Genomic DNA, 144,179 nt, shown 5'->3' with positions numbered 1-144,179 from the left:
AGTCAGAAATATAAATTTACCTCTTATTCTATGATTACAGCATCATTTTTATATTCTCCATAATCTATTTTTTCTAATAATAAATTCTTTTTTTTCCCTGCTTCATGCAAAAGTCTAAAAAGTATTTCTGGCTAGCAATAAATTTTGCTAATATCTTTTCTCTAATCAAAGATGTTGATTTGGCTATCTGGACAAATTTCATTATCTGCAGAATCCATTTTTCTATTGTGCATAATCTTGAATCTTTTCAAGATTAGGCACAATAATCTTTGTGTGCATAATAATTGCAACTATAATGTATAAAAGGCTGTTACTTAATTTTCAAGACCAATTCCAGGTGATGGGGTTCATTTTGAAAATTCTAGAAGACTTGGTCTTGATGTTATACGTATAACTTTGTCCAGATATTTTGTTTGTTTGAGACTGTCTCTGCCGACTATCCTATTAATAGAAATTAGATGAACTAGTGCCCCAGGGATGGCACTTTTAATCTTGGCACCCAATTTATATAATTGTCATCAGAAATGTTCAGCTAAAATGTATTTTAGAAGCCAAAAATAAGTTATTCTGGAACACCATTTTGTTGACTTAATTATTATGAATATATTCCCATTTTCATTTTAAGATTTTTAAAAGTTGTTAACTTCACAGATTATTTCTGATGAAGAATGGCATACACATTAGCTCTCAGCTTGTGACTGTTCGTTTAATAATAATTCAAAGTTACAACCTTCTCAGAAAAAGTAACATACAACCAGCCTTTGAAGTTATGATTAGCATATCACCCCCATGTACCAGGGGGCACTGGTCATGTGATTGTTCATTAAGTCTGCATTACTATTACTATTAATCTTCTCATCGTTTCTATTACCCATGTCCTCCCATTTATGACTCTATGACTGTAATTTATTGCTTACAATTTATATTGATCCTTACAATTTATATTGATTGTATGATTTGATTGCTTATTTATACCCTATGACTAACATTAAGTATTGTATTTTATGATTCTTGATGAATATATCTTGTCTTTTTAGGTACACTGAGAGCAAATGCACCAAAGATAAATTCCTTGTGTGTCCAATCACACTGGGCCAATAAGGACTTGTATTATTACTACACTGATGATAGAAATTCTGCTCCCAATTTTGGTTGTTAAGTTGAAGACTTCCTGTATAAAACAACAAGCAAACAAAAGAGTGTATTCTTGAATTATTACACTTGTGTAATTCCGAATATTTGGCAAACTGGACCATAATCCAGAAGAATATGTGCCACAAAAGATTATTTTGTGTTGTTTATTCAATGTGTGTTTCACTTGATCACAACAGTGATGACAACATTTAACAAAACAAAGTGTGACTACTTTCATTCAGAGTTTTTGGATACTAACAAAAAATCTGTGCATACATAATAGCACAATAATTACATGAAGACAGCATGAAATAATTATGTGAAGTTCCAAAATGTTCTCAGTACTATTGGTTTCATTTCCAAGTGTTTTATATGGCTGACATGTAATGAGAATCAAAACAATATGCCAGTAGATATGGGAAAGCCTTGTATTAAAAACTGCTTTCCTCTCCTAGGTTTTATCCTATTAGATAAGTAATAAAAGGTTTCCCTTTTGTTTTAATGAAAGCCAAATGCAGAAATAGTAATTACACTGTTTGCAGTAAGGTAAAATTTCAGATCTGCACATGGCAGCAATGCCCTTCAGGTTTTGATTAATGGTGGTCAAACCACACAAGAGGCATTTCAAGCAACCACCCACTGCAGAAATCCAAAAACTGTCTTCCACTGTTCTGTTTACATTCCTCTCTGCTAAATTGCACACATGTTATAAGGAAATAGTCACTTGTGGCTCTTGATGTGCCTTATATAACATGGAATTAAGAAGAAACAGAATTGGTTTTAGTTTTTCGGAAATATAGGTTTTTATGATGAGTTTTTATTTCCAGATTATACTTTTGAAAAATGCCTCCTTACTTCTGATCCTTTCTTCTCTATTTCATTGTCCTGAACAGAGTTGATCCTAGAACAGGGGTGTCAAACTCAAGGCCCAGGGCCCGGATCTGTTCTGTGGGGTGCTTAGATGCGGCCCGCAGGGTCACCCTGGAAATAGTGAAGGGCTGGCCCGCAGGCGACCCTCCTGAGCTCTGTTTTAACTGGCAGTGGGTTGCAGGAGGCCATTGCAGCTGAAAATGCATCTCAGGAGCCCATTTTCACTGGCAGAGTGCTCTGGCCACCACAGGTGCCCCTGACACGTGTGACATCGAGCTGGCCATGCTCACTCTGGCCCCCTGAGTTCAAGCACAACCCTGATGCAGCCCTCAATGACACCACTGTCCTAGAATATTGAACTCCAGGATTTCTGCAAAATCTTGTTTTCAGAATGTTTTTACTTCCACTACAGCTGCACTGGAAGTAAATGGCAGAGTTGATCAAAATAAAGACTAGATAGTGAGGAGCTGATTTAGGAGCAGTGGAAATGTTGTCTGGACGTGTTAGTCTATCTTCCCAAGGTCACATACATGCAGCACATATATAAATCAAGGAATTACAAATCCCTGCAATCGAATTTCTAACAAACCCTGAAAGCAGGGAGGAGGGAGTAAGGAGGAAACAAGGGTATAATAGAAATTTTCCTGAGTTTGGTGACGGGGAAAACCATGAGAAAGAGACTCAGAGTAACCTTGCCTTCATTTTACTGGGTATAAACTGACCTGAAGAATTGCTTTGACAGACTTTAAGAATCCTCTTACCATATTCTTCTAGCAATAAAGCTTTTTACAAAAATCCCTGGTTAGTCTTCTGTCTAGATTTTGTGGGAAGAAGGTGACTTCCATATCACCCTAACATGTTCTATGTCATTCTTGCCATCCACATCACTTACTATCTGTAGCCGTGCCTAAGCTCAGTAAACCTCAAATAAAAAATAAAGAACAGCTTAAGCTTTAAGTTTGACACCTTGGATGAAAGTGATAGGAAACTGGCAAATATCAGTAAGTCAATCAAAATCATAAGAACTCCCTTCAGGATATGGAAATTCTTTACACACACAAAATACTCAGACCCATCACCTAAAGATAACATCTAGACACACAAAGAGGTTGATATTGGCCAAAGGTGGCAAGCCTATTTAGGTAAACATTCCTTTCAGGATACCGGAGATTATACCTATTAATAATAAAAAAAGATTGCTTCCTTTCTGTGACTATCTCTTCTAACTCCAATGTTAATTAAGCAAGAAGGAAGTTTATAAATGTAATTTCATGATCCTGGGACAGTGTCATAAATATCCAACAGTTGCCAAGCTCCCAGTTTATGATCATGTGACCATGGGAATGCTGCAACAGTCAGCAGTATGAAAACTGATCATATGCAGGGATAAAATGCTCCTGGTTCAGACTGGATCGCGCGATCTGGTAGCGATGGGAGCAGGTAGTTCGGAGAACCGGTAGCAAAAATCCCTGCCCCCCCCCCCCCGTCCACGCCTCACTGTTCCTCTTCTTTGTCCCTGAAGCGCTCGGTGGTGATATAGCTACCTTAAAGACTGCCGTGGCACTTCAAAGGGCCACACTACAGCTGATCAGCACTGTAGGCAGCTAGTAGACCGGTGTCTCTATTTTAAAGAAGGTAGACCTGTGCCTGCCAAAAAAAGGCACTTGGTAGACCGGGGCCTCTCAGTAAAAGGCAATTGGTACACCGAGGCCTCTATTTCTAAAGAAGGTAGACTGGTGTCTCAGTAAAAGCCAATTGGTAGACCGGGGCCTCTATTTTTAAAGAAGGTAGACTTCCAAGTTTTGTATACTTTATTATTTTTATTATTTATTATTATTGACCATGTCCATTCAGTCATCCGACCACCAAGCCACACCCACCAATTAAGCCATGCTCACAGAACCGGTAGGGAAAATTTTTAGATTTCACCCCTGATCATATGTCCATATTTTCATTTTAATTTCAAACAGTCACTAAATGAACTTTCTGTATACATTTTCCTAAGAACTGGAAAAATAACTTCTCCTCAATAAAAGGTCTTGCTTTTGTTTTCTGTTGAAAACAGTAAAATTACTCTAAAATTGTTTTCTGCTTCCATTTCATTGCTAGCGGACTTAGAACACCTAGCTATTGCTCTGGGAAGGCCCACTACTGACTACACATGTTCACAAGAAAAATATTTTAAAAATAAAGGGAATCCATCTCTCTCTCTCTCTCACACACACACACACATTTATATATTTTGTATGAATTGCTTTTTCACTCAAGGTGGGCCAGGGAAACCAAAAGGTTGGACACAATGCAAAAATGAAATTGACATACTTCCTTACAAGTACAGACAAGTTAACTTAATTACAGAGGAACTGATTTATAGGTACAACATTTATTTTCATTTTAACTACTTAGATAAAGAATAAAAATGGGACAATTGAGTTTCATAGTTGATTTTTAAACCACTTGCAGTAGTTTTCCCACTGTAGGCTGACCCTCTAAAATCTCTTGGTTGATAAGTGATTGAGAAAACCTTTTTGTTTGATTTTGAATTAATAAGATGTGGTTACTGAAGCCACATCTTGTAAATGTGGTTCACTAAATTCATATTCTGAATCTGGACTTCAATTCTCAATATTCCCAACCAGTATGGCACTGGCAATAATTCTTCAAGTTGACATCCACATATCTGGAGGAATCTTTTCATAAGGACCTTCCTTATATATATGGATCTTTTCATATTTGGAAAGGTCCATCTAAGTATTTGAATAATTGAATCACAAAGTTCAAAGTGATCATTTCACACACTGAACCCTCTGCTTAGTGCAGAAGTCTTATAGAGGAAACCAGAATTAATGTTGATGAAGGAAATGTCATGGCCCCGTTGAAGCCTGAGTCCGTGGAGGACGGGGTGGAGTGGGGCCAATAGAAGTCGAGGGGCAGCCTCGTTGGCTCCGGAGGAATGCGGGGAGGAGCAGGACGAGGCAGCATCGAGTCCTTCAGGCCTGGGACAGCTTGCCAGCAGGGAAAAACGGAGGCAGCATGACCGAGAGAGGGAAGAAGAAAGGGCAGAATAGAATAGAATAGAATAGAATAGAATAGAATAGAATAGAATAGAATAGAATAGAATAGAATAGAATTTTATTGGCCAGGTGTGATTGGGCACACAAGGAATTTGTCTTAGTGCATATTCTCTCAGTGTACATAAAAGAAGATACCTTCATCAAGGTACAACATTTACAACACAAATGATGGTCATAGGGTAAAAAATTAACACTTACTGATACAACACTTAATGATAATCATAGGGTACAAATAAGCAACCAGGAACAATCAATATCAATATAAATCATAAGGATTACCAGCAACAAAGTTACAGTCACAGTCATAAGTGGAAAGAGATTGGTGATGGGAACGATGAGAAGATTAATAGTAGTGCAGATTTAGTAAATAGTTTGACAGTGTTGAGGACATTATTTGTTTAGCAGTGTGATGGCCTTCAGGAAAAAACTGTTCTTGTGTCTAGTTGTTCTGTGTGCAGTGCTCTATAGCATCGTTTTGAGGATAGGAGTTGAAACAGTTTATGTCCAGGATGTGAGGGATCTGTAAATACTTTCACGGCCCTCTTCTTGATTCATGCAGTATACAGGTCCTCAATGGAAGGCAGGTTGGTAGCAATTATTTTTTCTGCAGTTCTAATTATCCTCTTAAGTCTGTGTTTTTCTTGTTGGGTTGCAGAACCAAACCAGACAGTTATAGAGGTGCAAATGACAGACTCAATAATTCCTCTGTAGAACTGAATCAGCAGTTCCTTGGGCAGTTTGAGCTTACTGAGTTGGCGCAGAAAGAACATTCTTTGTTGTACTTTTTTGATGATGTTTTTGATTTTAGCTGTCCATTTTAGATCTTGCGATATGATAGAACCTAGAAATTTGAAGGTTTCTACTGTTGATACTGTGTTGTCTAGTATTGTGAGAGGTGGAAGTATGGAAGGGTTTCTCCTAAAGTCTACCACCATTTCCACGGTTTTGAGTGTGTTCAGTTCCAGATTGTTTCGGTCGCACCACAAGGCTAGTTGTTTGACCTCTTGTCTATATGAGGAGCAACGGAGCTGAGGCAACGAGCAAGGACTGCCTCTCCTGATCCCTGAGCATGGAGAGTGGAGATGAGATGGGAGCAGACAAGCTGACCTGATGACTCAGGAGGGGAGCACCCCACCCCTCTTCACAAGGCACACCTGGAGACTGAGGCTTGAGGAGATGCTATAGGGAGAGGCGCTTGTTGGAATCAAGCACTGAATTCATAGAGTTTTGTGTGCTGTTGCCAATGTCTGGAGTTCACTGGATATCTTGCCTTATTGTTGCCTTGTTCCTTTGCTTCATTGAACTTCTTGCCTTGAAGCCGTATGCTAACAGCATTTTGCTGGACTACTCATAGCTAAAGGCTGCTGGAGCTGTGTGTGAGAGATTTGCTCCAGGGCTTGCCATAAATGTGGGAGCATTTGGGGGAAAATTAGAGCAATAAAGGGGAATTCGAACTATCAGCTGGCTATGTTGCGTTCGTGCCTTGTCCTGGGTCATCACAGCAAGTATTTTAGTGGATAAATGAGACAATAAATAACATCTCAGCTTGGGAAAAGTGGGAGTGTGAGAAAAAGACTCAAAAGACTCATCTCACCCCCGCCTGTCTTTACAAACACGGAGGAGATTCTAACACAGGAGGAGGCAATTCCCACGGAGCCATGTATTACTAAAAAAACCAAACGACGGAAACGAGGTAAACGATCTGGGATCTTAATCAAGCTAAGAACTCGCACTAAAACTCCTCTGCCTTCAATTTTCCTAACAAATATACGCTCACTTGCAAATAAGATGGATGAAATACTCCTCTTAAACAAATACTATTTTGATTTTCGCAATTCAGCAGTCCTATGCTTCTCTGAAACCTGGTTAAATGAATCAATTGAAAATAGCAGCCTGAACATTCCAGGATTTCAAATTGAACGATCAGACAGGATTCCAGAAACATCTGGTAAAAAGAAAGGAGGAGGCTTATGCCTATATATTAATTCAACCTGGTGTCAAGATTTTAACATAATTTACAAATTCTGTGACAACAATTTAGAGACTCTAATTATCAACTGCAAACCTTACTATTCGCCTCGTGAATTTTCCTCATTTCTTCTAATTGCTGTTTATGTCCCACCACAAGCCTGTGTAAACGAGGCATTACGAACTCTAGCTGACCAAATCATGGAGGCTGAAGCCAAACACCCTGATTCACTGGCCATTGTTTTGGGAGATCTAAACAAGGCAAACTTAAGGAAAGAACTACCAAAATACTTTCAGCATGTCAATTGTCCCACCAGAGGCAAGAATACTCTAGACCACTGCTACACAACACTAAAAGATGCCTATCGGTCTTTACCACGTGCAGCTGTAGGACACTCTGATCATTGCATGATTCACCTTGTACCTGCTTACAGGCAAAGACTTAAAGCCATAAAACCAATAATTAAATCAGTGAAAACCTGGACGGAGGAATCAGAATTAAAGCTACAGGCATGTTTTGACTGCACTGATTGGAATATTTTAAAGATACCTCTGCAGACCTGGATGAACTCACAGATACTGTAACATCATATGTCAGCTTCTGTGAAGACCTATATGTACCTACAAGGAACTCATGAATACACAGTAATAACAAACCTTGGTTTACACCTAAACTTAAGCAGCTACGACATTCCAAAGAGGAAGCCTACAGAAAAGGTGATAAAATGCTGTACAATCAGGCCAGAAATGCACTAACAAGGAGATAAGAGCAGCAAAAGAAGCTACTCTGAAAAGCTAAAGAATCAATTTTCAGCAAATGAACCAGCAAACATGTGGAAAACTCTTAAAATATCACCGCTATGGCAAACCTCCTTCCCAGGCTGAAGGTAATCAACAACTGGCAGATGACCTGAATGAGTTTTACTGCAGGTTTGAAAGGAAACTACAGCCACCTATCTCCACAACCCCATCTCAGACACACCAACAACAGCCAAGCCTCCTACAACTGACCCCATTTCATTGGGTTCACAACCCCTAGTGATCACAGAAAAGGAAGTGCAGGACCTATTTCACAGACAAAAGCCAGGAAAAGCTCCAGGCCCAGACAAGATAACTCCTTCTTGCTTAAAAGTCTGTGCTGACCAATTGGCCCCCATCTTCACCCATATTTTCAATAAATCACTAGAGATGTGCTATGTTCCTTCTTGCTTCAAACGCCTACCATCATCCCAGTGCCAAGAAGCCCACCATCAAGGAACTGAATGACTACAGACCAGTTGCTCTAACATCTGTAGTCATGAAAACCTTTGAAAGGCTAGTGCTTTCCTACCTGAAAACCATCACGAATCCGCTCTTAGACCCCTTGCAATTTGCATACCGAGCAAATAGATCAACAGATGATGCTGTTAATATGGCTCTGCACTACATCCTACAACATCTTGAGTCTCCAAAGACCTATGCAAGGGTCCTTTTTGTAGACTTTAGTTCAGCATTCAATACCATCATTCCAGACATTCTTCTAACTAAGCTAAACCAGCTACAGGTACCGGAACAGACTTGTAAGTGGATCACAAGCTTCCTAACAAACAGGAAGCAGCAGGTGAAGCTAAGCAAGATCACATCAAATACCTGTACAATTAGCACAGGGGCCCCCAAGGCTGTGTGCTCTCCCACTTCTCTCTCTGTATACCAATGACTGCATCTCCAATGATCCATCTGTTAAGCTACTGAAGTTCGCAGATGACACAACAGTGATTGGTCTCATTCGAGACAATGACGAATCCGATATAGACAAGAGGTCGAACGACTAGCCTTGTGGTGCAACCAAAACAATCTGGAACTGAACACACTCAAAACCGTAGAAATGGTGGTAGACTTTAGGAAAAACCCTTCCATACTTCCACCTCTCACAATACTTGACAACACAGTATCAACAGTAGAAACCTTCAAATTTCTGGGTTCTATCATATCGCAAGATCTCAAATGGACAGCTAACATCAAAACATCATTAAAAAGGACAACAAAGAATGTTCTTTCTGTGCCAACTCAGTAAGCTCAAACTGCCCAAGGAGCTGCTGATCCAATTCTACAGAGGAATTATTGAGTCTGTCATTTGCACCTCTATAACTGTCTGGTTCGGTTCTGCAACCCAACAAGAAAAACACAGACTTCAGAGGATAATTAGAACTGCAGAAAAAATAATTGCTACCAACTTGCCTTCCATTGAGGACCTGTATACTGCACGAATCAAGAAGAGGGCCGTGAAAATATTTGCAGATCCCTCGCATCCTGGACATAAACTGTTTCAACTCCTACCCTCAAAACGACGCTATAGAGCACTGCACACCAGAACAACTAGACACAAGAACAGTTTTTTCCCGAAGGCCATCACTCTACTAAACAAATAATTCCCTCAACACTGTCAGACTATTTACTGAATCTGCACTACTATTAATCGTTTCATAGTTCCCATCGCCAATCTCTTTCCACTTATGACTGTATGACTATAACTTGTTGCTGGCAATCCTTATGATTTATATTGATATATTGATCATCAATTGTGTTGTAAATTTGTACCTTGATGAACGTATCTTTTCTTTTATGTACACTGAGAGCATATGCACCAAGACAAATTCCTTGTGTGTCCAATCACACTTGGCCAATAAAATTCTATTCTATTCTATTCTATTCTATTCTAAAATAAGACTCTGTTTTTATATCCTACAAAAATAAAATTTCAATATTCTCGAAGGGCTGACAAATCCAAATAAAAGGGTCTCTGACAAATAAGTTTTTAATTTCTGCTTCAGTATTTCAATGAAGTGAAGCCCACCCTCTCTCTGGAAATCACCTTTGGATAATTGCTATTGCTGACATCCTTTAAGGAGTCCATGGTCTGCCCCCTTCTTAAGAAGCCATCATGAGATTCCACCATACTGGACAATTTTTGTCCATTTTCTCACCTTCAAGTGGTTACGCTGCAGCTCCAGAGAATCATGGATGACACACATTATCTAGACTGCTTTCAGACAGGTTTCAGGTTATGGGATAGAAATGGCATTGGTTGTACTTGTGGATGATGTCTAGCAAAAGCAGGATGGAGGTAGTGAATCCATCCTTGCTCTCCTTGATCTTTCAGTGGCTTTCAATACCATCAACTATGGACTTTTGGATCAGCTGTGAGTCCTGGGAGTGGATGGTGCAATGTTGCATTGATGCAGTTCTTTTCTTAACAGTGGATCTAGTTAGTGTTAATAAGGGCAAGAGGTCCAGGCCATGGCTGTTCCTTTGTGGGAGTGTCAGAGTGCTCCATTTTAACATAACATAACATAACATAATAACAAAGTTGGAAGGGACCTTGGAGGTCTTCTAGTCCAACCCCCTGCCGAGGCAGGAAACCCTACACCATTTCAGACAAATGGCTATCCAACATTTTTAAAAAAATTTCCAGTGTTGGAGCATTCACAACTTCTGCAGGCAAATTGTTCCACTGATTAATTGTTCTAACTGTCAGGAAATTTCTCCTTAGTTCTAAGTTGCTTCTCTCCTTGATTAGTTTCCACCCATTGCTTCTCGTTCTACCCTCAGGTGCTTTGGAGAACAGCTTGACTCCCTCTTCTTTGTGGCAACCCCTGAGATATTGGAACACTGCTATCATGTCTCCCCTAGTCCTTCTTTTCATTAAACTAGGCATACTGAGTTCCTGCAACCATTCTTCATATGTTTTAGCCTCCAGTCCCCTAATCATCTTTGTTGCTCTTCTCTGCACTCTTTCTAGAGTCTCAACATCTTTTTTACATCGTGGCGACCAAAACTGAATGCAATATTCCAAGTGTGGCCTTACCAAGGCATTATAAAGTGGCACTAACACTTCACGTGATCTTGATTCTATTCTTCTGTTTATGCAGCCCAGAACTGTGTTGGCTTTTTTGGCAGCTGCTGCACACTGCTGGCTCATATCTAAATGGTTGTTCTAAATGGTTGTTCTATATGATTGTTCTAATGTTCAGTTTCATCTATATGAAATTGCTGGATAAGATCATCTGACACTAGTATAGAATATTATTCTGTATTTATATTTGTCACGTGGCAAGCTTTGAATGAAAAAGAAAGAAGATAATGTGACTCCCCCCCCCAGTTTTCTGTTGATGATTCAGAAGCTGCTTTTTGGAAGTATATCAAAATAAATCAATCCTCCCCTGCCCACCCGTGATTTTGTTTGTTGGTTTGGTTTGGTTGATACTGCATTGCTGTTGTTTAGCTTCGTGGTCGTGGTCGTGCTACATCTTCATAGTGGGTGTCAGTCTGCTGCATGTATGGATTGGAGGGGTTTGAAATGGCTAATGTTGCAGCTGCAACATGACCACGACCACGACCATGAAGCCAAACAACAGCAATGCAGCTCACCAGCTCAAATCCCCCTGCAACTCAGAGTAATCTGAGCACAACCAAGCCCCCACCCAAATAGGACACACCCCCAGCCAATCAGAGCACAAAAAAAACCCCATCCAAGCAGAGGACAGCCAAGCTCCCACCCAATCAGTTCAAACCCCCACTAACAGTTAAAAAGGAAGAAACAGCTGCAATCACACATTGCTCCCAGAAGCACGAAGCTGAAGCCTGAAGATGACGAATGAGACTTCGTCGAAACGTCATTAAGACACTTCCAATTTTACGTGGGAGAAAACCCAAATAACCAAAGACCTACATACAAACACCCACGAAAACCTCAGAATATATGTGTGTGTGTGTGTGTGTGTGTGTGTGTGTGTGTGTGTGTGTGTGTGTGTGTGTTTTCTGAGGTTTTTGTGGGTGTTTGTATGTAGGTCTTTGGTTTTTTGGGTTTTTCCCCGCAAATTGGAAGTGTCTTGGTGACATTTCAACGAAGTCTCATTCGTCATCTTCAGGCTTCAGCTTCGTGCTTCTGAGAGCAGAAGCTTGTGCTCCCAGAAGCATGAAGCACGTGCTTCTTTTGCTCCCAGAAGCACGAAGCACGAAGCAGGTGCTTCTTTTGCTCCCAGAAGCACGAGCTGAAACCTGAAGATGAATAAGACTTGTCGAACGTCATTAAGACACTTCCAATTTTACGTGGGAGAAAACCCAAATAACCAAAGACCTACATACAAACACCCACGAAAACCTCAGAATATATGTGTGTGTGTGTGTGTGTGTGTGTGTGTGTGTGTGTGTGTGTGTGTTTTCTGAGGTTTTTGTGGGTGTTTGTATGTAGGTCTTTGGTTATTTGGGTTTTTCCCCGCAAATTGGAAGTGTCTTGGTGACATTTCAACGAAGTCTCATTCGTCATCTTCAGGCTTCAGCTTCGTGCTTCTGAGAGCAGAAGCTTGTGCTCCCAGAAGCATGAAGCACGTGCTTCTTTTGCTCCCAGAAGCACGAAGCACGAAGCACGTGCTTCTTTTGCTCCCAGAAGCACGAAGCTGAAACCTGAAGATGACGAATAAGACTTCGTCGAAACGTCGCCAAGACACTTCCAGTTTTACGCGGGAGAAAACCCGAATAACCAAAGACCTACATACATACATACATACATACATACATACATACATACATACATACATATATATGTAGGTCTTTGGTTGTTCGGGTTTTCTCCCGCGTAAAACTGGAAGTGTCTTGGCGACGTTTCGACAAAGTCTCATTCATCATCTTCAGGGGTGTTTACTGCTTCATGCTTCTAGGAGCAATGTGTGATCGCAGCTGTTCCTTCCTTTTAAATATATATATATATATATATATATATATATATATATATATATATATATATATATATATATATATATATATGTTTTTATGTGAGATATATAGGTTAAATTCATTAAAATCCTCTAGTCTGGTATAATTTCATTATCAGTTTAGCAGACTTTAAATGTTATTGTCCTATTAGGTATAGAACAACTTAAATCTGAATTTGTTTTTGGCAAGAAACTACTTTTTTCATAAGGATCTAGAATAGACATGTTTAACCTTGGCAACTTTAAGACTTGTGGACTTCAACTCCCAGAATTCTCCATGCTGGCTGAGGAATTCTGTGAAGTCCACAACTCTTAAAGTTGCCAAGGTTGGAGACCTCTGCTCTAGAGGATAAGTGTTGGTAGGGCTCTCGTATATGAAAAAAAGCCAGGCTGGCTGAATTACAGAAAATCCAGGATTCATTGGAATATAACTTTTGCAGACTTATTTAACAAATAACTCCATTTAGTATCATGATAGATATTGAAATTAAACAACTCTATGATGAATATTCAGTCTAATGAAGTACATATAGCATATCTGAATTCACAGGTGCATGTAAATGCAATAGCATGCTGGGGTAAACTTAAAAAACGATGTGCTAAAATGATTTAAAAAATGAATGATGAAGCAAAATAATATGAACAGGAACAGGACGTGAACTTCCATGATCAAAACCTTTCCCAAAACAGCTAAACCCATCATTAAATTAGTTTTTTTTAAATTTAGCAATATTCTATTATCAGATTGATGAAAATCAGTGGGCCAGAATTCAACACCTCCAAGCTATAAAGCAGGAGAGAAAGAAAATCTCTGAGGCATATAATATGTAAGCTATATATGTATACGAAATATCTAAGTAACTGGTTGTATTATAGTTCACTATTTTATTTCCTGTGTTTGTCTGCTACTCACTCCCCTTACTATCTTTACAATTAGAAATCCTTCTGGAATCAAGAAAGCATGATTATTGATTTAAATAAACTCTGGATACATAAGTTGGGAAAACCATGTGGATCAGTGATATGTACCTATAATGTTTCTCTGGAATTGAGAAAAGGATTAAAAGAACTGTATTCAAACACTGATTCCAATAAACCTATGCAACAAACCTCTGTCTTCCTTTCAGATATCTCCCTTCAATTATATATATTTTTAAAAAAGAAACTGAAAGCACTACTGCTGAAAGTTGGTGAAATCCTGAAATCTCCTGTCCTGTTCAGATAGGAAACATTAAAAACTATAGTGAAACCATAAATGGATAATATAGCTTTTAGAACTTAAGAAATATCCCTAATTTGTCCTCAACTCCACCTCTTCCCTTCAGTATTTGATAACATTGGGACCAGAGATGAGTTTCAACAGGTTCTGACCAGTTCTGGGGAATCTGTAGCAGAAATTTTGAGTAGTTCGGAGAACTGGTAGTAAAGATTCTGACTGGCCCGCCCCTATCTATTCTCTGCCTCCCAAGTCCAAGCTGATTGGGAGGAAATGAGGATTTTGCAGTAAGCTTCCCCTGGAGTGGGGTGGGAATGAAGAGTTTACAGCATCCTTCCCCTGCCACGCCCACCAAGCCATGCCACACCCACAGAACCGGTAGTAAAAAAATTTGAAACCCACCACTGATTGGGGCTTTTTATTCTGCATCACTAACCCATTCATTCGGCAAAAGTTTGCTATACCTTTCAGAGATTCCATACACATTTTTTCCCAGCAATATAAGTTTATATTATGGGTATGTTATGGATCATAACAATTAGGAATTATTATATGCACAAAAAAAAAACATCTTCTCAGTCATGGTCTCTTATTTATGGAACATCATTCCCTCCAAGCTATGGTTGACCCCCACTCTGGGCTTTTCAAAAAGGCCCTAAAAATGTGGGGTTTTTTACTGGGTTGAGGACTCCATTGAAGGGAGACTGAATGAATAAAGTGACTTATTTTATTGTACTGTATTGTTGCTACTATAGGGAGCATGGGGTGGGTTTTTTAAATAGGTTTAGTTGGTTTTTATTATATGATGGATTTTTAAAACCAACAGAATCAGCCATGTGTAAATTGGGAGATTATATTCATTTGTTAAGTAAATTTAATTTAATTAATAATAAACAAATAATAAACAAACAAACAAACAACAAACAAATAAATAAGGCAGGCAAGAGGGAATATAGTTTTCGAAACAGTTCCTAATATTTCTTAAATTGGGGAATAACTTTTATGTTGCTATTATTTGGCAATTGGCAAAGACTTCTAAAACACAACCCAGATTTTATTACAAACTTCAGATGACAATACACACCTTCACTAATACATCTCTAGACCCAGCTTCAATTTAAGATGTCAAATTGCTTTCAGTTTCATTACTATATTTCACCAGAGCATTGAAGGCACTTAAAATATATTCACTTGCATTCAACTAGAATAATGATGCAATGCTTAACAAAGATCTTTAAGCATTTAGAAATATTGTAACAAGTTAAATTAAAGAAATTAAAAAAACATAACACACAAGAGAAGTGCTGAATATAAATCTGTTTATATTCTCAAGTATTTTTGAGAATTGAGTTATACCTCTATTTTACTCTGATTCAGATCTAAGTCTAAGCTTGTAGAGAGTCAGGTTGATCTAGCAGTTAAGGTACCAGGCTAGTAATCAGCAGACTATAAATTCGAATCCTGCTTTAGCATGAAAGCAAACTAGATGACCTTGGGCCACTCACCTTTTCTCAGCCCACCTCACATCACAAGGATGGATGTTGTCAGGAAATAAGGAGGAGGAAGGGGTATTAGATATGTTCATTACTTTGAGTTGGAATATAAATAGGTAAAGCATAGATGAGATGAAGAATCTTATTTTTATGACACAAAAATGTTAATGCAAGTCCTCCCCCCTAAATTTTGTTTATCTTAAAGCAAGGCATGTTTTTGTTTTTTTGACAAGTCTTTGAAACTCTGATGAGATTGGTTCATCCTTACTACTATATTATCAGTTTTATTCCTGAATGCTTTCGCTGGGTGGGAGGAACCATGGCAAAAACGCAAGCAATCAAGCAATCCTAGATCTTGAAATACCAGGAGTTTTGGCAGAAGACAGAGTGCTACAATCCATGCTAACTCCCCAATTATTTCATCAAAGCACACTTCGATACTGTAATCATTTGCTTACCAAGGACCTGACAACTCAAGAGATGAATTGGATTTAATCTTATCTAAAAAAACAAAACTTATATCTTTTCAAGGACCAGATGCTTGAAATGTTGGACTTCTGTGCTCATGACAATGTATCTTTAAATACCCAGTGCTGGGAATTATGCGCTATGATACCTTGCTGCTCATAACTACTTGGGATATTTTATTAACTCCCTTAGAAACAGCAACTGCATGGCATTGTTATTTAACCCCAGTTTGTTGAACAAACTATAACTGACCATGCTTAGGCATCATGTTAAACTGAAGGATATATTGCACTCTAGGCAATTTTGACTAATGATGTAATATCCCATTGATGCAAAGTTTTGCATTTCTATAATGATGGAAAGAAGAATAGCATTTGTGCTCGCTAAGTTTTAGTGCCCTTGGCTAGTATCTGCCTGGGCTTAGTCTAAGGTGGTCTTGATGCCAAGGTTGGAGACCCCTGCACAATAGGGTCTTAACATAATATATAGATGGATTTTTGAATGTTTCCAGATTTTTTTCAGCTGCCTCTTTTATCATGGAATTTACAGAGAAACCATATTTATTATCTTTCACTTATAGTCTTCCAGTATTTTGCCATATTTATTGGGGGAAAAATCAGTTGAAAAAAAAGAAATCCCAATTTTCTCTCTATATAAAAAAGCATGATAATCTAAATAAGCAGGGCTCATTGAGTCTGTTTGAATCACACTACAAAATCTGTGACATTTAAATACAGAATTTTAAATGAATTCATTTAATCATCCTTATTCCAGTGGAAATTTGTTTCATCTGCATAGGATTGTAGTCAGTTGACATCATCTGGAGAGAAGGCAAATATATTGTAAAGATACCACCTATCATTCTTCAAGACATTGTATTTTTTCTTTCTGTTTTAGATGAATTGTTGTTGGTTGTTAATGAGTTGTTGGTTCTTAAATGGAAATACCTGTATCCTATGTCCTAAAAAATATTATGGGCTTGTCAGTTTTATCTAATATTTAAATTGCCAACAAAAAACAATAAAATTAATTGTAGTCAATTTTTGTGAATATATTTTAAAGGGAATTAAGATATCAATTGATATTTTATGTTGTTTTAAAATAATTTTAAAAATACAATGAATTAGCATTACTGATGACTCACTGTCTGTTTAATAGTTGCCTTCAATACCATATTAAAAGCAAAACTTTTCTGACAATTTCTTGAGGGAATATTGTAGCTTTCAAGAACAGCATAGAGCTTTGGAACCTCAGGTGACATATGCCTCCACTCAATACTGCTTGTTCACTTCTGACTCAGTAAATTAAGATTTTTTTAAAAAAAAAATATTGAAATCAAATGTAGCAATCTGCTAGATTTCACAACTCTTTACCCTACCTGATTGGATTAATTGGCTAATTATGTGTAATTAACTTGGTTTCAACTTTTAAAACAACTTAAATAGATGTCCTCAATAACTTTTTCTAACTTTGTCCTTCTGTATTTCCAAAGAGGTACCCATTATTACTAGTTATTGTCTTCTTCACTTTCCTTCTGCCTTTCACATCACAGAGCTTTGTCCAGAGAGTTAGGATTTTGAATAAAGTATCTGAAGTAAGATATTTTGAGTGTCATGTAAAACCTTGGCCATAATTTTGAATGATCATTTTCAAGGACTACCTCTACTGAATTTTTAATAGTCTTTGGCTTTCTCAATTATTCATCCTGCATCAACATTGATCTCTTATGTTCTTTGGCCTTTTCTAAAGTCAGCTTGAATATCTGGCACCTCTTTTACCTCATTGTCATGGATAATCTTAAACATTATTTTGCCAGCATGTAAAATAAGGATTTGCATAATCTGTTAAATCTCCTTTATTTGGTATTAGAATTTAGACTGACCTTTTCCAATCTCTTAGCCTCTTTTTAATTGTCCAGATTTGCCGGCAAAGCTTAGTTAACATCTTTATTGGTTCTTTTTCCCTTGCTTATTAATTTTCTGTAAATATCCCATCAGCTTTTTAGCTTCTGACTTGCTAAAAACTGGAGGGCTAGTCTGGTAAATAGGTTCTTATAAGTATTTTCTAATGTATATTTGGGAGTTGACATCTCTACATTATTTCAGGACACTCCTTTCAGTAATATATTTAAATTATGCATATAACTCAATTATATCAATATGAATTATATTAGTAATAGTATTGTATAGTATTAAAATGAATGTTATTAGGTACAGTGTTGTTTATATTAGAGTCTGATATATATTATATTGTTAATTCTCTCCAAATCCTTGAATAAGTTTTCTTTTTCTTAATATGTTTGTATGGTAACTTCTTAATCCTGATTGAACATTTGCTAAACTGCTAGTTGCATGCTGCTGAAAAGTAAACTTCCGTATATCATTCTTCAGAGGATATCTTATTGTTAATATGTCAGAACATTATCATCACATAATTATGAAATGATTAGTCATATGCATTGTTCATTTTCTCCAGCAATCTAATCTTTGCGTACTTTGTGCTTTTATCCTTTTAAAGTATTTGAATTCCAATTCTCTGATTCACCACAAATTTGATTATACTGATGAGTATTCTTCTGATGGAAAACAAAGTTTTTTGATATAACCTATCCAGGGGGCACCAAATTGGATTGCTGCCAGAAATTTGATAGAAATGCTCTCCTGTGGCTAAATGTTGAAAAGATTCAGCAGTCCAGTCAGTTTATGGTGACTTACAAGAGCGCTCAATGTTGTTGATCTTAGGGGGGGAAATGTAAAGTGACAGAGTAGAGAGAAATTTATTTATTATTTATCAGTGTTTATTTAATTATATCATTAACAGTATTTATAAATTCCCAGTCCCAAAGTCAGGAAGCAACACAAATAAAAAAGAAACTTACTTATGACAGACAACCTCAGTCTAGTCAATTGGGCTTGTAGTCTCATATATTATAATATATTTCAATACTTTTCAAAGTGATTAAAAGAATAACGTAAAACATTCCTGCTTACTGGGCAGTTGACAACCAAAGGACCCCCCCCCCACCAAAACAAAACAAAACAAAGGAAAGCATAGGAAAAAAGAAAATAATTATATGAACAGTATATGAAAAGAAGGTATATGAACATAGGAAAAAAGAAACAAATTATATGAACAGCTTGGGTCTAAAACACTATTATTATAATTCTATGTACAATAATTTAATGATCAACTAAACATCTATTTGTAAAATTTTCCTCAAAAGTAGGAGTCAAATGTGCCTGACGATAAGTACCTCAAGATCTGGCCCTGCTATTTGTATTTCACACATCCACTCTATGATTGTCTATTTATATTGGCCTCTATCTTCCCTACAGAATCATTTATACATATTATACCAAGTCTCTCCCCCCCGCCCCCCCATGTGTGTGTGCGTGTGTGTGTGTGAGAGAGAGAGAGAGAGAGAGTGGAAAGAAGGACAGAAACAGAGAGAAGGCATACAATAAGCATACTAAAAAAGAACACAAGAGATAAAAGTACACAAAAACGGAAGTCTTAGATGGAGTTGAAGTAAATATATTACAGACTAGATCAGGAGTGTCAAACTCGATTTCATTGAGGGCCACATCAGGGTTGTGTTTGACCTGGGGGAGCAGGGGGAGGGAATAGGCAGGGTAGGTGTAGCGGGGGTGGGCATGGCTGGGGTGGGTCTTGATATCGCTTGTGTTGGAGGCACTTGTGGTGGCCAAGTGCTAAGGCAGAACTTCCCTCAGACCTTCCCTCCCTCCCTTCCTCCTTCCCTTCCTCTCTCCCTCCCTCCTTCCTTCCTTCCTTCCTTCCTTCCTTCCTTCCTTCCTTCCTTCCTTCCTTCCTTCCTTCCTTCCTTCCTTCCCTCTTCATTCTCCTTTCTTCTTCCTTCTCCTCTTTTCTTACTTTTCGTTCCTAACTCTCTTCCCTTGTTTGTCTTTCCTCTTTCCCTTTCTTCTTTCCTTTCCCTTTTTCTCCTTTGTTTTGTTTTGCTTTTAGTTTGTTTTGCTAGCCCTCTGCCATCAAACATGGAGCCTTGGAGGGGGTGGAGGGGCACACGGCCCTCCCGAACTCTGTTTTTGCTGGTAGAGGCACTGTGGACCAGTCCTTTGCTGTTTCTAGGGCAGCCGTCTGGGCCAGATCTAAGGACCCTGTGGGCCAGATTCGGCCTGCAGACCTTGTTTGATACCCCTGTTGTAGAATATAATTCCAAGGATTTTATTGAGAAGTAGATGGTGATACCAAGTGTTTAACTGGTGGTTTTTGTTTCATTTGGATTCCTGCTGCTTTCTAATTCATCTTTGTAGGTATCATGTATGCCATCCTAAATCAATTTGTATGTAGCAATCTGTTATCCTTCTAGCAAAATCAATGATGCATTCAAGCTAAACATATTCATTGCAAAAAAATAGGGATAAGTATAGGGGGGGAATTGAGATGATATGGTTTGTAGGAAAATAAAAGAAACATACGCAAAAGTTGTTGTTGCTCCTTTCCTTAATACTTTAGTGTCTTCAAATATTTATTAAAGTTGGTAACTTTTTGTTCTCAGTACCTAAGTATCTAAGTACCTCAGTACCTAAGTACCTCAGTATCAAAAACATCATTAAAAAAGGACAACAAAGAATGTTCTTTCTGCGCCAACTCAGTAAGCTCAAACTGCCCAAGGAGCTGCTGATTCAGTTCTACAGAGGAATTATTGAGTCTGTCATTTGCACCTCTATAACTGTCTGGTTCGGTTCTGCAACCCAACAAGAAAAACACAGACTTCAGAGGATAATTAGAACTGCAGAAAAAATAATTGCTACCAACCTGCCTTCCATTGAGGACCTGTATACTGCACGAATCAAGAAGAGGGCCGTGAAAATATTTACAGACCCCTCGCATCCTGGACATAAACTGTTTCAACTCCTACCCTCAAAACGACGCTATAGAGCACTGCACACCAGAACAACTAGACACAAGAACAGTTTTTTCCCAAAAGCCATCACTCTGCTAAACAAATAATTCCATCACCACTGTCAAACTATTTACTGAATCTGCACTACTATTAATCTTCTCATCGTTCCCATCACCAATCTCTTTCCATTTATGACTGTATGACTATAACTTGTTGCTGGCAATCCTTATGATTTATATTGATATATTGACCATCAATATATACGACTAGCCTTGTGGTGCAACCAAAACAATCTGGAACTGAACACACTCAAAACCGTAGAAATGGTGGTAGACTTTAGGAAAAACCCTTCCATACTTCCACCTCTCACAATACTTGACAACACAGTATCAACAGTAGAAACCTTCAAATTTCTGGGTTCTATCATATCGCAAGATCTCAAATGGACAGCTAACATCAAAAACATCATTAAAAAAGGACAACAAAGAATGTTCTTTCTGCGCCAACTCAGTAAGCTCAAACTGCCCAAGGAACTGCTGATCCAATTCTACAGAGGAATTATTGAGTCTGTCATTTGCACCTCTATAACTGTCTGGTTCGATTCTGCAACCCAACAAGAAGAACACAGACTTCAGAGGATAATTAGAACTGCAGAAAAAATAATTGCTACCAACTTGCCTTCCATTGAGGACCTGTATACTGCACGAATCAAGAAGAGGGCCGTGAAAATATTTGCAGATCCCTCGCATCCTGGACATAAACTGTTTCAACTCCTACCCTCAAAACGACGCTATAGAGCGCTGCACACCAGAACAACTAGACACAAGAACAGTTTTCCCCCGAAGGCTATCACTCTGCTAAACAAATAATTCCCTCAACACTGTCAGACTATTTACTGAATCTGCACTACTATTAATCGTTTCATAGTTCCCATCGCCAATCTCTTTCCACTTATGACTGTATGACTATAACTTGTTGCTGGCAATCCTTATGATTTATATTGATATATTGATCATCAATTGTGTTGTAAATGTTGTACCTTGATGAACGTATCTTTTCTTTTATGTACACTGAGAGTATATGCACCAAGACAAATTCCTTGTGTGTCCAATCACACTTGGCCAATAAAAATTCTATTCTATTCTATTCTATTCTATTCTATTCTATTCTATTCTATTCTATTCTATTCTATTCTATTCTAAAAAGCAAATCTATTATTCCCATTCTGTTTAGAATTTTAAAAATCTATTTCATTCATTGAGTCATGCTAAGCAACATTTTTTATTTTTATTTCTCTGTATTCTGTTTTGGTCTGAATAACAACTGAGTAGAACTTTAAAAAGGAAAAGAGAAAGTCCATGACATTTTATTAAGCATGAAATGGCGCTGGAGCAAAGCAGAGGATTTCTGAAGCAAATGCTTCAGTAAGGAAGGAAATGCCATTGACTTTATTACAGCCGCCTAATGTTTTCCATGAACTGCAGAAAATAATTCATTGTATCTTAGTGACCTACAATAACAGCTGACGGCTTGCACTTCATGGAAATGTGATTTGTGTGTTCCAAAATTTAACTATTTAAAGTTTCAGGGCTCATGTCTTCCGAATTTCAGAAATATTAATAATATGTCAGTGGGACTCAGATGAAAATTTTGGGGTAAACAGTTTGCCTATACCCTGCTCTTTGTTGAACAAGTTTTGCACATTTAAACATGGCTTCTGTCTCAAAAAAATCTGGATATGATTCCAGGTTTTACCACACTTGTTGCAATGGAAAAATAACCTTTTTTAAAAAAAAAAATCATATTGCCATGTTCTATTCCTTTTATATTAATTTTAGAATATAACCTTATCCTAGGTTCTAAAGTTATATGGATGATAAAATTCAAGAAGAAAATATTATTTTATTTTAAGTTTTTAGCTGTGTTAGTAATCTAATTTGAATTTGAATTAATGTTACAACTTTATAGCTTTACAACTTTATAAAAATTAGAAACTCAAGATTTTAACTGAAATCAATAAATCAGTATACAAATAAACAACTGCGCAGAAAATAATTTCAGGAGCTGAAGCAAAGGTAGTGTTTAAAAGTTTTATATCTTACCAATTAATACCATTAAATAAACATAGAAGCATCATTAATAGGCAATTGTAGGAATTTTATTTCTAACATGCTTATTAGCTGGTGTTATATTCCATTATAATTTAATTTACTGTATCCCATTCTGATAACTAATATTTGTACCTATCGCTCTTAATATGGAGAAAAACACAGTAGGCTGAGATTTAAATGGTCAAAATATATGACTGCAGGGTAATTGTGTAATTTTAAACATTATTTAGAAATAAATATCAATGATTAATCAAGATCACTAATGTGGTCCTAACGCCCCCTGCCCTGATATTTGAAATGTACTAAGTTTGTACTAAATTTTAACATGATAGAGGCAAGCTCTCTTTATGTACTTGAATTGTTCACTTTTAACCTACTTCAGTGAATTATACAGACATGCAGGAATGCAAGACTTGCTATACATGTTCAGACCTTCTTGTCTTTAGTCATATATCCAACAGTAGCCAGAATCAGATACTTTAGAAAATAAAACACCCACCATTGCCAATTATGCAATTGTTTGCCTTGAACACAAACCCATATGTAATTGCTAGCTTTTCTCCAGAATAATTTGAGTTGAATGTGGATTCCTTAAACAACTATATCATAGTTTACTTAAACTGAAAATATTTGCATGAGTCATAAATAGGTACTTCTTTAAAATGAAAAAAAAATCCTACCAAGTTTGGCGTTGATGTCTTGTTGTGGCAAGTTCCAAGGCTTTGTTATTTTCTTTACAATTACTTAAAATCAGTTCTATGGTTTATTTGAAAATTAAATGTTACCTAAACATTTATTTCATAGTTACTGAAATTTAAGTGCAGAATTATACCAAAGGCATATTGAGAATACATTTGGTTTCACAACACTGATGTTAGATATCCTGTTTGACCCATTCAATCTTTATGTGTAAAGCAATCAGTCTGAAAAGAAATGCATATCTACATAAACAATTGTATCTGCATGACCTTTCCTTTTCAGGACTTTGTTCTGGGTACAGTGGAGAGGAGCTGAAAATCTCTATCTATTTCATCTCAAATCTGAATGAGATTTAATTCATTTGTGGAAAACAATAGCTAGAGCAAGCAATGCCACTATACTATAATGTGATTTGTTTTGATTAAGTCTGCTGATAGGACCAGTTAGTAAAGCATGATAAAGCAAGTTAATATTATTTATTGTGAAGTGTGATTCTAGTCAATAATGCTATCTGCTATACAGATAGATTTGGAACACAGGCAGTCCTTGAGTTAGGATGACACTTAGGAGCAGAATTTATTTTACTAAGCAAGCCAGTTGTTAAGTGAGTCATAATCAATTTTACAATTTTTTTTGTCATATATTAAGCAAACTGTTGCAATTACTAAGTGAATCAGGCGGTTGTTAATCAAATAAGCTCCTTTAACTTTATTGGTTAGAAGCTGACTGGGAAGGTTGTAATGGTGATCACATGATCCCTTTGGATTGCTAAGTGTCTGAATTCTGATCATGTTTATGTGGGGATGCTGGAAAGTCATAAGTGCAAGGACCAGACCAGTTTTTTCAGTGCTCTTATAACTTTGAACAGTTGTTAAACAAATGGTTGTAAATAATAATAATAATCATCATCATCATCATCATCATCATCATCTCTTTTATTCATTAAACATGAAACTCAGTCAACTGAACATTTAAAAATGTGTCACAAATACGATTGACTGGTACCTACCAGCCAATGAATAATTCACCTTCAGCCAAAACAATACAAGAGCACACAATAGATACAAAATCATGTTAACCAATCCAAACTAGAAAATACAACTTCAGTAACAGAGTTGTCAATGCCTGGAATGCACTACCTGACTCTGTGGTTTCTTCCAGGGGTGAAATCTAAATTTTTTCCCTACTGGTTCTGTGAGCGTGGCTTAATTGGTGGGTGTGGCTTGGTGGTCAGATGACTGAATGGGCATGGTCAATAATAATAAATAATAAAAATAATAAAGTATATAAAACTTGGGAGTATATAATAAAGTGTATAAAGTATATAAAATGTCTACCTTCTTTAAAAATAGAGGCCCCAGTCTACCAAGTGTCTTTTACTGAGAGACCCCAGTCTACCAATTGCCTTTTACTGAGAGGCCCCGGTCTACCAAGTGCCTTTTACTGAGAGGCCCCGGTTTACTAAGTGCCTTTTACTGAGAGGCCTTGGTCTACCGTCTTTAAAAATAGAGGCACTATAGCGCTGATCAGCTGTAGTGTGGTCCTTTGAAGTGCCGCGGCAGTCATTTAAGGCCATTTGCAGCTATATCACCACCGAGAGCTTCAGGGACAGAGAAAAGGAACAGCGAGGCGTGGGCATTGGAGGAGGGGCCAGGGATTTTTGCTACTGGTTCTCCGAACTACCTGCCCCAATCGCTACCAGATCACGCGATCTGGTCCGAACTGGGAGCATTTCACCCCTGGTTTCTTCCCCAAATCCCCAAATCCTTAACCTTAGATTGTCTACTGTAGACCTCACCCCATTCCTAAGAGGTCTGTAAGGGGCGTGCATAAGTGTACCAGCGTGCCTACCGTTCCTATCGTAATGTTTTCTTTTATTTGTATCATTTTCATGTATTTATTATTATGTTTATACTTGTATCTGTCATAAAATACATGCTTGATGGATGAATAAATAAATAAATAAATAAATAAATAAATAAATAAATAAATAAATAAATAAATACTAATGGTTGATACGGGTTACTGCCAACATCCTAGGTATCAACCAAGTACCTTCTTAAAATATATGATGTTCCGAGTAGCGCAGTTTTTTTGCAGTTCCGCTGGTGTTATTGCAGGAAGCTGCAATTTCTTGATGTGTTTTGTAAAATTTTTAGACATGGTACCAAGTTACCCAATGACAATGGGTATCACTGTTACATGTGTCACCCATAGCCGTGTAGTTTCAATGGCCAGGTCGCAATATTTCGTGATTTTTTTCCAGTTCTTTTTCTTCGACTCTGGCGTCTCCTCGTACAGTAATGTCAATAAACTGTACATTTCAGCCTTCAACAACCGTGATATCTGGATATATGTTCCAAATGATGATCCGTCTGTATTTGAAAGTCCCACAAGATTTTCACTGTCTAATTTTTGATAACTTTTTCCACTTTGTGCTCCCATTACTTTTTAGATAGAGGTATATTGTATTTTTTATATAATGACCAGTGGACTAATTTAGCAACTCGATCATGTCTAGCTTTGTAATCAGTTTGCATGATTTTGCTACACTCACATATTAAGTGTGAAACAGTTTCAACTTTGTTGTTGCAAAGTTGGCAATTTGGATTGTCAGTGGCTTTTTGTATCTTTGCTTTCATGACATTAGTTTGTTCTTGAGTATTAAACCTTCCATTTCTTATGTGATGGTTCCTCTCTTAAGCCATTCCCATGTCAAGTTGTTATCACATTTTTCTTTAATGTTTTTCAAGTGCCATCCATGCAGAGCTTTGGTTTTCTGTCCATTTAATCTGTCATCCAACCGTTTTTCCTTATATTCTGCCTTTGTTTCTATTGTTTTTTTTAAATTATATTATTATTATTATTTTTAGGCATTGTTACAATAGTCAGGAAATTACAATTCTAATACAGGCTAGTAGTTTGACTGCCTGTTTACTAGCTTTGTTATGTACATGCTTGTGTGATTTTCATGTTGTGCCATAGGAGGGCAATCTAGTTTGACACCAGAAAGAAAGACGTGTGGTTTTCCTTCAGCATCATCCAAAGCCTTTCTGTCTCCACCAAACCTGCCTTGCAAATTAGCATTACAACCAGGAAGGTTCAGTGCTGGCAGGATTCTAACCACTGCCATTTCGTCTCCCCACCACTATTTATCTACTTGCATAGTAGATAGTTGATACTTTCGAATTGCTAGGTGGCCAGAGCCTGAACAAGTGATGAGAACTAATATCATGACACAGTGCCTGAACCACTGGAGGAGAGACTATCTCCAAAGTCATTAAACCATTGAGTCACTGCATCGCTATAGTTGTAAGTTGTAAGTTGAGAACTACCTGTACATGTCAGTTCCCTACATAATTTTCCCTGCTAGAATTGTTCTTCTTTGTGTGAATTAATTCCCACATATTAAAAATAATTCTTGGATTGCATTATTCTCAATTCATATGAAATACTATTTGAACTTTATTGATCTTAGGTCAAGGAAAGCACTCCCCCGCTGGGGATCTCTATCTTTGGGGAAGGTTGAGATCCCATTCCAGAGCCAATGGTTTTATTTTCCTTCTTATCTAATGAGCTGGAAGGAGAAGCAGTGGAGGGCTATCCCAGAGAAATGCTTTTTTCTTGGCTATGTAGGAAATGTGCTAGACACAAAAAGCTTCATTCTACAAGGTAATAAGAATTTTTGCATGTTTATGCCTGCCACAGGTATCATAAAACAGCTCTGAATTCTCCAACTGTTAGCATAGGATTTTCCTCATAGCAGTCCTCATAATCAGTGCCAAATCCAAGCACTCTTTGATACTTCTTCTATGAAGCCTTCCTCATTTCTGTTTCCTGTTTTGATAATATCATTAACGTGAAAGCTGTAATTTCTGTTTTGTCTATTGTTATGCAAATCCCCCCACTTTGAACTCTCTTTCCTCTGTTAGTCAACATTGATTTTGGATTTCTCCCAATAGAAGAACTGAGTTGACCAAAATTTGATGATTGTCAAAATACAATTATTATTTTTTTGCTATTAAAATGAATTTTAAATATATGTTGCTTTAATTCAGATAGAGTGAAATATGTTAATATGCTAAGATGCTGTGTTTGTCGATCGAAAGATCAGCAGTTCAGTAGTTTGAATCTCTAGTGCTACTTAACGGGGTGAGCTCCCATTATTTGTCTCAGCTTCTGCCAACCTAGCCATTCGAAAGCACTAAAAAATACAAATAGAAAAATAGGGACCACCTTTGGTGGGAAGGTAACAGTGTTCTGTGCGCCTTTGGCTTTTAGTCATGTTGGCCACATGACCATGGAGATGTCTTTGGACAGCGCTGGCTCTTCAGCTTTGAAACGGAGATGGCACCGCCCTCTAGAGTCAGGAATGACTAGCACATATGTGCAAGGGGAACCTTTACCTTTACATTATTGCAAGAAAACAATATAGCTGTCCCTTGTTAATGTTTGGGTTGTACCCACTATTCTTATTGGAATGTTGATGGTTATTTTATCTTTATATCTTATAAAAGATGACTCTGTGTCTCTGTTGGAATTCGTACAAGGAAATAGGCCTTGAATGGTGTATTAGTTCAAGTGTAAATTGACCATGAATCAATTTCAGAACATTCAAGGCTTGGAGTCAGACAAGAGTCTAGAGAAGAGTCTTTCCTTATGACTAAGCAGGAAGCCCAGCCTCAAGGGGGGTAGGGAAGGTACATTAAATACATTCCAGTGGTTGGCATCTCAGCCCCATGACTGTCAGGCACACCCATAGTGTGGTTCTTGGTACTGGCTCTAGTTCTAGAACATAGTGAGGATAAGGCCAAATAACCACTAACCAAGAAGACTAAGCCAAGAAACTGAATGAATTAAGCTCAAGTGTCGATCAGCTTGTGCTTTTGAAAATGACATTTTTATGTCAGAATAAAATTCCTGATGACAGTTTGCAGAGATATGCTCAGGTTTGTCAAAGTGGCAGTGGGGCTGGGGAGTGAAACTACTTGTGCAGACAAGCAGGCACACCCTATGGCAGTTTGAAGATACTAAAGGATTAACTCTCATTTTTATTTAATTGTTTCTTTTTATTTTGAAAAAAAATAGAAATCATTGAAGAAATTCAGAGTTCATAACTTGAAATCTATATTGTTTTTGTTAGAATCACTTGGTTTTCTCCAATGGTTTTGCAGGTTTTGGGACCTGCTGAAAAATTACTCCCTGCTTCTTATATTTTCTGGTTCCCATAATAAAAAGTTTACCCTCCTTTTTAAAGTTTTGCTTGTCATGGTTTGTTCAGCATTTTCATTTTGTTAGAAAAAAGAGATTTATTTTTATTCTACTTTCAAAATGCTTGCTAGTATTTCTAGTTTTGTATTATATGCTGATTTTATAAATGAAATTATGCATGCTCACTATTTTATAAACTCACAGTTAACCCTTCAAGTTAGACAAAGTCAAGAAAGAGGAGCAGCAAGGGATAAAAAAAATTGTTTACTGCTGCTGGTTATTGCAGTATATAGGAAGCCTGTCAAATTTCTCTTGACCTCAGCTGTCAAAAAACAAAATCAAAGCTGGGTTATTTTAAGGGTTTTTTTAAAAAATACTTTCTTCTTTCCCAGATCTCAGTAATCTTTTTTTAAATGTCTTTTCTTAATGATTATTTTATCCTTTCTCATTCCCAGGCCTAGGTTTATATTCCATTACATTCATGAACACATGTAGGCATAAGCTGTTGCACTGATTTCCTGTAAGACATTGGCTAACATAATGGGATTTTTTTCAAAAGAGATTTTTTTAATGGAATCTAAAGGTAATGTTTCCAATATATATATTTCCTAATTTTTTCTCAATTCTTTTTTACCACAACAAATTTGTTAAGGTGGGAAAGATGGAATAATTGTGCAAAGCTTTTGCTCGAGTAATCAGAAAATAGCATTAAAGTTTGGCTATTACCTATAACTGAAAATCAGTGTAGTTCCTCTGTAGATTGTTTCAATGCTCAGTTAAAAAGATGGGGGTGTGTGTCTGGACAATTAGTCATTAGCAAAGAAAATCCACAGAAAAAAAATCCATTTCTTTATCTTTTGTAAACTCTGTGCAAGTTCCTTTGTAATTAGGGTAGGGAAGGGAGAGGAGAGTATGTGTAATCTTTGCAATTTCATATGGTATTCTACAGTGACCTTTGCCTGAAGTAGAGGCAGGAAGAAAGAAATAATTCAATGGAGAATATAAATCAAATAACCATCAAAGGATTTGAAAATATGTCAGAAAATTAGAAGGTGGAAAATGCATTTTTCACGAGCCCTTGGTCTATATGAATCAACATTACTTTGTTCTGCAGAACTGTATTAAGTTTGATTAAACAAACTATTCAGTTCAAGGTGATACTTCAATATAGTCTAAGCATTGTGAGATATTGCTGTACTTGGCTGTTTAAGGACTCAAGCTGATGAAGCAGGAAACACTGACTATCAAGCCAGACAAAACTTTTATGTGAACGTGAAAAGAGAGTCTCTGATATTCAAGGCCAAGAAAAGAACAATCCAAATATTGATTTGGAAAGGTGCAAAAAAAATTGGTTCACATATATGTATTTATAGGATTTGACTCCTGTGTTTTGCAATATGTGGATTTTTCTGTGAATATATGATTCCTTTCTTGTCTGCAAAAAAGCAATTTATGTAGCTGTCAAGCTTTAGAAGCTTTTGCTGTTACTAGACTGAGTTTCTGGAGATGGTGTTTTATTGCCACATCTGGTGTGAATTTTGCTTTGCCAGAAATGTTGGTAGAGGTGTCTTCAACCCATCTGCATGTATGCACAGAAGACAAAGTCTCTTGAAGTGGTTACTTTGTGGAATAGCCTTGAATAGGAACTTTCAGGCTTTGCATAGCCTTAGTGATTACTCACTAGATCTTGCCTAACAGAGGGAAGAAAGAAGCTTTGAGGATGTCCAAACTGTTTAATGAGTGTAATACTAGAGGATTTTTTCCAAGTCTGGGAAGAAATGCAACAGAGAGGTCTTAATCATAGGTTATAGAAAGCTTGAGGGGGTTGACATGAATTCCAGTGTTTCTGTAACCAACTAGGGTGGAAAGCCTCAAAGCAGATAACCTTGGCCAGAAAATTAAGATCAACATCTGCAGTGTGTGACTTAATTCATTTGCTTCAGTCATCAAAAACATATGAAAACATTATTTGTTCCCTCTATTTGCAGTGTTGGGCTTTTGTGGAAATTAGTGGAATGAACAGAGTAGTTTTATGCCGAGGCAAGAGATCGTAATGACTATAGCAGATTTCAGCTAGGTCTATGTCAAGGAAAAATCAGAACAAAGATTTAAAATGACAGCTTTGGAAGGTGAGAAATGACCCTCCTCAAAATTTGGTATCTGAAATGAATTACTTTGCATTGTTTAATGGTAAATTTGGCCTTTAAATTCCTCTGATCCTTCTATTTTCTGAATCAAATTCAAGATTTAACACAGCCTTTGCAACTGAGATGCCCCTTCCTCATGTATTCTGATCATATCTGTCTGACAGAGTTCAGTTTATCAGTTTATTAGTTTAGTCCATTTGCTTTACCAAAGTTCTGCTGTTGTACATAATATATCACATCAATCAAATTCCATCTCTTTTCTTCCTTCTTCTGTTCCACTTCAAGTTCTCTCCTGAACCTAACACTTTTTCATGCACCAGCCACACGGTAGTCCTCCCTCTTGCAAAATGGAAAGGTTGACTAAAATGGTCCTTGAACAGATCTTGTGGCTCAAAATTTGGGGTGATCTCCTGAAACCAGAGTTTTTTTAATATAATTCAATTATACCTTTTAAGAAGCAAACTTTTCCTTTCATCTGAGGAAGCCACTGTGTTCCAGTTCAGACCAGTCTGCAAGGATAAACTTTTTATTATTATTTATATATATATATATTCCCTCAGGTGAGGGTAAGTTCTACAGCTGAGCCCAGCTGCATTCCTCTCATGGCTGGGATTCTTAGCAATCCCAGAACAGAAGAAACAAAGCTGTGGTAATTTCTGGCTGCAAAGAGGAGCAGTTAACTCTTGATTAGGCTAAACATCTTGATGATAAGAAGGGACTCTTCATGATGTAATTTATTGCTAAAACATTTGGTTTTAGCCAATAAATTTGGGTCACTTGTGGCTGCTTGTTTTGGGGGAGAAGCCTGGAACAGTCTTTGTATAAAGACTTTGTATGAAGAGGAGCAAAAGGTTCTAGGTGCTTCTAAAATTGTCCAGGTGCTTCTAAAATTGTCCTTTTGAGCTGACTTTTTATTGCAAGGAGGTGAAAGATGAATCTGCAGCTTCTTTCCTTTTCCTTGCACATTACTCTCTCTTTCTCAAAGGATTCTCTTATTATGCCTTCACTTAGAATTGAATTCAAGAGACAGACTAATCAGGTACACATAGTTCTTCAAAACTACTGTCATTTTATGACCATTCAGAATTAAGATAGTAATAGTGCTTAGACTTATATACCAATTCACAGTACTTTACAGTCCTCTGTAAGTAATTTACAGAATCAGCATATTGCCGCCAATAATCTCATTCTCAATCTTACTCTAACCCTCATTTTACTTACTTACTTACAATGGAAGGCTGAATCAACCTTGAGCCAGTGAGAATCGAACTGCTGGCAGTCGGCAGAATTAGCCTGCAATACTGTATTCTAACCACTGTGCCACATGGCTCTTTGATTATATGCAGCCTGTATATCACCCCAGTTCTGTAAATGTGTGCATGCCTCTCCCTGCCATGTGACTATATGTTAGAAAAGTCAGTTTTAAGACTGGTCATAGTATCCCATAATCACTTGACAATGGTTTGCATTGTTCAAATGCATGTATTTATTTAACAACTGCTACATTCACTGAACAACTGCTACTAAAAAAGCTGTAAAATTACTTCTGCCTCGACTTAGGACCACAACTTACAGTGTAATTATGGGGTCAATTATGGTTGTAAATTGAGGACTACTTGTAGATGGAGAGATTATTTTAGTTTAAGGAAAGGCATGATAAAATTTCTCAAGAGCTATTAGCCACTTTGAATGGAGGAAAAAAATATAAAAACTCTACCCATCTGTGAGAATTTAATTGATTTTGCTTCTCATTTGAAAACAGAAGGATCTATTTGGGATGGAGTAATAATTGAAAATTGTGCTAGTTTATTTTTGTGCCCCAGCAGTGGAAAAATAATAAAATCATTATACTTAGATACTGTATTTATCCTAGAGTTCTAGCTAGCAAAACTATAGCTAAATTAACATTCCAGGATGAGCAAAAATGACAAGGAAGCAGAAATCCATATGCTGAAGCCTACATAATCGAAAGCAGCTAATTTCTGTTAGTTAAACCTAAACTTTTGGAGAGTCTTGCAAATTCTCTTCTGACTTGTATGATAAGCTTTGAAGACCTGCCTTTGCACTAAAGTACTAAGTTGTTCAATGAATAACGGTATAAGCAAGATTTTCTTGGGCACGGCACTACTATTAATCGTTTCATAGTTCCCATCACCAATCTCTTTCCATTTATGACTGTATGACTATAACTTGTTGCTGGCAATCCTTATGATTTATATTGATATATTGACCATCAATTGTGTTGTAAATGTTGTACCTTGATGAACGTATCTTTTCTTTTATGTACACTGAGAGCATATGCACCAAGACAAATTCCTTGTGTCTCCAATCACACTTGGCCAATAAAATTCTATTCTATTCTATTCTATTCAATATATTCTATGGTATGTTTTCCTTGTGAAAAATCACTCAATGCTCTCCCTGTTAAATAGTGATTTTAAAACATTCTGATTGGCTTTTACTGTCTGGATATACTTCTTTTATTATTTCAGTGGCTGTTTTTAACTATGTGGCCCTTAATACTGTGTTTCTTTAATGGCTTAATTTGTCATCCCTGCACCTTTTGCATGTTCAAATCCTTATTGTTTGGTAAAATAGTGGAATATGGGGGGTGGGATAATTTTAATAATAGCAATAATAATAACATTGCTATTGTAATATCTCTTGGTGGCTGTATAAATTTTAAAAATTTAAAACTTCAATGAATTTATAAATAAATTTAAAGATAAAAACTTCATTGTTCAAATTGAAAAGCCAACATGGGTTTGGCAAAAACAGATCATGCAGGACTAATCTCATTGCATTTGTTGACAAAGTGACAAAATTAGTGGACCAGAGGAATACTGTCGATATAATTTACTTGGACTTTAGTACAGCATTTGATAAAGTAGACCATAACCTACTACTAGATAAAGTAGAAAATATGGGTTAGACAGCATCACCATCAGATGGATTCGTAACTGGCTGACCAACTGTACTCAATGTGTAGTCCTCAATGGAACTGCATCTACATGGAGGGAAGTATGCAGTGGAATACCCCAAGGCTCTGTTTTAGGCCCAGTACTCTTCAACATCTTCATCAATGTCTCGGACGAGGGGATAGATGGGAAACTCATCGAATTTGCAGATGACTCCAAGCTGGCAGAAATAGCTAACATTCCAGAAGTTAGGCATAAGATACAGAAAGATCTTGACAGACTTGAACATTGGGTGCTATCTAATAAAATGAAATTCAACAGTGAAAAAAGTAAGGTTCTACATTTAGAAAAGAAAAACAAAATGCACAAGTACCGTATATGTGGTACTTTGCTCAATAGTAGTAACTGTGAGAGGGATCTTGGAGTCCTAGTGGACAACCATTTAGATATGAGACAGCAGTGTGTTGCAGCTGCCAAAAAAGCTACCATAGTTCTAGACTGCATTAACAGAGGGATAGAATCAAGATCACATGAAGTGTTAATACTACTTTATAATGCCTTAATAAGACCACACTTGGAATACTGCATTCAGTTTTGGTCGCCATGATGTAAAAAAGATGTTGAGACTCTAGAAAAAGTGCAGAGAAGAGCAACAAAGATGATTAGGGGACTGGAGGCTAAAATATATGAAGAACGGTTGCAGGAATTGGGTATGTCTAGTTTAATGAAAAGAAGGACTAGGGGAGGCATAATATGTTCCAATATCTCAGGGGTTGCCACAAAGAAGAGGGAGTCAAGCTGTTCTCCAAAGCACCTGAGGGTAGAACAAGAAGCAATGGGTGGAAACTAATCAAGGAGAGAAGCAACTTAGAACTAAGGAGAAATTTCCTGACAGAACAATTAATCAGTGGAACAACTTGCCTGCAGAAGTTGTGAATGCTCCAACACTAGAAATTTTTAAAAAGATTTTAAAATTTTTTAAAAAACCATTTGTCTGAAGTGGTGTAGGGTTTCCTGCCTAAGCAGGGGGTTGAACTAGAAGACTTCCAAGGTCCCTTCCAACTCTGTTATTCTATTCTATTGAAAGAAAAAGAGCATTGAGTAATTTTTTTTATTGATGCAATAGAAATTTAATGTTTACTTAATATATACACAAGCAGAAAATGAATAATAAGCATTTCAGTTTATTTAAAAACCCATTTGGATATCCAGGAACAACTACAATAGTATCAAACAGCCTAAATTTTTTCATGTTCTTCAATGTTGGATTATATCTAGTGAATATTATGTTGGCATAATACATATTTCTATTTCTATATTTCAGACAATATTTAATATTCAAGGATTATGATTTATGATTGTATTTTATGATTTGTGATCTATGAATTATCATTTTGTTGTTTGTATGTACACTGAGAGTTTATGCATCGGAGACAAATTCCTTGTGTGTCCAATCATACATTCTGTTTATGAGGTGGAAAAAAAGACATGTGGATTTCCAGAATTACGTGCTTAAATTATATCACTAAACTATTGCAAGTTGCATCACAGATGATTATGTTTTGTTCATTAAAGGACAATTATATAAAATGATCACAGAATAGTTGTAGGAATGTTTAATATATACTGTTTGGAGTAAATAACATTAACACAATTTTTCCACAACAAATGCATAGTAATGGTCACAAAAACACATGGACATTGAGGAATACCAGTATATAGTCTGATACTGACACCTGCAGGAGCAATGTGAGTGTTTATGGCATTGGATAGATTAGCATGCCTGACCTGCCTATGTTTAGGACAGACACTGTGGTGCAGTGGCTGAGGTATACCAGAGTTAAGCAGATTCAAATGCTTTATCAGTCTTGGAAGTTTGGATTACTTTGGACCAGTTGCCAATCTTCAACCCAACTATTGGAAAGTGTGTGGAAATAAAGTGCTCTGCATACTTGAAGAACAATTAAAAATACATAAATACAGACTTCCGGTGGCGCCACCTTCTTCGCTGAGTTCCTAATTAAGGGGCTCCGTACTGAACATCGTAAAAGCCAGGAAAAGCCGGCTTTAATCTCTTTCCCTGGATGAAAGGGAAAAGATAAGAGCTGCGGGGGTGTGGTGGTAGATCTCCCCAGGGGCTTTGTTTTTTATTAAACAGAGCCCTGAGGGTCGAGTCCCATAAATCATCCTGCCATAAGCTCCGACTTCAGTGCGCTCCTGCAAAAGCAGGAAAAGAAGAAAGTGTCCATCTCTGCTAATTGTCTTATCTTTATGGATTTCTATAAGCAGACGGAATGAGCACGAGTGAACAACTATTGGATTGCAAGTATTTTTGATTTCCTGACTTCTAACCTTTTAAAAAGAAAACTTTTTTTTCTTTGTTTCAACTGACTCTTTAAGATGGCGCCTGAAAGGGAGTGAAAGTAAAGAATGGAATTTTAAACAGCCTGTGTAACTAAGAAGATAAGAAATGTTATGTGTGGATTCTAATAAAGTGAAGTGAGCTCTCCTATACTTAAAGGGGAAAAGAGAAGTTTCTATATTTTGTGACTCTTAAAAACTGAAATGGCGACTAAACCACCTAAGACTGGGGGTAGAAGGGGTTCTGAACCAGCTTTAGAAGATTTGATTAAAGAGCAAGGGAAAGTGTTTGAAGAAAGGTTTAAGGAGATTATGGATAATAATGAGAAAATAAGAGAAGAAATAAAAGAAAATAATAAAAAATAAGAGAAGATATTTTGATGGCTTTTCAAGGTTTGGCAAAAAAACTGGAGGTGGAGGAGGAGGAGGTGCAAGAAATTGCTCAGTCAAATCAGCAATTAGAAAATAGAATGGGGGGAATGCAAATCAAATTGGACAAAAATGAAGATCAAGTGGTGGTGATGCAGTATAGAATGATGGAAGGAGCTCTGAGAATTAGGGGCTTGAATGAGGAGAAAGGGGAAGATTTAAAAAATTTTTTATCAGAAGCTCTGGCTGAACTTATTGAACTTGATCCACAAGAGGTTGCTTATCAAATTGACAAAATTTATAGAGTTAATTCCTGGATTGCTAGGCAGAAGAAACTTCCTAGAGACATTGTGGTTTATTTTTTGAAAAGAACAGTGAGGAATCAAATTTTGCAAGTTGCTTTTCAGAAAAACTTGAAAATAGGAGAACAGGAGCTGAAGGTTTTGAAAGAGATTCCTCCCAAGATGCTAAGGGATAGAAAGGACTTTACATTTTTTACACAAGAACTTAAGAAATACCAGATTCAATTTAGATGGGAGGTTCCAGTTGGTTTGACAGTGTATCATCAAGGAATGAGATATCGTATTGATACAGTGCTTAAGGCCAAAGATTTTCTTTCTACCGTGCTGAAACTTGAAGTAGAAATAATAGAAAAAAGAATTCAAGAGACTCAAATGGGTGTGGAAGCTGAAGTGATTCCAGTGATGTTACCATCTGAGGAACAACCACAAGAACAAAGACTGACGAGGGGAGCCCTTAAGTGTAAAGAAAAGGAGCAACAAACTCAAAGTAAAGTTCAGGATTCTGCTACAGAAGCGGTGGGAGGAGCACGGCCGAAGATACGGGAGGACGATCTTCAGCTGATCGCTCAAAAGCTTCAGCAGGCCAGTAATGGCAAATAAAATCTTGACCTGGAATGTCAATGGTTTGAATTCAGCTCAGAAGAGAAGAAAAATATTTCATTATTTGAAACAATTTAAAAATGATGTGATTTGCTTACAAGAAACGCATATTAAGCTATCAGATCAAAAGTACTTAATAAACTCAAAGTTAGGTAAACATTTTGTTGCTTCAGCTTTGGAGAAAAAATATGGCATAGTGGTTTATTTGAGAAAAGATATACCAGCCAAGTTAATAGAGGCAGATATTCATGGAAGATATATTGCTATTGAACTTACAATAGAAACAAAAAGGACCCTCTTGTTTGGTATATATGCACCCAATCAGCAACAAGAAAAATTTTATAGAATGTTGTATGATAAGTTGATTCTATGGGATTATAAATCGTGTATTATATTGGGAGATTGGAATGGAGTAATAGATACACGAAAGGACAAGAGAATTTTTTCTAAGAAGATACCTGCACATGCAAAGCTGCCTAAATCCTTTTTTGACATGATAGAAGATTTCGAGTTGAGAGATGTATGGAGACTGCGGAATTTGGAGGAAAGAGACTATACTTTTTTCTCTGATAGGCATCAATCCTTCTCACGTATTGATTTTATTTTAATTTCTAATGATTTGCTTTTTAGGGTGAAGAAAACTAAGATATTTCCAAGATGTTTGTCTGATCATAGTCCTGTTTGGATGGAATTGCAATATGGAAAAGAAGGTAGAAGAACTTGGAGATTAAATGAAAATTTGTTTAGATATCAGGATAATGTAAATCAATGTAAAAAGCAGATGAAAGAATTTTTTGATTATAATTTGAATAACGAAACATCGATAGAAATGATTTGGGACGCCAGTAAAGCTTTTTTTTTTTTTTTTTACATTTATATTCCGCCCTTCTCCGAAGACTCAGGGTGGCTTACAGTGTATAAGGCAATAGTCTCATTCTATTTGTATATTTACAAAGTCAACTTATTGCCCCCCACAACAATCTGGGTCCTCATTTTACCTACCTTATAAAGGATGGAAGGCTGAGTCAACCTTTTATGAGAGGTGTATTAATATATATTAATAATAGACAGAGAAATAAGCAATAAAGACAGCGTAGGTATCTAGAAGAGGAAATTTACAAGAAACAACAATTATTAATACATAACCCGCATGATCAAAAACTTAAAGATGCAATAAAGTTATTACAGAATCAATTTAATATGATAATGGCTGATCAGGTGGCAACAAATATACAATATGCCAAACATAATACTTTTTGTAATGCAAATAGACCTGGTAGGTGGTTAGCATACACCTTAAGGAAAAGACAAAAACAACGTACTATAGAAAAAATAGAATATAAAGGCAAAGAGAGATATCAACAGGATAAAATTAAAAAAGCTTTTTTAGAATATTATACAAATTTATATCTTAAAGATAATATATTGAACAGGGATATTGATAATTATTTGAAGGAATATAAGGTTAAAAATTTAACTTTAGAACAAACGGATGAACTGAATCGGCCTATAACCTCTGAAGAAATTATTTTGGTAATTAAACAATTAAAAATGGGGAAAACTCCTGGTACGGATGGGCTCACAGTTAGTTATTATAGGAATTTACAGGATGAGATGTTAGGTCCACTTAAGGAATTATTTAATCAGATACAATTAGGAGGGGGAATTCCCCCCTCATGGAGAACCTCTTTTATTTCATTGATACCAAAAGAGGAACAGGATTGTTCTAAACCTGGGAATTATAGGCCAATCTCACTTTTAAATAATGATTATAAGATTTTTGTTAAAATAATAGCTAATAGATTAATGTTGATTTTGCAGCGAAGAATTCATAATGATCAATCTGGATTTATAAAAGGGAGACAGATGAGGAATAATGTTAGGCAGATTGTTAATTTACTGGAGTATTTAGAAAAGAAAAATTTTATTCCAGCAGCATTTATCTTTCTCGATGTAGAGAAAGCTTTTGATCGACTGCATTGGGATTTTTTATTTAAATTAATAGAAAAGATGCAATTTGGAGATGGTTTTACAAGAATAATTAGGGAAATTTATGGAGAGCAAACAGCACAGATTATAATCAATGGTAGCTTAACAGAACCTTTTAAGATTGCGAAAGGAACAAGACAGGATGTCCTTTATCACCATTATTGTTTATTTTAACTCTAGAACCATTATTGGATAAAATACGAGAAGTAGAGGAGATAGAGGGAATTAGAGTTAGGCAACATGAATATAAGCTAAGAGCTTTTGCAGATGACCTGGTGATTACTTTAACAAACCCTATAAATTCTAGTAAATCTTTGTTGGAAATAATTGATCAATATGGGAAGGTTTCAGGGTTTAAGGTAAATCAGAAAAAGACAAAAGTGATAATAAAAAATATGGCCAGACAACAGAAAGAAAAACTAGAGGAAATAACAGGATTTGAAATTGTAAAGAAGGTTAAATACTTAGGGGTTTATATTACATCGTCAAATGTGAAATTGTATAAGAATAACTATGAGGTTTTATGGCAAAACGTTCAGAAGGAATTGATTGTTTGGAAAAAATTGCAATTATCTTTGCTGGGGAGAATTGCTGCTATTAAAATTAATGTTTTACCTAGATTTTTATTCCTCTTTCAGATGATACCAATAATTAAGAAAGATAAGAATCTTGAGGAATGGCAGAAGGGAATTAACAAATTTATATGGGAAGGTAAAAAAGCTAGGGTTAAACTGAAAATAATTCAAGATTCTCAGGAAAGGGGAGGTTTAAAAATGCCCAGTTTTAAATTATACTATGAAGCAGCTGCTCTCTCTGCAATAAGTGATTGGTTTAATTTAATGGAGGAAAGAATTTTGAATATAGAAGGTTATGACCTGCTATGCATATGGATGGCATGCATATTTAATTTATGACAAAAGAGTGGATAAGGCTTTTAAAAATCATGTGCTAAGAACTGCTCTTCTGCGTGTTTGGAAAAAATACTCTTATAAACTAAATTATAAGGTTCCTATATGGGCAAGTCCTAGACATACAATAGAGAATATAAATATAGAACAGAATCAGGAAATGATTACATATAAAGATCTTTTGTATACTGAAAGGGTAATTTGCAATTAAAATCTCTGCAAGTATTAAAGAGGAAGGAAAAATTATACTTGGTTTCAATATGAGCAACTACGTGCTAGATGGAAGGAAGATCAGAAAATTGGTATAGAGCAGAACGAGGGAAATTTGGTAAAGCAAATTAGAAATCAGTCTCAGGAGCATATAAAGAGATTGTATAATGTGTTACTTGAAATAGATTCTGAAAGGGACTTGGTAAAGGACTGTATGATAAAGTGGGCACAAAATTTTCAGGAGCCAATATTATTGGAAATTTGGGAAAAAATTTGGGTTAGAAATGTTAAATTCATGCAGGCACAGAATCTGAGGGAAAATTTTTATAAAATGTTTTATAGATGGCATTTAGATCCTAAAAAATTATCGTGTATGTATCCAGATATGCAAGCAAAATGTTGGAGATGTAATTGTGATGACGCTACATATTTTCACATTTGGTGGACTTGTAAGGATATAAAGGCCTTTTGGATAAAAATTTGGTGGATCTTACAAAATGTTTTGAAAAAGAAGATAAAGTTCCTGCCGCAATTTTTTTTGTTGGGAATTATTACGGATTGTACAGTAATTGAGACTAAATTGATTTTAAATCTAATAACAGCAGCAAGATTACTAATAGGACAATACTGGAAGAAAAAAGAAGTACCTACAATAGAAGAATGGATATTGAAGGTTGCCAATTTATTTTATTTATTTATTTTATTTATTTATTTTTTTGCATTTATATCCCGCCCTTCTCCGAAGACTCAGGGCGGCTTACACTATGTCAAGCAATAGTCTTCATCCATTTGTATACTATATACAAAGTCAACTTATTGCCCCCCAACAATCTGGGTCCTCATTTTACCTACCTTATGAAGGATGGAAGGCTGAGTCAACCTTGGGCCTGGTGGGACTTGAACCTGCAATATTGCAAGCAGTTGCTGTTAATAATAGGCTGCATTAGCCTGTTGCGCCACCAGAGGCTGAGATGGCGAAGATATCAGCCTTTTTGAAAGACAGTATGCAAGAAAGATACTTAAAGGAATGGAAAAATACATAAATACAATATTTAGGCATAAACTGTACAGTGAGCTTGTTTTTGGACAAATAGTTAAAGAAGTCATATTCACAATAGAAATACAACTTCATAGTATTTGGCAACTCTAATATTCTGCAGCGGTGATATCTGATATCAATACAACTAGAAATGATCTGCTGATTTGGAATTAAGTTTATATTCAATAGATCATAGTTTGTTGTGTGAGGACCTGCTCCTGCCCCTTTCTGAATTCCATTGGGCGCAGTCAATGGGGATGGCTTCCTCAGTTTAGGAACTCTTTTCCCCAAAGAGATGCAAGATGCTCCTATCTCCTGGTTTTTTATAAAAAGGTTTTATTTAATCCTAACTTTGTTAAGAGATCCAGTTTGGTTAAAGTACTTGGCTAGAAACTGGAGACTGTGTGTTCTAGTCCTGCTTTATGTATGAATCCAACTGGTAAACTTGGGCCAGTCCTTTCTCTCAGTCCTAGGAAGGAGGCAGTGGCAAATCACTTCAAAATCTTGTCAAGAAAACTGCAGGGTCTGTCCACACAGTCATGCAGAGTCAAAGCTGACTCAAAGGCCTACACACAGTTTGATACAAATGGATGAAGAATGCCATGTTGTTGTTGTTTCTCAGTAGGAAATTAGAAAGGGACAGTTTAAAATGATGCAAGATGAATAAATAAATCATTTATTTGAACAGGGATTTGAAAACTAGGATGGCTACATGCAAGCAGCACCATTATTGTGATTTCCTTTAAACTAACCAGAACCAGGAGGAGAGAAAATTTGGCATGGTAGATGGGAAGGGGGATATTTAGGGGCAAAAGGAAAAAACCCTTTAATAATCCATCTTGCCTCATAAATCAGACATGTGGCTCTTAGTTCTGTTTACCATCCAGAGATTCAATAGACTAGTCCCATTTGTCTCTCTCTCCCATTGCATTTTTGACTTTGATCATGTTGTTTGTCTGTTTAGATAAAGAAATATCTCTGAAACAATGACCAACAGGTCTTAGGTTGGCTATGGGCACTTCCATATTGCCAGTGCAATGCTCATAATAAGGACCAAAAATCATTGCCTCCATCTCCATTCTCAGAGGTCTTGGTAATTCTTTATAAAGTGCCTCATTTCATTTCATGCAAAATGAAATAAGATTAATTGCTTGTATGTTTCTACCATTCATTACCTTATTATTTTCTGCATTTGTCTAAAAATTTGTTTGAAGGAATTTGGGGAAGAAGGTATATTTGAGAATGCCAAAAGTATCAATTTCTGCAAGTGAAACTCTGGAGTGGTAAAGGGGAAATTGGAGTTCTTGAAAATGGGTATCCTGTTTCCCCAAAAATAAGACATCTCCTGATCAGCCCAGTCGGGCTTTTGAGCGCATGCGCTAAAATAAGCCTCCCCCAGAAAATAAGCCCTTCTGAAACTATTTAAATGCAGAGCTGGAAATCAGGTAAGACGGCAAGAGGAGCCCCATCTTGCTCTACACACCCCAAAATAATAAGACCTCCCCGAAAATAAGGCCAAGCACTTATTTGTGGGTTCAAAAAAATATAAGGCAGGGTCTTATTTTGGGGGAAACATGGTAGTTCCCACTATCTCTTCGGAATTACTTTTTTAAAATGGCTAGTTTTACTATGATTTTGAATATGTTGCTGCTGAGCCAGGATAGTCACAGCTCTTCAATAGGGTCAATACTGTGGCATCTCGGAGGGCTTGAACTGCTTTTGAACTGAATATATGTGGAACTGTCCAGTTCTCTTGACAACTAAATCATTGGTGAGTTTTTTTAACTGATTTGAGAACCATTCCCACCTGACACGTTTCATATTTCAATTTTATTCATTATGTTTTTTAACTGCAAAGAAGTATTAAACATTTAGCATTTCAACCCCTCAAAATCTAAATGGCAAAATACTTGTCAATTTCTTAAACTTTCTTTCATTTCTTTTTCAGACTCCACTGAAATACCACCTCAAAATTATTTTACTTATTCCTGTTTCTTTGAATTTTTTTTCCAATTAAATCAATGTTTCTGTATCATCCAATGTTCCTTTCTGTATCTTCTCAGCTGCATGCTTTCCACACCTTGCTGAAATTTATTAGTCCAATGCCATAAAATAAGTCTGTTTTCAGTAATCATCTTATTTTCAATTGCTTAAATATTTACTTACATACATACATACATAGTTTATTGATTAGCCCATAGGCCTTATCAAAGTGCAGAGTTCCAAAGTATTGCTAAAATCTGATAAAAACAATTTAAAATGAGATTGGAATAAAATATAATTTTAAATGAAATTGAAATAAAATGCAATAATTTAATATATAGGTAATTAAAATAAAATACAATTATATTTCAAAATCACCCTACAATCTACCCCAATCAGTCCCATATGCTGATCTCAACTGAATCATTTTGCTTAGGTACTGTGCCATATTAAATGTTGTTTTCAAATTCTGACCACACATAAGGTAAACTGTTTTAATACGGGTTTCCCAATGAGTCATTTATTTAGTATATGGGCCAGGGGATCTGTCTTTCACCCTCTTATGCAGGCAACAGTCAAATAGGATGTGAGCCAGTTCTTCTACCTCTGCTGCTCCACAAATGTAGAAATATCCATTATAGGGTATAGAATAGTATCTCCCATATCTGACCATTGTGTCAAGCTGTTCGAATCTCGCTCACGTAAAAATCTCCCTAAGATATTTGGTGATTGTAACTTTAAATATTTACTTAAATTCTTCAAGGCCCTATTCGAGAATCAGCATGATGCTCATATATACCCTTTGATACTGCCTAAATTCTTGCACTTCAGCTTCTGTTATAGTATAATGTTGGAACTATTTCCCGTTTTCACATCCAAGCTTCTGATATGCCACATGGGTTTTGCAGTTATATTTTTCCTTTAATACTTATTTTCCAAACCTCTTTGTATTGTGTTACAGAGATTCTCTATCATAAGAATCTAACAGTGCTAGAAAGGAAATAACTTGTGCCTCCTCATCTGCAACAGTGGGATCTTTCAGTGTGTTCTGGACTATATTCTCAATGATTTTTTTCATAATCATAAATGAATAGAAATCTCCGGAAATTCCTACATTATATTTGAAGTTTTCCTCAAAAGATCTTTGTTCCTCAAAGTTAGGTTTTGTTCCAGACCAATACTTTTCAGACTCTGAACTTTCTGCTACAAAATCTTTTCATAATCCAAATTATGAGCCAAAGATTTTTGTATATAATTCAATTTTCTGCAGTAATAGTTTGAATAGCATGTTGTAGTAAGCAGACATTTTTTTGCAATTCAGTCTTCCACAAGATTCAATACTGACAAATTCTCAAACTCATTGAGTGTCCCGTACAAAATTAAGGTGGTTAACTGTGTTCTAATTTCAGAAAAATCAAGCATTTTTCAAACAGTATCTTTGAATCTCATGCACTCACATTTCCCAGAGAGTATACAGGTTTAAGCAGTGTTGCCACAATCTTTAGCAATGATAGCAAACATTTTAAGCTCGGCATGAAAAAAACTTCAGAAAATGCAAAATTTGGCTTTGCTGGAGGATCATCCCCTCCAAACAAAAGAGAAACAATTCTTTTTCTTTCCCTTGTATCTTGGCCACCCTGAACAGTGGCACTTGGTGGCATCTCTGAGATTACACTTTACGTAAAGGCTCAGGCCTTGACTTCCACCTTAATGTCATGGCTGCCACTCAAAGCGACTGCTTCATATCATTCCCCAAGGCCTATGAGCGTGGGGAATGGTGTAATTGCCCCAAGGCCCAACATTACCTAGGATCAGCTGGATGCTACTTACCCTTAGGCAGTGTTCTGTTTTCGGTGACAGGACCATGCAACCTACCCAAGATTCCTCCAGGTGGCATTGTAAAAAGTTAGCATCCATTTACCTTCCTAGAAAATGAAATACGCTGGGGAATATTAAAATGGCAAGATAGAATATTTCCCCTAAAGGAGAAATTAAAAATAAATAATCTTAAGGGAGGCAGAAACCAGCAACTGTCTCCCTGCCCCAAACAGAAACTGAGAAGGCCAGTTTTAGATTTGGTAATCCATTCAGAAAGACTGGGCCAGATGAAAACTTTAGATAAGCAATTAGGCTGACAAGATTAACTCAGAAAAACACCTAGGATTTGCATTTCCCCTTCTGCCTATAGAGCCAGCCATGACCACACAGGAATCTGACAACAGCCAGAATATTAAAGGACATGTTCTTGCACAGGAATAGGAAGCTCAAATACAAAGCCCAAAGAAGTTATAAAACCCCACCCGCTTTCAACTCCATTTGTCAGCTGTCCTAGTACTGCACACTATGGTTCTGTCCATCCATAAACTTTCTTTCCAATCGGCCTCCATTTTGTTTCCAGCACCTTTCTCCTGGATTGGAACTGGACCTGGATATTTCTTCCAATGGCATGAGGCCTTTAATCTTGATGCAGCTTTGGAGGATGCTCTTCCGTGGCCTCTGCAGCCTCCAAAGACCATATTGATTTTTCTCGCATGATTTTTGGAGGCTCTGGAGGCCATGTGGAAACACAGAGCTCTCTCACTGTCCTCTTGCATAGCCTCAAAAAAACAAAAACAAAAACAACAACCCTGAAACACACACACACACACACACACACACACACACAATCCCCCCCTACAAGAATTGGGGGGGGGGGCTTTCAAGAATAGTTGTCAGGTGTTGGTGAATGCTGGTGATTCATCTAAAATGTTGTGACTAATCACCTTTGACATGACTGCTTAGATCTGGCCCACGGGGCCACCCTGGAAACAGCAAAGGACCAGCCTGCGGTGCTTCTGCCAGCAAAAATGGAGCCCGAGCTCAACTTTCACTGGCAGAAGGTTGCAGGAAGCCTTCACAGCTGGAAACAGAGCTCGGGAGCCTGTTTTCGCTGGCAGAGCACTCGGGCCACCACAGGCGCCTGACACAAGTGATGTTGAGCTGGCCATTCCCACCCTGGCCATGCCCACCCTGGCAGTCCAAGGTCAAACACAACCCTGATGTGGCCCTCAATGAAATCAAGTTTTATACCCCTGGCCTAGATGATTATTGTTGTGTATAAATTTCACTCTGATCCGTTCCTAGGGGGCGCTATAAGAGTTACTGATTGGCTGAAGAGTTGACAGCTGGGTATAAATAGCTGGCTCGCGCGGGAAGCATTGTTGACAACTGAGCAGAATTCTGTTAGCTACCGCTCCAACAACCTTGTCAGCCACTCTGTTAGAATAAACTTACTATTAGCCTGTTATCTTCTGTCTCGCCTCCATTCTTGCCCATCATTCGCTGGACACAGCAATTGGCGACGAAGGTGGAATCTGAATGAGGCAACGGAAAGAGCTAGTCACTGACTGTGCTGATCCTGTCACAAATCCTCCGAGCAGAGGAAGGACGACAAGAGCTCATCAGACACATCTCCACAGTCTCCACAGACACATCAATCTAGGGTAATTAGGACTACCTGAGAATGTCTGCATTCTCGGCATTCGAGCCAGCCGGGGAAACCTGGGAGTTTTGTACAGCCCATTTTGAATGCTTTATACTAGCCAATGATTTCAGCAAGCTATTCACTAAGAGAAAAAAGGCATATTTCCTCAGTTTTTGTGGAAAGGCCATGTTTGAAACAGTGCAGGTTCTAATGGCACCTCAGTCCCTCACAGATGTAGATTGGGATGTATTGTTAAATAAATTGCAGTGCCATTATGCTCCCAAACCTTCACGCATAGCACAGAGACACACTTTCCACCGCAGGAATCATGCTGAGGGAAAAACAATTAATTAATTTATGGCAGCACTGAGGAAGCTGCCCTTTATTTTGAGTTTAGAGATCTTGAAGATGTCCTATTAGATAGATTTGTCTGTGGAGTTAGAGACCTGCAGCTGCAGAGACATCTCCTGGCTAAACATGATATGACTCTACAACTGACTTTGGACGAAGCCAGAGCGGCTGAGATGTCTGACAACTCTATAGCTGTCATCCAGAAGCTGAGAAGCCAGAGTCTCATGGAAAAGACTGTCACCGTACATCATGAACAAAATGATTCTGGAGGAACAACAGATGATGATAGTAAGGAAGACATACATTGCCTTAAACCTGTGATCAGGAAAAGCCAGCAGGGTGAGAAAAAATTTACCTCAGAACGTTGCATGGGTTGTGGGGCTAATCACTCCCGCTCGGTAAGCAAATTTAAGAACATAATTCGTTTGCATTGTGGGAAAAAGGTTCATATAGCCAAGGTATGCCAGTCCATAAAACCAAATGAAAGACAGTTTAAAAATAGAGGGTTTACAAAGAAATAACCCAGGAGCTCTGTTAAGCAACAGGAACCTGTCATACAGTTTATAAACATCTGACTACCGGGGTAAATAAAACTGCTACAATTCCTGTAAAGATTTTTTTTCTAAATGTAAAAGTGGAAGGATCTCAATGCTCCATGGAGGTTGATTCTGGATCCTCACTCTCTCTAGTATCTTGGAGTACAATTAAATGGCTTGTGCCCAAGATATCAAAAGGGTGGCTTTAAAAGCAGCAATCTGAAAATTAGAGACTATCAAGGAATCTATATACCCATTATAGGCAGTCACAAATTCAGAATACAACTTAATAGCTTCTCAGGGAGACTTCCTCTGACAGTAGTTAGAGGAAATTTGCCTAGTTTAATTGGGTTAGATTGGTTCCAACCTTTAGGGTTAGGAATCACAGGAGTTAACCATATGGACAATACAAATTTGGACTCTTTATACAAAGAATTCCCCTCCATATTCGATGGAAGTCTAGGAAAATACACGGGCACCCTGAATCTTTCTATTTGGATCCCCTCGTAGTCCCAATTCACCTTAAACCAAGAAGAGTTCCATTTGCACTCAAAAACAAATTAGATGCAGAATTGGACAAACTCATTGAACAGTGAGTTCTAGAGCCCATAGACCATTCTAGATGGGAAACCCCAATTGTGATACCCATAAAACCTGATGGTTCACTGAGAGTCTGTGCCGACTATAAGTGCACATTGAATAGGGCATTGCAATACCCAGTCCCTGTGGTGCAACATTTATTGTACTCCTCAGGAGAAGGTATAGTCTTTGCCAAGTTAGACTTGGCACAAGCTTACCAAAGCTTCCCGTTGATGAGGAAACTGCTTTACCCCAAAGCATAGTCACTCATAAAGGGGCATTTAAGTGTAACCGACTCCAATTCAGGGTCATTGTGGCCCTGGGCATATTTCAAAGCCTCATGGAGAGGCTTTTACAAGGAATCCAGGGTGTCGTCCCTTATTTCAATGACATGCTGGTCACAACAATTAATAAAGAGGAATTATTGCACAGGTTGAGAGCAGTTTTACAAGGATTTGAAAAAGGAGGTTTAAAATTAAAAAAAGAGAAGTGCCATTTTGCTGTTCCTAAGATAGAGTTCTTAGGGTATTTAGAAGATTCTGAGGGATTACATTCCACAGCAGACAAGATAAAAGCCATAAAGGAAGCTCCAGTCCCCACCCAAAAGGCTGAATTACAAGCCTTTTTGGGACTTCTTAATTTTTATAGTGTGTTCATTTTACATTAGGCATCCTTAGCGAACCTTTACACAGACTGCTAGATGCCAAGGACCCTTGGTCATGGGGACGTAAAGAATAGAAAGCGTTTAAAGCTGTCAAAGCACTTTTAATATCAGACAGCGTGCTCGTGGAATATGACGAAAAATTACCTATTATTCTGGCATGCGATGCTTCCCCTTATGGGATCAGGGCTGTACTCAGCCATTGCCTTCCAAATGGCACTGAGGCACCCATAGCATCCTTTTCAAGAACCCTTTCTCCTACCGAGTGGAAATATAGCCAGCTCGATAAAGAGACTCTGGCTATGGTATCAGGAATAAAGAGGTTCCATGAATATATTTATGGCCATCGTGTTGAGCTGATTAGTGATCACAAGCCCCTCTTGGCGGGTGATCACCAGACATCACAAGTGCTGTCCCCCCGGATGTCCCGATGGACTGCATTCCTTGCCGCCTATGACTACACACTATTCTACAGACCCGGAAAACACCTGTTGCATGCCGACGCTTTGAGTCGCTGCCCGCTGCCTATCACTGCACCAGCACAATCCGTACTTCTGATCGAGGAAATTCAAGTTCCTGTCACCGCTTACGACCTTGCCTGTCATTCATTGAAGGATAAACCGTTGCTGCAAGTTTTGTACTGGGTGAGTCGAGGGTGGCCCAGAGAACCTCTTAGCCCAGAATTTAAGCCCTCTCAATTAAGGCAAAATGAATTGTCCACCCAGAAAGGATGTTTACTTTGGGGGAATCGGGTGGTCATTCCAAATTCATTGCAACAAACTGTTCTAACTGCTTTACATGAGGGACACCTGGAATTGTCAGAATGAAGGGGTTAGCTCGTAGTTATGTTTGGTGGCCAGGGATCGATCTAGCTGTTACTAATTGGGTGTAAAGGTGCAAGTTATGCCAACAATCAAGGCCAGCCCCTCCTAGGGCCCTAGTCAGAGAGTGGGAAACACCTCAGGGCTCCTGGTAACACATACACATTGACCTAGCTGGCCCAATCCAGGGCAGAAACCTATTAATCACAGTAGATGCTTTCTCAAAATGGCTAAAGGTGACCATTTTAAAATCTACTACCTCAGAAGCTATAATTAAAACACTATGAGGGTTATTGGCTACCCATGGATTACCAGATTTAGTCGTTTCCGACAATGGACCACAGTTTACGTTGGCCCCCTTTCAATATTTCTTAGTCAGCCAGGGTATAAAGCAAACATTAACGGCCCCATTTTGGCCCCGAGCTAATGGAATGGCTGAAAGAACAGTAAGATCAGCCAAAGAAGCCCTAGGACAAATGACCACTGGGGATTGGCAACAAAGAGTTACCCAGTACCTATTAGTACAGCATGCCACGCCATGTCCCATTACAAATCAGAGTCCTGCAGAAAAATTAATGGGCAAGCAGCTGAGGACAACTCTGGATAGGCTCCATCCCAATTATGCCCCTGAAAAACCAAGGGACTTAAGGGGAAGAATAAGGACATTTAATATGAGCTCCCTGGTTTATGCCAGGAATTATGCGGGGCACCCATTATGGCTACCTGGCAAGCTCATAAAACTAAATTGTCCTTATTCATACAAAATTGAGTTAGAGGACAGCAGAAGTTGGAAACGCCACATTGATCAGATAAGGGGTCATGAAAGACAAACAATGCAAAACCCGGTCGAGCAAGAACTGCTGGACGACAGGAATCAAGCAAGTCCGACAATGGCTATCGAGGAAGAACCAAAGCCTGATGCAACGACATGCTACCAAGAGCAAAGTGAGAACTTACCAAAGAGTCCGATACACCTCTGCCGCAACAGGAACTGACCCCTGCACCTCCACAGACCCAGGACGATGGCAGAGAAGAAAGACCCCAGGCCATGATTCCAACTGAAGGAGTCCTGAGAAGATCCTGCTGGGACTGGCAGCCACTAGACTATTTACGGGACTATGCATAGTCCCACTAGGTGGGAAGGAGTGTTGTGTATAAATTCTACTCCGATCCGTTGCTAGGGGGTGCTATAACAGTTACTGATTGGTTGAAGAGTTGACAGTGGGTATAAATAGCCAGCTTGCGCAGGAAGCGTTGTTGTTGACAGCTGAGTGGAATTCTGTTAGCTACCGCTCCAACAACCTTGTTAGCCACTCTGTTAGAATAAACTTACTGTTAGCATGTTATCTTCTGTCTCGCCTCCATTCTTGCCCATCATTTGCTGGACACAGCAATGATAAAGGTTCATTATTTTTGTGGAGGATTTTTCAGAAGCCTAAGTTTCTGATTCATGTTCAGTTTTCTCATGCATCCATTTAATGCAAGATGAGGTACAATTTTCAGAAAAGTAAAAAAAAAATCCACCAACATAATTTCCCATCATGACAAAAAGGCTGTTCTTGTTTTTTTTATTCTTTTAATAATTAGTTCTTTATTGTTTTTAACTTCTTAATACTCAATGAAGAATTTCCAGTACAATCATTGAGATTTTTTTCTTTTGAGGGAAGAACTGTAAAATAAAACCTTTTTGAGGGTAAAAGTAACAGAGATTTTTTAAATTTGATTTTTATTTATTTATTTATTTATTTATTATTCATATTTATATACCGCCCTATCTCCCGAAGGACTCAGGGCGGTTCACAGGCATATAAAACACTTATATACAATTTAAAATAAACATTAAAAAACTTATTCTAATACCCAATTATTAAAACTAGAAATATAAATATTAAGACCAATTTAAAACCCCTATAAAATTTAAAATCTACGCCAGACCTGCACAGATGAATAAATGTGTCTTGAGCTCGCGACGGAAGGTCTGGAGGTCCGGAAGTTGACGGAGTCCTGGGGGGAGTTCGTTCCAGAGGGTAGGAGCCCCCACAGAGAAGGCCCTTTCCCTGGGCGTCGCCAGACGACACTGCCTAGCTGACGGCACCCTGAGGAGTCCCTCTCTGTGAGAGTGCACGGGTCGGTGAGAGGTATCCGGTAGCAGTAGGCGGTCCCGTAAATAACCCGGCCCTATGCCATGGAGCGCTTTGAAGGTGGTTACCAAAACCTTGAAGCGCACCCGGAAGGCCACAGGTAGCCAGTGCAGCCTGCGCAGGATTGGTGTCATACGGGAGCCACGAGGGGCTCCCTCTATAACCCGCGCAGCCGCATTCTGAACTAATTGCAGCCTCCGGATGCCCTTCAAGGGGAGCCCCATGTAGAGAGCGTTGCAGTAATCCAGGCGAGACGTCACGAGGGCGTGAGTGACCGTGCATAGGGCATCCTGGTCTAGAAAGGGGCGCAACTGGCGCACCAGGCGAACCTGGTAAAAAGCTGGAGACGGCCGTCAAGTGATCTTCAAAAGACAGCCGTTCATCCAGGAGGACGCCCAAGTTGCGCACCCCTTCCATCGGGGTCCATTGCCTCCCACTCCCAATCCCCCCAACCGGCGCAGCAGGATACCATGGTCGATGGTATCAAAAGCCGCTGAGAGGTCTAACAGGACCAGGGCGGAGGAACATCCTCTATCCCTGGCCCTCCAGAGATCATCCACCAACGCGACCAAAGCCGTCTCAGTGCTGTAACCGGGCCGGAAGCCGGACTGGAACGGGTCTAGATAGACAGTTTCATCCAGGTGTAAGGGAAACTGATATGCCACCATACTCTCTACAACCTTCGCGCGGCGGGTTGGAGACCGGACGATAATTACCTAAAACAGCCGGGTCCAGGGAAGGCTTCTTGAGGAGGGGTCTCACCACCGCCTCTTTCAAGGCGGTCGGGAAGACTCCCTCCAACAAGGAAGCGCTCGTAATTGCCTGGAGCCAGCCTCGTGTCACCTCCTGAGTGGCCAGCACCAGCCAGGAGGGGCACGGGTCCAGTAAACACGTGGTGGCATTCAACCTCCCCAACAACCTGTCCATGTCCTTGGGAGCGACAGGGTCAAACTCATCCCATAGAATATCACCAAGACCACCCTCAGCCGTCTCACCCGCGTCACCGCAATCTTGGTCCAGACCATCCCGAAGCTGAACGATTTTATCGTATAGATAACCGTTAAACTCCTCAGCACATCCCTGCAACGGGTCATCCCACTCCCCCTGGTGTAAGAGGGAGCGAGTCACCCGAAACAGGGCGGCTGGGCGGTTATCTGCCGATGCAATGAGGGAGGAGGCGTAGCTACACCTCGCTTCCCTCAATGCCACTAGGTAAGTCCTAGTATAGGACTTCACTAGTGTCCGATCAGCTTCCGAATGGCTAGACCTCCAGGAACTCTCTAGGCGTCTTCTCCGGCGCTTCATCCCTCTCAGCTCCTTGGAGAACCAAGGAGCCGGTTGGGACCTGCGCCGGGTCAGAGGCCGCAAAGGCACGACCCGCCGCGGCCCGTTCCCAGGCCGCAACAAGTTCCTCAGCCAAGCCGTGAGCCAGACCCTCAGGAAATGGCCCAAGCTCCGTCCGGAACCCCTCCGGGTCCATCAGGCGCCTGGGACAGAACCAACGTGTCGGCTCCGTCTCCCTACGGTGGTGAATGGTGGTCAGAAAGTCCAGGCGAAGAAGAGAGTGATCTGACCATGACAAAGGTTTAGATAGTATCATTCAGCACTGGCAGACTCAAACTGGATATGTACCTATCTAGTTACCTCAATAAATCTAGTTTGTGAGATATTTTTCCAGTGTGCTATGTCTACGCCCCAATAAATTAGCTTGTGAAATATCAGTTTATATCAATTCTGCCATTGCAGAAAATCCAATTTGACTGCTGATAGCGATTTGGGTTTTTATTATTATTATTAATTTTACAAATTGATTTTCAGTTTTCTGATATGGCTTTAGTTAATGAGCACATGCAAATCTAGTGAATGCTTTGATCACATCACTGCAGACTCTAAATCAAACTACGTATTTTCTACAAGAAAGTTATATGCTGTATGAATGGTATTTGTGACTATACTGTATCAGTTGCAATGAAACTATCTACAAATATTTGTTGTCTGCAAGACAGCTCATCAATTTACCATCTTTCTTGTTCCTTTTCTTTCCAGTTTTCTAAATTTTATTTTTCCAGATTCTTATTTGTCATTTCTTAATTTCTTGAGATTAGATATAAAATTATACAGGTGGTCCTTGAGTTATGACAATAATTGAGCCCACAATTTATGTCACTAAGTGAAACATTTGTTAAGTCAGTTTTGCCCCATTTTACGACTGTTGCTAAGTGAATCATTGAAGCTATTAAATTAGTAACATGGTTGTTAAGTGAGTCTGGCTTCCCCATTGACTTTTTTTGTCAGAAGGTCACAAAGCAGATCACATAACCCCAGGATGCTGCAACCATCATAAATATGAACCAGTTGCCACAAATCTGAATTTTGATTATGTGGTCCATGGGGATACCTCCAACGGGCTTAAGTGTGAAAAATGGTCATAAGTCACTTTTTTCAGTCCTGTTGTAACTTTGATCAGTAATTAAATGAATTGCTGCAAGTCAAGAACTAGCTATATAGTCTTGTTGTGACCCAGGCCCAAGTAGGTAGTAGGAAACTCAGTCCGTGAAAACAAAACAAACAAACTTTATTCAAACAGCTGAGAATTACTTCATTCCCAGCGTCATTCAACCCAAATTAAAACAAATTGCTCCCAACACAAATTCCTTAGTCCTATCGCAAACCTTGGTCCAATTAGGCAAACTGCCAAAGGCCTTTCTTGGCAAACATTCAGAAGTCACAAAAATAAATGCAAGCAGAAGCCGAAGCTACCAACATTGTTTTCAGGCAAAGCCCAAAAGCCGTTACTGGTCTGTTTTAAGCCTTATGGGTGGGGCCAATCATCTCTTGGCCCTACCCCTGAGTTGTCCTTTTGCTTGAGCTGCTCTTTATTTATTATTATTATTTATTTAATCATATTTATATACCGCCCTATCTCCCGAAGGACTCAGGGCGGTTTACAGGCATTTAAAAACATATAAATACAGTATAAAAACAGTTAAAAAACTTATTCAAAAAGCCCGTTAATTAAAACATCCAATTAAAACCCAATTAAAACCAAATTTAAAATCTAGCTCAGTCCTGCACAATTAAATAAGTATGTTTTAAGCCCGCGGCGGAAGGTCCGAAGGTCCGGAAGCTGACGGAGTCCGGGGGGTAGTTCGTTCCAAGGGTGGGAGCCCCACAGAGAAGGCTCTTCCCTGGGCACGCCAGACGACATTGCCACGCGGACGGCACCCTGAGGAGACCCTGTGTGTGAGAGCGCACGGGTCGGTGGGAGGTATTCGGTAGCAGTAGGCGGTCCCGTAAATAACCCGGCCCAATGCCATGGAGCGCTTTAAAGGTGGTCACCAAAACCTTGAAGCGCACCCGGAAGGCCACAGGCAGCCAGTGCAGCCTGCGCAGGATGGGTGTTATGCGGGAGCCACGAGGGGCTCCATCTATCACCCGCGCAGCCGCATTCTGGACTAACTGTAGCCTCCGGATGCCCTTCAAGGGGAGCCCCATGTAGAGAGCATTGCAGTAATCCAGGCGAGACGTCACGAGTGCGTGAGTGACCGTGCATAGGGCATCCCGGTCCAGAAAGGGGCGCAACTGGCGTACCAGGCGAACCTGGTAGAACGCTCTCCTGGAGACGGCCGTCAAATGATCTTCTAGAGACAGCCGTTCATCCAGGAGGACGCCTAAGTTGCGAACCCTTTCCATCGGGGCCAATGACTCGCCACCGATGGTCAGCCATGGATTTAGCTGACTGTACCGGGATGCCGGCATCCACAGCCACTCTGTCTTGGTGGGATTGAGCTTGAGCCTGTTTCTCCCCATCCAGACCCGTACGGCCTCCAGACACCGGGACAGCACTTTGATAGCTTCGTTGGGGTGGTCCGGTGTAGAAAAGTACAGCTGAGTGTCATCCGCATACAGCTGGTACTTCACACCGAAACCACTGATGATCTCACCCAGCGGCTTCATGTAGATGTTAAACAGAAGGGGCGAGAGAATCGACCCCTGCGGCACCCCACAAGTGAGGCGCCTCGGAGCCGACCTCTGCCCCCCTGTCAACACCGACTGCGGCCGGTCAGAGAGATAGGAGGAGAACCACCGATAAACGGTGCCTCCCACTCCCAATCCCTCCAACCGGCGCAGCAGGATACCATGGTCGATGGTATCGAAAGCCGCTGAGAGATCTAATAGGACCAGGGCAGAGGAACAACCCCTATCCCTGGCCCTCCAGAGATCATCCACCAACGCGACCAAAGCCGTCTCCGTGCTGTAACCGGACCGGAAACCGGACTGGAACGGGTCTAGATAGACAGTTTCATCCAGGTGCAAGGGAAACTGATATGCCACCATACTCTCTACAACCTTCGCCGCGAAGCGAAGGTTGGAGACCGGACGATAATTACCTAAAACAGCCGGGTCCAGGGAAGGCTTCTTAAGGAGGGGCCTCACCACCGCCTCTTGCTCTTGCCTTCTGGCAGCTCTTCTCATGCGTGCATTAGGAACAGGCTCCTCCTGTTCCTCTGCCTCAGTACTATCAGTCTCTGGAGGCTCTGGAGTCCGCACCTCACTCCCCAATGGCCCTGGCAGAATGCTGCTGAATTTCTTTAATCTCTCTTCCACTTTTATTTTTTATTTATTTATTTATTTATTTATTTATTTATTTATTTATTTGTCATAACAATATAACAATATATATATATACAAGCGTTGCATAAAGGGTTATATAATATATGAACGTATATATGAGGAGAAACGAGGTACTAAAAACATATATATACATAGGGGAAGAAACAGTAGGACAGGAACGGTAGGCACGTTTGTGCTCTTATGCACGCCCCTTAGAGTCCTCTTAGGAAAGTGGTGAGGTCAACTGTGGACAGTTTTTGAGTAAAGCCTTTGGGGTTATGAGAAGAAACCACAGAGTCAGGTAATGCCGTAACAGGGGCCGGAATAGCTCAGGCTGTTACGAAGCCTGTTATTAGAACACAGTAGCCTGCAATTACTGCAGGTTCAAGCCCGGCCCAAGGTTGACTCAGCCTTCCATCCTTTATAAGGTAGGTAAAATGAGGACCCAGATTGTTGGGGGGGCAATAAGTTGACTTTGTAAAAAATATACAAATAGAATGAGACTATTGCCTTATACCCTGTAAGCCGCCCTGAGTCTTCAGAGAAGGGTGGGATATAAATGTAAACAACAACAAAAAATGCATTCCAAGTATATACAATTCTGTTACAGAAATCGTGTTTTCTGCAATCTAAACTGGAGCGGTTGACATTGAGTTTAAATCTGTTGGTAGCTCTTGTGATATTGTTATTGAAACTAAAAAAGTCATTGACAGGAAGGACATTACAACGGATGATTTTATATGCTAAACCCAGATCTTGTCGAAGGCGACGAAGTTCCAAGTTTTCTAGACCCAAGATATCAAGTCTGGTGGAATAAGGTATTTTATTAGTTTCGGAGGAGTGGAGAATTCTTCTCGTAAAATACCTTTGGACACGCTCAACTGTGTTGATGTCAGATATATGGTATGGGTTCCAGACAGGAGAGCAGTAATCAAGAATTGGCCTAACAAATGTTTTATATGCTCTGGTCAGTAGTGTGGTGTTTTTTGAAAAGAAGCTACGTAAAATTAAGTTAACAACTCTTAGAGCCTTCTTAGCTATATAGTTGCAGTGGGCTTTGGAACTTAAATCGTTAGATATAAAAACTCCAAGGTCTTTGACAGGGTGGGGTCATCTGAGGCAATATCCATCAAGCATGTACTTTGTGATTGGGTTCTTTCTTCCAATATGCAAGACTGAGCATTTACTGGTTGAGATTTGTAGTTGCCAAATTTTAGACCAAGCAGTTAGATGATCAAGGTCCTTTTGAATTGTGGATGTATTGTCAGTGGTGTTGAAAAGTTTGACATCATCAGCAAAGAGAACACAGTTACTTGAGATATGATTACAAAGATCATTTATGTATATTATAAAGAGAGTAGGTCCAAGAACGCTGCCTTGAGGAACACCACTCTTGACAGGAACAGGATTTGATAGAGCATTACCAATTTTAACTATTTGTTGTCTGTTTGACAGAAAAGCAGATATCCAGTTGTGTAAGGGTCCTGAAATGCCATAGGATTTTAATTTTAGGAGAAGTTTATCATGTACTACTGAGTCAAAAGCTTTACAGAAGTCTATGTATATTGCATCTATTGATTTACCTAGATCAAGATTTGTAGTCCATAGGTTTTTACAGTGGAGAAGTTGTAAATTGCAAGATAATTTTTTCCTGAAGCCAAATTGTTTATTTGAGAGAAGGTTGTGTATTTCTAAGTGTAAGGTAATGGATTGGTTGATGATGGATTCCATAACCTTGCAGGCGACACAACATAGGGAGATTGGTCTATAATTATCAACTAAGCTGGGGTCGCCTTTTTTGAAAACTGGAATGACTGTGGCTAGTGACCAGAGACTGGGAAGGGAACTAGTAGTAAAAGCTATATTAAAGATTATACTTAGGGGTTCTGCTAGATTACTAGATTACTTTTTTTTTTTTAAAAAGTAAGCACAAAGACCATCAGGTCCAATGGATAGAGATGGCTTCAATTTACTTAGAGCTTTACCAACATTTTCTTCTGTAAAATCAACATTAGTTAAGTTGTCATGCTCATTGCTTGTACAATTAGGAAATGTGGGATGAGTGCCATCACTGTTGACAAAAACTGATGCAAAGAATTTGTTAAAGAGGTTTGCTCTAGTTACTTCATCATTGTATACATTGCCATCAGAATCTTTTAGTGGTGGCATGCATCTAGAGTTTTTAAGCTTGTTGTTGACAAAATTATAAGAAGGTACGACTGGAATTAGTGCGCAGAAGATCCTCTTCTTGCTTGATGTGGTAATTTGTGCATTCAGTTTTTATTTGGTTGCATATAGTTCTGTAGCGATTTTTAAAATTAGCTACATAGCCCTTTTTGTTTCTTTTCCAGAGGAATCTTTTTTTAGATTGAAGCTTTTTTATTGATATGGGTAGTTTGCTTTTCCTGATCTTGGTGGTAGTTTGTGGTACGTATAGTTCGATGACTCTGTTGATTTCGAGTAGGAAAACTCTATAGTGGTCTTCAGCAGTTATACAGGTTGAGAACAGATTTTGCCAGTCCAGAAATGAAAGATCATTGTTTATAAGGTCATAATTGGCTTTTTTGAAGTTGTAGATGGGAATGCTATTGATATGATGATTTAAGTGACAACGTATATTAAGATGGAAGTCAATCATGCAATGATCACTGTTGCAAAAGAGTTCTCTTATTTGTAGTCCATAAATGGTATTGTTGTTGTTGCAGAAGATGAGGTCAAGGCAGTTGTTTAATCTTGTACTGTTAGTTACAAGTTGTTCAAGACCTAGGTTTGTAACAGCGTTGTATATTGTAGTGTGGATTGGATCAGTTGTAATTTCGTTTGTTATCCACTTGATGAGAGGTAAATTTAGGTCACCCAGGAAGATGAGTGGATATGGGCAAGAGGCAGCCCATGTTAGTAATGAGGTTAAAATATTAGCATGAGTAATATCGTAGTCGGGGGCTCTGTAGCATAGAATGAATCAAAGTGCGGTATTAGATGATAGGTCACATACAATAGTTTCAGGAAGAGAAAGTTTGTGTGCAACTTGAATGTTTTTTAGATTCAGTGACTTTTTATAGAAAATAGCCACTCCACCACCTCTTCGGTTTTCACGATCTGAACGGTGAACTTGATATTCTTTGTTTAAAATGATGGAATCAGGGATGGATGAGATTAGCCATGTTTCACAAATAAATATGATATCAAATGTACCACTGTTTAGCAGGAGGATAAATTCAGGTAATTTGTTAAGAATACTTCTTGCATTCATCAATTTACATTTAAAATCTGTAGAAAGAGGTGTTAAAGAGGTAAGGGGCGTGCATACCTAGTTTTGAATGTTAGTTGGTTGAGGGATATGTACAACTGGTGGTGGTATAGGAGGTTGGATGAGCGGATGGAAGTTTTGGGTGGTGAGTGCTTGGATGTTGGGTACTTGACTGTTTGTTGATATAGTTGGTTGGATGGATGGTTGAAAGGCTGGTTGGAAGGTTGGTTGGATGGATGATCGGATGGCTGGCTGAATGGTTTGTTGGATAGCTGTACGGATGGCTGCTTGAATGGTTTGTTGGATGGCTGATTGGATGACAGTTTCGATGGCTGGTTGGATGATGAGTACATGATTGAACATTGGAATGGCTGGTTGGATGGTTTGGGTGATGGGGGGTTTGGTGGTGGGTTTTTGGTTATAGGATTTATTTTTTATGATATTGGCATAGTAGTCAATATATAGGTTTGATTCACCATCGTCTTGTCTTCGTTTAAGTTCAGTGCGGAGTTCACGAGAACGTATCCGCTGCAGGAAAGATAGATCAGGGCATGATCTAAGTTTACTGTAGGCAGGATTTGTTTTAGCAATAGAGTTGATGGTATATATGAACTTACGTTTGCTGCTCTCGTTTATGCAGATGACTCTGCAGAATCTTGGTGCTATTGATCCGTCACTGTTTTTATATTCAGGACCATCTCTGGAGACTGCAATTATTTCATTTGGGGAGATGGATGATGAATTATAATTTCCAATTATGTTGTGAATTTTGGTGATATCGGGTTCGTTTGTGTTTTCTAGACCAAATAATATTGCATTATTTATTTTTTGACCTCTCTCCAAGGCATCTCTAATTAGTTGGTCAGTAGTAAATTGTTGTTTAGGTAGAGTTGAAGGATGAGTATTATGTAAAGGTAGATGAGTTGGGAAGAGATTTAGATCAGTCGAGAAATCATTTTTTTGTGTTGTAATTTGTTTTATCAGATTGGTGAAACTTTGTTCTATAACTGTTAGGATTTTTTTTTCTAAATTTTGTTCAATGGCAAGTATTTTTTTTTCTAGGTTTTGTTCAATAGCTAGTATTCTTTTTTCCAAGTTTTGTTCAATTGTAGCTATTATTCTTGTTTCTAAGTTTTTATCAGCGTTGGATTTTTTGGCTGGCATAGTGATATATATATATATATATATATATGTTTTCTGAGGTTTTCACGGGTGTTTGTATATAGGTCTTTGGTTGTTCGGGTTTTCTCCCGTGTAAAATTGGAAGTGTCTTGGCGACGTTTCGACGAAGTCTCATTCGTCATCTTCAGGCTTCAGCTTCGTGCTTCTGGGAGCAATGTGTGATCGCAGCTGTTTCTTCCTTTTAACTGCTAGTGGGGGTTTGAACTGATTGGGTGGGAGCTTGGCTGTGCTCTGATTGGATGGGGGTTTTTCTGTGCTCTGATTGGCTGGGGGTGTGTCCTGTGTTGGTGGGGGCTTGGTTGTGCTCAGTCTAGTCTGTGCTGCAGGGGGATTTGAGCTGGTGAGCTGCATAGCTGTTGTTTGGCTTTGTGGTCGTGCTACATCTTCATAGTGGGTGTCAGTCTGCTGCATGAATGGATTGGAGGGTTTGAAATGGCTAATGTTGCAGCTGCGGTCTGGCTTCTGGTCCTTGGTCGTGCTTCATGATCAGTGTGGGTTTGGGTCTGCTTTCTGGGTGGATGTGCGGTGGTGACATCCTGTGTGGACCTTGTGAGTGTGGGTCTGGTGTCATTCCTCGTGTTAGGGACTCGTTTGTCAATAAGGGCGGGTTTCCAAATGGCTGGTAGGCGGGAGGTGTCATCTCGTTTGTTCATGCTGTGTGGGCGTTTCTCTATCTCAATGGCTTCTCTGATTATTCTGTTGTTAAAGTGTTCAGTTTTGGCGATAGTTCTGGTCTTTTTAAAGTCAATATCATGTCCTGTGACTTTAAAGTGTTGGACCAGGGAAGAAGTTGGTTCCTCTTTTTGAATGAGTTCTTGTGTTCTTCAATGCGTGCACTTATTCTTCTGTTGGTTTGTCCAATGTATGTGGTGGGGCAGGCGGTGCATGGGATTTCATATACTCCTTGATTTTCTAACTCAATTTTGTCTTTGGGGTTTCTTAGGATGGTGGATATTTTTCTGTTTGTGCAGAATGCTGTCTTGATGTTGTGTTTGTGGAGGATCTTGCTGATTCTGTCTGTGGTGCCTTTTATATATGGGAGGAGGGCTGTGCCGTTTTCTTGTTCTCTGTCTTGGATTTTAGTGGGGGGTTCTTTTTGGATTAGCTTGGTAATCTTATTTGTTTGGAATCCATTGGATGTTAGTACGTTAGTGAGAGTGTCTAGTTCGGGTTTTAGGTGTTGTTCATCAGCTAAGCATTTTGTTCTGGAGATGAGTGTCTTGGCTACGGAGTTGATCTGTGCTGGGTGGTGGTGTGAGAGTGCGTGCAGATAGCGGTTTGTGTGTGTTTTCTTCTGGTAGATGGTGTGTCCTAGGGAGCCATTGGGTTTTCTGTAGACTAAGACATCCAGGAAGGGAAGTTGGTTATTAACTTCTGTTTCCATGGTGAACTGTATTTTGGGGTGTAGGCTATTGAGGTGTGTGAGGAAGTTGTCAAGTTTTTCTTTCCCGTGTGGCCAGATTATGAAGGTGTCGTCTACATATCTGAGCCAGAGTTTGGGTTTGTGATCAGATTTTTCTAGAGCTTGGGTTTCAAAGTGTTCCATGTAGAGATTGGCAATGACAGGTGAGAGGGGTGATCCCATGGGTGCTCCTTCTACTTGTTTGTATTTTTGTCCATTATAGATGAAGTATGTGTTAGATAGGCAGTGGTTGGTCAGATCTAGGATGTGCTTGGGGGGGTTATATTTGTTTTGGATAGCTGTCATATATATATAATATAATAATAATTATATAATATATAATTATTGAATAAATTATGTGATAAGTAATGAAGCAGTATCTTTCTTATTACTTCTATTTTATTTACTGAATAATTTTTATAATTATTCAATAATTGAGGAAGTATCTTTTCTTAAACAATCTTTCTCAACTTCTATTTCTCTCACTTTCACTTTCAAAGGTATAAGTTTGGAATAGGGATACTGGAGGTTGGAGAGAAGGAAGTGATGTGAGAATGGAGAAAGCAGGGATGGTAATTGTGGGTGCTGTGAACACTATGTTTATGGTGGAGATTGGCGGGAGATTTAAAGGGTCCTTTAGGTATGGAGGCAGAAGCAGTGTGGGTGGTGCTAAACCTCCTTAGCAACTCACCCGGCACAAGGGTTAATTGAACCTTGGATGAAGTTCCGGTGGTGCTGGCTGCCCTGGCAGTGACAGCTGCTACAAAATAGGTCATTTGTCAAAATTGCCGATGGGGCGTGGATCAGCGGTAGACGGCAGCGGCAGCCTTTGAATCGCGGCTTTAGTGAAGCAGAAGCAGCGCGGGTGGTGCCAAACCTCCTTAGCAACTCACCCGGCACTTGGGTTAATTGAATCCTGGATGTAGTTCCGGTGGTGCTGGCTGCCCTGATAGTGACGGCTGCTACAAATTAAGGTCGATCAGGTGTGGGCGGAGGCGGCTGTCAAAATTGCCGATGGGGCGTGGATCAGCGATGGACAGCCGCCGCGGCTGTTTGACTCGCGGCTTAGCCAAACCTCCTCAGCAACTCGCCCGGCACTTGAATCAATCGATCCCTAGATGCAGTTTAGGCGGTGCAGGCTGCCCTGGCAGCGATGGCCGTTGCAAAACCCAGGTTGATCGGATGAGCTGTCAAAATTGCGGCGGCGGCGGCTGACAGAACCGCGGCTCTAGCAGCTGCCCAGCGGTCATCTGTATACCGGCAGCGGAGGGGGCGGCAGCAGCAATAGCCTCTTAAATCCAGATCTCCCGAGTCCACTGGGTCACCAGAGATGAATCAGCGGGGCCGGTGGACATCCGACGATCGTCCGTATTCCGGTAGCAGTGAAGGGGCGGCGGCAGCTTTAGATTAGATTTAGATTAGATTTCTGAGAGCAGCTGTTACAAGATGGAAGAAGTAACGGCAGTTGAGTGATAGTTGCCGGTGATTATAGAGGAGCAGTAAGCTGAAATTATCGCTCTTGAAATATATCGCAGGGATCCTCAGGATTTCGTTAAAGTGGGGATACCTGTTTGTCCTGGTAGCGATGGGTATTTAAGCAAAAGTTGTCATTTGACAAAAAGTCTCAGAGGAGCTTCCCTATTTATCTGTTGCTCTCGTGCTCACCGGAACCGGAACCCAATCTTTTGCTTCAAGATTTAACTTTAGAGAGCCCTGAGCTGGAAGCTTGTCCATAAATCTTGCCATAAATTTGTATTGGAAGCTTGCCATAAATCCAAACCTTCATCTGTATTGCTAGATCATGAGTTATCCCCATTGCTATGAAATCTTATTCTGAAAACATCTTCAAAAATAAGAGCCTGTTGCATCTTGATGAAAAATATTGTTACCACATTTTAAGTACATTGGGCAACCATAGTTTGACATGCTTTTTTGAAGTAAGTGAACTTTTATCTCACCTTTTTAAAAAAGAGAAGATAAAAATTTAAAATTATCAAAGTATAGAAAATTATACAATGGTCAATATATACTGCATACAGTACTGCACGTTAATAATATTTCTTCTATTTGGTTGTTGCCAATTCTCTGTCATTGTCTGGAATAACTCTTAGTTTTCTTGCATGATTTTTCAGAAGTGGTTTGCTATTGCCTCCTTCCTAGGGCTGAGAGAAAAGGACTTGCCCAAGTCACCATCTGGCTTATGCCAAAAGCAGGACTAGAATTTCCTAAATTCTATTCTGACACCTTAACCACTACCACAAACTTGCTCTGGCATGTTAATAATACCAAAAATCAATCTAAATAGTATCTTGAGAAATTGATGGATTAACAGAGTCTAATATATTATTGTAATATACTTCAATCTTTTAAAGAGAAAAATAACTATGTTCAAACTATCCCTTCAAATGTTTGAGTTAACTGTTAACTATTACTGTTATTTGCCACATAATTTATGATTTATTAAATCATAAATTTATTCTTATCTTTATATTTTTATCTTTATTCTTATCTTTATATTCTTATCTTTATATTATTTTTATCTGTATAATAATCTTTATATTATTATCTTTATTTATTATCTTATCTTATTATTAGATAATTTTTTATATTATTACACCAATAAGTAATCCAATTGTTCCAATGAAATATCACAAGACTGCCCTACTTAGGAACCACAATTCTGGCAAACTATTGCTACCATTAATCAAATCCCACATGTCATTATTGTCAAGTCTTATTTCTATTATCTTCGTTAATTCAATTTCGAAGGATAGTAGCCAATTTTTAAAAGTAAATTAAAGAAAACACAGGCATTATGGGCTGATATGAAATATTAATCAGGTCCCCTGTTGAAACATACATAAACACATGTATTCTATTCCTTGATCTGAATAGGGGTATTCAATATATATAATAGAGGTATTCCAAGCCATGGTATTCCATACCATATGGAAGAGAAATTTGGACTTTAAAGAAGCAGGATAGAAAGAATATTGATGCCTTTGAAATTTGATGTTGAAGAGAAATCCTGAGAATATTGTGGATAGCCAAGGAAATAAACTGATGGATCAAATGTATCAGCCTAGAGTTCTCATTTGAGGCACAAATAACTAGGCTGAAATAATCCTATTCTGGACGCATTATGTGACTCAGCTCTCTGGAAAAGGTTCTAATGCTGGGAAAGATGGAAGAAAAGAGAACAAGCAGCAGCTATGTGGCTGTACACTGTTACAGTGGTAATAATTACACTTCTGAGAACCATGTTAGGAATAGATCAATCTAAGTCAGGGGTCCTCAAACTTTTTTAACAGGGGGCCAATTCACGGTCCTTCAGACTGTTGGGGGCCAGACCAGCTGGATGGGCTTGGCTGTGTGATCATGTGACTGGTTGGTATGGCCAATTTAGCAGTCTTGCCTCTTGCCTAACTTCATTACAACAGCAGCTTCAGGCTCCTTAAAACTCAGGAAACTCAAAGTTTTGCAGCAATCAGCCCCAAGGAGCTTACAATCAATAAGTCTCTGTCTCTCTCCCCCAGGGGGTGGGGGAAAAGAAAGCCCTGAACTGGTGCTGGGGAGGCAGGGCACCACAACAATCTGACGTCCAGAGATGGATGAGCCGTGTGCCAACAATTACCTGGTCGGTGGAAAGACCAAGATCAGCAGGGAGGCTGACCATCGCAACACAGGGGGCATGCAGGTTCTGCAGGAAAAGCCACAACTGGGAGGTGAGATTAAGCTGCCGCTGCTTAGGCAGGGCAGCTTCTGGAAATACTTAGGAAAGGCTCCGAGTGCGCACTCTCCCACACACTTTTCTTCCTCCCCACTTAGGCAGGGCAGCTTCTGGAAACACCCAGGAAAGGCTCCAATGCCTTGGTCTCACACACACACTCCTCCCTCCCCACTTAGGCAGGGTGGCTTCCAGAAACACTCAGGAAGGCCTCCGATTCTGCTGTCTCCCACGCACTCCCCTCTCCCTGTGCCACTGGCCGCCAGTAATCACCCTTCAGCTAGCTCACCCTCCCCCACCAGCCCACACCCTTCAGCCTTACCTTTGCAAGCAATGGTAAGCAGAAGTGCATGGGCAGCGATGAGCAGAAGTACACGGAAGTGCAGCTGCATTCTGCAAGGTATGTATTAGTCCAACGGTTGTAGAAGAGGCGATAAGGGCGGTGGGAAAAGCCAGCCATGTAAAGAGTGGGTAGGTAGTGAGGGGTGGGGCTTAATATCACCATTGCATGGGCTGGATATATTGTGTTAGGGGGCCGTATCTGGCCCGTGGGCCGTAGTTTGAGGACACCTGATCTAAGTAGTCACTAGGAGTCAAAAATAATTTGATCTATTATTTATCTATTTAAGACTTACTCCACAAATCCTTTAATATTTAAATGAATTTCCAGAGTGACTTATAATACCTATTTTTTAAAAACCACATAAGCTCTAAAGCCCTTTTCAAAAGGTGTTGGATGGGATATAAAATTTATTGTCACTGTGTTGATCTGTATCTGTCTTTGTGCCTGTCAAGAATGTCACATTAATTCTTTCCAGAAGAATAATTACTGTATGTTAATTTGTTGAGGTAAAACCTGAAGAATTTTATGGCATCTGAAAATCAATTTAATTTGAAATAAGTTTGTGAAAAATTACTTTATTGGATTAAAATGTTTAATTACAAAAGTGAACAAAACAACCCTTTTCCCAGAGGAAAAATAATCAACATACACTGTTGTATATTTATAGAATTTTATTTTTTATATTCAAAATCTTATCAAATGGATAACATAAATTTATAACTCAGCAAATGAATATATATATATATATATATATATATATATATATATATATATATATATATATATATATATATATATATATATATATATATAATCCATCATCCTTACAACGATATAAATAAAAAGTATAATACTTTGGTTTTGATTAAATCATATTGCAATACAGACAAATAAATCTAGCATTAGAAATTGCATAAAGATGTATTTCCACATTTTTTTTCACTCTTTAATAGTCAGAGTGTTAATTTGTTACACAATAACTATGTAACATATGTATTTATGTAGGCATTATTACTTTGGGACAAATTCTTTGACCCAAAGTCTGATAAAGAATTTTATTTTTGATGCACGGAAAATAAAATGGATCTAATCATAACATAATAATCTTTACCAAAATTATCTTTCAGTTATGCTCAAGATGGCACTAAGGTAAGAAGTAGGCAGCATGAGACAACATAATAATTTCCCTTTTCCCAACAGGTTTCCTGGAGCTACCTGGCTTTTTAAGATGATACTTTATTTATTATTATCATTGGAAACTAGCATGCTTCCAAGTAAAATATCCCCTCCCACTTTTATTTACAAAAAATACTCTGGCATAACATAGGTATTTTAGGAATGATGTCTGTCTATAACTCAGTATTTTGATTTGAAAATGTATTTCTCTGCCGGGGGGCGGGGGCGGGAAGAGATATTAAAGGTGAAATTGTGTGATAACATTTAGGGGGACTAGGAATTGGGAGGAACTATTTTGTTCAGGTTGCCTTCTAGTAGGTGTGGCCACCATAACAATCCATTGTGGAAATGGTCAAATTCTCCATTAAAGCTGGCATTTTGTAAAAGTTCACAGGATTTGCTTTCATGATTACAAATGCCACTCCGGTGCTCAGAAACTGACATCTAAAACACTAGTGCCCAGAATGCTAGAGCATATGCACAAAGACATATGCCCAAGGGTTCTTGAAAGTTAACCCTACTTGTTTAAACCTAACTTCAGAAAACACAGGATTTCATTTATTGGGCAGGCCTGAAATGAAGATTGATGTTGGCAAAACACACACGCTCACACACACAGTTGTTTTAAGACAGCTGTTTAGAAAAAATATTTTTAAAGGATATTGAGTGTTTCAAAGTAAACAAATGAATGCAAGCCAATCAGACATTTAGAATATGGATCAATTGTGTTCATTTAGGGCCCAAACAGACTTGAGATTCCTAAGACAATTGACAATAGTATATTTAATTAAATAGCTTCTCCATCCTTATCCCCCCTTCTGCCGATTAGAATTTTAGATACCATGTTATATATATATATATATATATATATATATGTAGGTCTTTGGTTGTTCAGGTTTTCTCCCGTGTAAAATTGGAAGTGTCTTGGCGATGTTTCGACGAAGTCTCATTCGTCATCTTCAGGCTTCAGCTTCGTGCTTCTGGGAGCAACATTGCTCCCAGAAGCACGAAGCTGAAGCCTGAAGATGACGAATGAGACTTCGTCAAAACGTCGCCAAGACACTTCCAATTTTACACGGGAGAAAACCCGAACAACCAAAGACCTACATACAAACACCCGTGAAAACCTCAGAAAACAAATATATATATATATATATATGGTCTTATATATTTTTTGCCACCAAAAAGGCACCAGGTCTTATTTTCAGGGGATGCCTTCCATTGACTCACTCTGTGGTGGAGGCACTGACAGCCCCACCTGGCAGGAGTCCACTGCCGGCCCACTTCTTCTGTGGCTGCTTGCCACCACTTGCACGTGTTGCTCCTGGCCTCTGTTTTGCCATCAGAAGCCTTCAGGAAAGGCCTCTGCAGCCGAGAAATTGACACACACAGTGCCCCCTGGCTTCCGTTTCACCATCAGAGGCCTCAGTTGCAGAGGCCTTTCCTGGAGGCCTCTAACAGCGAAATGAGATCGGGGGCGCCATGCATGTCAATCCACAGCCCATTTCTCAGCTGCAGAGGCCTTTCCTGAAGGCCTCTGACAATGAAACGGAGGCCAGGGGTGACACACGTGAACAGTGGCAAGTGGCCACAGAAGAAGTGGGCCGGCAAGGCGAGGCACATGTCAGGGGATGTGAGGCCTGGTTGCAACTGTCCGAAGGTAAGTAGGGCAGATCCACCCTCCTACAGCTTAATTTTTACTTGTGTGCCTTGCCCCACCCTCTGCACCTGAGTGGGCGGGTGTGTGTGTCTTAACTAGGGCTTATTTTGGGGGTAGGACTTATGGGTGCACGTGTAAAACTCAAGATTGGGCTTATTTTTGGGATAGGTCTTCGGGGAAACATGGTAGCTGAGATTGGAGGAAATTTGAGAATGATGATGATAATAACTTTTCCCCTCATAATTTATGTTGACTCTAGTCACTGCTGGTAGTAACATATTTTATACTCCGTGCATTAAATGCCTAGATATAGAAAAGAATGCTATTTATAATATGATCTATATCAGTTGAAGTTCTGGACCTTATTTTAATTGCAGGTAAATCCTTAGTTGGTGCTGGTGTTAAAAAAAAAAAGCAGCTATTTATTAAAAAAATACTGCACTTAGTACTTATATAGTACTTGCTAACATACCACTGTTTTTCCTTTTTAGACAGTATAGGTTTATGTAAAACAATAAGGCACATTTTTTGCATTAAACAAATAATGAAACTGTCAATCTCTTTAGGCAAAATGGGCAATCCCCCCATTCTAAAATAAAATAGTTGAACACCCTGTCACACTTTAACGTTTTGCTCTAGCTTTGGAGAGATTACTTTTACAGTCTAACCAGTAATCATAAACTATTTCCGTTAGTAATGCAGTCCATGAGAAAACATTTTGCTTTTTAACTTTGAGGTGGCATTTGTATTATATGTCAGAATTTTTTTCCTGCAGGCAATTGTTGGTTTTCTACGGAAACAGATGTAATTTGTCTTCCATTTTTCTTTTCATGCATCGCTAAGAGGAAAAAGAGTATTATTTAATCACAGCCTTAAGAACATAAGATTATTACCTTTCCTTTTCAACTCAGGAATGAATATGAATATACATGTGTAAAACAAGCAATAATAAGTGAAGTCTGAAGTTGTTCCAAGTAATACTATCAAACCTCCCAAGATTTGGGACAATTTTACTCTGAAATCTTCTATAATTTTACTCTGAAATCTTCTATAATCTTGTATGAAAATGCACATTTATTTTATATTAAATTTGAGGAAATCCATGGACTTCATCTGCTGTTCTGTAACCTCATACCATCTCAGACAATAACCTTCCTGAATAGCAGAATTACCAAATATATTTGTGATAATCAGACTTCTGGCTTATATGTTCTATTTTGATTCTGATTAGAATCAAGAAGAAAAATCAACTAGGGTTTGATACAAAATATGTATGTTTATATTGATATAATCTAAATCATAGATTGAATGAGATGGAGTGGCCTCACAAATAATACTAAGCAATAAACCATGTTTAATAAATACACAGCTTAAGTTATCATGATAACAAAACAACATATTTAGATGATGTATAAATATAGCCTGACTTTCTGAGGTCAGAATTATTTTATTCCAGGGCTATATATAGGAATATGCTGTCTCTACCAGAGCTGTTTGATAACAAAAAAAAATATTCCCAAAGTTTACTCCCTTCCCCATTATAATTGAACTTGGCAGCAAATTCCAATCGATTCAGTGTAATTAGGAAACATGCATAGAGATTATATTATAAATCTCAAAGAACTTTGGGGGAGAAGGGGAGTATTTGTGGGAGAAAGAAAACTTGAATGCTATTTAATTCATTCCCTGTTTGACATAGGAAATATAGAATTAAAACATCTTCAAGATGGGAAAATCAATTTCTAGTTCTAGATAATTAGCAATATTCTCAGACAATATTATTGTTATAAATTATTCAGTTGAACACTATCCTCTTGTTAATTAAACGCACTACATTTAATCATTCTCCCTATGTTAACAGAGAATAAGCATTAACTTTGTGGCAGTCCTTATGATATTTAAAGATTATTATTATGTCTTTTGTATAGGAAAAGGTGAAGGCAAGAGAAAAGGACTACCAGCAACAAAGTTGTTGGACCTGATAAAAAATATAGATATCACTGTTGAAAGATCTGCAGGGCCAAAACAAATACCTTTCTTAACATATTAGCATTATGAACTTAATTCTTGTTGTTCTTCATCTTGTTCAGGAACATGCTGAACAACGTCATAAACTGTAACATTAACATTCTGACTTTGCCCAACATCAGGGTCAGGAACGCGCCGTCTTGATGCCTGAAAGAAGCAGATTACAATTTTATTTAAATAAATAAGCAAGATCACAGTAGAAGCCCATCATTCCATCCATCCATCCATCCATCCATCCATCCATCCATCCATCCATCATTCCAATTTCTATGGTTGCCCAACTCAATCAAGTGATTTTGGATAGTGTCGTGTCCCACTCCTCCGCTGACGGCCGGGTCAGGGAAATCCGAATCAGGCTTGCCTCTGCAGCTCTGCCCAAAGTCCTAGCAAAGTCCTCAGAGAAGGCAGGAGACCAGTAAGTGACTTCAGCAAGATAAGTTCGACTTTTGCCTGACTCAGAGACTGCCAGAAAGTAGATCCTTTATATAGGCCATGGGGTGTGGCTCCATGACTCAGCACTCATTAAGGCCTGCCCCTCCCTTCCCTCTGTTGCCTCCGCCTATCCAATCTTCTGATGCGAGGATTACTCCAATCAGCTGTTGGGAATAAACCCTCCTCAGGCTCACATGCTGTGGAGGAGGGGAGGTCTAGCTGCTCCGTTTGCCTGGGCATGGAGTCAGGGCTGGGGCCGGGAGATTCTCCTTCTTCTGCAGTTTGTGTGGGCATGGAGCCAGGACTTGGGCCGGGAGGCATACATTCCTCAGTGTTCGGGAGCAGGTAAGAAGGCCCCGGCTGCTCTGAGGGCGGGCAAGACACAACAGATAGCTTACAATAATAAAATGATAAAACGATTGAAAAACATTAAAGCTGTAAAAACATCCACAAAATAAATAAAGTACAGCCAATGTGGAATGGTAAAAGTGATGGATCAGGATAGAGGAGACTATTTCTTACACTCCATGAATGTCAATGAGATGTTTTAGGTCAGTCATTTTTCTAGCCTAAAATACATAATAAGTTTGTTGATATGAAGATAAATTGGGAAGCATAGAAATTACAGGTAATCCTCACTTAACAATGGTAACTGGAACTGGAATTTCCATTGCTAAAAACTGCAGTTACAAAGTATAATGTCATATAACCAACCCACTAGTGATGATAGTTTCAGTAGTCCCTAGATACCAAAGTTAAGCAAGGACCTCACATGACTACAGTTTCCAACTTCCTGGTGGTTCCATATTGACTTTGCTTGTGCGAAGCTGACAGAGAAGCTTGTAAATCACAATCATATGACCAGCTAGAAATATGAAAGTCAGAAATCTGGGTAGATTGCTGAGCATTTGGATTGCAATCACATAACATGAGGATGTTCCAACAGTTGGAACTTTGAGGACCAGTCATAAGTAGTATTCTTTCAGCACCATCACAAGTTTGAAAGGTCTTTAACTCCTATGATCTTGCAGGTGGAAAACCTGAATATACAAGTGGAAAATAAGCTTTCAAAACATGAATTTATAGGAATTCTAGTTTGGGGAATTTACATTATTTTATAAACCTGTTTTACAGACAGAACTGATTCTTCAAATATGTCTATTTTATTATACAAACACTTACCCATGGAGTTCCTGCAAAATTTGTAAATTCAATAAATTCGTATACTCCTTCCCCTGTATTTTCATTTCCTAAAAATATAGGTGTTTAAATAAAAACATGAATTGTGATGAGTTATACTGTACTATACTTCAGGCTGATGAAATGAAATATCATTAATGAAATATTAAGAAAAAGTTGATTGCTGCAACATTTGACTAAAAGAATGGAGGTTACAGACCATAATGGATGTTCCAAGTAGAACATTACGAAAACAGAAGTTCAGAAAAGAAGTTCATACCTTCCCCACAGAGTAAATATATAAAAGTGAAGAAAATTTATCTTTATTTGTCCTTAAACACCACTTTTGTTCCAAAGTAATGAAGTACATAAATACTTCATAATTTCAGATTTCAAAAGAAAAAGTAATGTTTGACCATCACAAATTTTGTTCCCATATCTGTAAGAAATTGTTCATGTGTGTTTGTGTCCATGTGTCCATGTCCCTGCACTTACTTTCCTTGGCATCCTCCAAGTTGCTTGACTTATCTATTTGACTTTTTGCATATTAATTTAAAAAATGGGAATCAGGCATGCTGCATATTCTTAATTCCAAGCATATCTCTGGTCCAAAAAGGTTTTTTTAATTAAAAAAATCTGAAATTATAACCCAGACCTTTGTTCCCTGCCATCCTCTCAAAAGGATAAACATAAGATTTTTTTGTGATTAAGCTGGCATCCCTAGAGCTTATAAAATGGTCAATAGGCCATTCTATCCATCTGTCTGTCATCTGTCTATCTGTCTGCCTATTTATATATCTATCTTTTTAGATTATGATAGATATGCCTCTATTTTATGGTTGTATTACCTGACTTAGTTTGTCCTCTTCGGTAACGTGCTTTAGTCCTGGTGGCTTTTCTAAAAAATGGAAATAATTTAAATTTCATATAGCATCAATACCACAGAGGAGAAGACTTTTTTAAAAAAATAAAAAAAATTATGTAGAGTTGATATAAAAAGAATAATTTATTTTCTACCTGTTCGATTTCTCCTGTTTTACTGCAAAAAACAAAGAAAATAAAAATTGTTTTTTAGAAGTATGATTTATAGAAACTTTGAAGATAATAGGTCTTCATTTAACGTACCTTTATGTGCCCGAAATAGTTTCCATAATGCAAAAATACCGATTGATACTATCAAAAATAATGAAATTCCAGTTACTATTGCCAGAGGGGATAAATATTTCCCTTTCTGAGCTAGCTGATCCAGTCCTATAACAGAGAAGGATAGAAATTAATCTTTGATTGTTAATTGTGAAATAATTCTGGATAGGCATATAGTATAAAATTCACATAAAATTTCTTTAAATTAATTAAAAAATCAGACATTAGATGCAAAATTGCTTAGGTGACCCCCAGAACATCTAAAGTTAGTATCTCTTGTTGATCAGACAAACCATAATATTATAAATCCCTTCATTCAGATTATGTATAGATTAAAGATGCTTCTATGGCATTTCCTCCCAAAGTTGGACATTCAGATATTGCTGCATCACATGTTCTGTCATTCTTAGTAAAAATAGCCAATATCAACCATTGATGGCAGTTATTCTCCAACAATAGGAATTCAAAGCTGGGTGCCTATTATAGTACAATGATGAAAGCAAATTCACACATTTTGCAAATATGTACGTGAAGGGACAACTTGTTGGGGTAACTGATACCTAATACAGTTGTTATTTTGATTTTAGTAACTCTTACAAAATATTAAGTCAAATTTCTTTGTTCCATTCTTTGGTCAATCACAGCACAATTTCTCAACATTTATATTACCAATAATTAACTCTTTCTTTCTCTTTCTTTTTCTCTTCTTTTTTCTCCCCTTCGCTTCCCTGCCCTGCCCTTCCCTTCCTTTCTCCCATTCTCATAAAAGCAAGTATAATGGGATATTGGATTAATTGATTCTAGACAAAACAAATAGTAACTAAGAGTTCCTTTACATTTGGCATTTGTACCAATACAGCATTAGGACTCCTTTGCTCTGCTCCTACCTCATCATCTAGCAGAAGCAAATTTCTTCTGCTTGGTTGCTGCACAGTTCAAATTATAAACCTTCCATTTTGTAATTTGCCTGGTTTGAATTCATGAAATTTAAATTAAGCTATTTTTCAATATATTTGCTCTCATGTCACCCTAAATAAACTCAGAACTCCCTAATTGATTTCAGAAACAATATTACCTGAGAATCTAATTTTCATTTTCACAGTCCATTTCAAATCAGTTTTAGAATTTAAAAAATGCTGGTAAGGTGCCCTGAACTTTTGCTCCATCCCCACACCCAGTTCAGTGAAGGGGAAAAAATCCTGATGTCACATGACATTGCCATGACTGTTGATTCCGTGGGTATAAACTGAGGCGAATATACTGCTATTCAACTAAACTTTATTTAACACAGCAGAAACGGTTTGTATCAACAGAACAGTAACAGCAACGACAACTACGGATCAGCTGTCTGACAGCTCTTTATAGAAAGCTGTCAGATGGCTGATCCAATAACAATCCTCGGTTTTCCCGCCTCCCGTTCAGCCCGCGACTTAGCCAATCAGCAGTCTCCTGCTGTTGGCAAGGCATTCACCTCCGTCGGAACTCTGGGGACTTAATACCCCTTCCTTCCCAGAGCGCGCATGCGTAGTCATCTAAATAGGTGGGCTGCCATTGACTTCGCCGCCGCCGGCCTGCCCTGAAAGTTTGCTGAAGACCCAGGCAGCTCAGAAGTTGGCAAAACAGGAGCTGCTGCAGGATCCGGCTCGACAGGTGAGTTGACCACCGAGAACGCTTCGGGTGAAATGGGAGTAAGTCCCTCGGCATCAGCCTGTGAGGAGGTCGCGGCTGGTTCGTTGATTGGAGTGGGGCTGGCTGGAGAGTCAGTTGCATTAAATTTGGTGTCTGGTTCCTGGTAGCTTCGGTCTTGTTGTCTGTGGGGTGACTGCGGTAGCCGGCGTCGGAGTTGATTTACATGTCGCCGCCACTCCCGTCCATTGTCCAGGAGGACCCTGTAAGAGCAGGGCCCTTTTAATTTTTGAATGTGGCCTGCCACTCACTTGGGCGGAGGCCCATAGCTTCTTGCAAAAACTAGGTCACCCCTGGCAAAGGACCTGGGGGTACTCTCCGAGGTGGAGGTTTGATCTGGGCTGTAGGATGGGTGTGTCCTGTCAAGGGCCGTCCTTAGCCCGCGGCCCAGCAACATTTCCGCCGGACTCAAGTTGGTGGATGGGCAGGGGGTAGAGTGCTGGGCTAGCAAGAACTTGCAAATTTTGGAGTGCCAATTTTCGGGCCCCAAACGGGCCAGCGCTTCTTTGGCCGATCTCACGGCCCACTCCGCCCGGCCATTCGCCGCCGGGTGGAACGGAGCCATGAGGGCATGGCGAATGTCAAGCTTGGCCAGGAAGGTCTGGAAAGGTGCCACCGTAAATTGTGGGCCATTGTCTGTCACTACTACATTGGGCAGCCCATGAGTGGCAAATAACTGATCTAGAACTCTGATGGTGGCTTCCGCCGTGGTGGAGGGCATGTGTGCCAGCTCCATCCACTTAGAGTAAGCGTCCACCACCACCAAGAAGTTCTGACCCAGAAATGGCCCGGCAAAATCCAAATGGATCCAAGCCCATGGCGTCCGGGGTGTGTCCCAATCTCTGTGGCGCCGGCCTGGACTGTTGGCAACGTGGGCACTTCGCGACCCACATCTCAATGTCATGGTCCAATTTGGGCCACCACACGTAGCTGCGGGCCAGAGCCTTCATGTGCACGATGCCAGGATGGGCATCGTGCAGGCTTTTTAAAATTGGCATCTGCAACGCCGTTGGAGCCACCACCCGAGTTCCCCACAAGAGACATCCTTTCAGCACTGACAATTCGTGTTGCCTGCGCTGAAAGGCAAGGAACTCAGTGGACACAGTCGATGGCCATCCCCATCTCATCCAGTCAAGCACCTGGGCGATCATGTGATCGACCTGTGAAAACTTGGCAATGTCAGAGGCCGAAACTGGCCCCTGCCATTCATCAATTAGCAGGATTGAGGCAGCTGGGGCCGGGTCCACCATGGCCTCAGGAAGGGGCAGCGACTGAGGACATCAGCGTGCCCCAGCGACTTACCAGGGCGACAGGTGAGGTGATAGTTGTATGCAGCTAAAAACTCGATCCAACAAGACATTCGGGGGCACAAAATGGGCGGCATTTGCCTGTCACCGGCCAGCAAGCCCAAAAGAGGCTTGTGGTCTGTTACCAAATGAAAAAAACGCCCATATACGTAATTAAGGAATCTCTTGATTCCCGCCACAGCTGCCAATGCCTCCTTATCCAGTTGGCTATAATTCCGCTCCGGGGCAGAAAGTGTCCTGGAATAGTAGGCAACTGGAGCCTTGGAGCCATTTGGCAGAATGTGGCTTAAAACGGCCCTGATACCATAAGGGGAGGCATCACAGGCCAATGACAAGGGCAATTGGGCATCATATTGTATCAAAACATTATGGGATGCGAGCACATCCTTAATGTGTTTAAAAGCACGGGGTTCGCTTCTACCCCAATGCCACTCGACCTTGGCATCTAGGAGCCTGTGTAGCGGCTCCGCTAAGGAAGCCTTGTGTGGCACAAAAATAGAATAGAAATTCAGCAAGCCCAAGAAGGCTTGCAACTCTGTTTTATTAGTAGGAACAGGGGCTTTCTTGATGGCCTCGATTTTGGATGGGGTAGGGTGAATGCCCCTGGAATTTATGAGGAAACCCAGGAATTCAACGCTGGGAACCCCTAACTTACATTTTTCTTTTTTAAGCTTGAGACCAGCTTTCCGGAACCTGTACAAAACTGCCCTCAGCTTATCGCCTGGGTCTGTCTGATTCAATGCGGATATGAGGATGTTGTCAAAATAGAGGACGACACCCTCTATCCCTTGGAGCAATCGCTCCATGAGGCTCTGGAAGAGCCCAGGTGCAACGCACACCCCAAATTGAAGGCGAGTGCATTTAAATGCACCCCTATGAGTGACGATTGTCTGGGCCAAAGCTGTGGCCTCGTCAACAGGTAACTGTTGATAGGCCTGTGCCAAGTCCAGCTTGGTGAAAATCGAACCCCGTCCCAAGGAGTGCAGCAAGTGCTTTTTAATGGTCCCCTTATAGTCCGCACAGATTCTAATGGACCCGTCCTGCTTAAGGGGTACCACGATTGGGGTCTCCCGAGGTGAATGGTCCACTGGGACCAGGATTCCTTGGGAGATGAGCTTGTCCAGCTCTTGATCTACCTTGTGTTTTAAGGCAAAGGGCACCCTCCTAGCCTTCAATCTAATTGGAGTGACTTGGGGGTCAAATTGAATGCAATGGGTTTACCCTTGTACTCGCCCAGCCGACCATCAAACACATCAGCAAATTCCCAGGCGATGTCATCAAATGCGTCGGGGGCAGTCGAGTGGACTCCTAGGACGTTGAGGCCGAATGCCTCAAACCAATCCAGTCCCAGCAAGCTTGGCAGGCTTCCCCGGACTACGATTAAGGGCAGGCGATGAGCAATCCGGCCGTATTCAATGAAAAATGTGCCGCATCCCATCACTGGGATTGGGTTTTCCTGGTAGTCCCAAAGGCGGATTGCACAGGGACCAAGGCGGCTTTTCACTATGTTGGGCAAAATGCGCTTAAGGGTGGCCCACGAGATTAATGATCTTGAAGAGCCGGTGTCCAGTTCCATCTTACAGGGCACCCCGTCAAGAGTTACTGTAAGATAAATTTTGTTATTCTTGGCTGAGGTGGCAGTGGTATGGCTTATGGCGTAGCACTCTTCCCTACGGCTTCTATGGGCTCTCTTGGATGAAACAGGCTCTGAATTGGCATCCCTTGGTGGCAAGATGGCCTGGCAAAACTTCGCCAAATGACCCCTCTTATTACAACGCCTACACACTGCCATTTTAAAACGGCAGTCTGCCCTATGATGGCCACCCCCGAACCCTGCGCAGACGGGTGCAGAGGGATTATTAGCCCCTACATGCCTTTTGTTTGGCACCAACTTGAGGCGGCTCACACTCTCGCTCTCTTCAAAGGAATCTGTCAAATCCGAATCCTCATACTGGGCTCCGATCTCCTTGACTTGGGCCGAATCTGCAGTGCAAAATCTTTGAATTTCTGTAGCTGACTGTTCCGACAGTTCTGTGGCCTGAGCTTCGTCCATGGCAGTTGCCAGAGTCAGCTCCTTGCGGGACAGCAAACACTGCTTCAGGCGCAAATCCCTCACCCCGCAGACAAGTTGCTTTAACAGAATGTCATCTAGATCAGGAAAATCACAGAATAAAGCGGCCGACCGCAGCGCGGCCATGTATTCTGTCACAGCCTCCCCCTCCTTCTGAAAATGTTGTCAGAAGGCATGCTGCCAAGCAATTTGAGAGGGAGCCGGTGCATAGTGCTCCTTCAACTTTGTCATCAGGATGTCCCAAGGCACTTCATGCAGCGCCTGAGGCGCCGTAAATGCCTTCGCCCTAGCAAACATCTCATGGCCGCAGAGACTGAGGAAACAACCCCGCTTCCTCGCACTGGATATTTCAGCCAGATCTGTCGCCTGCAGATAACAATCAAAACGATCGACAAACGTGTCCCATGTTTCAATGGAAGGCTCGAAGGGGGCAAAGGAAGGCTGGATAGCCATCCCTCACACAAGACTGAGGTTGTGAAGCAGATATCGCAGCTCAGTATCCTCAAGACCTCGTTGCCAGTGTTAAGTTGATTCCGTGGGTATAAACTGAGGCGAATATGCTGCTATTCAACTAAACTTTATTTAACACGGCAGAAATGGTTTGTATCAACAGAACAGTAACAGCAACGACAACTACAGATCAGCTGTCTGACAGCTCTTTTATAGAGAGCTGTCAGATGGCTGATCCAATAACAATCCTCGGTTTTCCCGCCTCCCGTTCAGCCCGCGCCTTAGCCAATCAGCAATCTCCTGCTGTTGGCAAGGCGTTCGCCTCCGGTGGAACTCCGGGGACTTAACAATGACAATGTTTGATATCCCTGCTCTACAGGTAGTACTTGCTAAGTGAATATAATTGGGCCCAGCAATTCAGTTGTTAAACAAAATGGCTGCTACAGTAAGTGAAACTGAGACTGTGTTTATAATTTTAGTTCAGCTTTCTCTTGCATTGCAGACCTGAAAAGATCATAATGAGAGAATTGGTTGTAAAGTTACTTTTTTAATATCATCAGCTGTGGATAATTACCATTTGAGACAGTTGCTCAACAATAATTATGTGTTCAGTATAATTTACAGCTATGGTTGCAACTCTTGGGAAAATGCTTGATTGCAAACAATTATGTCATCATCAGAGCTTTTAGAGAAAATGTAATGTGCAAAAAGAACAATATTTGACCAGTAGTTTGCGCCTTCTATCATCAACTTATATTTATTTTTATCCCTATTTTGTTTTGCTACCCTATGTTCTACTAAGATATTGTGGTATTAACTAAATGGCAATTGGTTGGCTAAAGCAGGGGTATCAAACTCGGATCGTCATGGTGTCGTCACATGACATATCGTGACTTTCTCCTTCGCTAAACCAGGTGTGGGTGTGGCCAGTGGGCGATGCATCTGGCCTGCGGGCTGCGAGTTTGGCAGCCCTGGGCTAGAAGGAACATTACATAGCTATCAGGGTCCTCCGTTTGTTCTTGACTTTCTGATGTAAGTAATTGCACAGCTAGTTTCAAACAATTTCAGAATATTCTCTATGGCAGGGGTGGCAAACTCATGTTGTCACAGCAGTGTTACAATATTTTGCCTTACACTAAATATTGCCTTAAATGACTACTTACCGCTGGGATTCAAAAAAGGATATATTCTGTTCCACCCTTTCGCTGAGGTGACAACATACATGCAAAGAAATATCTAACTGCTTCTCTTTGAACAGGAAAATCACTTTATTTACCCAGTTTAGGTATCTGAAATTGTTACTTTCAAAAAGTTCCTTGTCCTCATTTTTGCAGATAAAAGTGTTAAAGGGTGATTTATTATATCATTCCTAACAGCATTTGCTGTACTTGAAAGTGGCCATTAGGGGATGCTCACACTTCATCCCTACTTCTAACAGCTTGGAGAACATTAAAAAATCTCTTAAAAAACTGTAGGCATGAAAAACAAATACTGGAACATTAATAAAGAATTAGATGTAGCCTAAGTAGGCAGCCATAGTTTGACTATGAAGAAAATAATGTAAAATGGAGAAAGCATTACATATGAAAAATGGTAAAAGACCTCCATAGGACTTAATACATAAATTTGATTGCTCAGTAGACTTCTCACACATAATCTGATTGTATCTTAATGTGATTTTTTCTCTCTGATATGGGCATGTGCCTGCCTAATATGGAATGTTTTATCTCGTCAGCAAAAAAAACCCTGGTTGGCTGGAGATTTATGGGAATTGAAGTCCACACATCTTAAAGTTGCTACAGTTAAGAAACATTGATGTAGTCTACTATTTAGGAAAACTGCAACAGCAGCCAGAGAGGATTTTAGGTTACCACTATTAATGTACGAATATGTTGGGTTGCTGAATAACTTATTCAATATATTGTGACGTTTATAAAATCTGCTGCTTTATTCCTAACAATATGACTAGGTTTGTTCCTTAAGCCATCCTGGTCCATACAGCATCATAAACCAAACCCAAAATATAAGTTACTTCAAAAATGCATACTGCTTTGTCACAGTTTATTGCTGACATCTCCTCTTTCAGGATGTCTCTTTTTAGACTTGACAGGCAAACAGAAAAATACGAACCAAAATAGAACAGCAGGAAAAGCAGCTAGAGGAAAAAAACATGGTTCCTGCATCAAAAAGGAAATTGAAACTCTTGTTGCTATTTTTTCTGAATTAAACTCAAATGCTAGCAATGTCTATAAGTCTACAAACTAGACTTTGATAAATGAGACAAGTAGACAAAATCCTGAAGCATTTACAACTAAAGAATGTACAAAGATCATCTTGCTATAGAAGAAACAATAGCTTTTTTATTTGCTTCATTCTTTCATTCTCAGCAAATAACTATAGTTTTCTTTAGCAGCAAAGTCGTCAGAGATTTCTACCAATAGTTGTCAAGATTTTTGCAGCCCAGATATCATTCCCATAGCAATGATAAAGGCATGAGACATGAAATTATGTACTTCTAGTGCTGCGCTTTTAAAGGAACAAAATGAAATAAAAACAAAAATCTACAGTAGTTAATACCCTCGAGACAGACTAAATATTTCAATAATTGTAAACTAATTGCAAATTCTTCATTGACCACTGGAAATAAATGGCAGTAAACAGAAAGGAGTTTAAACTTTAGAATATCCCCATAACAATTTTAATTCAAATGTGGGAAAGCAAAATAGAATCCATCAGAGGTTATAACACGTACTTGAGTTCCAGCAGCAGCTCAGTGTGCTGGATCCAAAAGCAGGGGTGGGTTCTACTTACCTTTACTACTGGTTCGCAATGGGAGCATGCATACGCGCTCACTTTGCTTGCGCTTCTGCGCAGATCATACTTGATGATGTCGAAGGGGTGGGCGGAGCCTCCCCCCGGTTTTACTACCGATTCTATAGGACCGGACAGAACTGGGAGCAACCCGCCACTGCCCAAAAGCATTTTTTAAATGTCTAATTTATTGTAAATGTATTTCCAACAACTAAACCTATCTTTTCTTTTATATACACTAAGAGCATTTGCACCAAGACAAATTCCTTGTGTGTCCAATCACACTTGGCCAATAAAAAATTCTATTCTATTCTATTCTATTCTATTCTATTCTATTCTATTCTATTCTATTCTATTCTATTCTATTCTATTCTATTCTAAAACCAAACTACATTCTATGCAAATGAATTTTGCATAGAGACCATATTTATTAGTAGAAAGCAGAATGTAAACCATTAGATCAGGGGTGAAATCTACTTACCTTCCCTACAGGTTCAGAAGTGCATGCGCCGTGCGCTTTGCCCCTCTGTGTATGCGCAAACCCTTCTGCACATGCGCAGAGGATAAAAAACAGGTTACTTCCTGGTTAAAACCAGGAAGTAACGACAACTGGGCGGGTGGCCGGAGCCTCATGCTGCCATCGCTACTGCTTCTCCAAACCACCCACCGTCATCACTACCAGTTCGGCTGAACCGTCAGCATTTCACCCCTGCATTAGATACAATCACTGTATCCATACAGTTTAACACATCACTAGGGATGAGTCAATGAAACTGCATTTTATTTGTTATAATTAACTATAATTTTCTGATTATAAAATTGCCTTTATTTATTTACTATGGCTTATATCCTTCAATGAAACCAAGGAAATGGGTGTTGGTCCTACCTGAACACCGTTTTTCTCCTGGGAAGAAGTATGCCTGGGTATCTCTCTGTCTTCTGGCTCTATGGACTGGGTTTAAACTTGAAGAGACACCCCCTTTGCAGACTCTCCCAGTTTCAACGAGGTCTGACGAGGGTCCAGGATACAGCACTTGTAAAGACACCCCATGGACGTCCCCTGACCAGACCTCATGTTTAGGGTGGGGCTGGAGTCTCTCCTTCCCAGGAGAAAAGCAGTGTTCAGGTAGAACCAACACCCATTTTCCTCCTGGGGAACTCAAGACTCCATGCCTGGGACTTACCAAAGCAGATTGTCTTCAAGGGTGGGAAGTCGTCTGGTCCCCAACTTTGGGTGTCTCCAGAACATGCTGCAGAACTTTCCAGCCGAATGCTGCATCAACCGAGGCATAGGCATCAATCTGACAATGCTTTATAAACAGCGTTGGAGTAGACCAAGTAGCCGCTCTGCATATATCTTCTACGGATGCTTGCGTCAGCCAGGCAGCCATTGTAGCAGCACTTTTTGTTGAATGTGCCATGACTGCCTTGGGTCTTGGCAAAGACTGGGCATCATAAACCCTGGTGATAGTGGCCCTAATCATTTTGCCCACCGCCGCAGATGTAATTTTCTTCCCCACCATGGATGGCAGAAAGGACACCAAAAAAGCCTCTGTATGGCGAAATGCCTGGGTAAATTCTCAGAGCTCTTCTAACATCTAGGGCATGCAATGGCCTAGGACAAAAATCTGGTAGAACCAACTCCTGGGCCCGATGGAACCAGGAGTTGATTTTTGGCATAAAGGCCAGGTCTAACCATAAAACGACTCGATCCTGGTGAAAGGTACATAAGTCTTCTCTTAGAGAAAGTGCGGCCAGCTCAGACATTCTTCTAGCCAATGTAATGGCTACTAGAAAAATTGTCTTACAGGTTAAGAAGCTGAGGTGGACTGTCTGAAGTGGCTCAAAAGGAGCTTTAGTTAAAGTGAGCAAAACCTTCTGAAAGTCCCAGGTGGGATAGCGGTGTACCACTGCCGGTCATAGGTTAGTGGCGCCCCGAGAAACTGTCTTAACTTCTGGATGTTGTGTCACCACTGCTCTACCCCCACTGCCTAACACTGAGACAACTGCTGCCACTTGCCTACACAGAGTTGCAGGTGCCAACCCTTTGTCCAACCCTTCCTGCAAAAAATCTATAAGTAGGGGAACCGATACCTTGGTGGCCTGTATGTGTCTCCTGGCGTACCATAAATTAAACACTTGCCAAGTAGCATCGTAAATGCACACTGTGGATGGGTGTCTGGCCGCCTGTAAGTCCGTATCACGCTCACAGAGAAATTCCGTCGTTCTAGCAATCCCTGCTCAACCTCCACATGGTCAACTGAAGCCAATGAGGCTCTGGATGCCAAATTGGCCCCTGACTGAGGGCGACCCTGTTGAGTGGAATCCTCCAAGGCGGGGTGACAACAGGCTGACTAGATCTGCAAACCACAGGCACCTGGACCAATGTGGAGTGATCAAAATGATCTCTGGTCTGGTCTGCAGAATCCATCTGATTACCTGCAGAAGAAGCGCCATTGGGGGAAAAGCATACAGAAGGCCCCTTGGCCAGGGACACCCAAGGGTGTTAACTCCTTCCGATCCCCCAATCTGGAAATCATGAAAAGAATCGTGGGATTTGGCAGTTTGTTGAGGATGAAAACAGATCTAGGATCGGGTGTCCGAACTTGGCGACAATCTCCTCGAATAGCACCGGGAGCAGGTGCCACTCTGCCTGGCCGTGCTCAACCAATCTGCTTTCGTGTTGTCCAACCCCGCTATGTGCTCTGCCTGCAAGGAATTCAAGTTGCATTCTGCCCAATGACATAGGATTCTTGTCTCCTCCGTGAGGGACTTGGATTGAGTCCCCCCCTGCCTGTTGACATGGGCCTTGACTGCTGTATTGTCAGTTAGGAGGAGGACAGGGCAATTTTGTAGACAAGGTTTGAATTTCTTGAGCACCAATCTGGCTGCCTGTAACTCCAGCAAATTAATGCTCCTGCGAGTTTCTGCTCTCGACCAAACCCCTTGGGTCACCTGATCTAAACAATGGGCCCCCCATCCCTCTAGGCTGGCATCCGTTGTCACCGTGACACATTCCTGTGGAAGAAAACAACTGCCCTGCATGATATGCCTGGCTGTCCACCAATGAAGAGACATCTGTACCATCTGCGGGACCCTGATCTTGTAACTGGATGTGGCCTGACCTTTCTTTTGAAATGGCAACAAGAGCCATTGCAGAGGTCTTGCATGAAACCTCGCCCAGGGGACAATCCCTATACATGAGATCATCTTGCCTAACAGAGATGACAGTGTCACCAGTGAGACCGTCCTGACTGACTAAATCTGCCTGACCAATTTCCTGATACTTAGCTGCCTCTCTGGAGACAAGAACGCCTGCCCAGAGGCCGTGTCTATAATGGCCCCCATGTGTAATAGTTGATTTGTAGGTGTCCAATGGCTTTTCTCCACATTTATGGAGAAGCCATGAGCCTGCAGACAATGCACTGTCATGGCCAAATCCTTCTCTGCCTGTAGATACGAGGTCGATTGAACCAGAATGTTGTCCAGGTAAGCCTGAAGGTAAATTGGTTTGGTTCGGAGTGAGGGTCCCAATGCTGCCAGGATCTTTGTAAAGACCCTGGGAACGGATGCTAAGCCAAACGGGAGCACCCGGTACTGTAGGTGTTGTTTGTTGTAATAAAACCTTAACTACTGCCTGTGGTTCCGATGAATTGGAACATGCAGATATGCCTCTGTGAGGTCGATGGGCGTCAAGAACTCCTGTTGCCGAATACACACCAGGAGTGATCGGAGGGAGTGCATCTTGAACCTCAGATACCCTCACATACCTTTTCAGGCCTTTCAGATTTAGAATCGGTCGCAGTCCCCCCGAGGCCTTCTGGATGACAAACAACATTGAATAATATCCATCCCCTTGTTCTGTTACTGGAACAGATTCCACCACTCCTATCTCGAGCAGATGTTGAATGGTGGTGTCCATGAGATGCTGTTTTTCTGGATCTCTGGATATGGGCAAAGAAATTCTAGAGATAGACCTGCCCTGATGGTTTCTCTGACCCATGCATCGGTAGTAGTCTGCTCCCATTGGTCTGCAAAAAGCCCTAGCCGGCCACCAATGGGAGCCCCGTGTCTTTAATCAACGGGGTCTGCGAAAGGAACAATTGTTCCCCACGCGAAAGGGCCTCTTAGCCTGGTTACGTGACTTGTTCCGGTCCCTTTATCCAGCCCCCAATTGGTAAGACTGTCCCGATTGTCCAGCCTGGCTCTGAAAGAATCCCCTTTGGAACCTCTGGAAACCTGATCCTCGATAGGAGTGAAAATAAGAGCCCTGAAAATTCATAGACCCCCGCGTATCACCCCTTCTGGACAAGGCCGGACGTATCTTCCTTCTATCCTTGGGTTCTGCTAACAAGAGATCTAAAGCTGCACCAAACAACTTCGAACCCTTAAAGGGAACCGAAGCCAGGCGCCACCTCTATTTTAGACCATTTTGCCAATTTTTAAGCCATAGGAGTCTCCTGGCCACCACAGTGAAAGCAACTGCTCTTGCCCTGAACTTGGCGGAAGTCAGAGTTGCGTCTGCTGTATATTCAGCCGCCGCCACAATCTTATTAAAATCTTGATGTGCCCTGAGATCCGTTACCAGCACATGATCCTGAATCTGTTTAAGCCACAAAAGCGAAGCCCTTGTAAAAAATGATGCCGCTGTGGCTACTCTGATGCTCCAGGCAGCTGCCTGATGAGCCTTCTTAAGAGCCTGCTCCATCTTCCGATCGTCTGATTTAAGTACCTCCTCAGGCACCGTCAACATAGCAGATGAAAATGATAATGCTAACACTGGTTCGTCTATTTCCGGAACCTTGAGGAGCTCTTCAAAGTCGGAGTAGTATTGTAAAATCATCTTTCATAGGAGGACATATTGGAATATGCCCTGGCGACTCCCACTGTTTCTGTATGATATCTAGAAACAACTGGGGAACTGGGATCACTTCTGTTTCTGTGATTGGTTCGGAAAACAGTAAATCTGCCAGAACCTGCCCTAATCATACCCCTGTCTAGTCGGAGGTAGTGGCTGACATAAGGCTTAAACAGGTGTGGCCTAAACAAACCCTTGAAAGTGTGTTGATCTGGCAGGATACCTTCTTCATCTGACAGCTCTTGATCCCAATGATCATCACTCATGGCTCCAGAGCCTTCAGAATCCGAAGCTGACCCTGAGGAGTCAGAGACCAACTCTGGCTTCTGTCTAACGGGTTCTGGGCTTATGTGAACCTTGCTCTACCCAGTTCTCACAAACTTATTCCTAGCCTGAGTGTTGTTTCCCAGCTTCAAAGCCCCTCTGGACTGCCTCCGCAATCCACTGCTGAATGATAGCAGGCATGTCAGCACCTGCCTGTCCCACCCTCTGAGGTGTTACATAAGTGGGCGGTAAAGCAACAGGTGTCCCTGCTCCCCTGATCTCTCTCCAAGGGAGGTGGGGACAAGTCTCGAGTTTGTTGAAAGCTGGTTGAAGGGCTCGGTTCCCCTGGGATCACCCCAGTAGCCTGAGGCGACTCCTATGGTTCAATATATTTGCGTTTCTCAGCTGCTTTGAGACTCTTCTGCACTTGTTTCTGCAAGGCATCCTGCAGGCATTTCTCTGCTTTCAGCTGAGTCTTAGATGGGCACTTTAAAGATACAGCTTGGGCCTTAATCTTGGCAGCTGCCTCAGTACTGACACTCTTTGATCTAGGATGATGGCCTCTTGAGCTACACCCCGACACACCCTGGGAGTGAGAGCTTGTACCTGACTCCATGGCGGTCTCAATCATGCTGGTACGGCAAGGTGCCCTGATCATGCGGTTCGATATCCTTGTCTGCTTTGCAGGCCAACCCTGCCTGTGTCCAGATAGATGACTAAGCACTTCTGTTATATATATGTGTGTGTGTGTGTGTGTGTGTGTGTGTGTGTGTGTAGGTAAGTAGGTAGGTAGGTCTTGGCATATTTGGGTCTTCTCCCGTGTAAGGTGACGTTTCAGTGAGGTCTCACTCATCATCTTCAGGCTGGTGCTTTCAGCTTCATGATTCTGTGAGCAAAGCGTGGTCGGAGCTGCCATCTCTCTATAAATACTGGTGGGGGAGGTGGGGAGTGTTGCTGTGAGCGGGTTGGTTGGCTGTGTGGTTGCATCTTGATTGGTAAATGGAGTGAGTGTTTGCAGATTGTTTGAGGTGGGGAATGTTGCTGTGAGCAGGTTGGTTGGCTGTGTTGTTGCTCAGGAAAAAAAGACTAGGACCACACCCACACAGAATGCTATGAAACAGCTGACCAATCTGCAAACACCCACTCCATCTACCAATCAAGATGCAACCACACAGCCAACCAACCCACTCACAGCAACACTCCCCACCTCCCCACCAGTATTTATAGCAAGACGGCAGCTCTGACCACGCTTTGCTTACAGAAGCACAAAGCCGAAAGCACCAGCCTGAATATGATGAGTGAGACCTCGTCGAAACATCGCCAAGATACTCTCAACCTTACCCGGGAGAAGACCCGAATATGCCAAGACCTACATACCTATACCCGTGAAAACCTACGAAAACATATATATATATGTTTTCGTAGGTTTTCACAGATATAGATATGTAGGTCTTGGCATATTCGGGTCTTCTCCCGGGTAAGGTTGAGAGTATCAACCTGTGTGTGTGTGTGTGTGTGTGTGTGTGTGTGTGTGTGTGTATGAACCACTGCTCTACAGGCCAAAAACCGGCTGCTTTGAGATTCTTATGACAGATCAAGAAACCTGGGCTGCCAGGAACAGCCACACTACGGCTGACAAGAGCTGGTCAGCTTATGTCACCAAGCTCTCCTCTTCACCTCAGGAGCTAAACAGGCTCAGGCCCAGGGCCCTCACACTGACCCCCCTGAGGACTTACGCTGTACTGGAGGGCTGAGAACCAAGCCCTATGACAGCCTATCACTCTGTGTCTTATCAGGCCTCACAAAATGGCCACCATGCAATCAACAGTCCTGACAAGGGCGGGAAAATTGTTCCCTCACAATTGCTGTCCAAACACCTTCCCTTGCCACAACTCATGGCTCCTGGGGATGGTGGTGGTTGTCCAAAGCCGCAGTTACTCCATGAGGGTCCTTTCCAATGGGAATCTCCACATGGCTAGCGGCTTCGAAATTGTGGCCACTCATCGCACACCTCCTTCGCGCCCAAACCACTGATAGCAAGAAGTACTGGCCTGCCCGGAGTGAGATAAGGGACCCTATGCCAAGGGACCCCCTTTGATGAATTGCACGCCACCCTATGCTTTCCTGGCAGCATGAGCTGAAAAGCTGCTCGCTTGCTGCTGACTAAAAGAGGTGTGGAGCTTTAAAAGCAACTGCTGCAGCTTGCCAAGGGTCCCTCCCCTTTCGAGGAACTGCTCACCGCTGTGTTCTGTCTTAGCGGCATGAACTGAAAGCTGCTCCACTCGCTGACTAAAAGGCTTTAAAATCCAGTGGTTGCAGTCTGCCCAGGATCCTTAGCCGAGGAAAACCCTTCTATGAACAGCATACTGCCTGCTCTGTTCTGGCGGCATGAGCCTAAAGCTGCTCCGCTTGCCACTGATGAAAACAGGCATGGAGTTTAAAGTTAATCCAGTGCCTCCTGCCATGGGTCCCCCAGCCGAGGGAACCCTTTTTGACAAGTGCTTCAGTCATGGCGAAGCCAAACATAGCTGAGCGCTGTTCTCTGATGTTAAAGAGTCGCAGGAGTCTGCTAGCATAAAATTACTCCAAATCACTGCAGCCAAAGTCCAAATTTTTAAGAAAATCGTAACTGACTAATCCAACCAAAAAGCCCTGTGTCTAACGAGCTCAGGACTGAATTGAAAATGGGAGCGTCCGCAAAGGGATGTCTCTTCAAGTTTGAACCCAATCCATAGAGCCAGAAGACAGACAGATACCCAACCATGGAGTCTCAAGTTCCCCAGGAGGAAAATATTTATAGTTCTTCAACCTCTTCTACTTTATTCATGCACGAAAACTGTAGCTGGATTTTGGCTACATTTTGTTCAAACTTTCTATTGAGGTTCATTGTTTAGTGGAATATTATCAATGCATCCACCTTGATAATAAGTCACATTTAAGTAAAGCATGGTTTTAGCATGATATATGAATCAGGTATGTTCATTAAATTAAGATGCTTTAAAATAATCCAGTGGGTTTCATGGCTGAAAAGAATTTTCAAATCAGATTTTCTAATCCAGTATCCTATTTCTATATTATGTATACTTGGTTCATTTCTATTGTGATTTATGAATCATAGCTTAGTATAATGTTGTGAGCCTTGCCACTTATTAAATAAACCATAGCTGTGTGCATGAACCTAGCAGATTTATGGTAATTTAAGGTCTGTATAGCAATTTTTTTTTAAATACTAAAAAATTGCTGAAAGAAGGAAGGAAAACATAAGGCTGCTGTTAACTGCTTAGTAATCATATTCTGCTATTTTGCTGATGGATCTGTTTTTTCCTGGAGAATAATAGATATATCTGGTAAAACATGATGAAAGTGCATTCATAATAGAGTGACTGATTTGCGTGTATGCTTATACGTCCAAGAGTTAATTTATGCCTCTTATGTATATATTTTCTTCATGGTGAATATTTTACCTGGTGCCAGAATAAATTATATTTGTCTCCTAAAATGCCTATCGTTAGTTAAATATATTTAATCCCCTAATTTAGTAAATGTAAATATGAAAAAGATAACATATAGCCATGGTTTCACAAATTTGTTTATTTCACTGATAAGGCATCTGTGTGCTAGAGATAAAATCCAGTGCCTCCAGTTTTGGTTCTACTAATCAGGTTTAGAAACTTCTCACAGAAGCTTCCAAAGTGAATATGCAATTTGTTCAGAGATATTACTTTCACACTAATTGAATGGGGTTGAGAGGAAAAACATTTAGTATAGGTGCCAGATTAGCAAGCGCAGTTAATCTATTTGAATAGGAAAAATAATAATTTATCACTACAGGTGTCACCAGACAAGGGTTTAATTCATGTCTCTTGACACATTTTTATATAATACTTCCTGTCCTGCTTTATGGCATGCAGGAAAAAATGTATTGATCCCTTGCCCTTTATAAATAGGTGTCAGTCTGGAGGGTGAAAAGCTTCAGAAAGAGAAGTAATGTTTAAATCACTTTTTCTCTGCATTGAGATAGAGCAAGTAGCCAGAGATAGTTGTTTTCAAAGGGACAAGATATTGATCATACTGAGCCCCAGACTGGAGGAAAACCTCACTCAGCAGTTCCGTGTAGATACTGAATAGAGGAGGGAGAGTATGCCGTATGGAGTGAAGCCCCCCTTAAGCAATACCAACTGGAAATTCTTGACTGAAGTTACTCACTTCTTTTTTGAATAGAGAGGAAGAATGCAATAAAGAATCAGCTAGATTTGACTGACTTGTTACTAACCGGTAAAGAAGCTTTGGTCAAGGAAGTGGAAGTAGAAAAACTAAAAAATTGTATTAAATTGGAGCTTTTGATTAGAAGAAATACCAAACTGAAGTTAGTTCAATAAATGCCAAAAATGGATGTTTTAAATTCAGAGCATTTAAAATTAGGAATGCACAGTAAGAAGAAGCTAATGGGAAAATGATCTCATGTGAGTAGAAATCCCTGAAAATGAGGGAGCACATTGGATAACAGATTCCAAGTATAAACTATATTATAGAATTCTATCAGTGTGAAGGAATTTGACAGTGAGATTGGAGAAAGGGTGGGCTTTCCTTCACTGATTTTGTTCAAGAGGCTAGATAATCTTCTGCTGATTAATTTTTTAATAAGAGTACCTGCACTGGCCAACGGGTTGGGATAATGGACTAAACAGGCTCTTTCAACTTTATGAATCTATGAGGAGGAAAGGAAACAGTTGTCCTGAACTGAACAACAAGATATAACACTTAAATATGAGCTAGCAGTGTGCTGCAGCTGCCCAAAAAAATCAATGCAGTCCTAAACTGCATTAACAGAGGAATAGAATCAAGATCACACATTAATATCACCTTATAATGCCTTTATACAAACACACTTGGAAAACTGCATCTGGTTTTGATTGCCAAGATTATAAAAAAGATGCCAAGATTCTAGAAATAGTGCAGAGAAAAGCAACAAAGATGATTAGGGGACTAAAACGTACAAAGAGCTGCAATAATTGCATATATCTAGTTTAATGAAAAGTAGACTGGAGTGACATGATAGCAATGTTCCAGTATCTAAGGGTCTGTCACAAAGAAGGGGTGTGTGTGTGTCAACCTATTTTCCAAAGCACCAGAAGGCAAGACAAGACACACTGGATGGAGACTAATCAAGAAGAAAAGCAACCTAGAATCAATGAGAAATTTTCAGACAGTTAGAATAATTAATCAGTGGAATAAATTGCCTCCAGAAGTTGTGGTTGCTCCTACAATGGCATTTTTAAGAAAAGATTGTACAACCATTTGTCAGAAATGGTTTAGGGTTTCCTACTTGAACAGAGGGTTGGGGAAGACCTCCAAGATCCCTTCCGACTCTATTATTCTATTATATATCTGTATTTTCTATTTTTGAATATCTAAATCTATTCAAAAGTTCTACAGATGAGATAATACCAGATTCACCTTTATTATTTTTACAAATAACTCAAGGCAGTGAAAACCTCCAACTCACCATCCTTCTTCTTTTCACTACAATAACAACCCCGTGAGGTGATTTAGGCTGGAACTGATTGGTCCAAGGTCACCCAGCTGGCTTTTACGGCAAAGGTGGGACTTGAACTCATGTTCCCTTACTTTCTAGATCAGTGATTTAACCATTAGTCCAAACTGGCTATATATAATATACAGAAAAATAGAGCAGTTTATAATAGCATCCTCTGTATTCCACAATTCTATTCTGCCTTTCAAGTCCTCATGTTCTCATGGTTCCCTTACTTTCTAGATCAGTGATTTAACCATTAGTCCAAACTGGCTATATATAGTATACAGAAAAATAGAGCAGTTTATAATAGCATCCTCTGTATTCCACAAATTCTATTCTGCCTTTCAAGTCCTCGTGTTCTCATGGTTCCCTTACTTTCTAGATCAGTGATTTAACCATTAGTTCAAACTGGCTATATATAGTATAAAGAAAAATGGAGCAGTTTATAATAGCATCCTCTGTATTCCACAAATTCTATTCTACCTTTCAAGTCCTATCGAGAGCATTTGGTTTTGAGGGATAAGATATATGAAAGATAAGGGGCATAACTTGTTCCCTTAATGTATAAACAGGATTAATGATTTAATATTTCCTTTCCTAATATAGCACAGTTTGTATATGTGTGCTTTTGGGTCAGTAGGGATTTCTGGTAATTGCCAGGACAAGTTTATTTATTTTATTTATTTATTTAGATTTTTATACCGCCCTTCTCCCGAAGGACTCAGAGCGGTGTACAGCCAAATTATAAAAACAATACAGTATACAATTAAAACAAAAAACTTAAAACAAGCATATTCCATAAATGGCCGAAATTTAAAACGATCAAATTTAAAACCCTTAAAATTCATAAATAATACCCCAATAAATTATTTAAAATTAAAATTTAAAAATTTAAGACAGTCCCGCTTGAATAAACAAATGCGTTTTCAGCTCACGGCGAAAGGTCCGAAGGTCGGGTAATTGGCGCAGACCAGGGGGAAGTTCGTTCCAAAGAGTAGGAGCTCCTACAGAGAAAGCCCTTCCCCTGGGGGCCGCCAGCCGACATTGCTTGGTGGACGGCACCCTGAGAAGACCCTCTCTGTGTGAGCGTACGGGTCGGTGGGAGGCATGAGGTAACAGTAGGAGGTCCCGTAAGTACCCGGGCCCTAAGCCATGGAGTGCTTTAAAGGTGGTAACCAAAACCTTAAAGCACACCCGAAAGACCACAGAAAGCCAGTGCAGACTGCGCAGGAGCGATGTTACGTGGGAGCAACGTGTGGCTCCCTCAATCATCCGCGCAGCTGCATTCTGAACTAACTGAAGCCTCCGGGTGCACTTCAAGGGGAGCCCCATGTAGAGAGCATTGCAATAATCCAAACGAGAGGTGACAAGAGCGTGAGTGACCATGCATAAGGCATCCCGGTCAAGGAAGGGGCGCAACTGGCGAACCAGGAGCACCTGGTAAAAAGCTCTCCTGGAGACGGCCGCCAAATGATCTTCAAACGACAGCCGTCCATCCAGGAGAACACCCAAATTGCGCACCCTTTCCATTGGGGCCAATGACTCGCCCCCAACAGTCAGCTGCAGTTGCAGCTGACTGTACCGGGGTGCCGGCACCCACAGCCACTCCGTCTTGGAGGGATTGAGCTTGAGCCTGTTTCTCCCCATCCAGACCCGTACAGCTTCCAGGCACCGGGACAGCACTTCGACAGCTTCGTTGGGGTGGCCCAGGGTGGAAAAGTACAGCTGCATGTCATCAGCGTACAGATGGTAACTCACCCCGAAGCCATTGATGACCTCACCCAGCGGCTTCATATAGATGTTGAACAGGAGAGGCGAGAGAATCGACCCCTGAGGCACCCCACAAGTTAGGCGCCTCGCAGTCGATCTCTACCCCCCTGTCAACACCGTCTGCATCCGGTCAGAGAGATAGGAGGAGAACCACCGATAAACGGTGCCTCCCACTCCCAAACTCTCCAACCGGTGCAGCAAGATACCATGGTCGATGGTATCAAAAGCCGCTGAGAGATCTAACAGGACCAGGGCAGAGGAGCAACCCCTATCTCTGGCCCTCCAGAGGTCATCCACCAATGCGACCAAAGCTGTCTCTGTACTTTGTCTGGACCGGAAGCCGGACTGGAACGGGTCTAGATAGACAGCTTCATCCAGGTACTGGGGAAGCTGCCATGCAACCACACTCTCTACAACCTTCGCCACAAAGCGAAGGTTGGAGACTGGACGATAATTTCCTAAAATAGCCGGGTCCAGGGAAGGCTTCTTGAGGAGGGGTCTCACCACTGCCTCTTTCAAGACGGCGGGGAAAACCCCTTCCAACAATGAAGCATTTATAATTCCCTGGAGCCAGCCTCGTGTCACCTCCTGTGTGGCCAGCACCAACCGGGAGGAACACGGGTCCAGTAAACATGTAGTTGCATGTAACCTCCCCAGTAACCTGTCCACGTCCTTGAGAGCCTCAGAATCAAGCTCATCCTAAACAAAGTCCCTGCAATTTTCCTGGAAAGATTTGAGAAGTGGCTTAACCTTGTCTTCTTCCTAAATTTGATTAAAAGTGACTGGCCCAAGGTCTCCCAGCTAACTTTATGCCCAGGGCAGGACTAGTACTCACAGTCTCCCAATTTCTAGTTCAATGCCTTAAGTATCACAGGTTATGTTTGCTTTATAACCATTCTCTTAACCACTATTCAAAGTTACAACAGTGCTGAAAAAAATGACTTATGACTGGTCCTCACTCTTATAATCATTGCACGTCCTTGTAGCCATGTAATCAAAATTTGGTCATTTGACCACAAGCATGTATTTATTTATTTATTTATTTATTTATTTATTATTTAAATTTTTATACCGCCCTTCTCCCGAAGGACTCAGGGCGGTTTACAGGCAGATAAAATAAACAATACTATTACAAAATAAATACTATTAAAATACTACTAAAAAACTTATTCAATTTGGCCGCAAATAATAAAACCCATTAAAAACCCATTAAAAACCCATTTAAAACCCCTTAAAAACCCACGAATTTAAAAACTAATCCAGTCCTGCGCAGATGAATAAATGTGTTTTAAGCTCGCGACGGAAGGTTCGGAGGTCCGGAAGTTGACGAAGTCCTGGGGGGAGTTCGTTCCAGAGGGTGGGAGCCCCCACAGAGAAGGCCCTTCCCCTGGGTGTCGCCAGACGACACTGTCTCGCTGACGGCACCCTGAGGAGTCCCTCTCTGTGAGAGCGCACGGGTCGGTGAGAGGTATCCGGTAGCAGTAGGCGGTCCCGTAAGTAACCCGGCCCTATGCCATGGAGCGCTTTGAAGATGTTCACCAAAACCTTGAAGCGCACCCGGAAGGCCACAGGCAGCCAGTGCAGTCTGCGCAGGATAGGTGTCACACGGGAGCCACGAGGGCTCCCTCTATCACCCGCAGCTCCTTTCTGGACAAACTGAAGCCTCGGGATGCCCTTCAGGGGGAGCCCCATGTAGAGAGCATTGCAGTAATCCAGGCGAGACGTCACGAGGGCGTGAGTGACCGTGCACAGGGCATCCCGGTTCAGAAAGGCGCAACTGGCGCACCAGGCGAACCTGGTAAAAGCTCTCCTGGAGACGGCCGTCAAGTGATCTTCAAAAGCCAGCCGCTCATCAGGGAGGACGCCCAGGTTGCGCACCCGTTCCATCGGGGCCAATGACTCGCCCCCGACAGTCAGCCGAGGACTCAGCTGACTGTACCGAGATGCCGCATCCACAGCCACTCTGTCTTGGAGGGATTGAGCCTGAGCCTGTTTCTCCCCATCCAGACCCGTGACGGCTTCCAAGCACCGGGACAACACTTGATAGCTTGGGGTGGCCCGTGTGAAAAGTACAGCTGGGTGTCATCAGCGTACAGCTGGTACCTCACACGAAGCCACTGATGATCTCACCCAGCGGCTTCATATAGATGTTGAACAGAAGGCGAGAGGATCGACCCCGCGGCACCCCACAAGTGAGGTGTCTCGAGCCGACCTCTGCCCCCCTGTCAACACCGTCTGCGACCGATCGGAGAGATAGGAGGAGAACCACCGATAAACGGTGCCTCCCACTCCCAATCCCTCCAACCGGCGCAGCAGGATACCATGGTCGATGGTATCAAAAGCCGCTGAGAGGTCTAATAGGACCAGGGCAGAGGAGCATCCTCTATCCCTGGCCCTCCAGAGATCATCCACCAACGCGACCAAAGCTGTCTCAGTGCTGTAACCGGGCCGGAAGCCAGACTGGAACGGGTCTAGATAGACAGTTTCATCCAGGTGCAAGGGAAACTGATATGCCACCATACTCTCTACAACCTTCGCCACGAAGGGAAGGTTGGAGACCGGACGATAATTACCTAAAACAGCCGGGTCCAGGGAAGGCTTCTTGAGGAGGGGTCTCACCACCACCTCTTTCAAGGCGGTCGGAAAGACTCCCTCCACCAAGGAAGCGATCGTAATAGCCTGGAGCCAGCCTCGTGTCACCTCCTGAGTGGCCAGTACCAGCCAGGAGGGGCACGGGTCCAGTAAACATGTGGTGGCATTCAACCTCCCCAGCAACCTGTCCATGTCCTCGGGAGCGACAGGGTCAAACTCATCCCATAAAATGTCCCCAAGACCACCCTCAGCCGTCTCACCCACGTCACTGCAATCTTGGTCTAGGCCCTCCCGAAGCTGAACCATTTTATCGTATAGATAACCATTAAACTCCTCAGCACGTCCCTGCAACGGGTCATCCCGCTCCCCCTGATGTAAGAGGGAGCGAGTCACCCGAAACAGGGCGGCTGGGCGGTTATCTGCCGATGCAATGAGGGAGGAGGCATAGCTACGCCTCGCTTCCCTCATTGCCACTAGGTAAGCCCTAGTATAGGACTTCACTAGTGTCCGATCAGCCTCCGAACGGCTAGACCTCCAAGAACTCTCTAGGCGTCTTCTCCGGCGCTTCATCCCTCTCAACTCCTCGGGGAACCAAGGGGCCGGTTGGGGCCTGCGCCGGGTCAGAGGCCGCAAAGGCACGACACGGTCTAAGGCCCCCGCCGCGGCCCGTTCCCAGGCCGCAACAAGTTCCTCAGCCGAGCCGTGAGCCAGACCGTCAGGAAATGGCCCAAGCTCCGTCCGGAACCCCTCCGGGTCCATCAGGCGCCTGGGACGGAACCAACGTATCGGCTCCGTCTCCCTGCGGTGGTGAATGGCGGTCAGAAAGTCCAGGCGAAGAAGAGAGTGATCTGACCATGACAAAGGTTCAATGACTATTTCCTTTAAGTCCAGATCTCTCAACCACTGACCAGAGACAAAAACCAGGTCCAGAGTGCCACCCCCGATGTGAGTAGGGCCATCAACTACTTGGGTCAGATCCAAGGCCGTCATGGAAGCCATGAACTCCCGAGCTACCGTTGATGACGAGCCGGAAGATGGCAAGTTAAAATCCCCCATGACTAAAAGTCTGGGGGTCTCAACTGCCACTCCAGCCAGCACCTCCAGGAGCTCGGGCAAGGCAGCTGACATGCTGCAAGGAGCCAGGTACGTGATCAGCAAACCCATCTGACACCTATGGCCCCATCTCACAAAGAGGATTCACACCCGGCAATCTGAGGTACAGTGGTCTCCCTCGGCTCTAGACTCTCTCTAATCACAACCGCCACCCCCCCACCCCTACCCTGAGCCCTCGGCTGATGGAATGCATGGAAACCCGGCGGGCACATCTCAACAAGGGGCACACCCCCTTCCGTGCCCAGCCAGGTTTCCGTGCGCCTATAAGGTCCGTGGCGCCCCTGAATAAGATCGTATATTAGGGGCCTTATTGACTACGGACCGTGCGTTGCATAACATCAGCCAAGGCCCAGGCTCTGAGGGTCTTGACCATCCGGGAACGGGAAAAGGACGAGGGATCGGGGCGCGCGATCGCCTGCAAACATCGAGCGCGTGTCCCCCCAGGACGATATGTTCCCCTTCCGCCATATCTGCCCCTCCCACTTACCGTGCAAATCAGTCCACCCTCGCCAACAGGAACGCAATCTTCCCCCCTAACCTCCGAACCCGTTAAAAAACCGTCACGAGCACGCGCAAGGACTGGCTCCCCACCCGACGGGCTACCCCCAACGCCCGCCCTAACCCTCCCTCCCCTTAAAAAAACCCTATCTAAAAACCCCCAAAGGCTCTTTTTTTTCGCATGCCACCTCTGTGGGTCCCAAGACCCGTCATTGAGGCCGGCCCTTGATAGTGCGGCGGGCCATTCCTGCGAGGCGGGGGCACCTCGCAGGCGCAAGAGTTCGAGTGCTGAATATCGCATAAATAGAGTATATAAATAGAGGATAGAGGCCGACGAGAGGCGATGCTGTCCGGAGTGGTCAAATGTCATACCAAGTTCAAATGGACACCCATTGACTAATGAAGATCAAATGGTGGCTGGCTAAAGATGACGAAAGCTGGAACATAGGCAGAACAACGTCCATGATGACAAAAATACTACTGCTCTGCCCAAAGCTCAGTCCTAAAATCCATGACCTGGAGGAGGTGGTGTCACTCTCCCTGACAGCGGTATCCATAGATGATTCCAAAATAGATGTTTCCAAGTGAACACGTCCAGAATAGTTACGTCCAGAAATAGAAATAGAACTCCCTGTAGGTCAGAGATCGGTCTCCAGACTTCTTCCGCGGCCATAATGTACCGGCCATAAAGTGCATAAAGTGCATAAAATGCAGATGACAACGCAGATTACAGATGATAAGGTGTTGGAGATGATAAAACACCAATTGTAATCCCAGGAAGAGCAGGCCTAATAGGCCAGGAAAACCTCAACGTCCACTCCCACTCCTATCCCACCAGGATAGTCCAAGGCCTCTCAAGGGCCGGCCACTCCCTCCTCAAGGTCCAGGTCCAATCCAAGGTCTGCCCCCTCCGCCGGGCAAGGCCTGTCCGAGGAACCTGACCAAACACCACCAGAGGGCCGGCACGATGTAAGCTGCCGCTGATGTTAACCGCGGCGAAGAGCCGGACAAACATCCTGACAGGCCGTCTCGGGCAGGGGCCACAGGGGGCCCTTCACAGCCCTTCACCCCCATGCCACTCCCCCACGTCAACCCACAGGAAAAAAACCTCGGAGGAGACCTGGGGAGCGCCTGGAGAGAGCCGGAGAGAGCCGAGAGAGCCGGAGGGCCAGGATACAGGAACCGCTGGATGATCCGAAACAGAAAAGGAGAAGCCGCGGCCTCCGCCGCAAAAGACGAGCCGCGGCCTCACCTCACGCCCAGTAACAATGGCCGCCGTTCGCAGCTTGCCCATCCTCCCGGTCGCGTTCTCGGCAGCCGTGAGTCCGAGAGAGTCCACAGACCTCTCCCACGGCTGCCGGGATGTTAATACAGCTGACCGGGGGACGCAAGCCGCTCGGCAAGCCGCCTGGGCGCCGCCATCTCCTCTTCTGTCGCCCGTTGTCGCCTCCGTTCCTCTACCGAGCCGCCATCTTGCGCATGCGCAGAGCCATGATCCATGATTTATGATGGTTGCAGTGTTCTGATCACCATTTGCAACCTTCCCAGAAACTTCAGACAAGAAAAGTCAATAGAAGTTAAACTCACTTAATGACCATGGCTAAAAGGTTGTTAATCTTGGGTGTGGTTTAGTTAACAACGGTATTGTTAAGCAATGGAAGTTCTAATCCCAATTATGGTCACATATGAAGGTCTATCTCTATCTCAATAGGTTTTCTTTCGAGCCCAATACCAGTATTGCTTCTCCTATATCAACTCCAATTTCTCTCTTTCTCTCTTTGCAATACCTAATCACACTTATAACTGATTCATATATTCACTGATTCAGATAATTTTTGAAGATTAATATACAATTGATCCTACAAGCTTTTTTTTTTTTTTTGAGACTGATGCACAAAGTTAGAAAAAAAGTCATGGAGCTTGGCTTTTGTACATCATACAGCAAAATTATTGCATAAACAAAGATGGAAAGAACTTGCAAACCCCTCCAGTGGCGGAATGGTTGATGAACATGGAGAAATTCATTGAGACTTATTTGATTAGAGAAAAAACAGTGTCTACATTTATTACTGACTGGAACCCCCTAATCGATTTGCATAAAACAGAAAAGCAAATATTTGATTTATGATTTTGGTGACTAGACAGAAAAGATTGTAGAAATAAGTGTAATGAGAAATAAATTTGTAAGTATACTTGTAATGTACTTTACTACTGTGAAGAATATTGGAAGTCATTTCCTTTTATCTCTTTTCTTTTCTACCCTGTTTCCCCCAAAATAAGACATTGCCTGATAATAAGCCCAATCAGGCATTTGAGCGCATGGCAATAAAGCCAAGTACTTATTTCAGGGTTCAAAAAAAAAAAATACAAGACAGGGAAACACAGTATTTTTCTTTGACCTTATCTTTCTTTCTTGGACTTTTATCTTTGTCTTTGATTTCTTTTTCTTTTTCCTTCTTCGCTTTATGCTAGTTTGCATTAGTTTTTTAATCTTTGTTTTTATAACTTTTAATAAAATTACTTTAAAAAGATATATTTTCTGCAGATGCACAAATTACTATTGAAGTATCCTTGATACGACAAGATGCTAGTTATTTATGACTGACCTGTTTCTGGCATCTCAGGTTTCACAGTGCAAAATAAATAAATATTTTTATAAGTTTGCTAATATTGACAGCAGAAAAATCAATAATGCGGTTAGTCATAATTTGTAAACATCTAAAGGTCATCAGTTAAAAGAATCACATTGTCATTATTTTAGTTTTCTTTTTAGGTAAAAACCTTGAGCAGAATAGATCAATTTCACTTAAAATAAAAGAGTATTTTCTAAGGGAAAGGAAATTAACGGGGAATTTTAAACTGAAATATTTAGGGTGGAGTTTTTGGTGGTTTTTTTTTTTTTGCTTTTTCTAAAGTCCATTTTTGTCGTATTTCTCTTTTACACTGAAGAGAAAAAGAACGGAATAAATCACTATTGCTAGAAATTTGAACTGTCATGCAAAAGATGTTTGACATTAGATTAGTGATATGTGGTTCAATTTTCCTCAAATTACATAATCCTTGCTTTTTTAAAATGAAGTTGATGTCAACAAAAACAAAATGATGTCACCTGCTCATAGTCTTTAATACAGTCAGCTTCTCTTATAAGAAGACTTTACTTACGAATAAAGGATAATATTTGTTGTTCAGGGTTGAACTGAGGGGTCCTTGATGCTTTCTGAACTTGGTTGAAGAGCACCAAGGACCACCCAAGGCTTGCTTGCCAGTTAAATCCAGGTTCCATTTTTTTCTGAGTTTTTCATACCCCAGAAAATACTGGTTCCTCTCTCTCCTAATCAGATAGCAAAATAATATTCCATGTGTACAACAACATGCTTCCTTTTCTAATAAGTCAGCCTGCCCAATGGTAAAGACTTTTGTTTAAAATTGCTAAATGTTCTGCCAATGCCAAACTTATTTTTGATCATTTCCTTTTTACTTCGTCTGTCTGTCTGTATACACTTGTTCAACCTAATATTGGTTTGACTATACAGTTCTAACCCGTTATTCTTTAAACATGTTTGAAAGAAAATTTCCAGGTACTATTACACTAAATCCCACTATACTATAGGCAACTCCTATTCACAAATGGCACAGAGCTTTGTGGTGCATGACACAAATAAGCTTGGGAAATGTGCTGCAAGGCATCATGCTAACTAACAGAATCACTTCAGGACTGGAATTTTACTATCAAAAGAACTAAAGACAGACTAAAGGTTGCTTCTGCAATGGTATGAGATCAGATGAATGTAAGTACCTCCCCTTAAAAAATAGTTAACAAAGTATGTTTATGCCACAGTAGGAAGGATAAGATGATGAACTATCATAATTCTATCAAAGTTTACTGATGTATTAACTGAAGACTCAGAAAAGGAGAGGAAGAAAAACTGTATGTTCTGTCTATATAAACGTATGTGTGTGTGTGTGGGGGAGACAATACAATTTGTAGATGTCTTAGGCATCTACCTCAGGGGTGAAATGCTCCTCGTTTGGACCAGGTCGCCCCATCGGGAAGCGATGATAGCAGGTGGTTCGGAGAACCGGTAGCAAAAATCCCCCCCCCGCCCCAGCTGAGCAGTGCAATCATCAGAGGGGTTTTTTTTTTTACTTTTAAAAGCATTTTTTCGTTGGCCAAAAAAATGCTTTTAAAAGTAAAAAAAAGCCTCTGATGATCGCACGGTTTAGCTGGGATTGTCAGAACCCTTTAAAAGCATTTTTTCTACAATCTCTTTAGCCAAAGAGGTTGTAAAAAAAAGCTTTTAAAAGGCTCCTTTGGTGATCCGAACTGAGTTGCTTGATCGCCGGAACCTTTTAAAAGCATTTTTTACTTTTAAAAAGTAAAAGGTTTTAAAATATGCTTTTAAAAGCTTGTAATGATCAGGCAACTCATCTGGGATCACCAGAACCCTTTAAAAGCATGTTTTCTATAAGCACTTTGGCCGAAGAAGTTGTAAAAAAATGCTTTTAAAAGATTCTGGTGATCAGGCAACTCATCTGGGATAGCCAGAACCCTTTAAAAGCTTTTTTTCTTCTGGCGATCCCAGCTGAGTTACCTGATCATTACAAGCTTTTAAAAGCATATTTTTACAACCTCTTTGGCCGAAGAGGTTGTAGAAAAAATGCTTTTAAAAGTAAAAAAAAAAAAAGAAGTTGGCCACGCCCACCCATCACTTTACATCCCCCCACCAAACCACACCCATAGAACTGGTAGTAACAAATTTTACATTTCACCTCGATCTACCTTCAAATCTCCACAGCCTTGGATGGGGCCTTTAGAGATTTTTAAAAATTGTCACAAAATTGTAATAATTTTAATAAATAATAATTAGAAGCAATCATATCAATTATATTTCACAATTATGATTTAAAATGAAATCAAATGCTTTTTCAGCAGGGATCTAGTCTATTTCTTTCTTTTAGATGCCATTGCCTTCTTTCATTAGATGAGCCTAGATGAAGGGTAATCTCTGACCATTTAGAAACAACCTGATCTTATGATTCCACAGGATACATATTGTTATATGCGGAATGTTCAAATTCTCCTTTCTTCAATGCATATGTAAAAGTTATTGTCATTTAAGACATTTCTTACCCTTGGTTGTGTTAAGACATTCTCCTAGGAACGGAAGCTAAGCAGAGGTTATCAAACATATTTCTTGCATGTCCCACATCTCAATATTATTTTTTATGTTCTGTAATATGGTTGCATATTCCCCTTTAACATCACACTGTATAATGTAGTTATTTGATGATGTTTTGCCAGCATATCAAGATTTAGGATTTATCTATTTTTATTTCAGAAGTTCACAATGGATCAATAATGACAAATCAGTTGTATATTGCTTTATGATACATTATTATATTGAGTAGTTCAAAACCTGCAAACCTCCATTGTTCAATCCCTACAGTGTCAGTAGCAGTATTGCCAATAATTAAAAATCGTAATTTCTTTTTAGATTTATTACAGCTCATTTCCCAAACTGGTATTCTCTACACTGTAAACTTATTCCTATTGTATACCTATCATTCATTCATTTATTCTTACCTTTTGGCATTACTATCACCAGAATGTGGGTTTCAACGTGGGTTTTAGTCATGTTGTTGTAAGCAGTGCATATATATTCTGTTTTCGGTGTCACCTGCTCAGATGCAATTTCAAGAAATCTTCCATATTGTACTGGATATATGGAGTTGTTTGCCTTCAGGATCCATGAATAAATGTTTGGTGGATTGGAATCTGCTGAGCAGTACAGTTGAACAGCTTCACCTTTATCAAGTGTAAACACCTTTCCTACTTTCTGGCCTTCGGCGGTATTTATGGTAAGTTCATAGGGTCCATCTTGGTAAACATCACAGTGACACAGAGAGAAAGAAAACAGATTCAACAGATCGGACATGCATATATTCTGCTTAATCCATTGCAAACATTTCAAGACTAACTGCTTGCTAAGGATAACTTCAACCCATCCCCAGCCTCCTGCAAAGAAAATCTCTGCCTGTCTTTTCTTGTCCATTACAAAACTGGAACTCGTGAAGAAATGCACACACTCAGTTCAGAACACCATTGAAATACAGAAAGAAAAAAGAATATATAGTGTTTTCTCTTGCAATTAGCAATTAGCATGAATATTTTTGATACATCAAGCTTTTCAGAGGTGTTAGCATTTATTTATTAAATAAGCCACCAATTCACTTTCAAGGAACTTTGGGCAGCTTACAACATCATAAAGCAAAATATAAAAACATTAAAAGTAACAAAAATTGGGTAAGGTAGGAACCACTGTATCAATGAGGTGGAGGTGGAGTATTCTTAGTTAACTAACCACCTGGCAGGTACTATTGGCATCATGGCATCTTTCCTTTGCTGGTCAAGAAATACCCTTCTTTTGCTTGATTGTCAGTTTCAACTATTAAACCTAGAAATCTATAGTTGTTTTTGATATAAGTCTTCACTTGTTGATAATATTTTGTCCATCTCTGGGTAAAGTTCCTAAAAAGCATTCTTCACCTGATCATTGAGAATCTTGAGAGAAGATTGTGGTTGGGTACATTGGATAGGAAAAACCATGATTTGCCTAAACCTGGTTGTTCAGTTGTCTGGATTTCATATAACACTTCGACATAAACTTTGCTCAATGTGCTTTCTCCCTCTATACTGAGATCACAATTTCTAGAATTATCGGGAAGTCTGTCTAACAAAGTATTTCAGCCACCGTTGCTAAATTAAAGCCGCCTGAAGCCGCCGCGAGTCACCTGAAGCTACCGTGCGTGCGTCTCCTAAGCCGCCATGAGTCTCCCGAAACCGCCGCGAGTCACCTGAAGCTGCCGCGAGCCACTGCGGCTGCCGCGAGCCACCGCTGCTGAATTAAAACCGCCTGAAGCCGCCGCGAATCGCCTGAAGCCACCGTGAGTTGCTGACGCCAAGCTCGAGCCCCGGCAAGATTCACCGCTGGCCGCTGCAGTTGCAGCGAGCCACACTACTGAATTAAAGCCGCCTGAGATTGAATTTTGAAGTTTCCCTCCAAAGAGAGCTTCTATTTCTATTAGATTCACCGCTGACCATCTGAAGCCGCTAAAGCCGCCGCCTGAAACCGCTGCAGCCGCTGCAGCGAGCCATGCTAATGAATTAAAACCGCCTGAGATTGAATTTTTAAGTTCCCTCCTAAGAGATTCTCGTCTGGGTGAGTTGTTGTTTTTTTAAAAAAATTCCTCCTCTACTACCTCCAGCATCTGCTATCACCATTATCACTGCTTTTAACCATCTTCGTATTCCCACCACTTCCTTCTCTACTAACTCCAACATCCGCCATCACTATCAACCACGCTGCCTCCATCATCATCATCCCCACGAACTCAAACCTCACATCCTTTTCATCTTTACAACACTGCCACCTTGTGGAAAGAATGACCACATAAAATTACAGCAAAATCAACTGTAAAAGATTGACCACATATTGACCACATATAATTACAGCAAAATCAACTGTAAAATATTAATAGAATATCAATTATGCCAGGTAGAAATTCCAATAAAAATCCAAAACGCTCCTGATCAATAGACGCATCTGCAAATAATGACCAATACGAAACTTATAACTGCAAAAATCCCATTTCAGATAACTCCCCAAACATAGACACATTTACAAAATATCATCGAATCCATTCAAGCTAACCTAGAAAAAACTATCACTAACTCTATTATATCAAACATTGAAAAAACCATCATATCAAACATTGAAAAAAACCATCATTAACAACATTCAAACAAACTTAGAAAAAAAATTACTAGCATACTTGGATGCACAACTTGATGCATGTTTCACAAACCTGGATACACATTTCACAAACCTGGATGCACAACTTGATGCACGTTTCTCAAACCTTGAAAACAAAATTATAGCTAACCTTTTCTGGTGGGAAAATAAAATTACAACTAAAATAAATGAAACCACAACTCACCAAAAACATCTCCCAATTCAACAAACATTGCCTTCTACACAAACCAAATCAAAAACATCTATCAATCACCCTAACAACGTAGAAATGCTAGTAAAAGATACAATGGAGAGAGAGAAAAAACGTCAAAATGCTATATTATTTGGTCTAGATATTACAAATGAACCAGATATTGATAAAATACGAAACATCATTTCAAATTATAAATTAACATCCTTTGACCCTAGTGAAATAACTGAAGTCTCCAGAGATGGATCTGAATTCAAATTAATTCAAATTAATTCAATTTAAGCCGCGGGCTTAAAACATACCTATTTAATTGTGCAGGACTGAGCTAGATTTTAAATTTATGGGTTTTAATTGGGTTTTATTTTTATATTTTAATTAACGGGCTTATAGAATAAGTTTTTTAATTGTTTTTATATTGTATTTATGTGTTTATGTGTTTTTTAAGTGCCTGTAAACCGCCCTGAGTCCTTCGGGAGATAGGGCGGTATATAAATATAAAAAAAATAGAAAAAAAAAATACAACCATGGTTCAATAGCACCCAAATTCTGTAGAATCATATGCAAAAATGAAACCAGCAAAAGAAATCTCATTTATACTATAAACACAATAGCCAAAAATAACCTCAGCTACAACAAACTTAGAGCTAGACCAGACTTATCATTCCTACAACGTATTAGATCCCGTGAACTTCGTTCAGAACTCAAACGATGACTAGAAGAAGGAGAAACCAACCTATATATTGACTACCATGCAGACTGCATAAAAAGAAAATCCTTCAATCAAAACCCCATCACCAAACCCATCACCCAACCCATCACCCAATCTCACTCCAATCAAAACATTCAATCATCCACCAAACAAGACATCCATCCATCTATAAATCAAAACACACATTCATCCGTTGATCAACCTGCAAATCCTCAATCAACTACCAATCAAAACTAGGTATGCAAGCCCCTTACCTCTCCTACACTTAATTCTGCAGGTCTCAAATGTAAATTATTAAATGCAAGAAGTATTGTAAACAAATTACCTGAATTTATCCTCTTATTAAACAATGGTACATTTGACATCATATTTGTTTGTGAAACATGGCTAAACTCATTCTTCACTGACTCCATTATTTCAAACAAAGAATACCAAGTCCTTCGATCAGATCGTGATCACCGCAGAGGTGGTGGAGTAGCTATTTTTTACAAAAAATCACTAAACTTAAAAAATATTCAAGTTACACATAAACTCTATCTACCTGAAACTATTGTATGTGACCTGTCCACCAATACCACACTAAGATTCATACTATGCTACAGAGCTCCTGACTACAACATCGCTCATGCAAATATGTTAACCTCACTACTAACATGGGCTACCTCTTGCCCATATCCTCTCATCTTTCTGGGACACCTAAATCTACCTTCTATAAACTGGATAACAAATGAATGTACAACAGAACCAATCCATACTACTCTATACAATGCAGTTACAAACCTAGGCCTTGAATAATTAGTAACTAACAATACTAGACTCAAGAACTGCCTCGACCTCATCTTTTGTAATAACGCAAACTCTATTTATGGACTACAAGTAAAAGAACCCTTTTCCAACAGCGACCACTGCATGATAGACTTTTATTTAAACATAAATCGTCTCAACAATAGTATTCCAAACTACAATTTTAAAAAAGCCAACTATGACCTTATAAACTATGATCTCTCATTTCTTGACTGGCATAATCTATTCTCAACCTGTATCACTACAGAAGACCACTATAAAGTATTCCTACTTGAAATTAATAAAATCATCAAACTATATGTACCACAAATCATCACCAAAATCAATAGGAAAAGCAAATTTCCCATATCAATAAAAAGCTGCAATCCAAAAAAAAATCCCTCTGGAAAAAAAACAAAAAAGGTTATGTAGCAAACTTCAAAAACCGCTACAAAAATATTTGCAACCAAATAAAAACAGAATGTAACACTTACCACACTAAACAAGAAGAAAACCTTCTACGCACCAATTCCAGTTGTCTTTTTATAATTTTGTAAACAATAAACTAAAAGAAACAAGAACCATTCCACCACTAAAAGAATCTAATGGTAAAGAATGTTCTGACGAAACAATTAAAGCAAACCTCTTTAACACATTCTTCGGCTGAGTCTTTGTAAACAGTGATGGCTAATATCCAACATTCCTCAATCGTATCAAAAATGTTAACAACGACTCAACACATAGACTCCACAGAAGAAAACAACGACCTAACACACGTAGACTTTACAGAAGATAATGTTGAAAAAGCCCTTCGCAACCTGAAACCATCATTATCTATTGGACCAGATGGACTACGTGCATACTTTTTAAAAAAACTTTCAATTAATATAGCTGAACTCCTAAGCATAATCTTTAATAAAGCCTTCAAAACTAGTTCCCTTCCAAAACTCTGGTCTCTAGCCACAGTCATCCCTATCTTCAAAAAAGGAGATCCATTCCTTGTTGAAAATTACAGACCTATCTCTCTATATTGTGTCTCATGCAAAGTAATGGAATCCATCATAAACCAATCCATTACACTCCATCTCGAAACAAACAACCTTCTCTCTAATAAACAATTTGATTTCAGAAAAAAAAATGTCTTGTAATCTACAACTTCTCCATTGCAAAAACATATGGACTACCAACCTTGATCAAGGAAAAGCAATAGATGCAATCTACATAGACTTCTGCAAAGCTTTTGATTCAGTAGTACATGATAAACTATTCCTCAAACTAAAATCCTACGGCATTTCGGGACCTCTTCACAATTGGTAAATGCCTTCCTGTCAAACAGACAACAAGTGGTCAAAATTGGCAACGCTATATCAAATCCTGTTCCTGTCAAAAGTGGTGTTCCCCAAGGTAGTGTTCTTGGACCAACACTCTTCATACTATACATAAATGATCTCTGCGACCTCGTCTCAAGTTATTGTGTTCTCTTTGCTGATGATGTCAAACTATTTAATACCACTAATAATACTTCTACCCTTCAAGAAGACCTCGACTTAATTTCCGATTGGTCTAAAACCTGGCAACTCCAAATCTCAACCAGCAAATGCTCAGTCTTACATATTGGAAAAAAGAACCCTAACATCAAGTACAAACTTGATGGACATTACCTAACTGATGACCCCCACCCGGTCAAAGATCTTGGAGTTCTCATATCAAATGACCTTAATACCAAAGCCCACTGCAACTACATAGCAAAAAAAGCCCTAAGAGTTGTAAACCTAATTTTACGCAGCTTCTTTTCTAAAAACTCTACACTACTAACTAGAGCATACAAAACATTTGCCAGACCTATTCTTGAATACAGCTCATCTGTCTGGAACCCATACCACATCTCTGACATAAATACAATAGAAAGAGTCCAGAAATATTTTACTAGAAGAGTTCTTCACTCCTCCGAAAACAACAAAATACCTTATACCTACAGACTTGAAATCCTCGGATTAGAAAATTTACAACTCCGTCGACTTCGATATGACCTGTGTTTAACACACAAAATCATCTATTGCAATATCCTTCCTATAAAAGACTACTTCAGCTTCAATCGCAATATTATAAGAGCAAAAAATAGATTCAAGCTAAATGTCAACCACTTCAAACTTGATTGCAGAAAATATGACTTCTGTAACAGAGTTGTTAATGCTTGGAACTCATTACCTGACTCCATAGTCTCTACTCAAAATCCCAAAATCTTCAACCAAAAACTGTCTACTATTAGTATTTAGTATTTATTAAATTTTTATACCGCCCTTCTCCCGAAGGACTCAGGACAGCCTTGAGATGCACCCGGAGGCTTCAGTTGGTCCAGAATGCAGCTGCGCGGGTGATAGAGGGAGTCTCACATAGCTCCCATGTAACACCTCTCCTGCGCAGACTGCACTGGGTTCCTGTTGCCTTTCGGGTGCATTTCAAGGTTCTGGTTACCACCTTTAAAGCGCTCCATGGCTTGGGGCTTGGGTACTTACGGGACCGCCTGCTGTTACCTCATGCCTCCCACCGACCCGTACGCTCACACAGAGAGGGACTTCTCAGGGTGCCGTCCACCAGGCAGTGTCGGCTGGCGGCCCCCAGGGGAAGATCCTTCTCTGTGGGGGCTCCTACTCTTTGGAATGAACTTCCCCCTGGTTTACGCCAAATACCTGACCTTCGGACCTTTCACCGCAAACTGAAAACATATTTGTTTGTTCGCGTGGGGCTTTCTTAAATTGTCTAGATTTCGAATTTTAAATTTTATTTAAGTCTTAAACTGGGGTTTTTAGATTTTTAACCATTTTAATTTTCGGCCAAATTGTATAATAAGTTTTTTAATTTACTTTTAATTGTACATTGTTTCTTTTTTACCTTGGCTGTACACAGCCCTGAGTCCTTCGGGAGAAGGGCGGTCTATAAATCTAATAAAATAAATAAATAAAATAATAAAAACAATGACAATTTACAGATAAAAACAGAAATTAAAAAACTTATTATATTTTTGGCAAAAAATTTAAAACATTTATACCGTTAAAAACCCCTTAAAATTTGTATCGAATATAAATATTAAAATTCAAACCCTTTAAAATTTTAAAATTTAAAATTCCTAAGCCAGTCCCGCGCGAAGAAACAAATACGTCTTCAGCTCGCGGCGAAAGGTCTGAAAGTCAGACAGTTGATGCAAGCCAGGGGGAAGTTCGTTCCAGAGGGTGGGAGCCCCCACAGAGAAGGACCTTCCCCTGGGGGCCGCCAGTCGACATTGCTTGGCGGATGGCACCCTGAGAAGTCCCTCTCTGTGTGAGCGTACGGGTCGGTGGGAGGCATTTGGTAGCAGTAGGCGGTCCCGTAAGTACCCGGGCCCTAAGCCATGCAGCGCTTTAAAGGTAGTAACCAGAACCTTAAAGTGCACCCGAAAGACCACAGGCAGCCAGTGCAGCCTGCGCAGGAGTGGTGTTACATGGGAGCCACGTGCAGCTCCCTCTATTACCCGCGCAGCTGCATTCTGAACTAACTGGAGCCTCCGGGTGCACTTCGAGCCCCATGTAGAGAGCATTGCAATAATCCAAGCGAGAGGTAACAAGAGCGTGAGTGACTGTGCATAGGGCATCCCGGTCAAGGAAGGGGCGCAACTGGCGTACCAGGCGGACCTGGTAAAAAGCTCTCCTGGAGACGGCCGCCAAGTGATCTTCAAATGACAACCGTCCATCCAGGAGAACACCCAAGTTGCGCACCTTTTCCAATGGGGCCAATGATTCGCCCCCATCCAGACCCGTACGGCTTCCAGGCACCGGGACAGTACTTCGATCGCTTCGTTGGGGTGGTCTGGGATGGAAAAGTACAGCTGCGTATCGTCAGTATACAGTTGGTACCTCACCCCAAAGCCACTGATGATCTCACCCAGCGGCTTCATATAGATGTTGAACAGGAGAGGCGAGAGAATCGACCCCTGCGGCACCCCACAAGTGAGGCGCCTCGCGGTCGATCTCTGCCCCCCTGTCAATACCGTCTGCGACCGGTCAGAGAGATAGCAGAACCACCGATAAACGGTGCCTCCCACTCCCAAACTCCCCAACTGGTGCAGCAAGATACCATGGTCGATGGTATCAAAAGCTGCTGAGAGATCTAATAGGACCAGGGCAGAGGAACAACCCCTGGCCCTGGCCCTCCAGAAATCATCCACCAACGCGACCAAAGCCGTCTCCGTACTATATCCGGCTTCCGGCCCGGCACGGGTCTAGATAGACAGCTTCATCCAGGTATTGGGGTAGCTGACATGCCACCACACTCTCTACAACCTTCGCAACAAAGCGAAGGTTGGAGACCGGACGATAATTTCCCAAAACAGCTGGGTCCAGGGAAGGCTTCTTGAGGAGGGGTTTCACCACTGCATCTTTCAAGGCGGCAGGGAAAACCCCTTCCAACAAGGAAGCATTTATAATCCCCCGGAGCCAGCCTCGTGTCACCTCCTGTGTGGCCAGCATCAACCAGGAGAGTCCAGTAAACATGTGTTGGCATGTAACCTCCCCAACAACCTGTCCACGTCCTCGAGAGCCACAGGGTCAAACTCATCCCAAACAATCTCAACAAGACGAGTCTCCGCCCTCTCACCTGGATCATCCCAATTTTGATCCAGACCATCCCGAAGCTGAACGATTTTATCGTATAGATAACCACTAAACTCCTCGGCACGTCCCTGTAAGGGGTCATCCCGCACCTCCTGATAAAGGAAAGAGCGGGTCACCCGAAACAGGGCGGCCGGGCGGTTATCTGCCGACGCAATGAGGGAGGAAACGTAGGAACGCTTCGCTTCCCTCAATGCCACTAGGTAGGTCTTAGTATAAGACCTAACTAGTGTCCGGTCAGCTTCGGAACGGCTGGATCTCCAGGTACTCTCTAGGCGTCTTCTCCGGCGTTTCATCTCCCTCAGCTCCTTGGAGAACCAAGGGGCTGGTTGAGATCTATGCCGGGTCAGAGGCCGCAAAGGCACAACACGGTCTAAAGCCCCAGCCGTGGCCTGTTCCCAGGCCGCAACTAGTTCTTCAGCCGTGCCGTGGACCAGATTCTCAGGGAACCGCCCAAGCTCCATCAGGAACCTCTCCGGGTCCATCAGGCTCCTGGGACGGAACCACTGTATTGGTCCCATCCCCCTGCGGTGGTGGGTAGCGGTCCGAAAGTCCAAGCGAAGGAGAAAATGATCTGACCATGACAACGGCTCTGTTGCTAAATCTCCTAAATCCAGATCATTTAACCACTGTCCAGAGATACAAATCAGGTCCAGTGTGCCTCCCCCAATGTGAGTAGGGCCATCAACTACTTGTATCAGGTCCAAGGCCATCATGGAGGCCTTGAACTCCCGAGCTGCCATCGATGACAAGCCGGTCGATAGCAAGTTGAAATCCCCCATGACCATAAGTCTGGGGGTCTCAACCGCCACCCCGGCAAGCACCTCCAACAGCTCGGGCAGGGCTGTAGTCACGCAGCAAGGAGCCAGGTACGTGATCAACAAGCCCATCTGACCCCTATGACCCCACCTCACAAAGAGGGATTCACAACCGGCTATCTGAGGCACAGGGGACTCCCTCAGCTGTAGACTTTCCCTAATAACAACCACCACTACCCCACCCCTACCTTGGGCCCTCAGTTGATGGAATGCTCAGAAACCTGGAGGGCACAGTTCGACAAGGGGAGCACCCCCCTCTGTGCCCAACCAGGTCTCCGTAATGCCCATAAGGTCCACGGACCCCTCCTGAATAAGATAACAGATCAGGGGGGCTTTGTTAACCACGGACTGTGCATTGCACAACATCAACCGAAAGCCCGAGCTCTGAGGATCCTGGCTGCCCAGGGAACGGGTGAAGTCTGAGGGGCCAGAGCACGCGATCGCTTTTAAACAGCGAGCACATGCTCCCAAAGATCGATATGGCCCCTCGCTTCCACCATATCTGACTCTCCCACTTACCATACAGATGGAACGACCCTCTAAACCAGGAACATACCCCTCCCCCCTGCCTTCGGACTAGCTGAAGTAACATCGCGAGGAGGCGCAGGAACTGGATCCCTCCTGGACAGGTTACCCCCCACACCGGTCCTTTCCCTCCCCCCCTTTAAAAAACCCTTATTTAAAAAACCCCAAAGATTCTTCCTCGACGCATGCCACCTCTCTGGGTCCCAAAACCCGTCAATAAGTCCGGCCCTCGGTAATGTGGAGGGCCATTCCTGCGAGGCGGGGGTGCCTCGCAGGCGCAAGAGTTCATGTGGCGAATAATGCATAGCATCGGCCGACAGTTGATTCCGTCCCTTTATCGGCTGAGATGTTATACTAAGATGGTTATCCGGGGCCCGGTACAAGATAGAAAAAGTAGAACGAGTAGTCTTTCATGGCTAGATGTAAAGTCCATGATATCCTGGTGGATTAACAGACTAAGATCTTAAACTATCTTAAACCAACCAGGACATAAAACACAACTGCTCTGTACCATAAACCCGAGTCCCATAGGGAAATAGTGGTGCATCCGTCGCCTCCGTCACTGTTTGTCATTGTCCCCCATATAAAAGGAAGACACGTCGAACAGAGACCACAACGCCTCCGACGTTCCTCTCGTCTCCGGCTCTATCCTCCGAGGGTGCCTGGAAATGCCATCCAAGGGGCCATCTTCATCACCTCCCGCACCTGTCCTGGCAAGACCAAGCCACTCCCCAAAGGATCTGGACGTCGAAAACTCCGCAGGTGGTCTTGCAGCTAGAGAAACAAGACAGAGATGTCGATCCAGCTGGACCACTATCTCCCTCCTGCGGCTCATCATGTCCGCTATCGTTCGTTGCTCACCCCATCTCCAGCACCGTGCGTGGCAACCGTGGGTACCAAGAGGCCAAAGACCTCACCCAACGGCCACCGAGCAGATGTTCCACCGGGCTGGAGAATTCCATCTGCGGGGGAGATGTTCCAGCAGGTCAGGGAGGAGGCCAGGGGGCGGGGTAGATGGGTAAACAACGGTATCAGCTGGGAAAACTGCACCACCCCCACGCCTCCACATGGTCATCGAGTCCACCGCTCGCCCCCGCACTCAGCGGGGGAGATGTGTTCTGTTTCCCTTCCCCCAATACTCCCAGCAAAGAGTCCGTCAGAGGCCTTCCTTTTTTTCCCCTTTTATTTACATAGATACATGTCCTGGCCACGTCTACCCACGGGCCTGCCAAGTTTCTGGAGATAACGAGGAAATTATAGATAAGGCCAGAATTACTCACGAATATATTCTTCCCTCCATGAATTAGCTTGCGCCAAATTCATTGCTTTGTCCGAGACAAAAAACCAGGAAGTCCCGCCTCCTATTTATAGTCTCTGCAGATGTCACTGCATGACAATTATGACTTGGCTTTGTCCCAACTCTTCCGCTGCTGCGCACGTCGATCAAGCCTTCGTAATCTTGCGTCCCTCCAAAACTGTTCTTGGGCGTTGCCAAATCAGAAGAAGGCCCGGGAGAATCAGGCCTTGCCGGCCCCTCCCTTTGAGTGGGTGCCAGGAGGAGAGGGCTCAAGAGAAGCAGGGCTTGCCAGGTCTTCTCCCTCATTTTCTGAATCATCCGAGTCCAGGAGTCTGGGTCCAGGAACCTGGGTCACAACACTATCCTCACCGCAGGGCCCTTCCCCGGGCTGACGATCGGGATGCGGTCGGGCTGGGTTCTGCTCATGGAAGGCCTGCACCAGGTCAGGGGCATGAGCGTCGGAGGCATCTACCCAGGAGAAATCAGTCCCGTATCCCTTCCACGCGATCAAATATTGGAAACGACCCTTTAGCCAGCGAGAGTCTCGTCGCTGTGGACTTCAGATTCCTCCGACCCGTCCTCGGCGACAGTGACGGGTGCTGTTGGGCACCGAAGGGGACTCGGTGTGGCCTCAGGAACCAGAAGGGACCGGTGAAAAACGGGGGGGATCCGCATGGATCGTGGCAGGGTCAGTCGGTAGGCTACCGGGTTGATGACTGCCTCGACAGGGAACGGGCCGATGAATCGGTGGTCCAACTTCTTTACCGGCGGTCGGACGGGAGGTGTTTGGTGGAGAGCCACACCGGTCTCCAACTGCCAGCGGGCGTTGCCGGGAGCGGCGGACCGTTTGTAGTCCTCCTTTGCCCGATTCAGCTGCTGACGTACCAACTGTTGGACCGCATGCAATTCCGTCAGGAAGGTCTGCGTTCGGGAACAGGAGAGTCCGGTGGTGCCAGAGGAAGAGCCGGATGGTACCCACATTGGCAAAGAACGGGGTCATCTGAGTAGAGGTGTGCTGAGAGTTGTTAAAAGCAAACTCCCCCAGAGACAGGTAGTCGGGGGAGTTGTCGTGTTGCTGGTTGATGAAGCAACGGAGATAGTGTTGCAGTATACCGATGACCTTCTCTGTACCCCGTCGGTCTCCGGATGGTGCGATGACAGACATACCTGCACCTCCAACGCGCCATCAGGCTCTTCCAGAAGCGGGCTGTGAACTGAACTCCGGTCCGAAACCACCCTGTCCGGTAGACCATGGAGGCGGAAGATGTGCTGCAGAAAGAGACGGGCGTTTTGCGGCTGTGGGCAGTCCAGCGGCATGGGATGAAGTGTGCCATCTTGGTGAGCATGTCCACCACCACCAGCACCGTGGTGAACCCAGAGGACGGCGGCAGGTCTGTCAGGAAATCCATAGAGATCGCCCCAGGGTCTGTCGGGTGTCGGCAAGGGCTGGAGGAGCCCGGAGGGGCCCCGTGGCGGTCTTGGCTTGCCGCACGGTACGCAGGATGTCACGTGAGGCATGTATATCATGCCGCACTGGGCCACCAAAAGGTCCGTGTCACCAGGTGGAGGGTCTTGAAGAACCCAAAATGTCCTGCTGCAGGGTTGTCGTGGCACTGGGTCATGACGAGGGCTCGGAGTGGTCCTGTGGGCACATATAATCGCCCCGAAACTTGAGTAAGTCCTCCTCCAAGGTCCAAGGAGGCGTGGGGCCCACCTCCGCTCTCCTTTGCTGCGACCAGGCGTCCTGGCGCTGCGCCTCGCACCTGGGCCCGCAAGTCCACTGGCTCCGTGCTGCGCCAAGGCTTCTGCCGGCAGCACTGTCCGTGGAGGAAGGGGTCCTTGGCGCAGAGGTACTCTGGCTTGGGACAGGGCATCCGCCCTCCGGTTGTGACCGCTGGGAATGTAGGTCACGCGGAAGTTGAACCGGGCAAAACAACGACCACGGATCTGCCGCTGGTTCAACTTCCGAGCTGTGGTGAGGTGCTCGAGATTCCGATGGTCCGTTCGGACCTCCACCTGATGTCGGGCCCTCCAGATGGTGTCGCCAAGCCTCGAATGCAGCCTTGATAGCCAGCAACTCTTTTCCCAGATAGTGTAGTTGCGCTCGGAAGGTTGAGTTTCCGGGAGTAGTAAGCGAGGGAAAAAGTGTGCCACCATTCGCCGGAGCCTGTAGCAGCACCGCTCCCAGAGCCACATTGACGCGTCGTTTCCACCACAAAAGGCCGGAGCGGGTCGGGATGCCTCAGGACGGGTTCCGTGACGAAGGCTTTCTTGAGGGCTGTGAATGCTTCTTGCTGCGGGGACCCCACGGAATGCAACCTTCTTCCTGAGGAGCTGGGTAAGTGGAGCTGTCAGTGTGGCGAAGCCGGGATGAAGGTCCGGTAGTAGTTGGCGAAGCCCAGTAGGCGCTGAACATCCTTCACCCGACGAGGGGCTTCCCAGCTACACAAAGCTTCTACTTTACATGGGTCCATGGCTATGCCCTCGGGCGAGATGATATGCCCGAGGAATTCTATGGAAGTCCGGAAGAAGACGCATTTCTCCAGCTTCGCATTGAGTTGTTGCTCCCGCAAGCGTTGCAGAACCAGACTGACGTGTCGAAGGTGGCTTTCCCTGGACCGGGAGTAAATCAGGATGTCGTCGAGGTAGATAACCACGAACCGATCCAACATGTCTCGGAACACGTCGTTCATGAAGTGCTGAAAAACGGCGGGAGCATTGGTCAACCCAAATGGCATGACAGTGTATTCGTAGTGTCCGTTTCGGGTGCCGTATGCCGTCTTCCATTTCTCCTTCTCGTATCCGCACCAGGTTGTAGGCCCCCCGGAGATCGAGCTTGGTGAAGATCGTGGCCTCCCGCAACCTTTCCAGTAGCTCCGGGATGAGCGGCAGGGGGTAGCGATTCCGCACCGTAATGGCGTTTAGCCGGCGGTAATCACAGCATAGGCGCAAGTCCCCTGTCTTCTTCTTCACAAAGAGGACCGGGGCCGAGAGAGGGGACTTTGAAGGCGGATGAACCCTCGGGCCAGGTTTTTGTCCAGGAAGTCCCTGAGGCGGCCAACTCGGGCTCCGACATGGAATACAGGCGTCCCACAGGCAGTGGTGCGTTGGGCAGAAGGTCCACGGGCAATCGTAGGGCCGGCGCGGGTAGTCGGTCCGCCTCCTTCTCGCTGAACACGCCGGGCGAAGTCCGTCAGCTCAGGAGGCAAGGTGATGGCAGCGGTGGGGACGTTCTGGCCGGCACAGGTGTGGCGGATGTGATCGACGCACTGCAGACTCGGGAAAGAGATGGCGTTCGCGACCAGGCCACCTGAGGATCGTGGGTCCGAAGCCAGGCCAACCCAAGGACCAAGGGAAAATGAAGGTCCGCCGTGACATAAAACTGGATCGCCTCCTCATGGTCCCCAATAGCCAGGCGCAAAGGCTGGGTGGCGAATTTAATGGGGCCGGGCACCAGTTCTCCGCCATCAATTCTCTCTACCCGCATCGGAGGGTCCACGGAACCACGGGACCGCAAACTGGGTCACAAAGGCCTGGTCCATAAAGTTTGTTGTGGCCCCTGAGTCCACCAGCGCATGCGCCTGGAGCCCGTCCGACTGGTTCCCCAACCATATCCGTGTGTCCAGAATCAGATGCCGAGGGGGCCCAGAGTCTACTTCCGCAACGTCCAGTGGGGGCTTAGTACGTGCCCGGCCTAGGGGTTCCCCGGGGTCGGGCCTGCTGCGCTTCCCGATTGGTCACGCTGTGATTCGGGACCGGCGGCGTGCCCCACTTCGCTTTCTGGGGCAAGAAGCGCGGTGGCGGGCTCCCCACAGTACAGGCACAATCCCCTTGGCGCCTCGGTTCCGCTCCTGGGCTGTTAGGCGAGGTCTGGCCGCTCCCAACTCCATGGGCTCTTCCGCAGCGGTTACAAAACGTGGGCGACCCTGGGTGCTGGTGGTGCAGGAAGTGGGGTGCAGATGTCGACGGAGGGTCCCGGGTGCGACGGACGGTCGCCGTTGCAGACGGGCAGCGAGGCGGAGACAAAGGGGCACCAAGTTGTCGAGGGTCCGCGGCGCCTCCACACGGGCCAGCTCGTCTTGCAATTCCTCTGAGAGTCCCTCCTGAGAGTCCACCAGCGCTGCATCATTCCAGTCAGAGTCCTGGCACAAAAGACGAAATTCGCGATGTACTCCTGCAGGGGCGTTTCCCTTGACGGAGTTCCTTAAGGCGCCTGGTTGCCGTCAGCATTCGAACGGGTCCTCATACATGGTGCGAGGTGCTGCCAAAACGCTGTTGGTCCGCCAGCAGGGGCTGTCCTGGAGCAAGAGGCGTGGCCCATCGAGCAGCCGAGCCGGAAAGAAGGTTAATCACGAAGGCCACCTTAGCCCGGTCGTCTGGGAAATCCTCTGGCCTCATAGCCATGTAGAGCTGGCACTGTCCCAAGAAGGTCGGGAACATCTCAGGCTGCCCAGAAAACTTATCCGCACGGTTATCGGGCACTGCGGCGAGGAGGAGGAGGAGGATGGGGGCTGCAGGCACATTCCTGGCAGCAAGTTGGCCTGCCAAGTGAGCCACTTGCTGCTGGAGCTGTTGATTAGCCGCTTGTAGCTGCTCTAACTGCTGCTGTACCTGCTGCTGATCCATCTTTGGTGGAAGATGTTTTAGTCAGGTCTTGGACAAAATGTTCTGTTTCCTTCCCCAATACTCCCAGCAAAGAGTCCGTCAGAGGCCTTCCTTTTTTCCTTTTATTTACATAGATACATGTCCTGGCCACGCCTACCCACGGGCCTGCCAAGTTTCTGGAGATAACGAGGAAATTATAGATAAGGCCAGAATTACTCACGAATATATTCTTCCCTCCATGAATTAGCTTGCGCCAAATTCATTGCTTTGTCCGAGACAAAAAACCAGGAAGTCCCGCCTCCTATTTATAGTCTCTGCAGATGTCACTGCATGACAATTATGACTTGGCTTTGTCCCAACTCTTCCGCTGCTGCGCACGTCGATCAAGCCTTCGTAATCTTGCGTCCCTCCAAAACTGTTCTTGGGGCGTTGCCAAATCAGAAGAAGGCCCGGGAGAATCAGGCCTTGCCGGCCCCTCCCTTTGAGTGGGTGCCAGGGAGGGAGAGGGCTCAAGAGAAGCAGGGCTTGCCAGGTCTTCTCCCTCATTTTCTGAATCATCCGAGTCCAGGAGTCTGGGTCCAGGAACCTGGGTCACAACAAGATGTTTCAACAAGTTGGAAACCAGAAGACCGGGGGGCGTAGTCCAGGGGCACAATCAGGGCGCCGATGAATGGGTGCCACCCTCAGCTGGAACACGCCGTCCCATCACCACGTCTCCACATGGCCACCTCCACATAGCCACCGATCCTCAACCGCCAGCAGGGGGGGATGTTCCAGCGAGATAGGGCCAAAAAGCCGAGAAACGCAGTCCGGGCGTAGCGGCGGAGATGGCACACGCCGCCCTCCCCCATATCTCCACATGGCCGCCGACCCCCACCGCTCATCCCTGCAACCGTCAGGGAGATGTTACAAAGAGCTAAAAGGCCAGGGGCCGTGAGGCTCAGTCCGGGGGGTGCAGTCCAAGGGGTGCAGTCAGTGACGCTGATAGACGCCGCTAATAGCACAGATGGATAAACACTGCAAAACAGCTAAAAACAGCTGAGAACATGCCGCCCTCTCACACACCTCCGCAAGGCCGCCATCTTCGCCCACCCCATCTCCGGCTTCTCCGACTCCGGGCACAGCAGCCGCGGGTCCAAAAAGGTCCAAAGACCTCACCCGCGGCCGCTGGGATGTTAATTCACCGGACCAGGGGCCGCAAACGGCAAAAGAAGCAGTAAGACGCCGCCATCAGCCAGGGATCTCAACAACCGCTGTTCCGCGTATTCAGTAAACCGCCATTCTTGAGCTTCCGCATGCACAGAATCAAATTGACCTCACCCCATTCCTAAGAGGACTATAAGGGGCGTGCATAAGAGCACAAAATTGCCTACCGTTCCTGTCCTATTGTTCCCTTCATCATATCAAATTGATATAGTTGATGCATATTTTTTTTACATATATGTATATATTTTCTTCAAAATATGTTTTATCTATAACAATTGTTTGTGTATATTGTTGTGACAAAAAGAAATAAAAAAAAAAGTAGCATAGTACTTCTGGCATGTAGGGAAGGTGCCAAATAGGTAAGATGTTCAGATGGGTAAGTTTACAAACCCCCAGGACTCCGTCAACTTCCTGACCTTCGAACCTTCCGCCGCGAGCTTAAAACACATCTATTTATTTGTGCAGGACTGGACTAGAATTTTAATTTTAATTTTAATTTTAATGGGGTTTTATCATTTTAATTGTAATTTTAAATTTTGGCCTATTTAAATAAGTTTTTTAATTAGTGTTTTTATCTTGTATTATATTTGTATTTTTATCGGGCTGTAAACCGCCCTGAGTCCTTCGGGAGATAGGGCGGTATAAAAATTTGATTAAATAATAAAAATAAATAAAATAAATAAAATAAACTGTTTGGATTCACAAAACTACAAGCAAATGTAATTTAATATTTATGAGAACCATTACCTAAAACAAACACGTATATGTATGAGTTTACATACACTTATGAAAACAGAAAAGGATTGACTAAAGTTGTATTATTTCCATTTTGTGGTAAAGCAGAGTTTATTTTAACTATGGTTTGCTTAGGAAGCTATAGACTGGGTCCACACTACACACACTACACTTTTTAAAAATCAAATGTACTAAAAATACAATTGTTTAAATTTATACAATACACTAAGCCCAAATTCCAGTTTACAAACTGCAAAAATTTATTTTATACACTGCTAATATAAAACTAAACAAACCATGTCATTGCTTAGCAGAGAACCAGGAACATGAAGAACCAGCAAAATTTTATAAATGCTGGTACAAATATGGAGGAAGTACTATAAATACGTATTGAAAAACATTAGTTTGAGAATAGCATGCAGTAAATGATATTGCTACAAGAACAGCTTGAAGGAAGAAGTGGAGTCGGATTTGCTCTACCATGTTGTTTGCTATTAAAAAAACTTGCTTCTCTTTTCTCATTTTTGTCCTTTCCCAATTTCTATTCTTTATAATAACCCTCTGGCACTGCTAAGGAGCATCAAATATAGTGCAGTTTGCTTATGACTAATTTTGAAGCACTTTTGGTGTGAATTAGCTTTGATTGATAAGTTTTCAACAGAAACATAATAACAAAATATAATTATACTCTCTCCTGATCGCTACTGCTGACCTTTCTGCTTCTTTTTCTTAGGATTATCTTTGGCTACTTTGTATCTAACATCTGTCATGACAAAAGGATATTTATTCTCTTGTGAAGTATTGTGACTTTATGGTTTCCATCACTGCAGTTTCACATTGTGATAAGGGTGTAATTCTACATCCATAAAAGAAAGCATGATAAGACAGTATCTGTGGCTCACATAATGATGCCCACGTTCACAGGCGTTCAGGAATATATTTGGATTGTGTTTACATTTCTAGATATGAGACCTGAAATAATAATATGTGTTCCATTAAAACATTCTATGTAGTATTTTCATATTGGTCATGTTATACCTCCTATGATTTGGGAAATTTGTTCTTGAGTATGGGATCACTGTACTGTGAGGGAATTTAATGCATTTGAGAATTTATTTACAAGACAAGAATGCCCATTATCATTGTTATTGTTTGTATTATCGTTAGAAGTTCTGACTAGAATAATTAGGAAAGATGAACAAATTAAAGGTTTAGAAATTAAGAAAGAAACTTCTAAAGTACAAGCTTTTGCAAATGACCTGGTCTTTATCATTGAAGAGCCCTTACAATCTGGTGCAAGGCTAATGGAAGTACTGGGAGAATATGGGGAAGTAGCAGGTCTCAGGATAAATAAGGAGAAAACTAAAATGTTAGTTAAGAATATGAGCAAATTGCAAGAAAATGAATTGGTTGGGAAAATAAACATTCAGACACAAAGAAAGTGAGATACCTGGGAATTCAAATAACAGCAAGATGCATCCCATTCAAAGGAGATAATTATGATAAATGAATTGATCAAATCAAAGTGGACCTGGATAGGTGGAAAGATTTGCAACTCTCTTTTATGGGAAAATTGCAACAATAAAGATGAATGTACTACCTAAAATACTTTTTTTATTTCAATGTATATCAATAAGATTAGAAAAGGAATTTTTTGGAAACTTAACAAAATTATATTTAAATTCACCTAGGAAGGCAAAAAACTGAGGATTAAATTAAAACTATTACAGGACTCTAAAGAAAGAGGGGGACTCGGCCTCCCGGTTTGTGGAAAATATTACCAAGCAGCAACACTTGCATGGGGTAAGAGATTAGATACATCTAAAAAACAGGTGGTTATTAATGCTGGAAGGTCACAACATGCAAATAGGGTGGTATGCTATTCTCTGTGAAGGAAAGCATAAAGCTCACCAGTATTTCCAGATGCACTACATTAGACGGGCACTATTAGACGTTTGGGTTAAAATTAAACAATGTAACTATATGGAAATTCCTAATTGGTTATCGACTCTGGAGATGTTTATATATCCAAATTTTATTAAATTAGGAAGAGTAATTACATATAAAGATATACTAAATGAAAGAGGAGAATTGAAACCTAGGAAAGACCTATATGAGGAAGGAATAGAAGTCGAATGGTGGGCATATCTTCTGGTCCAATCATGATACAGGAAAGATAAAAAGAATGGGGCATAAAGACAGAGCCTATGGAATTAGATAAAATTTTACAAGGAACAGAGGAGAAGGTGATAAGAAAATATACCAATACTTACTGGAATAGGCTATGTTTGAAGAACAGGTGAAAGAAACCATGTTAATTTGGAGTAAAAACTTTGGTTACAGTATTGAGTTAGATAATTGGCAGGAATTATGGGAGAGAAACAGAAAACTTACTTTGGCCACCACGTATAAAGAAAATCTATACAAGATGTTCTATAGATGGCACCTCCCACCCACAAGATTAGCTAAAATGAGCAGAAACCTCTCACTGATGTGTTGGAAATGCAAGGCAATGCCAGGGACTTTTTATCATATATGATGGGAGTGCTCAAAAGCTAGAGATTTTGGCACCAGATAAAACGATAGCTGAAGGAGATGTTATCTCAAAATATAGAATTAAAGCCAGAACCTTTTCTTTTGGGTATTATAAAGGACAAATATAACAAGGGAACAATATATTTAATGTTACATATTTTAACGGCAGCAAGATTGGCACAAAACTGGAAAAATAAAGAGAGTCCCACAGAAGAAAAGGTATTAAATAGGATACTGACTTGTGCTGAAATGGACAGGTTGACTCTAGAATTCAAAGATAAATTTGACACGGAATATTATGAAATCTGGAATAAAATGTATTATTGGTTGGAGAGGAGGAGGAATGTCGGGACAAAGGATTATTGATAAGTCGAAAGTTTAAAAATTTTCATGGTAGTACTCTGTGACAAATATGAATGGTATAGTTATTGTTGTAATTTTCACAGACGCTAGAATCTATGTATTTGAATTGTGATAGATTGTATATATTAATATAGTGTAAATGAACTGTATTTGTTGTAAGGTAAAACTTGATGGAAATGGTCAAACCAGAAAAGTCACACCATGTCCAATGTTTTTAACTGTATTATAAATAAAAACTTTTTTTTTTAAAAAAAGAGAATTTATTGTATTTCTGCCTAAAGGAATCTGAAGCTCTGTAAAACCTCAAGTCCCATGGTCGGCTGCCTTGATTGGCACAAACTGGGATTTTGTACTGATAGTGATCCAATTATGCAAGCTGGGTTGGGTGAATTTAATCAAATGTAAATTCCCATAACGCTCCCTATAGTGCTTGGTCAGGGATACGAGTTTAAAATAAAATTGTTATTAAATCCATTTACTTGTCACTACAGTATTGCCAGGACAAAATAATTAGGAGTAGTGACACAAAATATTAACTCCCTCTATCAGTTAGATGGATTTGTTTAGGAACTGGATCCTTGATGACTCCCTAAAGATGTCATTTCCTGGATCTGATCTTGGGGCAATATAGAATCACTATCATTCTGCCTATGAAATTAACTAGTAACTTGCTTAAACATGTACTTAATTTCCCCCCTTTTCCTGAGTGCCTTGAAGAGCTTGTGGTGGTGTTGGAGATTAAATACAACTATATACAAAAGGGATAGTGGAAGAAAAGATACAATTGAAAAGATAACCATTACTTGTTTTGTTATGCGCTGATGTATTTCGCTATAAATTAGGTTTGTAGTAAACCTGTTTTGCAATTTTTATTTTTATACAAATAAAAAATGGACTGCGGCAGGATTTCTACTAGTGACTTTTATTTTCTGGAATCATTCATTATTTTTTATGCTATTGCAGCAAAAATGTTACATGATGACACAACTGTGATGTTCCTAAGAAGGTGGAAGTCACTAGAGGGTTAATGGTATGGGAATGATCCTCGTGGGAAATTCTTTCCAAAATAATCTTTTAGATATTTAAATAAAATACATTGAGGTTTTAAGACTGTTTCTAATTAAGTTTCTAGTAGGCCACTACCTCTTTTTCCATATCATTCTGAGCAAAGGAGACCTTTTGCCTTAGTAAAACATATTTACTAAATGACTTGTAAAACAATAAATCATTACTTCTTAGCAACAATTTACTTCTCAGTGGGAACATAAGCAATTGTATCTGTCACCAGGAAACTATAATCCATCTTGTTTTTGAACAGATGATATTTACTGTGAGTGACCTTTATTATTACCCTAATTCCCCAGGTAGCAATGGCATATGGTCTTTGTAGCTTGTAGAGCCATTACTTGGTTGTTATTGAGAAAATTGGCAGCCAATAGACAGAATTTTAAAATACCACTTCCAAGTGTACTTTAAATTATGTAACTTGAAAGCAATATTTGATGGAGAAAGGTATGGTGGATATTGGGCTTCTATATTATTTGCGCGGGGGGGGGGATTTGATAGTTTACAAGTTGTCCTTGAAGCTTCAGGCAAACCCTCTTTTGTAAAAATAAACAATGTTTTGTTTAATATTTGTTTAAATATTAACAAGGAATCAATCCAGGAGGATCCCATACATTTATTTGCTTTGGTTGATTTAGGAAATCCAGCCATATTATAACATACTATATCATTATTGTTGTTACTTATTGTTTTATCCTTTTAATGTTTACTGGTTTTAATGTTCGTCAGCTACCCAGTCACCTCTAGATGAGGTGGGGCCCCACAAATCAAAGAAACGTACTTACTACTGAAATATTATATACAAATTAGCATTTATGGTTTAATTAATGTTTTAAAGAAAGCCTAGCTTACAGTTTTCTCTTATTCATCTTAGGGCAGAAGATAATCTTAACTAACATTTAATAAGCCCAGCCAGTCCATAAGTCTATTCAGTGAATCAAGGTTTAGGTAAGCAATGATACATAAAATAAGCTAACATGAATTAAATTCTGTATCAATGTTACTTAGATTTATAATATTAGTTGTCAGCTGCATTGAGAAATATCTTCTATTTGTGTTATGATTAATGTTTGTAGAAGTAGTGTAGTATTCTACCCATCTCACTAGATGGGACAACTCAACCAGCTTTTCAGGGAATTTTATTCATTCATTCATTCATTCATTCATTCATTCATTCATTCATTCATTCATTCATTCATTCATTCATTCATTCTTTGCCTTTATTATTTTTACAGACAATTCAAGGTGGTGACCATATCCAACACAACTTCTTCCTATTTTCCTTACAGCAACAATCTTTCGAGATGAGTTAGTGAGGCTGGCATAATGTCCCACACCTGGCTTTTATAACTAAAGTGGGACTTGAACTCATAGTCTCCCACTTCTAAAATGCTGCCTTAACCACTAGAACAAACTGGGCTCTCTTAATTTGTGATTGTTCAAAACTCTGTGTGTGGGTTGGGGAAGGGGGAGAATGAGCTGACTGAGCCTTTCCAGTCTGGTAAGAACACTAGCCATTCTGTAAGCTACTATGCTAATATATCTGAAAGAACAAGGCATCCTGAATAAGATTGTACTATGTAAAAAAGAACAATATGTAGCTTATCTGGAAATTAATGAGCAGTAGGTCCCATCAGGTTTAACCACCATGGGCAACCAAAGGAGGAGCAAATGACGTCACATGACCATCCCTCTGCAAATTATATCAACCACATTACATGATATGGCATTGCAAGCTAACCAGAGTCACTTGATATGGGAAACATATAAATTTAATAAATAAAATATACATGCTCTCATTGTGGCTTCTGTTGAAAGCTATGCTAGCTAGCATGCAAAGGAAGAATTTAAGTCCAGCAATACATATGATTCACAGAGGGAAGAGAATGAAAAACAGGAAGAAAAAAAAACCTGGCATACTCCATGAAATTGATAAGGTTTATCTATCTTCAAGTGAAACTTCCCTATTTGAATTCATATCTACTTATGCATTATAGCTTTTTAACATTTATTTTTTAAAAACTTTCCTAATTTCCTCTCCACCTTCTCTAAATTCAATTTACTTTTTATCATGTTGCTTTAATGTAATATGCTTCCAACACTTTTAGAACAAAGATGCTGGAAGCATTTGTTTGAGCCTTTCTTTGTAAAGAGAATCATGTGAACCCATTGGCTTACAGCTTTGCAAAGGCATTTTTCTAAGCCTTTTATCCTACGGTCAAATCCCATCTCTGTCCAACATACTGCATGGAGCTAATGCATGTTACCAACCTGGGTTATTTTTATTATATACTTCTTAATGCTTGCTGCCTTAAATATTTTGTACTATTGTTTTGTTGCATTTTATATTGCAATTTATACAAATATTTTTCTAAAACAAACCATCTTGAAATGATATGAATGACATAAAATTTCAAAATAATAATAGGATAACGAGCAGTTGCCATAATGACGTTGTTTTCAATTGTATAGTGTTTCACAGGTATCCGCTTAAGCAAACATATCCAGTGTCCTATATTGATTTTGCACATATGTTAAAAAATGTTAATGATATGGACTTTAGGATTTAATGTTCTTGCATGCCTAACCGAGACTCCACTAGGGATTTGGATTTTTTTCTCTAACATCCCACCATGAAGCAAAACAGGAACCACTTCTGAAAAATTATATGTAACAGCAGTGAGTGGCCTAAGAGTGAGCCTTAATACAGGAGAGGGAAAATACATGTTGGAAATGTCTATTTTTCCCTCTTTCTTCTCCCAGCCTTCATGGATGGCTTTTTCCTGTCATCAGGAATAGTCAAAGAAGTGTGATAATTGGATAAGAGACATTTTATGACTTTTCCAGCTCTTTGTAAAAAAAAAAGAAGTTTCTGTTCTTGTGGTAATCTTCATTATAATTTATAACATTTATTATAAATTGTTTCTGGAAAGGCTTTAGGAGTCTGACAGCTTTGTAGAATAAGATTTCCAAGAACAGGTTTTGGATTTTTCTGTCCATTTCAGGAGTGCTCTGGCATTAGATACTGGGGATGGAGACTATGGTTTAGGTAAAAGTTAATAAATACTCCATTTAATTCCATATACACCATGGAATTCAAAGTGGTATACACAGTATTCAAAGTGGTCCAACTTCCAGGCACTGGGCAATTTTAAACGTTGGATATGTAGAGGTTTAACTAGGTTAACTCTGGGGTTCTGGCCTCTCAATTCATGGTACCAACATAAATAAAAATAAAAAAGCTGTAAAATCCACCTTTCCCCCCGAAAAAAAAAAACTTGCATAACATAGGTAGATAAATAGATATGATACATTTCATCTACTTACAATATATTGTTGGCATGATTATATCACTCCTATTGGTACTGATAGGGTTGGTTACTAAACAGCTGTAGTTCCCAATAGCTTCTCTGAAAACAGGGGCAATGGAAAGTGTATCTTTGTTTATAGTCAGGGAGCCATTGCTGTCATCTTCAATTGGATTTTCATTTTTCATCCACTGGTAAACCACCCTTGTGCCTTCTTCCACCATACACTTCAAAGTAATGTTTCCTTTTTTTTCTACAACTCCAAATGAGGGTTCCATGTATATGACAGGCTTGGTGAGAGGCACTGCAGTGGAAACGATATTGGAAGTTATGATCAAGTCATTTCTGTTATTTACATAGAGCAGTCTACAGTAGATAATGTTAGAAGTCTACATTGTCATTGGTTCATTTGGGACCTTTACAAGAGGTAGGCCCTCAACCCAAAAACTTTCTTAAAAGAACAAATTGTCTTTTTAATCCCAAATGCACTCCATAAAGAGGATCAGCATCATTAAGTATTCAGTCAGTTTGGGATGCTTTATAGGACTCAATTTACGTATGTTATCTAGAGCTTCCATGTTGAACATTTCCCTTACCTAATCTATATTATGTTGAGAATTCTGGAAATTTTAGTTTCAATATATCAGGCGGTGTCAGTTTGGAGAAGATTGCTCTAGAGCAAAAAATTATTCACCAATTCTTCATCTTTTTTGTGTAAGTAAACTTTTAGAATATATTTATGAATAATTGCCATTGGATTTTAATTTGCTCATGCATTAGAACGTAAATATTCTGAACTAGCAATAGCAATAGCACTTAGACGTATATACCACTTTACAGCTCTCTCTAAGCAGTTTAGAGTCGATATAATGCCCCCAACAATCTGGGTCCTTAGATTGGAAATATCCTAATGTGTGCAATGGACAACAGTATGTCATATAACTATGAATGCCATCTTATGTAATATATTTTAATTTTTAAGAATTTGCAGAATATATGCTAAGCTTGTGCCTTTCCTGCAATAATGCTGGATTTTGATTATCACCCTTATTAGATTTTTCTTTATTGCCAAGAAGCTCTCTAAACAGTATTACTTCACTACACTGAATGTTCAACAGATTGTGGCTTTGGGGAAAGGAAAGGCCAGAAAATGTCACAAATAGACAAGGAATGGGGAACCTATGACCTTTACATGTTGAACTCCAATTCCCATTTGTCACAGCCCATATGGTAAATATTGGTAGACAGAAATATACCGCAGCATTTCAAATTACTTACCATCAACAGTAACCTGAATCTTTTCAGTTACTGATTTTGTCTCACTGCCACCGATATTGATTTTTACAATATAATTTCCTTCATCACTTCTGTGTAAAGAGTTTATCAGCAAAGATGCATTTGGAGGCGAAAGTGTAAATTTGTGCCTATATTCGAAGTCTGGAACAACTGATTGATTGGCAGAACTAATCAGATATTTAGGGTCTGTTGTTGGTTTTTCAAACAGCCATATTATCTGGAGGTCAGAAATGGCAACCTTGACATTATAAGCAATCTCAAGTCTGAGTGGCTGTCCTTCAATGCCACTGACAGTATATGAGGGAATTGTCACTTTTAATGCAGAAGAATTACCTGCAACAAAAAGATTATATATATATTACAAATTGAAATACACACAGTACTTGCTTCAGTTCTATTGTAATATATCTTATGGTTTCAAAACTAACCGTCACTTGTTATGTATTACATGTGTAAATTCATGCTATGGCCATTTTGCATTTTTGGTCCTCATCTATAATACCATATTTCTTTATGCAATTACATTTTTATTCATATTGGGTTGGATATAAACATTACACACATCTCTCTGAAAAGAATGGATGAAATAATAATTAACTTTTCAGGTTAACCATCAACAGTGAAGGAACAAACAGCCAAGAAATATTGCAGATGGATATTCAATAGAGCAGCTATGAAGACCTTGGAAAAGATATTCAAATGCCAAGATGTGTCTATACCTACAAAAACCAGAGTCATGCAAGCCATGGTGTTCTTCGTGATATGACACAGAAGTGAAATAAGCAGGATAGAAATAATATTAACATATCTGAAATTAGTGTTTGGAAGACTCTTCAAAATACTATGGATAGCCAAGAAAGTAAACTGATGGATCATTACATAAATCAACCCAAAGTTTTCATTTGATGCACAAAAGGCCAGGCTAAAATTGTTCTTTGGACACATTATGTGAAGACCTGGATTTTTAAAAATCTGTGCTGGTTACAACCATAGAATACATTCATTTTTCCTCTAATATTTTCTTGCTATCATTGGTTGACTAATCCAGAGTAAACAAATTTACTTCTTGGTTGATTTGAATGGCTAGGGAGAACACATGGGGTTATAATATGGATTCAGAAGAGTGCTCAGAAGGGTGTGCAAGAAATAACATGGTCCTTGGGGACAGTGCACAGAGATACACAAGAGATTGGTGTTGGTTCTGGTTGGGGATACACAGGGATGCATGGTATTGTGGCATGTGTCACAAAATGTGTGCAGGGTAATAGGTGCTATATAGAACGAAGAAGGGTATATAGTGGGTGGCCTGGCTCAATTTCAGAGAGGCTGGGGAGAAACTTACCTAAAGAACCTGTGACCTTCCCTGCCAGGTTTCTAATTGTCAAAACTCCCTGTAAGCTTCCCACAAGCAAAAGATTTTGCTTGTGGAAAGCTGACAGGGAATGTCAGCAACCATGATCATGTTTATACTTCATGCTGGCTGCCTCATTTACTTGTGGGAAACTGGCAGAGAGTATTGGAAATGACAATCATGAGAACATGGTTGACTACGGTGGTGTGTTAGCCTGGTAGCAGTGAAGCGACCATAAATTTGCCAAATCCAAATCCCACACGGGTCAGGAATCACAGATTTTGGACATATTTTTTAAGTTAGCCCATTTGAGGTACCTTGTTTCAAAAACTCTTGCCCTATGATGCACCATTTTGTTCAACTTCAATAAATCGCTAGAAATGTGCTATGTTCCTTCTTGCTTCAAATGCTCTACTATCATCTCAGTGCTGAAGAAGCCCACCATCAAGGAACTGAATGACTACAGACCAGTTGCTCTAACATCTGTAATCATGAAAACCTTTGAAAGGCTAGTGCTGTCCCACTTGAAAACCATCACGGATCCACTGTTAGACCTCTTGCAATTTGCATACCAAGCAAATAGATCAACAGATTATGCTGTTAATATCGCTCTGCACTACATCCTACAACATCTTGAATCTCCAAAGACCTACGTAAGGTCCTCTTTGTAGACTTTAGTTCAGCATTCAACACCATCATTCCAGACATTCTTCTAACTAAGTTAAACCAGCTACAGTACCTGAACAGATTTGTAAGTGGATCACAAGCTTCCTAATAAACAGGAAGCAGCAGGTGAAGCTAAGCAGAATCACATCAGATACCTATACAATTAGCACAGGATCCCCCCCAAGGCTGTGTGCTCTCCCCACTTCTCTTCTCTCTGTATACCGATGACTGCATCTCTAACGATCCACCTGTTAAACTACTGAAGTTCGCAGATGACGCAACAGTGATCAGTCTCATTCGAGACAATGATGAGGTTGAACAACTACCCTTGTGATGTGATCAGAACAATCTGGAACTGAACACACTCAAAACCGTAGAAATGGTGGTATACTTTAGGAGAAACCCTTCCATATTTCCACTCTCACAGTACTAGACAACACAGTATCAACAGTAGAGACCTTCAAATTTCTAGGTTCTACCATATCCAGATCTAAAATGGACAGCTAGCATCAAAAATGTCATAAAAAACACAACAAAGAATGCTCTTTCTGCGCCAACTCAGAAAGCTCAAATTGCCAAAGGAGCTGCTGATCCAGTTCTACTGAGGAATTATTGAGTCTGTCATCTGCACCTCTATAACTGGTTTGGTTCTGCAACCCAATAAGACAGACACAGACTTCAGAGGATCATTAGAACTGCAGAAAAAACAATTGCTACCAACCTGCCTTCCACTGAGGAGCTGTATACTGCACGAATCAAAAAGAGGGCTGTGAAAATATTTACAGAACCCTCACATCCTGGACATAAACTGTTTCAACTCTTACCCTCAAAAAGACACTACACAGCACTGCACACCAGAACAACTAGACACAAGAACAGTTTCTTCCCAAATGCCATCACTCTGCTAAACAAATAATTCCCTCAACATGGTCAAACTATTGACTAAATCTGCACTATTATTAATCTTCTCATCGTTCCCATCACTCATTTCCTTCAACTTATGACTGTATGACTATAACTTTGTTGCTTGTATCCTTACGATTTAATTGATATTGTTTCCTGATTGCTTATTTGTACCCTATGACTATCATTAGCTATTGTACCTTAGAATTCTTGATGAAGGTATCTTTTCTTTTATGTACACTTATGTACACTGAGAGCATATGCACCAAGACAAATTCCTTGTGTATCCAATCACACTTGGCCAATAAAAATTATATTCTATTCTATTCTTTAATAGTCACAAGAGTTTTAGTCATTCATGTATATATGTATCAGTAGTGAAAAATAAAATTTGTTATTACCCCTTGTGGGCGTGGCTTGGTGGGGGAGGTAATGTGACTGGGTGGGCCTGGCCAACTATTTTTTGTTTTTACTTTTAAAACCTCAGCCAAAGAGGTTGTAGAAAAAATGCTTTTAAAAGGTTCTGATGATCCCAGCTGAGCCGCGCAATCATCAGAGGTTTTTTTTTAACTTTTAAAAGTATTTTTTCAGCCGAAGAAAAAATGCTTGTAAAAGTAAAAAAAAAACCTCTGATAATCGCACGGCTCAGCTGGGCATGGGCGGGGGGAGGAGGGAGTTTTGATACTGGTTCTCCAAACCAGGGGTCCCTAACCTTTTGGACCTCAGGGACCACCACGTCCATAATTTTAAATCCCAGGGACCATTAATACAAATCCAGTGCGCTGCTTGCTGAAGCGCCTGGACTCCCAGTGACGGGAAAGGGTCCTTCAGGCATTGTCCCTCCTTTCTCTTTCTCCCCCTCCCCTCTCTCTTCCACTCATTTTCTCATTCTGTCTTCCCCCCCTTTCTCTCCCACTCATTCTGTCATCTCTTTCTCCCCTCCCTCTTTCTCTCTCTCTCTCTCCCTCTCTTTCTCTCTCTCTCCCCCATTTCTTTCTCCCCCCTCTCCCCCTCTTTCTCTCTCCCCCCCTGTCTCTCTCCCACTTATTCTGTCATCTCTCTTTCTCTCTCCTCTTTCTCCCCCTCCTCTTCCTCTCTCCCGCTTTCTCTCTCTCTCTTTTCTTTCTTTTTCTTTCTTTCTCTCTCTCCCTCCCACCTCTTTCTTTCTCCCTCTTTCTCTCTCTCCCTCTCTTTCCCACTCGTTCTGTCATCTCTCTTTCTCTCCCCTTTCTCTCTCTCTTCCCCCCTTCTCTCTCTCCCATGCATTCTGTCATCTCTCTCTCTCTCTCTCTCTCCCCTTTCTTTCTCTCTCTCTCTCTTTCTCATGGGCCAGCCGGTGTCTTGGGACTGAGAGGAAGTCAAGCATCCTCGCAAGAGACTGAGGTGCAGGACCACCACCAAGGGATGGAAGAAACTTGCAGCTTTGGAGCGCAGCCCTCGCAGGCTGGAATGAGGTAATGGTGCAAGGGGGGGGGGGAATGGCAGTGCAGGTGGGCCGAAGCAACGGGTGGCGGAAACCTCGGGCTGTTTCTTCCCTGCTTTAGCTTCCTGTCGGCTGAATCAACCAGTGGCTGCCCCTGCCCTTCACCCTCCCTTCCCAGTCACTCCTCGCCTGGCAAGGGAAGGGGAGGGGGGGGAATGGAGATTTATTTATTTATTTTATTTATTTACATTTATATCCCGCCCTTCTACGAAGACTCAGGGCGGCTTACATTGTGTAAGGCAATAGTCTCATTCTATTTGTATATTTATATACAAAGTCAACTTAGTGCCCCCCCCCAACAATCTGGGTCCTCATTTTACCTACCTTATAAAGGATGGAAGGCTGAGTCAACCTTGGGCCTGGTGGGACTAGAACCTGCAGTAATTGCAAGCAGCTGTGTTTAATAACAGGCTTCTTACAGCCCTTTGCTTCATATTCCAGAATGGGAGCGAAGCTTCGTCTCTTGCTGGATCTTTCTCTCTCTCTCCCACTCTTTCTCATGGGCCAGCCAGTGTCTTGGGGCTGAGAGGAAGCCAAGCGTCTCCCTGAGAGACCGAGGTGCAGGAGCACCAACAAGGGCAGGAAGAAACAGCCGCGAGATCCAGCTCCCACTCTGGAATATGGAGTGAATCTCCATTCCCCCCTCCCCTTCCCTTGCTAGGTGAGGAGTGACTGGGAAGAGAGGGCAAGGGGCGAGGACAGCCATTGGTGGGTTCAGCCCACAGGAAACTAAAGCAGGGGGAAGAAACAGCCTGGGGTTCCCGCCATCCGTTGCTTTGGCCCGCCTGCACCGCCATTCCCCCTCCCCCTTGCACCATTATTACCTCATTCCAGCTGGCGAAGGCTCTGCTGCAAAGTTACAAATTGCCCGAACCTCCCTCAACAGCAGAGATTTACAGCCCCACCATGAGCTGCTTGGCCAGTCCCATTTTTCAGAGCTCTAGTCACAGGACTGGCCATTGCTTATCCCAGAGCAGCTCCTCCATCCAGGTGCACCGCAGACCACCAACATTTTCTCGCAGACCACCAGTGGTCCGTGGACCACCGGTTGGTGACCACTGCTCCAAACCACCCATTGCCATCGTTACTGGATCGGGCGATTCGGTCCGAACTGGGAGCATTTCAGCCTATGTATGTATGTATATATGTATGTGCATGGGGTATGTATATGGAAATATAAATAGATAAATATCAATGGAAACTTAATAACACTTTACAGCTCTCTCTAAGCGGTTTTACAAAGTCAGCATATTGCCCCCAACAATTTGGGTCTTCATTTTACCACATCTGAAGGATGGAAGGTTGAGTCAACCTTGAGCCTGGTGAGATTTGAACTGCCAAATTGCAGGCAGCCAGCAGGCAACAGAAGTAGGCTGCAGTACTACATTCTAATTCCTGCACCACCATGGCTCATTAAAATACATTATCCTTTTCCTGCCAACATTTAATTGTGCAAAAGGGGAGGGGGATATCTAGGCTCTTCCTTATAATGATTATCTCATATTTTTGACCCAATCTAAGCAAAGTAAAGGAAAAGCTCTTTTGTACTGGTATAATATTCTTGAATGCATACTATGAGCATTTAAACTTCTGTCACAGGATATATCACTAAAATCAAGCATTGTCCTCTACTCTAATATTAGTCAGTAAAGAAGCGAATTAGATGTCCACTCATTTCTAAAGAAATAAATAGGTCTTGCAGTGTTTGTCAGAACATAGCGATTTCAAACAATATAAATATTTATTTCAGATTTAGCAAAATTGCCTCTAAGAAAGCTAGAGAAATAAAGCTTCAGCATGGAGGGAAATTTGGCTTCAGAATGAGAATTGATAGTACCTTTAAATACAATGCAACCCCATCCTAATCCCACAAGGCTGTTGTGTGAATTGCAACCATTATACATGTAGTTCTTGACTGACAACCAGAACTGAGCCCAAAATTCCTATTGTTAAGTGAGACATTTGTTATGTGAGTTTTGCTCCATTTTACAACCTTTTTTTGCCAGAGTTGTTACGTGAATCATTGAAGTTGTGAAGTTAGTAACATAGTTGTTAAGTGAATCTGGCTTTCCCATTAACTTTACTTGTCAGACGATCACAAAAGGTGATCATATGACTCTGGGACACTGCAACCATCATAAATATAAACCAATTGCCAAGCATCTGAATTTTCATCACATGACCATGCGGATGCTGCAAAACTTGTAACTGTGAAAAATGACAAGTCACTTTATTCAGTGCCACTGTAATGGTCACTAAATGAACGTTTAGTCGAGGAGTACCTTTAGTTCAATGAACTACTAAAGCACAATAGTGTATGCTACATAGGTGTACCCAGCGATGATATCTAAATTTTTTTCCTACTGGTTCTGTGGGCGTGGCTTGGGGAGGGGGTCATTTGACTGGGTGGGTGTGGCTATGTGACGGGGGATCAAAAGACAGAAACTCACTAACAATGTCCTGCTGGACTACATGACCTCCAGGTCCCTTTCAGCCTGGATTATCCTCTGAAGCCACATCTAGTGCCAGGTTTGTAGCCCTTCCTTCCTCTCCTTTTTCCTCCCTCTCTTCTTTCTTTCTCTCTCTCTCTCAAATGAACCCTCCCATTTTTTGCCTACACCCCCCATTTTTTGCCTAGCAGGTGTCAGCTTTTTTACCTTTTAAAAATGCTTTTAAAAGTTAAAAAAAAAAAAGCCTCTGATAATCAGGCACCTTAGCTGGGATCATCAGAGCCTTGTTTTAACCCTTTAAGAGAATTTTTTTACAACCTCTTTGGCCGAAGAAATTGTTTAAAAAATGCTTTTAAAAATTAAAAAAAAAGAGGCCCTGATGATCGCGTGGCTCAGCTGGGCATGTGGGGGGTGGGGGCAGGGATTTTTGTTACCGGTTCTCCGAACCACCTGCTGCCATTGGTACCAGATCGGCTGATCCGGTCCGAACCTGGAGCATTTCACCCCGGGTCTACCTCTGAAAACCAAATGGAAGTTACATCACAATTAGACCAGAATGCAATGGCTCAGATGTTGGCAGATGGTTGCTTTCAAAAGTTTATCACATCTATGAATAGGTTTTGTTTCCTTTCAGTTTCTATGTGCAATACAACTCAGAATCAGAATAGAGCTGGAAGGGACCTTGGAGGTCTTCTAGTCCAGCCCCCTGCTCAAGCAGGAGATCCTATACCATTTCAGACAAGTAACTGTCTAGGCTCTTTTAACTTTTAATTTTTAACCTTAATCGGTACATGGCTTGGCTCCAAGATATCTCTGGAGACTTCTGTGTTCAATTTCAAAATTTCCAGTGCAGTACTCATGGAAGAATCTAGTAGCAGTTCCCAACATCCATGAAATAAGGAGAATGGAGGACTAGATATGTTGGTTTTCCATTACAGGACAAGTATTATGATGTATGATATTTGATCAGCTTCAGAATAGGCTTCAGAAAAATTACTTATGACAAGGCGGCATTTGATTTTTAATATGCAGCCATCTTGTTACTTGATGCTGTAATTGTTTTAAGATTCCCATTTAATACTTTCGTGATTTTTATGATTTCTTTATTTTTATTGGGATAATTCAAACGTACCCATGATCTTTTTATTATGGCAAATAAAAATGAAACAAACTACAATTAAATAAACCATGGCCTATGATTTATGAACCCAGCCTGTAGAGGTGCTCTTAACTTAGAATCATTTGTTTAGTGGCTGTTCAAATCTACAGAGGCACTAAAAAAAGTGACTTACTTTCAGTTCTCACATTTATGACCCTCACATTTATGTAGTGATGCAATGGAATTTGGGTGCGTGTATTTGCAATGATTGCAGGATCATATGATCATTGCAACCTCCTCAGCCAACTTCAGATAAGCAAAGTCAATGGGGGAAGATGAATTCGCTTAACAACTGTGTGATTCACTTAATAACTGCAATGATTTGCTTAACAACGGTGGCAAAAAAGGTCATTAAATTGGGCACAACTCACTTAACAGTTCCCTTGGTTAGAAATTCTAGTCCCCAATTGTAGTCACAAGTTGAGGATTACTTGTATTTTTCAGCATTAGGAGCTCCATTTCACATTCAGATTTTAACTGAATAAAATAGACCCATCAAAGATGATGTATTAAGATTTTGTCTTAAATGAGTTGATAAAACAGAACAAATGCTTTTTATCTGTTCCAAGCACAGGTAGTTTCTATACACAACCACAACTGAGCCCCAAATTTTTGTTGCCAAGAGAGGCAGTTGCTAAACAGCTTGCACCTCATTTTATCACTTTTTTTGCTATAGCTATAAAGCAAATTATTGCAGTTGTTAAGTGAATCATGCAGTCATTAAACAAATCCAGCTCCTCCCCATTGATTTCACTTATCCAAAGCTTGAAAGGTTACAGATGGTCATCACACGACTCCAGGACAGTACAAGTGACATAAATGCATGCCAGTTGCCAAAGGCCTGAATTTTGATGACCTGACCTTGGAGATGCTGCAACAATTCCAAGTGTGAAAACCAGCCATAAGTCAATCACTAAATAAATGGTTGTAAGTAGAGGATCACCTGTACTGTAACCAAATGAATTAGAAGTTTTATTTCAAGTTTATAAATGGAATACAATATTGGGAATATCTAATTTGCTAATTATCTAATACAGTATTGCCTTCTACCATATTTGCAGCACATGTGTGACATTTAAGCCCTGTGTTTTCTAGCAGAACTATTGCTTTTCAGCATATGGTAGTGCTAGGACTGAAATAGGGATATTATATAAATGCATGGAAAGTTTTATTCTAAAACCTATCAAAATTATTTGCCTGTGTTCCATTTTTGCTTTGGTATCCAGATTTTTCTTTTATTAAAAACAAGTTTATGAATGGTTGATACAAACATAACAAACTTCAAATATAATTTACCAACTTGTAAGAATCTGAAACATAAAATAAGCTTCTGAAGCAAATAATGCATCCTTAGCTTCTGCTGTCTGCTTTTGCTTTCTTTCTTTGTATTCAATATAAACAAATTAGATATTCCCAAAGTGACCTCCAACTTTTGCCTAGGCTGCATTTGGCTTTTACATTAGTTTTAAAGTATTAGTAAGCACAACACCACCCTTGTTGACTGGAAACATCCTTCAACGTTTTTACTGAAATAAAAAGGATGACATAATATTTTGAGTTTCATACATAAACTGACATTCCATGGGAAGGAGTTTGATTTTATTTAAAAGACTTTTCAGTATCAGTGATCATATCATTTTGAAATTAACCTAGTTTCATGTTTTGTTGCTTTACCTAATTCTAGTAGCAAAATGTTGTACTATAGTAGGACATAAGGTAATCTGTTTGGTTTATAACACTGGGATTTATGACAGTCATTTGTCCGAATCCATTTAATTGTGAAATTATTAGGCAAAATACACCCAGGTTTAACATAATGTATAAAACCCAGTGAAAATTTCCACAATGAAAAGGATAATTATATTGGAACCAAATCTAATTTTAAACCCAGTTTGCATAGAAATGAAAAAAATATCCTCTAAAAGGTATTACAAATCTGTTAGTCTAAGTAATGTGGAAATTTTTGTATCTCCTGTATGTGTAATAAACTAATGCAAAAATTGGGAACCAGCAACCCTCCAGACATTGCTGAACTACATTTCCTAATATCCCTCACCTTTGAGCACATGAGCTATTGCTGCTGAGAGTAGCATTTTACCAGTTTTGGGAGGCCCATAATCCCCCTTCTTCTGAAATATCAGAAAAATCTACTTTTTAATTTCCAATGCTAAATAATATACTATTTATGGAAAATATCAATGAATTTAAGAAATATATTGAATTATCACATATGGCATGAAATTTAGATCATATTATTAAATTTATATTAAATGGTTGTATTCAATGATACACCAGAACAGTTGCTGTCCATAATGCGTGCAGTATGTGTTGATTCAATCTTCCTAAAAGATAGAATATTACATATATGTGAACTATAAAAGGATCTTGTCTACCCTGAAGAAAGTCTTAGTTTATTCACCAAGAACCCACACAAGCAGTTACATAATTGTAGTTTTCCTTTACACAAACCCCATGGTGGTATTTTATTCTAAATAACATTAACACTACCAATTTTATATCCATAAAGCTTTTGAAGTTAAGATATTTATGAATTCTATAAAGCCTTGTATCTGGATAGTTTCATAAAAGGACAGAAAATAATGCAGAATCTTACCTAAAAGTAGGTAGAGCACACAGATTTGCAAGCCACAAAGCATGGTGTTGAAAAGTAGCTTGTTTTGTGTGAAGGCCATTTTCTTTCAGTGCATAGACTGAGCCTTGATCCAGCAGCTGTGGAGTTTATTTGTTAGGGAAATCAGGTGTGAGTTACGAGTCACTGCCTTGTCTTGCTTCAGGTGATTCGACTATGTGTATAAACGACACAGGGAGTGGAACACCTGTTAGATTAGTATTCAACATCTTCATTGCCTATAGCCCTATCATAATTCCCCACTCTGGTATGCTCACAGCAAATATAGAACATGATAAATTGGGCATACAGTATGAATCACTCAACACTGATAAAAAATAAATGAGCTTAAAGACCATGTGCAAGTTATATTCATCTGATGAGAGCAGACAGTTAAACAGCTCCATGAAGAAAAACACAAACTTGTACAAGCCCTAAGAATTGCAAATGATAATTTTTGGTAGTTTATGTCTTTTGGGTTAGATGAAGTTAGTCTTAGTACTTTTAAATAAGTACGAAATTTCTTTAAAGAATAGCAAAATTGAGCACGTTGTAAAACTACTTTGAATTGCAAGATTCAGCAGAATGCAAATATGATAATGCAGATTTTAAAAAACCCTTCAAGTATGTATTTGTAACTAAGCAGAACACTATCAGAGAATTTTGAAGGTAATGGGCAAACCCCCTGAAAGAGAAAGGCTGCAGATTACAAACTCCCACAGGAGGGTCTCAGTAATCATGCAACATAAAAATGGTGGCAAAGTAGAGAGAACAACAGCCTTGTAAACTGTGGTTTCCATTCTTAGTGATTAGCTAGGCTATCTACCTGACCAGAATTATAAACCTCATTGTTAACCTCAGTTTCCTAAACCCATGTGAATCAACAGAACTGAAAAAGAGATCAGGAGCAATAAACAGCAATACTATTCAGCCTGTGGGTTGCATTTATATGCTAACCAAGATATTCACATTATTCCACGACTTTCTAAACTATAAACTGGCTGAATAAGCACAACCTAGACTGAAATTCCGTTTCTGGTTCAGAATGTAATGAGAACAATATTAAGAGTTAATTTCCACTTGTGAAATTCAGATTAAAGCTTGTTTTGCATAATTTAAACCATGTTTTGCTTCAGCATGGTTTATTGAATTAGCCGTAATAGTTGAAGTCATTCAACACATTAAGTCAAAACTAAACTTGTATTGTGGCTTAGCAATCACAGTATAGTTTAAGTATAAAAATAACTGCATGAGCCCACTACATATATCTTAACATAAACTAAACTGAGTTTGCAGAATTGTGGTTTCAAGTTGATTATGGAAAACATAACCTTTAACTAGAGCCCCCCCCCCCGTATTAATAACCAGTCAAGGGAGTTTAGAAAAAAGTAAAAACCCTTTACATTTTCTAATACTTGCTTACAAATATTAATTGTATCCAGTTATATGAAATAAGCAATGTTTTTTATACTTGCTCTGCTGTATGTAGGTTCTCCTTTCTATTGTTCCAGTAATTACCGTACTTTATAAGCTAAAAAAAATAACTTTTCATAGATTCACACTAGAGTAAACCATGCCAATAGATAACGAAATAGCAAAAGCAGAAGTTAGGCAATGCCTTTATTAGAATGAAGTTCTATGTGAGACCATGCAGTTTTCAGTTTATTCCTCAGACCATAAGGGTTTCGATGAGGAGAAACGGTTTGATTCAACCCAGTATGATAGAATTGCTTCAAGTTTTTTAAACTGACTAACTCTGGAGCAATAGCAACTTTAGCTCTAGGGTCTAGATGAAGTTTTGCTCCCATGGAAAGATCTAGAATACACCCCGGGGTGGTCCTTAATTCTCAGCCCCTAATGGAAGGGCAAGGGAGTCCTACTTTCAGCCAACCAGCGATCAACGCTATCCATTGCAATTACAAAGCAATGGATAGAGTCCATCATGCCCTCGTTACCTCACAATCTTCTTCCTAGCGTGATTCCCACGCTTATGGCAGGGTCCGCTATTTATCTCACAATAAATTACTGCAATTTACCATATATGGGGTTGCCTTTGTGAACCACACTGAAATTGCAACAAGCAAAAAATGCAGCAGCCTCCACATTAACTTGACTAATGTGGGATTGTCTCATATTATGGGAGTTGTTTTGGTTACCACTTTTGATTTTGGATGCAATTAGAACTTGCGAATTATTTTCTTTAACTCATCAATTCAGTCTTGATGCAACGTATTCTCTCGGCATTTACACACAGATGTTTCGGTGTTTACAAACTCATCTAGTCCTATCGATACTAA

General features: G+C 41.0%; 1 protein-coding gene across 1 annotated transcript; it reads right to left on the bottom strand.

The window, feature by feature from the left end:
• Positions 1-69,873: 69,873 nt before the first annotated feature.
• Positions 69,874-141,946, bottom strand: HEPACAM2 (HEPACAM family member 2). The gene is made up of 10 exons (XM_058182746.1): positions 141,868-141,946; positions 131,224-131,574; positions 129,965-130,249; positions 104,934-105,227; positions 74,376-74,501; positions 74,268-74,289; positions 74,099-74,148; positions 73,254-73,321; positions 71,645-71,786; positions 69,874-70,449 (listed from the first exon to the last, which is right to left on the bottom strand). The coding sequence occupies exons 1-9, from the start codon at positions 141,944-141,946 to the stop codon at positions 71,664-71,666; spliced, it is 1,398 nt and encodes a 465-aa protein (XP_058038729.1). The 3' UTR covers positions 69,874-70,449; positions 71,645-71,663.
• Between the last annotated feature and the right edge of the window lie 2,233 nt (positions 141,947-144,179).

Source organism: Ahaetulla prasina, chromosome 4 (assembly GCF_028640845.1).
Source record: "Ahaetulla prasina isolate Xishuangbanna chromosome 4, ASM2864084v1, whole genome shotgun sequence".
Lineage (NCBI taxonomy): Eukaryota > Metazoa > Chordata > Lepidosauria > Squamata > Colubridae > Ahaetulla > Ahaetulla prasina.
Note: the sequence above shows the minus strand (reverse complement) of the source record. Positions and strands in the feature narration are given on the sequence as shown.

What these genes read in the sequence shown, in the direction of transcription:
- HEPACAM2 (XM_058182746.1), bottom strand. Translation starts at nt 141,946, where the DNA reads ATGGCCTTCACACAAAACAAGCTACTTTTCAACACCATGCTTTGTGGC. An exon ending in GATTCAGGTTACTGTTGATG is followed by an intron (nt 130,250 to 131,223) that starts GTAAGTAATTTG and finishes TTTCCACTGCAG; the next exon opens with TGCCTCTCACCAAGCCTGTC. An exon ending in GGTGATAGTAATGCCAAAAG is followed by an intron (nt 74,502 to 104,933) that starts GTAAGAATAAAT and finishes TCTCTGTTATAG; the next exon opens with GACTGGATCAGCTAGCTCAG.